This window comes from Simochromis diagramma, unplaced genomic scaffold (assembly GCF_900408965.1).
Source record: "Simochromis diagramma unplaced genomic scaffold, fSimDia1.1 OVJJ01000293.1, whole genome shotgun sequence".
In the NCBI taxonomy this organism is placed as follows: domain Eukaryota; kingdom Metazoa; phylum Chordata; class Actinopteri; order Cichliformes; family Cichlidae; genus Simochromis; species Simochromis diagramma.
The window spans coordinates 19160708-19304886 of record NW_024386801.1 but is presented as its reverse complement, the minus strand read 5'-3'; the positions used below and the strand labels follow the sequence as shown (position 1 = coordinate 19304886).

Here is a 144179-nt window from a genome sequence, read left to right as displayed (position 1 = left end):
GAAGATCTCATTTTATTACAGAACAGGAAGCTGCAGTGTTGGACATTTTTAGGCATGAGGAAGTGACAGGGCTGGAAACTTATAAAAGTTATGTTTGGAATTGGATAATGGAAAAAGAAATGGAAACTAAAATACACAAAGAATGGCATGAGAACAGTGTAGCAGATAAACAGTGGTAAGGCTTCTGGGCCTTAGTGTCCTGTTGCTATAAATGGACTATAAAGTACTGCTTCATTAGGAGCCGTAACCTTTGTCTCCGTCTCCGTTAGCTTGGTTAATAGGATTGTGGCTGACACTATATTGTGTAGTAATCTTGTATCCAATATGTTCACCATAAATGTGATCAAGTGTCCTTCTCAGTAAAGCTTTTGTTTCTTTTCGTGTGATGTTTAATGCATTTGCAAAGCTGCAAGAACCATGATATTTTTCAGGTTTCAGAAAGGGTAATTACTGACTTAATGTTCTAATGGTCATCCAAGGTTGTTCTTCTCGCCCTGTGGGACTGTAGCGCTCATTACCCACAAGACGGGGTGTTGATGAAACTCCTATTTTAGGATCCTTATCAGATGAGGAAAAGTAATTCAAAGTTTGGCTTGAGGACAGAGTGTGCTGCAACTTAAACACCGCTCTGTCCCCTCTGCAGTGGTCCTCTTTATTATCACACTTGTAGCAGTGCTCTGAGCTGGACTTTGAACAGCTTCAGTTTGTGTTTTTTGCACTTTTCAAATATCATTTTCAGGGTTTCTTAGCCGCAGTACTAATTAACAACATAATCTATTCTTTGCCCCCCAAAAAAATCTATATTTAAATGTAATAAACAGTCAGAGGGAACTTTAAAAGCAACTGAAGGTGTCTTATTTCTCTGTCGATCACTCTGAACCCTCACTGCTCACTCATCAAGTGAACACAGAAGAAAGAGCTTGCACTGTGCTTCCAGTTGGAGACGAAGATGTCATAAATCAGTACTGTCTATAGGTTAGATGCTAATTCTTTATTGTAAAGAATTAGAGAATTAGAATTACTTAAGCTTCAGCTCACCTGATTTTTAACAGTTACTGCTTTGAAGGAGAGAGATGTCATTTGGATGTTTAGTAAAATAAATAATAACCATAATTAAAATAAAAAATAAATAAATGTGTACCCTAACAAATATCTCAATATTTAAATAATTAGGTTGATCTCTACACAACAGTGCAGATGGCTCAATGATTAGCATGCTAATGCTAATGAGACATAAAAAGCTTTAGCTTAACTTAAATTTACAGCTGTGCTGTGAACTGAAAGTTAGTGATAGTTCAGTTAATGCTGCCCACTACATGGCTTCACTATACATACTTGTATAGTGCACATTTTCCTTTTTTGATAGTATTATTGTGGGTATTACCTTAAACTGCAGCAGTTTATTCCTACTCTGCCCACTTTGCTGCTGTGATAATGTGAATTGCCCAACTGTGAAAGTAATAAAGCCCATCTTTACACTGCCCGGCCACTCAGACATGTTGTCAGGGTTAACTGACTCTTGTCTTCTCTAGCTTAACCTTCTCTGCCCTCTTCCTTGCTCCACCAGCCCTCAGAGCGACAGATTGTGGTCGGCATATGCGCGATGACAAAGAAATCCAAATCCAAGCCCATGACTCAGATCTTGGAGCGCCTTTGTAAGTTTGACTACATTGATGTGGTCATCTTTCCTGAGGAGGTCATCCTGGAGGAGCCTGTGGAGAAATGGCCCCTTTGTGATTGCCTCATCTCCTTCCACTCCAAAGGTAAAAATTGCAAACCGAAGCATCTGTTGCATGAGGAGAAATGCGAAGGTGGGAGGGAGACATGACTGGGGGATATTAGGGTTGAAACCTTACCTGGTTTAAGTTAGATTCTTCTTCCTTTTTTTTTTTTTTTTTTGTACCTAAACAAGATGAGATACTTCTCACCACAGATCAGTTCATTAGTAAACACAGGAAAAAACTGTCCTTTGTGAAGAGATCATATAGCAAGTACAGTAAAATAGTGCAACAGTAATAATTAAAAGGACTTTCTCACCATTCTGACAGAGTTTGACTTGTGAGAAACAGTAAAGTAGATCCTGTATACTTCTCATTATTTTCTGTCACACATGTAATGTGACAGTGGCATTTTCCCCAAGTTTTCAGACTTAGCATCTATGCTAAGACTTAGCATCAGACTCGCACTCACTTAGATCAAATGCTCTGCTTGATCTAAATGAGTGCAGGTATCCTTAATGAGCAAATGAGAATGCATTATGAGGCCCGTGTTATTATTTTTGCAGATGTGTCTCCACTGCAGACTGTAAATACCTGTTTATTAACCCATTTATTTTGACCACCTCACATGTATTGCCCAAAGTCATTTCTGCTCTTCCAGATTTTTGAAGAATTTCATCCCCTCACATGTTGATCACATCTTCAAAAAGCAGGTTGAACATGGCCCTGCTAAATTATACCAACTTCATAACACAGAAAGCAAAAACATCTTTATATATTTTTAAGTACTGAGGCCATTAAAGGACATCATTTTGCTCCTGGGTGTCAGAGGGTTTCAGTGATGACTGTTTAAAACTTCAACGAACTGTAAATGCTTTTAAACACTTCCTGATTAAAAATGCTCATTTCGGAATTGAAGTAAAAACATTTCCAACATTTGCATCTAGGAGATGTTCAGTTTTGTTGATCTCTTATTTGAGGACTCAAACACTGTATATCCAGAGTTTTCAAAGCATAAAAAAATCTCGATTATTGTATTATTTTTAAATGCTGGTCCAGCTTGTACTGACGAAGATATGTTTTACTTTTTAGGTTTCCCTCTGGACAAAGCAGTGGAATATGCCAAACTCAGGAATCCACTGCTCATCAATGATCTCAACATGCAGTATTTCATTCAGGATAGGTACGTGTGAGCACACATGCACAGCTGAAGGTTATCACAATGTAAAAACGTAACTAGCTGGTTTTAAAATTAGGCCTCAACCGTGTGGCCGCCAGTGAGATGGTGGCAGCTGTGCCTAAAGGGTCCTCCTAAAATATCAGTTTAACTCTTAAAGTACATTTGTCAGATGCTGTTGAATTTTCCAGAATGTATTTAAAAAAACAAACTCACTGTTTTGCTTGGAAGAGTTTTGATGTCAGTGACACTGAAGGGTGAGCTCATTCATTGAAGCGGCTTGCAGGAGAGATGGGAATCATTTTCAAACATTTGCATTGCTCTCTGCCACGGTCCTCATGCACACCCCCAAACCTCTAACACCGGCTTTTGCTTGCCAAAGGGAAATTCTAAATGTGAAATTCTTTCATGAATCTGATTTGTTTGCATCTTTGTTTTTTTTTTTTCCTGGATAATCAGAGCAGCGAGAGGTTGTGTGATGTGAACAACATTGCTATTTTCACATGTATTGCATGTTCCCTCTGACTTGCCCAGCTCTTGCATACATACACTGCTCATGGCCACATTAAATAAACTGTGACGTTTGTTCTCGGAGGCTCACTAACTCCAATCGTTCCATGTCAGGAGGGAAGTGTATCGGATCCTGCAGGAGGAGGGCATCGACCTGCCTCGTTACGCTGTGCTGAACCGAGACCCTGACAATCCTGAAGGTGGGCTTTTACTTTGTGTTAAAGAAGTATTTTCATTTCAACAGAATGAACACAAGATAACATGGTAAATCTTAAATGTGGTGATTTCTGCTACCGAATATCACATAGAAAACATCAGTAATCTAATTAACTGCCATCTTTAAGCAAAACTAATTTCATTCCATATGTAAACGTCAATGCTGTAGATTTTTCTGTATGTTTTAACTATTTCCTGGCAACCTGAATTTAAAAGCTTTAGTCTTGCCCTGTGCAGAGTGTAACCTGGTGGAGGGGGAGGACCAAGTTGAGGTGAATGGGGAGGTGTTCCATAAACCCTTTGTGGAGAAACCAGTGTGTGCAGAGGACCACAACGTCTACATCTATTACCCAACATCTGCCGGAGGAGGAAGCCAAAGACTCTTCAGAAAGGTACCCGTTTATCACTGAAGCTGAAAAAATACCATGTTTTTATTATGACAATTAGCTTAACATGCTGAACATTAAATGTGGCTATATGTTTATTTTGGGGGGGGTTTCTTCTTCTGTGTTTTTCTCTCTCTTTGCTGTAGATAGGGAGCCGTAGTAGTGTGTACTCCCCAGAAAGCAGTGTACGAAAGACTGGCTCTTATATCTACGAGGAGTTCATGCCGACAGATGGCACTGATGTAAAGGTACCGTTCATAGTTATTTGAGGTTTATACATTGTTGAACTGATGTGGTGCGAGCTACCATATTGGTCAAGAATAGACAAATGAAATATTTCATCTGCTCTGAGACGTCTTCTGAGTCGTTGGCTCTGTGCTGTTTCTTAGGTTTATACAGTGGGCCCGGACTATGCTCACGCTGAGGCCAGGAAGTCTCCAGCACTGGATGGGAAGGTAGAGAGGGACAGCGAGGGGAAGGAGATCCGCTACCCAGTCATGCTGACCGCCATGGAGAAACTGGTGGCCCGCAAGGTCTGCCTGGCATTCAAGGTAAAAGACTCGCACAAGCGCACCATGTGTGAATGTAGTGAGTGTTCACTGTGAGCCGTGTAACCGCCGTGGTCTCGTGGTCCCTTTCTTGTTATTTTTACTGCTTCCTGTGCCTCGAGTGGTCAAAGACTGTACACCTGTTTATGTAACCCTTGTAGAGTCTCCAGATGTGGGGAAAACGATGAGTGAAAGGTGAAACTACTTAGATTTTTTTTTTTTTTTTTTAAATAAATGAAAGGAACTAAAATCACTTTTTGAGTACACAGTGTAGTAACCAGCTGCTTTCTGCTGCTTACTCTTCTAACACCTACAATTCATCTTATACGACTCATAAATAGAAGAAACTCCTTCACTCTGAACAAAGTAAAACACATGACTGCAGCAGAAGGCAACAAAAAATGTATTACTGCTAAGAAATTTAATGTTATTTGGAGAAATGTAGCATTTTGTTCCCGTAATGAAATCTTAAAACGGCTTCTCAGTTGCTCTATTTTCTATCCAGTGGAAAACAACACATACGCACATTCTTTATGTCAAGTGTCACCAAATTAATTAAAATGAAAATCCTACTTCACCTGTTTAGTTGTTTGAATGTGTTTTCTGCTCAGCGGCTAACTACATTCTCATGCCCTGTGAACCGTCTTTAATGCTTTTGCTTGTGTGATTATAGCAAACAGTGTGTGGGTTCGACCTGCTCAGAGCCAATGGCCATTCGTTTGTCTGTGACGTTAACGGCTTCAGCTTTGTCAAAAACTCCATGAAATACTACGACGACTGTGCCAAAGTCCTGGGGTAGGTGTCGCTGCTATACTGTGTTAAACACTGGACTGTGACTTAGATGGACATGCTCAATTTCAAACAGCCGTGGATTGTTTAGCACAAGGAAGAGCTGATGGAATGAGCTTTGCTTCGCATTTAGTCATTTTGTTTGTTTTTCTGCTTTTCTCGACATCTCCAGGAATATGGTAATGAGGGAGTTAGCCCCCCAGCTCCACATCCCCTGGTCCATCCCCATGGAGGCTGAAGACATCCCCATCGTCCCAACAACCTCAGGAACCATGTATGTAGAGAAAAACAAAAGATTAACTAATTCTGAGGAAAGATGTTGTTGAGCGGGCCACTGTGTGTACTACACGTCTTTGTCTTATAAATTCCTTAAATGATTTTTTTTTTTTTTTTTTAATTAAGGGACATGTTAAAATATTTTTGCACTTAAAAATATTTTTAAGTGCAAAAATAATGAAAACATAAATTAGTTTTTTATTTTATTTAATTAAAAAAATTTTTGTTGCCTAGTACTACACGGAATAATTAAGTTCCATTTTTCATTTCTCGTTTTAGCCTTCACTTAAAATTATTCCCAGATGGGATTATGCAAAATCCTCAAAGGATTCCCAGAATAATTCTTAAGGAAAGAAAAGTAGTTATGGGAAAATGACACAACACATTAACAGATGGTTGCTTGGGTCCACTGAGATCCCAAACTCAGTTTAGCGTCAGTTTGAAGTCTCTGGTGTGTTTTGCCTCATTTTGTATTTCTTCAGGATGGAGCTGCGCTGTGTTATCGCCATTATCCGACACGGAGACCGCACCCCAAAGCAAAAGATGAAAATGGAAGTCCGCCATCCTCTGTGAGTCGCTCAGACTAAGCCTTGAGTTGCCTTCCTTCTTCCCTGTTCATACAACTTAATGCTTAGTTTTGTTTTTTTAAAGTACAAAAATTTATAATAAAGTTCTGTATATGTGGAAAAATAAACAAGACAAGGGAAAACATTTTTGTACTGGATATATTCCCCATCCCATAATTTACTCATGAGCGTGTCCATATATACATAATTTAACATGAAAAAAGTAAACCTTGTGTTGTTAAGAGATAACAGATACAGCTCACTGTCATGAGTAAATTATAGTATAGAAACATCTATTTACAGGATTTACAAGAAGCATAATTTATTAAAGGGACTGTGGAAACAATTAGATTTATTTTCCACAGAATGAAATTAACACATTTAGAGGATGACATTTGATGACCTTCCCCCTCCTGTACCCATAATGAGTTTTGACACCTCAGTAGATATTAATATAGATATGGTTTGATGATTAGTCAGAGTAGTTTCCAGGTTTCTCCGTGTGTGGCTGCATAGGCAGAGACCAGCTTATGATGCTCACTCAGTCATTTTGTTTTATAAGCCTGAAAGACTTCCCGAAGCATTGCTCGGAGTAGACTTTCAAGGAGTAATATAGAAGAGAACAGATGGTAACAACAAGTTTATAAGCTACCTCACAGAATTAATGCTCACTCACGGCTTTGAATTGGGCAGCCACTGTTGAATGTTGCTGTGCATTTTATTTCAAGAACTTCCCCTCAGAAACTTTAACTCTGGGTCAATGATGGCAGTGTCTGCTGTCTGCAAACTCCTGGTTGTCTGCTTTTCTGTTTGTGCCTGCGTGGGTTTCCTCAGGCCGCTCTGTCCAGAGTGCATGCGTGCATGCGTGCACACGTCACTCTGTTGGCCCAATGATGGACTGGTGACCTGTCCACTGTATAAATAGAATGGGCTCCAGCTCTTTGCAAACTTTTGTTGGATAAACATTTTAACATAAATGTTTTGTTTTTTAATTATTTTCTGATTTTTTTCCTCTGCTTATCCTTCACCAGATTCTTTGAACTGTTTGAAAAGTACGGAGGATATAAAACAGGAAAGCTAAAACTCAAAAAACCAAAGCAGCTGCAGGTGAGAGACAACACTAATAATCTCCTGCTTCTTTTTTCCCAGGCTGTCTCTTATTTGCATATTTGTTTTTCTTTTGTTTGTTTGTTTGTTTTGACTGATTATGACTGAATCCTTTAAGAATAATAAAGTACTGTTAAACATTCCCACATATTAAGCGTTATCATCATCATGGACCACAAACCTTCATTGTCTTGTTGTCTAAATATTTACACTCAGCTGTCTAAATCCCGTCTTGCACACTGCGTTCATGCCATCACTGCGTGCAGCTCAAGCTCCAATATTTCACCAGCACTCGAGTTTAAAGGTTAAAAACCTCTGTGCTTCCAGGAAGTGCTGGACATCGCTCGCCTGCTCCTGGTCGAACTGGGTCAGCATACTGACTGTGAGATTGAGGAGAAGAAGTCCAAACTGGAGCAGCTTAAGACTGTTCTGGAAATGTGAGTGACATTTCACCTGGAAAACAAACACGCGCACACACATCATCACTCATCACCCTCCTGTCATCTCAGTCATCAGCAGATCAGCAGACTTTCTCATACTCACAAACGGACACCTTCACCATGAAGACGCTCCCTCCCTCTTGGCTTGTCTTTAACTGCGTTATCTTTTCTTCCCTCCTCTATCCCTCTTTCCCACCCACCCGTCCTTCCCTTCTTCACCCATCTGTTCTCTCAAAAGGGAATCCAGCTTGAATGACAATCAGTACGCACCCTCTCCCTTCTCACTTGCAAAGGATGAGGTTTTACTGGCCTCCTTTTCTTTAGCCAACCTAGACTGTGTGTACAAAATATTAGAAATATTACAGATCTTTTTATGTTTCAGGCAGACCAAAACTCTGTGAAACTTTTTTTTCCCCCCAGATTTCACTGATTAAAAAATAAAGGAAGCAGAAGATGGATTAGTTATTGCATTTTAAGATTAGGCATTTGGAAGATATTTCTAATGTTTTGTACACTAACTGTCGACTTAATTTCCATTAAAATTCATTCATTTGTAGCTATTAACGTCAGACACATACACAGTCAAATGTCTCTGATTATTTCACTGTGTTTCTGTGTGTGTAAATCAGCGTGTGTGTGTGTGTGTGTGTGTGTGTGTGTGGTGCTACTTCGTGTGCATGCTTTCCTCACCACCTATCAGCTACACTCTAAACCTCCTAATGTCTTCCTTCCTCCCGCCTCAGATCTGCATTCTGGTAATTTGATGGCGCTGTACTCTGCACAGGAGCACATTAAAAATCATTAGAAAGACAGGGATGGTCAAATTTGCAAGAAAAGCACTGTTCAAACTACTGGCTGTTTAAACGCAGTGACATCACCATTTTTAAGCCTCAGCGGTAACATTTGGCCTGACGCTATGTTTGTTTTTTGAAGCCAGAGGTTTACCACATTTGGATGAGAGGGTGAAGTACTCAGTTATCCAATAACACTAGCTAGCTTGCTTGGCAAGCTGCATTCATAAACTGTGCAAGTGCAATGCAAAGATGCACACATGTGCAAATTAGTTTTTAGTAACAGTCTAATAAAATGCTAGAATTTCACTCAAGAAGACTGGAGCACAGTCTTAGACAGACAGTACCACACAGCAGGGTTTATCATTTTTCAGATGATTCCATTAAAAGCGCTCCAGAAAGCACCACCGACGCTAAGACGGCAGGGCGGTCCATTTCAGTGTCTCTAATTAGTTTAGCTAAGACTTGGTAGACACCGGTCGACTACAGCGTTACATGTCGGCACATTTGCCAGTTAAAGCAGCCACACCCATGTTTCCAGTAACAAGGTTGTTTTAAAGAAATTCATCAACTGTAGAGTTGTTAGGAAATCTGTTGTGACGATTCTGAGGCCAGGACTATAGTGTTTTCTGGCAGGCTGTGAAGCTGTGCATTTTATGTCAACTAATTTTACACCTTGATGTAAGTGGGCCAGACCAGTGAAACACCCTTTTCTGCTGGTGTAAGGAAGATTAACTACACATTTAATTCGTTAGGCATTTAATTATAAGAACAAGAAGTGCCGTCTCAACAATACGTTTTAGTTTTTCTACAGGATAAAGACATCTATCAGCACTCTTTGGGCTTGGACTGTTTGGACTGTAAGAAATTAATGTGGAGGATTAAATGTCTCCTAGCTCATTTGCCCAGACTGTCCTGTTTTTGTTAATAGACAGAAAATGTCCTGTTTTTTTTTTTTTTTGTTTGGTTGTTTGTTTGGGGTTTTTTTTTTGGGGGGGGGGGGGCTTTCTCTCAGTTAATTGTTTATCTATTAATTACTTACTTATTTACTTTGGCGTCGTGTGAATGGCCGTAGAGGAGGTCTTTTATGGCTTTTTTACTAATGAGGTTATAAAAACGCAGTTAAAACTCCAAAATTTATACTCTCCTTTTTCCATCCACTGGGCCAGACTGGAACCTTTGATGGGCCGATTCTGGCCTCCAGACCTTATGTTTGACACCCCTGTACTAGAGGAACTGCAGTTTTTGACTTTTGATGAATAAATATAAAATTAAACTGTCAGTGAAGTAGAGAGGAAAGCCAGCTCATGTACAGTGATTAAGCGTTGCATAGCAAGGCCCTTAAGTCTGAAGGGCATCTATACGCGTGCTGTGAGCTTATGCAGTAGTGTAAGCTATCCTGCTTTTTCAATCTAAAAAAGCTATAAACAGTGATCATGTTGCTTCCATTAAGACACAGAGCTACGGAGCTGGCCACTTTAAAATCACGTGGAGCTACGCAGATGAGACCAAACCACATTTCCACATTTCTATAAGCGTCTGCACCTGCTTTCCCTTATTTCCTCCCTTATTATTTATAGACTTTGTTGCATCCTCCGATACTGCGTTTTAATCCAATAAGCCCCACCTGTCTGATTGTTCTGGGTGGTCCTTTTGCTCCTGCTCACATTCTCATGTGCTTACACACAGATACGCAATTACAAAGAACTGCAGTAAATATTTACCTCCAAAGTGACTGAAACAACTGCTAATAGTAGTGCTTACTGTAGCAGAGTGTATGATCGTTGTGTCATTGAAAGTTGTTGCCTTGGTCTTATCTCTCTTAAGCTCGTCTTGTCATAAACATGGAATGAAAGTCAGACGTGTGTTTGCTGCTAAACATTTGGACGAAACTCGTGAATTTGAGATGAAATCTATTCGATTGTCTCACTGCGTACATATGAAACTTTGTTGTGTTTGCTTGATGGTGTGTGTGTTCATCCCCCCCCACCAGGTATGGTCATTTTTCAGGTATCAACAGGAAAGTCCAGCTCACCTACCTGCGGAATGGCAAACCTAAAGCATCCAGTGAGGAAGAAGGTATCGTACTCAGACACCGATTGTTGTGTGTGCTGGGTCACAGAGATAAATTATATGTAAACAAATACACACAAGTGATTGGAAGTGAATGTCAGTGTCATCAGTTAGTAACTGTGTTTTGGAGCCTCGCCTTCAGTGTTTTAGTTGCACCTCACCATGGACAACATTATTTGTCAGTATGGCTACAGAAAAAAGAGTTTTGATTATTTATATAAAGAAAAATCAAATGTTAAACTTTCTGCTTCTTGTTTCAGATTCTAAGAAGGATGGCCCATCTCTGCTGCTGGTGTTGAAGTGGGGTGGGGAGCTGACGCCTGCAGGCCGGGTTCAGGCTGAGGAGCTGGGCAGGGCTTTTCGCTGCATGTACCCCGGAGGTCAAGGTACCAGCCAGACACATGCTCTAGCCTATAAGATGTAGTTACAACGGCTCTCACCCCTTCTGCTCTGGTGTCAGTTTTCAGTCCTCCTTTGTAGTTTCTAAAAACGGCACCGTTTGCAGTGCCAACACATGATAGGAGTCATACATGCACTGTGTGAAAAGAGGTCAGGCTGAAACGGCTATGTTAGAGTTGACAAGCCAGATTTTCAGGCTTCCAGCTGCCGCTGCAGTCTTTTTATCCCACTCATTGTCATTTGTGGCTGTGATGTTGTAGAAAGATTGCTGACTCACTGTTGCCAAGAGCAGGAACTTTAAAGTGTTACTCAACAACAATTACATACAATATTATTATAGTGTGGGACATCTTAGATTGTAGTAATAAAAATAAAAAACATTAGAAAGGCTACTCGTAGCAAATCTCTTAAGTTTACTGAAAAGTGAACTGAGGAGTTGCATGCACAGCATCTGTAAATAAAAATTACTGATGCCTAAAGTAATGATGGACTGCACATTTTTCTTCTTGGCGCAGCCCCTTAGCTCATCTGCTGTCTGAAACAAACGGTTTCAGATGGCAGTAAACTTTAAGTAAACTTTGCTGTGATTGGCCTGGACTTGCAAGGAAAAAGGTGTAAACAATGGGGGGGTGGGGCTTCTGTGCTCACAGTCAAAGCTGTCCCAAAGACAATCAAATTAAAAATTTCACTGTTGTCAATATCGTACAGAGCAAACACCGGAAAATGTTTGGCCAGGTTTAGTATGAACAGCCAGTGCTGTAACAGTGAGACAGAAGATAAGGAAAACAATGATAGGGATGAAGGACTTTGGTGACCTAGTTACACTGTTTATATATAAAAAGATTAATTCATTTCTTTTAAATGGAACAAGCATTTTAAGTTTAAAGAAATCCATTGCAGTTAATTGGTAGTAAAATAATCTTTAGTTTCAGGTGGAAAAATTAATGAGACTAATCTTGCCACTTCAGTACAATCACTCATGTCTTGCAGACACCTTCTGAGGACATTAAGTCACATTTTTACCTCAAGGCTTTAAAACTGTTTGAACAAACTGCTGCTCCATAACAGAGTGAACTCTCTCTGTTGATGAAGATCACGTGGTCTGCACCACAATAAGCAGGAATTATGACCTGGATTTAAGAGTATACTGTCAACACCGGCTTAAACAGTCTGATATGAAAGGTTGTTGAGATTAAACAAAGATGCTGAGCTGCAACTCTAGTGAAGGCTAACAGTATCAGGACAAAAATGAGAATCAGAGGACCTGAACAGAAATGCAGTCAGTGGATGATTTATTAGGTACACATGTAAAATCTAAGCCAATACAGTCATCTGAGCTATAAAATTCATTATTACACTCGTAATAATAACTACTTCTTACTGACACACTCAGAGGTATTCATTTGGCTCTATTCATTCCTATAGTGTTGTAGATTCAATTATACTGATTTGTCCCACTCTAATAAAATTCAATAAAGATATAACTTTAATAAAGAAATAATTCACGTAAGACTGCTGTAACCTTACATCGTAGCCATTGTGCTGGATTGAATGTTCAAAAGCCAGGAAGTGTAGCCTCAAGTATGGGGGGGGAGAACTGCTTACACATTTTTTTTTTTTTAAAGTACTGATTTAAATTCATGGCATTCAATTTTTTTTTTTTTTCTATTTTTCTTTTAAACCGTAACAGTACCTAAGCTGAAAATGCTGCTCGCACTGCCACCTAGAGGCTGTACCAATTTGTCCTGCAGTTAGGTGTGGCCTCATCTGAGAACACCCAAAATGGGTTTTGTTCAAAGTGTTTTGAAACCGAAAAGCAGCTTTAATTTCTCTCTGTTCAGATTGAGCAGTAAGAAGTCAGCTGCATAAAGGCTTTTCTTGACGTTATTTCCTGTAGGGTCTTAAAATTAACAATAGTGCCATTTAGTCATCACCTGTCCTACCTAAAGGTTTGTTTTGTGCTGCATGCAAAACTCAAACTATAAAGAAAACCAACCTGAAGCAGAACTAAAAGTAGACCTTGTGTTGCTTCTTTTTTATCTATAAAAAGAAGACAATTGTCTCATCCCAGCCACTGTTTTCAATCCTTTCTTTCTCTCCACCACAAGTTTTGTCGATTAACTCTGCTCTTCTCTGTTGTTGTTGCTCTATGTAAACTACTAGCCGGTAATCGCCGGTCCCTTGGCTGCGATTCCCCTATTGACTTTGGTAAGAGAAGGGTTTCCTGGATATCACCGCTCTTCCGCTCCTCTGTCATTCTGAGCGTTTGTCGCTCCGTCCACTAACGTGGTCTGCTCTCTCCTCATATCATCATGATTTTGGTTAATTTCACATGGCGACTAGTCCTGTTTTGTATCAGATTGCTGTGGACTGCTTTATTTTGTGTCGATGTGTTTCCAAGATGATCCTCCAATGTAGACACTGTTTAGGTCACTTGCCCGTACATATGCGGGCAGCTAAAGTGACTGGAGCTTTTCTTTTTCAAAGCTAACGCGCATCATCTCACACTAATCCTACTGCATTTTTGTTTCATGAGTTGTTGAGATGTTGTTTGATAAAAATCTATTTTGGCCTGTGTTAAGCTTTAAACAGGGATATGTCTTCATCACGTCCCAGATTTGCTGATCTCTGTCAAATGAGGCATGGCGATGCAGTGTCAGGCTACCTGCAGAAGAGAAATGCATGAAGCATCAGTGTGATTTGATCTGTAGCGTTAGTTTGCATCCACCCCCTACATTAACATGGTATACTGGGAATGTTAAAAGACTTGGTCTGTTTTCAAAGAGAGGTAATCTAGGATATTTAATCTCATCTGCAGGGGAGTTATTGTCACAAATTTTGGGGAGACTACTAAAACTTCAGTTCACTTCACTTTCACTTCATTTTATATTCAGCTTAAACAACAACATTTAAGTTCACATTTAAGTGAAACGAACCCTATTAAAATCTGACAAGCCAATGCATTTGAACTGAAAGTGATGTTGCACTCGCACATGTGCTGTACTGGCCCGTTGTGCGATATTTGATGGAAATCTTTGCTACTATTGGGTACAATCAAAACTAAAATTTGTTTTTCTCTATTCTTTCAACTACCTCACCGACTCAGTCGTTTCTTTAAAAAAGAAAAGGAAAGGGAAAAAATGTGTTGTACTGTACATCTGAGTGCTGTAATCATGCCAGTTAACTGTGGCGCTCCACTCTGTGTTCAATTCTACAGGTGACTATGCCGGGTTTCCTGGCTGTGGCCTCCTGCGCCTGCACAGCACTTACCGCCATGACCTGAAGATCTACGCCTCTGACGAAGGAAGGGTGCAGATGACGGCTGCTGCTTTTGCCAAGGTAACTATGTCACTGTATTGGAAGACTAAACTCTTCATATAAATGTTACTTTAGTACTTAAGCGATTCTGATGGAGCTTGAGGAGAGCATTTAAAGCAGCTTTGCATGAACAAGACCCACTTGTTTGCCATAAATTCGAGCCGCTTGGCTTGCTTTCCTGTCCAGTGTGGAATTTATGTTCCTACTGCTCAATATTAAACACAGAAGTGTGATGGCTGTAAAACGGCTAACTGATCATCTGCAGAGGAATGGTCTGTTTGAAGAGTTTGAGGCAGGTTGAGAATTTATCCCAAAAATAGAAACAACATTAGTTAGGGGCGATTGTGGCTCAAGAGTTGGGAGTTCGCCTTGTAATCGGAAGGTTGCTGGTTCGAGCCCCCGTTCGGACAGTCTCGGTCATTGTGTCCTTGGGCGAGACACCTCACCCGTTGCCTACTGGTGGTGGTCAGAGGGCCCGGTGGCGCCAGTGTCCGGCAGCCTCGCCTCTGTCAGTGCACCCCAGGGTGGCTGTGGCTACAATGTAGCTTGCCGTCACCAGTGTGTGAATGTGTGTGAATGGGTGGATGACTGGAAGTGTAAAGCGCTTTGGGGTCCTTAGGGACTAGTAAAGCGCTATACAAATACAGGCCATTTACCATTTAGTTAAGGTTATGAATGACAAGACAAGCGTAGTGATGAGAGTGGACTCATCTACCTTGTTTGCTTCGGGTTACTCGTCACGACTTAACCCTCACATATTTATGTAATTTTTTTTAACCATTTTAAATCTGATGCATGTCTGCAGGGTCTTCTGGCTCTAGAAGGGGAGCTCACGCCCATCCTGGTTCAAATGGTAAAGAGTGCCAACATGAACGGACTGCTGGACAGTGACAGCGATTCTCTGACTGACTGCCAGCAGAAAGTGAAAGCCAGGCTGCACGAGATCATGCAAAAGGACCAGGACTTTACAGAGCAGGACTACCAAAAGGTGTTGTCACACATGGAATTGCTCAGTTAGTGATAAGCTGTATGGTGCAATTTCTTGTTTGCAAGTAAAGTCTCCAGTTAGTTTAAACAGTTAAATGTGCCTCTTAATCAAGATAAGATTTGGATTATCCAAAGAATTTTGCAACTGCTCATGCATATATTGACCGTCTTTTCTGGCATAATCTCATGCGTGGTGTTTGGCAGAACATGTTATCTATTTACTTCTGCTTCTATCGTGTCCCAGTTGGCTCCGACTGGCAGTCCGTCACTGGTGAACTCCATGAAGGTCATAGAGAATCCAGTCAAAACCTGTGACAAGGTGTATGCCCTCATCCAGAGCCTTACATCGCAGATCCGAAAGAGACTAGAGGACCCCAAGTCTGCAGGTACTGAGAACCTGCAGAAAGGATGGCTTTTAAAATGTTTTACTGTCTTTAAACCCTCAGTATTTATTTTAGTCATCAGGTGTTATGCATGAATAAGACTGATGCAGAAAAGCTTGTAACTGTAGTGTATATATGGAGTTCAAAATTGATCCACCCCTCATTTCTTTATATTCTGGTAGGAAAATTGGAACCATGTGGAGTTATTTATTGAAACATGAGGTTAGCCAGCTTTCTTGTCATTTCTTTAAGAAGTCTTCAGGAATAGTTCTCCAGGCTTCTTCAAGGACATTCAAAGCTCTTTTTTTGGATGTTGGCTGCTTTTTGTTCTGTTCTCTGATAAGATGATCCCGCCCTGCTCAATAGTGTGTTTTTGTTTTTTGTTTTTTTGTTTTTTATATCCAGTTGTGCTTCTTACACTGCCTTCTTACATCGGCAGTGTGATTCCCATGGTTTCATGCTGAAAAGTGAAGCCGTTGCAAATAAAACGCTTTCCGTGTGGTTTTGCATGGTTAATCAAAATCTGAGGGTGTTTTTTCTGTATTCATGATTTCAACAAGATCTCTGACACCAGTGCCTGAAATCCAGAGCCATGACAGAGCCTCCACCCTGTTGTACAGGTGGCTGTAGAATGTCAATATCCCAAGAAGAAATGTGTAAAAACCTTCAGAAAGCTGGAGAATTAATATTCAAGAACCTTTTTAAAAAGCTTTTATAGTTAGGGTTTTTTTACGACAATGATAAAATTAGTCGCTGTATTTTTAAATTTTTTTTTTCCCTCCAGACCTACAGCTTTACCACAGCGAGACGTTGGAGTTGATGCTACAGCGCTGGTCTAAGCTGGAGAGAGACTTCCGCATGAAGAATGGGCGCTACGACATCAGCAAGATCCCAGATATCTACGACTGCATCAAATATGACCTTCAGCATAATGCCTCTCTTGACCTGGAGGACACGCGGGAACTTTTCAGACTGTCCCGTGCTCTGGCTGATATAGTCATACCACAGGTAAATCACACCAATGTCTTTAATTGCATTTTTCCAAGTGCTGCCCAGCACATATTTTTAAATTTTGCACAAATTTGGCATTAGTAATGAGTGATGTAGCAACATTATTCCAATGGCGCATTTAAAATGTCATGCTTTAGTCAGAAAACCTTACCAGCGAGAGCAAGGTTCAAATCAACCCTCTATTCATTAACATGTCTTCTGAATTAAAGTGACTTGTCACAAATAACATGCAAAAACATGGTATTTTAATGGATTGCCCTCTTGTTCATTGACATCAGGAGTATGGCATCAACAGAGCAGAGAAATTGGACATTGCCCAAGCTTATTGTGTTCCCCTGATGAAGAAAATCCAGCTGGACCTGCAAAGGACCCATGAGGACGAGGCTGTCAACAAGTTGCACCCTCTGTGAGAATGCAGAACACCACTGAAGCGCACAAACATGTTTATAAGCCACATGCATACATGTATTAACAAGTATTACAGGTGTTGTGTTACTCACTTGTGTCTCTTCCTCCGCCCTGGTGTTCAGGTATTCTCGGGGTGTCATGTCTCCTGGGCGTCACGTCCGCACACGCCTCTACTTCACGAGTGAGAGCCACGTTCACTCCCTGCTCAGCATCTTCCGCTACGGAGGCCTGCTGAATGTATGCAGTGGTTTTGTCACCTTTGACTTTTTGATTTTCTGCAGGTGTGCATGTGCACATTCAGAGGGCGAATTGCCAGAACAGAGCTTTTGTAGCATTGCACTTATTGCAGAGGGTATTCCTTCCAAGACAGAAGGCTTTTTGAAGATGACTTCAGTGACTTGTTCTAATAAAACTAAGCTGAACTGTAGTTCTAAGTTAATAGAACGCTTATGTCTAAATTAGACTGTAGAACTGATGTTTATCTTGCCCTTGCATGAATTTTCACAGATCTGTGGTGTTTCACTCATTGGCTTTAATTTTACATCTGCTTGTCTTTGCACATCAGGAGGAGAAGGACCAGCAGTGGAAGCAAGCAATGGACTACCTGAGCGCTGTGACTGAACTCAACTATATGACACAGATAGTCATCATGCTGTACGAAGACAACAACAAGGTGGGCAGGATGAAATGAAACGCATACCTCCTTCTCCAAACTGCAGCTTCCTTTGCAGGATTGCAGGCTCCTTTACGCAGCCTCCTTTGTATATTTGTGTCTGTGTGCTGAGCAGGACCCCTCCTCAGAGGAGCGCTTCCATGTGGAGCTTCACTTCAGTCCAGGAGTAAAAGGATGTGAAGATGAAGAGACTATTCCTCTTGGATTCGGCTTCCGGCCGGCCTCCTCAGAGGTGTGTGACCATGCCGCACTCATATCGCTGGTTGAAAATTGTCTAAAAATGTGAAAAATTTCAGTTCCAAACCAGACAAGAGGCCATTTAAGGTTTCAAAAATAAAAAGCTCCCTTGTAGTTGTGTGTCGACATCAGGTGTGTTTTGTTGATCAGAGATGTCAGTCACTTCTTTCTTCTCTGGCCAATTAGAATGAAGACAAGAAGCCTAATCAGGGCAGTCTGGAGGACCTTTCTCAGGATGAGCCGGACCAGGCACTTCAAGTCTCCGATCCAATCAACATTCAGCGAAGGTCTCCCATGATTCGGAACCGCAAGACTGGCTCCATGGAGGTACCAGACTGCCAGAGTTCAGTGTTAAAATGACAAAATGCGCTCTGGGTGTGAACTAGCTCTTCTGACACTTTTGCCTGTCATTTTAAAAGTGCGATGATGCTCTTGAAGCAACCATTAAACATCAGGTCCCTGAATAATATGTTGAGGATATCAGTATTAATCCCTGGTCTCTTTGGCCCCACTCAGGTCCTCTCTGAAACCTCCCCCACTCATTCCGCCAAAGGCTGCACATCCCATCGACTCTTCATATCCTGCTCACGCCAGTCTCCTGAGATCAAACCAGCCAGTGGCTTAGGTAGGGATCTAATTTTTGGAGCAAGTGTGGGAGAATGTGTGTTTTCGCTGTGTTCATATCTGCGTCCATGGCCTCACTGCTCATTCATTTCCAGCCGTCATCACTGCGCCTCCTCTTCATCACGAGCTGCAGCTATGACTTTTTTACCCCCTTCACCCTCCCACTTTTCCATTTCACTTTCAGTCTGTCCCTCGTTTCTTTCACATAGCTTCCACCCCAGCTTAGTTTAGCTTAGCGGCAGCCGAACAGGATCAGAATCCAAACTATGCTGGCCAGAGGTCAGCGGGGAAGAGTCATGTTCACAGCCAACTGCAGGATCACTGCGTCATATGGTGATCAAAGACGTGTTCCTCTCCCCTCTAGGTGATAAGGTGACAACACGGTGGACATGCTTTACCTGTGTGTATATAATTTAATTTCGTATTTCAAAGGCATCCACAGATGCTAATACCTTCATAGTCAAACAAAACCAGACTCTGTAGTTACTAATGTTTGCCTTTTCTTTGTTTAATGTCAGTATAACTGATATTGACTTGACTAACATAAACTAATATAATTAGTAAAGATTATTAATATTGTCATATAGTGACTTGGAGACTCAGAGACTCAATAACTCAAATCCCTGCTCCAAATAATGAGGTCAGCATATGTGCTGATAATCCAAAGTTCAGGTGTTTGTGAATAGCAGCCAATCAGAAGAAGCCTGGCTGAAAGGGAAGGAGAAGGGAGCAAAAAAAACAAAAACTAAACTAAACCAAAACTTTTTTGTTTAAAACAGTGGATGAACTGAGGAGCTGGACAGAGGACCAGTATAAGATAAATGATTATTTTTAACAGTGAATTATACAAAGCATCTCTAGTAGAGGCCAAGAATAAAAATACCGGTGACCACCAGTTCTACCCCTCAGCCTCCTGGTAGACACAGCTGTGGTATTAATTTCAAAATCCTACGGCGATGCCTGCCCAGCAGGATTAAGCCAAAACCCCATCCGCCGTACGCAGCTGTGGGGTAAAAAGGTTGGAACTGAGCATACAGTAACAGGTCACCTTTGAGTATACACCTATCCTCAACTATTCACGAGACCAGTTAGCTGCATTTATTTTTTTGGATGAAGTTTGATTTTTATTTTTTTTCCTTCAAATCTTCACATGTGAATAATCAGATCTGACCAATGCATTTAGCTGCATTTGACAAATGTGTGCTCGAAGTTCAAAACTCAAGACAGTATTGAATTATACAAATTTTCCGTGCTGTTGCCTCGTTGTGAGAAATGGATGAATCCACAATCTCAATTTCTTCCTTTTCTCACCAAGTTGGCATCCCAAAAATTTGTAACTGAATTTCATGTTGTTGTTTTTTCAATGCGCTCGGTGCGTAAAGGCCTTAATTGTGCAACATTAGCATCAAAAGATGTCAGAACAGAAGAAGTGTTATTATGTTGCCAGAAACTGAATTTGCTGTAAGCTCACACAGTTGAAACAAATGCAGATGATAATATTACAAGTATTTGACATGTTGCGCTGTTGTAACCACTCCAGATATCAGGTTGTCCTGCTAAAGAATACATCTGTGATTTAAAAGAAAAGCGTCTTCATTAACATTAGTTGTCCCTATATAAATAAGTTACATGTTCCTGTTTGGTAACTCTTCAACTAGAGAAAACTGCCCTCACAAATTCTTAAAAATTTACTCTAAATATTATTAGTCTTATAACAAAACATTTTTGGTCCCATACATAAAGTAAGATATCAGTGTAGGTCCCTTTGACCTCTTTAAATTGTTCCAAATCAGACCGCTCTGGGTCCATGAATGTAGTTTAACCTCAGCCTAAATAAAGGGACTTTTGAAGGGCATGCAACATCCAACAACCTGCTAACATGGTGACACTTACAAGCATGACATGCTTCCATCTAAATAAAGACGTGTGGAGAAAACCATAAAACCAACAATGTGAGCAGAGAGTGGAGTCGTGGTGTGGAAAAAAAACAAGAGATCGAAAGCTTTCAAAGACTAGCGTACATCAACCTGCGTTACTTCTTACTGCTGGATATCACCAGGGAATGAGTGATGGTCCTTTAAAAATCCTTATTGTTTTAAATGTCACATCGCTACAGTAGGTTAACGTGCCCCTTTCTGTATAATGCACCGATCGTCGTGCTGCTCGGTGCTTAATTATCACGTTTGAAAGCAGCAGTTGGCTTTATGTCCACATTACACTAATGTTTTAAACCCTCTCTGAGTGGAGCCATTCAGTTTGTTGTGTGCTGCGTTGCTGAGGTCACAGTTCTCCATCAGCACACTGACGCTCCATCAACACAACGCTTAGTCGGTGTTTCAAATATTTCGATAAAATATTCATTTAAAGTCTTTGGACATTGAATTTGTCCTACGAATATGAGGATTAGTTTGTTTTATTCGTGTACAGCAAGTCTAAAACTCATTTCCACTCTCGGCCTGCTTGATATGCTATTGTGACGGTTGCATAGGAAACCCACATGTTCTGTGCATGTGCACACATCACTCACACAAGGGTCTTACACACTGAGTCACTGTTCTGAAAAACCTTAAAGCTTGCGTGTCATCTAGGTATTTTCTTTCTATTATAAACTTTATCAAATCTATATAATAAATATCTGTTTACAGGGTGTTCATACAGGTAAACTCATTTTTCCCAAAGCACAAACACACTCTTGGGCCACACCATTTAGTGTGTAATTAAAATAAATAAATAAATAAAAAAAATTCTCACCCTTCACATGTCCACTTCACCCATCCCTTCACCTCTCCCCCCCGCACTCCCACGGCTCCTCCACACAGGCTCGCTCAGCTCTGGCCTCTTCAGTGCCTCAGCCCTCGGGGTGTCCTGTAGCGCCCCCAACCTTCGGGACTACGTCCGCACACACCACCGTCACCACCACCCGAAGCCTCCTCTGTCCCCCGGCAGTTTGCCGTGCAAGAGTGGCATGTTTGGTACGTTCACCACGCTCTCTGTCCTCTCGCATGGAGCTGGTCTTTTCATCTGTATCCATTTGAAAAGCTTTTTTTTTTTCCTGGCTTTGCAAAGTCTTGTTTTTTTTCCTTCCTACTTTGTGTTTTTTGCTCCTAAATTCATCTTATTGATTTTTGGGGACATTTTTTTCCCTTCAGATCAAAACAAATCAGCAGCTGCAATATATTGCATCGTTTCTCCTAATGATTTTTGCCCTGCAAGAATGGGCAGCAAGGGCACTGGTTTGACAGCAGAGGGATTGGCTGTGTAGTAAATGCTGAGCATGCAAGCTGGAATACAATTAATACTTTTCCACATCAACTTGACCACTAACCGATCAACCCGCTCTCCTCTTGGACTCAAGTGTTTTGTCTCTCTGTGCATGTTGTGTTAACATATCCTCTTTATTTCACAATCCTTCGTAAAGTGAAGTAGTGTGTCTGTAAGCCAAAAGCCTGGCTTTTTATTTTTTCATATTAATCACAATTTACGGTAATCCTTACATTAAGAAACTCAGCCTGTTATTTGGAACAGATATAAGACCCAGTAATCCACCTTAAAATAATCCCTTTTCCCTGAGTCTGGTAATGGCGGTAATGGTAAGTGAAAGAAAGCTGTTTCCACAGCCACCAGGGGTCCTTGCAGCAGGTTTAATTACCACAAACATCTGGAATGGATAGATTTCTCATGGTTGCAACTGGTTAATCGCACAAATTTGTTTAGTGCTTCCCGAATATGAATGTGACTCATCTACAGGTGACGTCATCATTTTCCTATTAGGTGTATTTATGCATATGGATCCGAACTGCAGGGATTTGTTTTCCCTCCACTGCAGCTTTTTAAACACAGCAAACTGAGCCGGTCAGTTCATCCACTTGGTGTCACTCTGACTGCAGAGCTACACACTGGCAGATGCTTTACTTTCTCAGCTCTGTTGCATCAGGCCTATGGGCTGCTGTCTGAGAGACAGGTCGGGGTCTGGACCTGACGTCAGTGCAGTTCGTTTAAAGAAAAAAAGAACAGGGCAACAAGAGATGGGTTTATTGCTGGGAAGGTGAAAGGAAGTGCACACTTCAGATCTGAAGATGGCCTGCAGTGTCAGTGGTAAGTGCATTTTGGAGAGGCGGTTCCCAACCTTTATTTTACAGCTTTCCGCAATACCAAAAATGACCTAATGGATTCTTACCTGACATAAAAGTGGGTTTTCTTCTTTCGTGAACCGTATATTACATGCATAAGCTCTACAGAGCTTTATTTCACCTGTCAGCTCAGTTTTTTTTTTTTTTCTGTTTTATTTTTCCCAGTCTGCAGCGTTACTGCGTTAGTAAAAACTACGTTACACCAACACATTGAATGTGATCAACAGCCAGTAGTGGTCAGGCTGGAGGAAAAAGGAGATGTGTTCCTGTCGGTGACATTTAGATCAGCACACTTCTTACGTCCGTTGTGTACTCCACCCACTCCACAGCAGCCTTAGCACTCAGTCTCCACTCTGTTCATTCAAAGATGACCCTCCTTTTCACACAGATCTGTTGGCAGACAGACACTGATGAATCGACAGGCCAACTCTCCTAATCTGTTTTCTCCTTCTTTTTTTTTTTTTCCTTTTCCCCCCTTTGTGTTCAAACACACAGACTCACAAGCAGACTCAGATCCCAGCTGCCCCAGTAATGCCAGTTACCTTTCTTATCTCCTCAGAGCTGTTGTCTATGCCGGCAGTAAAGAGATTTTCTGTGTCGTATGCCAGGCATCCGACTAATGGTATGTCTGCCTTTTTTTTTCGACACTCCTCCAGTTCTCCTCTTATCTTGCATGACCGTTTTGTGGGAAAACATTTTCTATGTTTTCTGTTTTGGGAGGTGTGACGTGTGGCTACATTACTTACATCATCTCAGATTTTTAGTTTTTTTTTGTTTCTCTTCCAGCGCACACCTTCGGTGTTTGGGTTTTGTTTTGTTTTTCATTTATGTTGTCAGCCCTTCACCTCTAACATCACCTGCTCTGCCTGCAAGTGTTTTCATCTCCAATCCTGCTGTTCACAGGATGGTTAGCTATGTGGAATATATCGTGTTCCTTAGATATATCTCCACGGGTAGATAATCAATGCACATAAAAAAAATAAAAAATCCTCACTGGCATATGCACTGTTGATTCTAAAATAATTTATTTGATAAATGTCTGGGTTTTTGCTATAAATGCCAAATAAAACTTTAAATAGGAGGTGTTTCTCTTGTTTTAGTTTAACCCCAGTTTAACCACACACATACTTACAGTGATGTCATAGTGTACTGACCACACACATACTAAATAAAATCTGGACCAACCCATTTTAGGAAGAGCATCTGTTAATCAGGGGGCCTCAGGGGTTCAATCCCTGGCTCCTCCGGGGGTGTGTGTGTGTGTGTGTGTGTGTGTGTGTGTGTGTGTGTGTGTGTGTGTGTGTGTGTGACAGTTGCAGAAAAGCGATGTGTGAACGTGTGATATTTGCTTTACCTCGTTGCTGCTTTAGTGTTTCCATATTTGGGCCTTTTACGGTATTTGGGGGTTTTATATGAAAAGCTCAGAGACAGCTGATCACATGTTGGCAGTTTGATTAGTGCTGGCTGTATGTCAGCAGAATTGATGTCAGCTGATCCACAGGCTAGTCTCACATGTTGGTTCAGAGTGGCTGAAGAGTTGGTGGAATTCACAAATCTCATATGTTGAAACGTGTTTATTTATTTATTTTTTTAAAGACAGCTGGAGCCACAGTCATGAGCCTTTCCCTCCAGTTTGCTCTCTTGCTTCTCTCCTGTAGTCACATTTTGATTTATAATAATAGGCGCTGATGATCCATTTAAAAAGTGACAGTTTTCCTTAGATCCACTAACATTGGTGTGATCTTCTTTGTTACAGGTATTTGCTTTCAATAAATATTATTCTTATATTTTATTTACAATTGTCCAAGTTCAGTTTTGAACAGCCACCTGCTCATCAAGCTGCTGTTTGTTATATATATTATTATTTAACTAAGGACATTCCTCACTTTATCAACGATGAATTATCTGTTGTTATGATGCAAAGCGGAGAAAAGGGCAATCACAGCTGTGGTTTTTTTTTCTGAATCATAACCATGTTGATGGGTAAAATATTGTAGATAAAGTAACATGTGCTGTACACATATTCTCATTTGCTTCGTCACTCAAATGGCACTAGAGGTGAAATTGTTCTCATTTGGTCGTTTTGATGTGAAAGCCAGGTGGGATTAACCAGCCGAGGAGCGATGTCGGGCAAAAAAGCTGAAGAATGGGTCAGTAATGAACTTGCATTCATCAGGTTCACACAGACACATGTTTGAGGGTCTGTGGTGTCCTGTTAACTGTTCCATTTGTAAATATGCAAATGTCTGGTCTTTTATTGCAGATTGAAAGCTCATGCTGCTTTCTGATGATGGGATGGAGTGGTGCATACAAACAAGTTAGGAATGAGTCACCATTAGCCGACTGCCACACAGTGAACACCGAACCTTTGAACCAACCCCACTCCTGAGTGTTCTGAGCCCTGGGGCAGTTGCCCAATTTGCAGAGCTAGTGATAGAAATCTGTCAGAAAGTCACGCCTTCATGCTACAAATCTAAAATACGACTTCTCTTGTCACATTGCAGTTCTGTTGCCACACATACAGTTTCTTGAAAATAGCCCTGGGGGTCACTGATGTTTGAGCACTGATTGACTGAAAAAGCCTCTCATTCAGATTACATGGAGCAGATCTCAGGTGTGTTTTTAGTCATTCGTTTCCCCCCCTGACGTCTCTATTTCACCTCAGGCTATCTGCTTTGCATTTGATTTCTTTGAAATGGAAAGGTGGGACTGAGTCTGTTTTGTTTTTTTTTTCTGTTTGAGCCGTGAGGTTTTTGTCCGTTGCAGCCTACAATCGATCGAATGCCCTCCGGCCGCACTGCTTTTCAGCTCCTCCCGTTTCTGCTCCCGCTCCGCTGCACTTTCCAGTTCTACTCTTCTCTCCCTGCTCTGCCTCTCATCCCCTCAGAGCCCTCGGACCTGCCTCACGTAACCCAGCTGCTGGAGTGGCTCCCTGCTGAGACAGCCCTGCTGGGGTTTGCCCCTCTGGCTGTGGATGGGGCCATGGCCCACCACCTGCATCACTGCCCCTACCACTTCCGCCTCTTCAAGACTGAGCTGGTGTCTAGTCAGGAGCTCCCAGAGTCTCACTACGGTCAGCCGCTGCAGTCCCTGAAAATACTTGGTGCTGCCTCCTCTTCCTCACTTTAGTCCTAGCCAGTCGGTGCTGGGAAAAGGGGGATGCTGCCAGTGCCAGTTCAGCTTAGCATCTGTTGTGGCTCATTGCTTTTATTTTTCTTGCAGCCTGTGCGTTCATTTTCCCTCCTAGGTCTGCCTGTTAATGATATCTATAGCCCTGCCTCATGCTCCATTTATTGTCCGACTATAAACATTCTCATTTTGCACATCTGCCCAAAGATGCAAACGCTGTATTCCTCTGCTTATTTAAAGACACAGTGAAACTATTAAAGCAACTTAGTTTTCACTCGAGCACTGCGGCTCTCAACGTTTTTTAGGTGTCACCTGACAGAGGTGAACGGGGGGGGGATCTAATGGACATCTAAAGGTCATTAAGTTTCCAGTTTCCCAGCTGAATGTCCATGTAATGTCCACTCGTGACATTAGTGGAGGTAATTGCCCAGATAATTCCAGTCAAGCAAGGCTGAAGCATGTGTCCTGAATGCTTCACCCAGACGGAGTATTCTTAGGAGAATAATTAGGCCTGAAGTTTGAGAGGCGTGAGGAAGGACAACTTTCTGACCTGAATCTTGTAACACTGTCTTGGGTTCATCTGTAAAAACAACTATAATTTCCAACTCAACCAGAATGTTGTCCTTTCTTATCAATGGCACAGAAGGAAATGGACGAGCTGCATCCACACGGCTGGGAATACACGGATGGCGTCCCTCTGAATTCTCCACCCTGTTAGCTGCTCGGTTTTCACATCATTATAATCCCACATCACACAGCTTTGTACCAGGCATCTGGCAGATTAAGATGCGTTTATGTGACTCAGTTCAAGGGACATTTGAGTTCTCACATCTTTATAAGATGGTTCTGATTTGATGTGAGCACTGAGAAATGCTCATGGACTAAGGAGCTGTAGAGACTGTTAGCATTATTGTAGTTTCATTCTTTCTGCGTCCAAAAAGGGGAGAATACTATGACAAGGAGTGAGAAAAAGGTTCAATCCATATGAAATGTGATGCGTATATATTTTATTTATTTATTTATTTTGAAAGGACCAATAAGTAACCGAACAATTAGGACCTGATAAGACACTTTGAGTGTATTCTTTAATTTCACTGTGTCTTTAAGTCTTTGCATATGATTGGACATTTATAGCTCACTTGTGGAATTGGTAGAACATAGCAATTCATTTTTAACCATAATCTCAAATTATAATAAAATACATCTGCAAAAAGGACGACTAATGGATCTACATGCATGCGGTTCAGTCTGGTGAACCAGACTCTTTTATGCGATGGTTAGAGGCCTGCCTAATTGCATTGTGTGCATGTTCCATCCTGAGCAGTGGGTGCAGGAAAAGGAAGCCTTTACAGCTGGGCTTTTGTTCAGGAATGAGGTCTGTGTGGAAATACGTGTCGGATATTGATGGCGCTAATTTGGCCTTTGCACTGGGAAGTAACAACTGAATCTCCACAGTGTCTTCCTCAAAATAACAAAATATCCCTTGGCTGGGTTGGAGATATTTCAGTGTCTGTCTGAAAGATCTGGGTCATCATCTATTGGCTAATTTTAATTGGCTAATTAAGTGGCGGCCTGTCCGTTAACTGTCGATCGCGTAAAGTGTTTGTGGAGCAGGTCCTGGCACATTGTCAGCTTAACACAGCTTGCCTGCACTCAGCAGAGATGACCGTCTGTTATGACTTGTGCCGTCTTTATCTGCATTCGTTCCCTGCCTCGTATGTTTGTCTGCATTTGTGGAGAGTGAATAGTGCAGTGAAGGATCAGTGGGCTTTTTTTCTCTCCTCTCACTGAATCTACTGTGTGAGCTGAATTGTAAAGTCCATGTGAACGCACTGCAGCAGCGATGAGGAGGGAAAGGTGATAAAAGCCAACTAATGTGTTTTTATATAACGCCTGCTCTATTACACAGTACACTAAAGACAGAAGGAGAAATACTGTAGCATGGAACTTGTCTGAACTGGCAAAACATTTCCTCCTGAGGCTTTGTAATATCACTTTAAACAGTAGAATAATTTTTCTGCTGTCATCACATCTTTGGCAGGAAGCTGTTTTCAGATTCCACATTAGTCTTTGTTTTGTCAAATGAATAAAGCTGCTCAAGGCTGTATCGGGTAAGGAAAAGATTTTTTTGATTAGTCCATGGAAGGCCTGAAGGTCTTTGTCGTATCCTGCCATTCCTGTTCTTCTTCTAGGCTTTAGATTAAAAAGCAGAAGCAACAGGTTGTATAATGTTCTTAACTCTTGAAAGTGCACACAATCCCATGAGAAACATTAACAACAAGCAAGTCAACTAATTATAAATTGATATCTTGGCCCCTTGAGGCCTTGAAAGGTTCCTCTCCATTAAGCATTTCGTTCCACTTGAATTGAATAAGTTGTTTTAGGTAATAGCCGTGCACACATTCATGGTTGTTGCACATTATTCATGGTGAAGGCAAGGATGACCAGCATGCTGTCTGGGTAGATGGATAAAGGTGGAAGCAGCACTTCAACCTCCATCTATTCCTTACTGTCATCATAGAGCTTCATGTTCTCTGTTGGGCTACTGTGAATGCTGATGGACTGTTTCCTGCATGTGTGAAAGTCACCTTCCTGCCATTGCACTTTAGTGTTTAAAAGTTGTATTTCACAGGATGTAGATGGGTGTTTTTTGGGGGGGGGGGTGTTTGGTTTTTTTTGTCCCGACCAACAAAAGCAAGCAAAATATAGAAATGTAATTATGAATACAGATATAAATTTTATAGAACATAAAGGTATATGTAATGCAATTACATATGACGAATCTTCTAATAAAATGAAAAAAAAATTATTGATTTTTTTAAAGAATACAGTTTTTCCTGTTCATTTCCTCTTCATTGTCGTAACACGAATATTTCCGCACCATTAACAAACCTCGAAGAAAATTAATCTTTTATGTGTGGTTCACAGTTCATTACAACTTGCGCTGCAGCTCATCATCAAATCTATGTTGGTGATCCAACCCAACCGGCTCAGGAAACAGGAGGGGAAATAGACTGAACATTTGTACCGGTCCTATTTAACAAATAAATTCATCAATAAATTTATACAATACAGACATAACATTATAACCACCTGCTTTATATTTTATTTTCCCTCCCTTTTGCTGCCAAAACAGCACCAACCCGTCGAGGCATGGACTCGTATTGTAGCACCAGGATTGCTTTTAGATCTGGGGAATTTGGAGGCCAAGTCAACACCTCAAACTTATTGTTGCGCTCCTCAAACTATTCCTGAAGCATTTTTGCTTTGTGGCAGGGCGTATTATCCTGCTGAAAGAGGCCAGCGGGTAATACTGTTCAATGAAAGGGTGTTCATGGTCTGCAATATTGCTTGGGTAGGTGGTACGTGTCAAAGTAACATCCACATCAATGGCAGGACCCAAGGTTTCCCACCAGAATATTATCCGAAGCATCACACTGCCTCGGCTGGCTTGCCAGGTGTTCCCCAGGTAAATGCCTCACATGCACCTGACCATCCACGTTACGTAAAAGGAAAACACAATTCATCAGATCAGACCTTCCATTCCTCCATGGTCCAGTTCTGATGCCCTTCGTTGGTGCTTTCAGCAGTCAACGAGGTCAGCATGGACACACTGACTGCTCTGCTGCTATGCAGCCACATACACAACAAACTGTGATGCTCTGTGTACACCTTTACATCAGAACCAGCATGAACTTTTTTCAGCCGTCTGAGCTGCACTTACTCGTCTGTTGGATCAGACCACACAGGCCAGCCTTTACTCCTCACATGCGTGAGTGAGTCTTAGCTGCCCATGACACTGTCGCTTATTCACCACTGTACCGAGCACTGCAGATCAGGACCGCCCCACAATAGCTGCAGTTTTGCAGATGCTCTGACAAGCACCAAACTCACTCCAATCCTTACACTTGTCATTTTTTCCTGCTTGCAACATCAACTTTGAGGGCAAAAGGTTCACTTCGCTCTCATATATCCCCCCCCTAACAGGTGCCATGATGAAATCAGTGTTTTTCACTCCACCTGGCAATGCTCATAATGTTACGCCACATCTCCCCAGAATTTTATTTTCTTCTTTGTGGTTTCAGAACCGCGTCTGTAGCTAATATTAATTTTTGCTTTATATCACACACTTCACCTGAAGGAAATACCATTTACAGCATCAGCTTAGAAAATGAAGTTAAACACAAGAATCTCTGTAGTCCTCACCTACTTATTACATATACAAACACAGAACTGTATTTTTTCTTATCTTTAAATCAACAAGCATATCTTATCCTGTTAACACACAAGTGAGCTCTACTATAATCACTTCATGTATCAGCAGCAACATGTAACGAGTGTGTTTTCTTGTCATTTTAAGCAGAGTGCTCTGTAACCATGTTAGAAACAAGACAAAAATATTATTTTTGTTCTTGTGGTCTCACTAACTCAGGAATTGGTTATTTGTGTTTGCATTATATCTGGCTTGCCTGTGTTGTGTAGCTACAGCCAGTCAGCTGCTGTGAGAGGTCACACGCTGCCGACTGTAGCTCTTGTGTGCAAACGTTTGTGTGGCTGGTAACAAATATAAATCACTGCTAGATTTATTTATTTATTTTTCTTAATATGGCACTCAAATCACGTGGAACCGTAATGCACAGAGAGCAGTACTTTCCTCACCGCTCTTCCTGCTAGTACACGATCGGCTGTATTGTACCCTTTGTCCTGCAGGCTTTGAAGGATGCTCCATGGTGCCTTCCATCTACCCGCTGGAGACGCTGCACAACTCACTTTCCCTGAAGCAGGTGGACGAGTTTCTCAACTCGGTGTGTGAGAGCAACAGTGAGGTCCAGGCCAAAACCATGAAAGGTGCGAAAGCTTCAGTGTAATTTTTGTTTTGTTGAATCTGATCGTCAGATCTTGAGCATGAATATAAATGGCCACAGTTCACTGGTTTTTAATCTGTTAATTCATTTAAAGACATTTAAATAAAGCCTGAGAGTCGGCAGTTAAATTTCAAAGCCATTTCCACGTCTAGCAACAAAACAACACTTTCTGAATCCAAAAGCAGAAGAGAGCAGTATTTCTCAGAAGCATAATGAGCTTCAGTTACATTTGTAAACTGATCCTAATGTGTTTTCTTTTCTCTCTCTGCTCCAGCGCTCTCTGGCTTGTTTGCCTCTCAGAGCCAGATTTCTCTCTATAGCCCGCAGCAGCCTCTTTCCTCCTCTGGATCTGAAGCATCTCTTCGACCGCCTGGCCAGCCTTTGTGGCGTAAGTGCAATGATTTTCATGGCATTATCAGTGTGTTGACCTGCTTTCACTGCACAAAGTGTTTTTCAAGAGAATGAAACCTCTTTAAACGTATCGGCTTCATGTTTAAATATTTACCCTCCTTACTATCGTGTAAAAGTCTAAATGACAACACAGACCGCAACAACTCAGTCGCGTCACTACAGTTTCACACAGATTTAAATGCTTCAATACTGTGGTTACTGCTACAGCTCAACCGATATGATTTTTTTTTCTTCTTTCAGACACACGAAACAAACAGATTTCCCCTAAAGTGCGTCATGTGTAGTTTTTTCTGTACATGTTTACACCCTGTCCAGCTCTGCTTGGTTTCACTGTTTGTTGTCTGGTGCTGAAGGGTGTTTGTCCCGTCTCTTCTTCTTCTAAATTGTTTTTTATTGGCTAAATTTTATTGATAAATCAGCAAATGGCTAATGGTAGCTCAGCTAAATTGGTTCTAGTTACCACAGTGAAGATGGAATCTCAGGTTGGAGAGGTGAAACTCAGCACTTTATCACATTCACAAATATCATAGACTGTGCAGGGGGGGTGGATGTAGCCATCGAGACGTCAGCCATGCTTTTGTGAAGTGTGGATATGTGGATGAGACGGGGGAGTTTCAAGATAAGTCAGCCAAAAGCAGCCAGCTTGGTTAGCAGGGTACTGCATGGATATATCGCACAGACACAGATGAACTGCTAATTGGTGTGTAGGAAAAAAATGTACAGTTTCACTCAGTTGCACTGACAGACTGTCCCAGTCTGCTCCAGTTTTAACTACAAAACAATCCACATATTTGTCATATAATATCACTGAAATGCTTCGAAATGCAGATTTTCACCCACCATACAGCCGCTCTGAAAATTATTATAGAGACCAAAACACAGGAGTCTAAGCACACTGATTTACAGACTCAAGTGGCCGAAGGAGGAACTGCAACTTTTGGCAATTTGTTGTCTTTTTTTTTTTTTTTTTTAATCCCTCGATGTCTTATTAAAACTTTAAAAAACAAAAAACGGGGGGGAAAAAACAACCAATTTATGACCTAGTAAACAATAGCACACTTATGAATTTAAAAAACAACAACAAAATATCCAAATAAAGAAACTAGAACAAAAAATGTGTGGTTGTTGTTTATAAGTATATAAATAACAGCAGACTGTGCAGCAGATTACACCGCGGCATCAACCGTCACTTAAAACTGAAGTAAAAAGTACTCTGAAAATCACAGATGGTGAGCTGAATTCATGCACATGTTATACGTGTGCACTCGGTTTGGGTGGCTACTCCAGATTCTGGTGCCTGTAACTGCACAGAACTCATTTAGCCTCATTTACCACAGTGCGCAGACAGACGGGGAGGCACTTCTTCTGCTGCTCATGTAACTCTGTTCTCTTATCAGCTGTAGGGCAGGGCAGCTGTTTACAAGTGCAGCCCTGTGACCTGTTCAGGAACATTTTTAACCGCAGCTTCTATCTTTAGTGTAAAACACTTTAAACCCTTATTCTTGATTTTGCTGATTTGTGATTGACGGCAAATCTTGATTACATTCTAGTCAGATTATTGATATAAACATTCATGTGGCTCAATTTATGAAACCCAGCACATAAAGTAACAGTTTACATAAAGTTCCCCATGGCAACGAGATGAAGAGACGAGCAGATGATGCTTTCCTGTTATTGTGCCAGCTCGCTCTCTCATTTGTGTTCACTTTGTGTCCTTCCCAGTGACGCACGTACAACAGCAAATAACATGGCTCCTGACTTGCAGAGTGAAGCGAGGGCTCCGGGGTGGAAAGTAATGGGATTATTAGTTGCGTCATGGATGGACTTTTTAAAACATCGACAGTTTGTACCAGTGGGGGAAAACAAGTGTTTACAGAGAGCTTGTGTGTGTGTTTTCTGTTCAGATGGCAGCATCCCCTCCAGTGCTGTATCCAGTGCGGGCCCCTCATCCCCGATTACAGAGTCTTCTGGTCTGAACTTCAGCTTCAGTGAGTAGGCCGTCTGTTTGGAGAACCACAAGGACCTCTGGGAATCGGAGGCCACGGTGTAACGACTTCACTTCCTGCGCTGTTATTCAGCCTTCTGCTCATATTCACGATGTCAGACGCGATATGATCAAACAAACTGTGCACAGCGATTCTCCTGCTGCACCCCCACTGCACCACCACTGACTGCACTATCCTCACCACGCCTGCTCTTCTCCATAAAGAGGAAATAAAGAAAAATACGTGGGACCTCTCATCGCCTCGATCCACCTCCTCAGATCGCTCACACTTTCCTGAACCGTCCATTGTGCCAACATTCAGACCATTTGTGCCTTTAGTTTAATTTGGATCAGAGCAGTGCTTGCTATTTGCTCTGGAGATGGTTTTTTTCCCTCACACATCAGCAGTCTGTTTTTCTCACCTGAACTGCCGACATTTCCGGTTCAAATGCGTCACGGACTTTAAGTCTGTGGTGGATTTCATCCAACTATCAGCACGCCTGCTTTCTAACCAAGAATTAGATTATCAATACTGCTCTCATATCTAGCTGTTAGCTCAGCTTGGCAAATAGACTGGGAATGGGGAAACAGCCTGTTTTAAAGATGGCAGAACAGTAGTAGTCTTTTCTTTTTATAAATTCTATGTTTTATCTTTTTTCTTTTTTTTAATAATAAGTAAATTGAACATTAAGTGTTAGTTTTTCAAGCAGTTTTACCTTAGACAAGGCCACTGTTAGCTGTTTCCATTCCTTAAAAAGGCTGAACTACCTGCTGGATTTGAGAGTTAATCATGTTATTTAAGGCTTCAGTCATACAGACTTGGAGACCAGTTAGTGAGCACTGACGTAAAACGTCCTCATGATTCCTTTTTATCAGATTTGCCACAGTCACGTGTAGTTTGCATGGAAGATGCCAGTCTGTCTGTAAACACCTCCGTCAATAACTCAAAACCAAACAGGATGCTCAAACTGATACCAGAGGTTCATCTACTAAAAATGTCGGACAAGTTTGAACCTAAGAGGTGTGAAAATCGACTCTGGTTTGCTTCGCACTTTTCACAGTTTCACTGCTGCTTGGTGACTGTTTGTTGACAGGTGTGCAGACAACAGATGGGATCTGCAACAGCCACCAACCAATCGCCAACTGGATTTTGGATACATATTTTTCCCTAGTTGTCGCCGACCCGTCTCTAAGCCTGTTTATGACTGAAGTCTATCCTGTTGCAAGAAAAGAAGGAAGGGTAATTTAACCAAAAATGTCAAAATGTTCCTATATCTGTTTCACACATCAAACATCTGGATTACAAAATCAGTTCTCCCGCAGACTGAAAACCATCATGTAAAGCTTGTAACACTGTAACCAAAGCAACCACAGCCAAAATACTCTCTAATGTAACATACAAAGCATCTGCAGAGATGCAAGTTTGCAGTGTGCCTGATAAATTATTGCTCACATGATTTGTTTTACTTCATGCATCAAACAAAAAATAGTATATTTTATAATTTTTCACTCATGCCAGCCTGATCAAGCTGTTTAGCTCTGTGTTCTTCAGCTGTTAAGTAGGAACAAAGATGCATCTGTAAATGTGCCTTCAGATAATGTGATATTAAATCCAAATGTTAGGAACCTGCTGTATTCTTTTACTGAGATGTTTTAGAGTTACAGGGATAAGCCACTTGATTGAGTAGTATAGTTGTGTCTGCAGTCTGTCACCATATATTGAGATGTGTTTTTAATGTCAAATGACTGTTTCTCATCTCATTAATCATGCTCAGGTAAAGCAGTATAATCCAAAGGTTGCAACTGGTTCATCAGTTTGTGACTGAACTGTTGGACGGTCAGTTCACTTTCAATTCAGAAAATAATTACAGTTAATTGAAATTCCAAAATATATGTTATTACTTTGACAAAAGCCTGTAAACAAAATGAAAAGCTGAATCTGATTGTGGGCATTGTGTTCAGTCGGCATTGTCAGCTTTAACAAAGTATAAACAGCAGAGGGGGGGAAAGTCCCTCTTTTCATTACAAAGCGGTTCAATTGAAAAAAACAAAACTGACCTTCGAAACTTGAAACGTCTGCTGTTGAATGAATTTCTGAATTTTAGCCATCTTGTAAAAGAGTTCTAGATTTTTGATTTTTGAAGGCTAATAACCTGTTTTTATCGTAATTGTGAGTTGATGTTGGTGTAGTTGTGTATTTATGTGGTTATTTAATGTCAGCCAAAGAGAGGTGCGTGTGTGTGCGCGCTCTGTTTAACGAGGTTTAAAGGTGTAAGATGTCTGTGATGCCCTGTCTTCTGTGGTTCAGGTCAGGCTGTGACATCGGGGAACGGAGAGGGGCAATAATAAAAAGAGAAAATAAAGACTGAAAGTGTTGTTTAGTGTGTTATCAAGCACAACAAATCATGTTGTCACACCTGCTGCAATAGATGGTGTGAGAGTGATGTTTTATTGAGCATAGTCCAGACACATAAGTCTGTTATTGCTGCATAAACAAACTGGCCAACCTCCTGTGCTCATGTGTCTCTGCTCTTCTTCAGTCTTTTTCTCTCCCTCCTATGTCTCATTTTGTCCTTTTATCCATTTCAAGACTCATATTTTTTTTTCCCAGTCTATTGTCCAGTTTTGTCTTCTCTTGCAATATCAGAGCTTCAACCGCTTGTGTTGACCATGGCTGCATGCTAAGTGGATTGAGTTGATGCCATGTGATCAGGTGATTAGCTATTTGCATTAACAGTTAAGCATTTGAACAAGTGTACCTAATAAAGTGGCCAGTGACTGCATGTCAGCTACTGATTGTGAAATGCATCATGTTTGAGAACACAAACATGGGTGAAGAATTATTTCCCTGTAAAACTGTACAAGCAGGCAGCTTTTTGAAACCAGAGAGGTCGCCCCCTGCTGGACATTAGAAAGAATGCAGGTTTAAAGCACTTCTACGTCACCTTTACCATGCTGGCCCAGAATCTACAAATGTTTTGAGTTTCTGTGGCCCCAAGATATAGTTTGCTGGTGTGCTGACCACATTAGGCTTGCTCTTTTTTTTTTTTTTCTAGTTTTAATGACATCTTGAAGTTCTCTGTAAAACTGACAACTTGAGCTCAAACAGGACACATTTTGGAGTTTCCAAAGCATTTTTTTTTTTCAAATTGATATATGTATATTATTTGTAATATTATCCCTCTGGACCTCTCCTGATACGGTCAGTAAACACCACATTTTAAATGTTATTAGCTACCATAGTGTCTTATTAAATAGGGGTCTCATATTAATCATATGAATCATATTAATCATTTTACCGATCTTTACCCACTCGTTTCCTCCTGTGTCTCCTGTCTCCTGCTTGCTTCCTCTCCTTGTTTCCTCTCATCACTTCTTTCTTCCCTTTTCTTCTGCCTTTCCTCTCCTGGTTTTCTCCTCTCCTTCTTGTCTCCCCTTTCTATCCTCACGTTTTCTCTCACCGACCACCTGTTTCATTTTTTTTTATGCTTTATTATCTTATTTTCTTCCTGCCATTAGTGCTCACAAAAAAACAAGAGAGTGGACTTCTTTTCCCTCTCTACCTTCTTTTTCCTTTTCTTTTTCTTCTCTTGCCTTCTAACCTCATCTTATTTACCTCTCTCCTTGTCTCCCTCTCCACTCTTCTCTGAATGGCTTTTAAGAATAGTGATGACTCATGTCTCCTTGTATTGCTGCCATGCGTTGCTATGGTGACACCCCCAGATGTAATTGGCTACTCCTGAGCGATGCTGGGTGAATGGAAGGGAGGGAGGGATGGGGGTACGGACACAGACTGCCAACTCACCGGAGCCAAAAGCTGATGTCATTTATTCTGTCTGGATGACAAGTCTTTCCCTCCTGGGTTTTATGTCCTACATTCTCTCACTCACTCACTCACACACACACACACACACACACACACACACACACACACACACACACACACACACACACACACACACACACACACACACACACACAGTTCATCTCCAGACAGCTTTTTCCAGCTTCAAAACAAATAACAGTTCCCAGCTTCTATGAGACAATCGCTCCTTGGCTGTAGGGTAGTTTTTGTGACCTTTATCAAATTGCAGTCACTCCAGCAGGAATCAGAAAAAAATGCATTAATTACTTTCATTTGTGTTTACTTCTTAAATATTCTAAACCTACTGTCACATATTAGGTTTTACATATCGCAACGTGATTCAAAATCATCTGGTTCCAAATTTGTCTAAATACAGGAAAAATACATAACATATTACACTGTGTCATTATTTATTTAATAAAAACTGAATGAAAATACAGAAGCATTGTGTCAAGAATTAAGTGCACCCTATGATTCAGTAGCTTTAGCAGCAATAACTTGAAGTAGCTGTTGACTGAGTCTCTCACACTCCAAAACAGTATTTTAAACACTTATTGAAATTTGCAGTTTAACCCAGTTTAAAATCTACTTAAGCCCTATACATGTGTACACACAACAGAAACGTTCCTATTCTGCACAGCTAACGGTTGGGTGTGTAAATGATGGGCGGGAGGAGGAACACCGAGCACATCTGGATGATTTGGGGAAAGAAATCATGGGCTTCTGAATGTGAAGATCAGAAGTGGTACTCGACTTTGGGACAGGATGTTGACATGATGGAAGAGTGGTTGGTGGAAGCACTTGGGCGTCCACACCAACAACAAACTGAAGATCGACACAATTCAATTCAATTTTATTTATATAGCGCCAAATCACAACAGCAGTCGCCTCAAGGCGCTTTATATTGTACAGTAGATCGTACAATAATAGATACAGAGGAAAAACCCAACAATCATATGACCCCCTATGAGCAAGCACTTTGGCGACAGTGGGAAGGAAAAACTCCCTTTTAACAGGAAGAAACCTCCGGCAGAACCAGGCTCAGGGAGGGGCGGCCATCTGCTGCGACCGGTTGGGGTGAGAGAAGGAAGACAGGATGAAAGACATGCTGTGGAAGAGAGACAGAGGTTAATAACAGATATGATTCAGTGCAGAGAGGTCTATTAATACATAGTGAGTGAGAAAGGTGACTGGAAAGAAAAACTCAATGCATCATGGGAATCCCCGGCAGCCTGCGTCTATTGTAGCATAACTAAGAGAGGATTCAGGGTCACCTGGTCCAGCCCTAACTATATGCTTTAGCAAAAAGGAAAGTTTTAAGCCTAATCTTAAAAGTAGAGATAGTGTCTGTTGGATTCGGGAGACTCGGCAGAGGCTGTATACAAGAATAGTAATAATATAAAGATAACTTTATTTTTGAAAGTCACTTTATAAAAACGCCATTACTTTAGCATTTGGTTAAATCCATTTTATACACTCCCAAACACACACACATATATATATATATATATATATATATAACACCCAGCACGCCCCTGCGGGCGGTTTATCCTTCAAGCTCGGGTCCTCTACCAGAGGCCTGGGAGCTTAAGGGTCCTGCGCAGTATCTTAGCTGTTCCCAGGACTATGCTCTTCTGGACAGAGATCTCCGATGTTATTCCCGGGATCTGCTGGAGCCACTCGCCTAGCTTAGGAGTCACCGCACCTAGTGCTCCGATTACCACGGGGACCACCGTTACCTTCACCCTCCACATCCTCTCGAGCTCTTCTCTGAGCCCTTGGTATTTCTCCAGCTTCTCGTGTTCCTTCTTCCTGATATTGCTGTCATTCGGAACCGCTACATCGATTACTACGGCCGTCTTCTTCTGTTTGTCTACCACCACTATGTCCGGTTGGTTAGCCACCACCATTTTGTCCGTCTGTATCTGGAAGTCCCACAGGATCTTAGCTCGGTCATTCTCCCCCACCCTTGGGGGCATCTCCCATTTTGACCTCGGGACTTCCAGGTTATACTCGGCACAGATGTTCCTGTACACTATGCCGGCCACTTGGTTATGGCGTTCCATGTATGCCTTGCCTGCTAGCATCTTGCACCCTGCTGTTATGTGCTGGATTGTCTCTGGGGCATCTTTACACAGCCTGCACCTGGGGTCTTGCCTGGTGTGATAGACCCCAGCCTCTATGGATCTTGTACTCAGAGCTTGTTCTTGTGCTGCCATGATTAGTGCCTCTGTGCTGTCTTTCAGTCCAGCTTTGTCCAGCCACTGGTAGGATTTCTGGATATCAGCCACCTCCTCTATCTGCCGGTGGTACATACCGTGCAGGGGCCTGTCCTTCCATGATGGTTCCTCGTCTCCCTCCTCTTTCTTGGGTTTCTGCTGCCTGAGGTATTCACTGAGCACTCGGTCAGTTGGGGCCATCTTCCCAATGTATTCTTGGATGTTCGTTGTCTCATCCTGGACTGTGGTGCTGACACTCACCAGTCCCCGGCCCCCTTCCTTCCGCTTAGCGTACAGCCTCAGGGTGCTGGACTTGGGGTGAAACCCTCCATGGTAAGGAGCTTTCTTGTCTTTATGTCAGTGGCTTCTATCTCCTCCTTTGGCCAACTTATTATACCAGCAGGGTACCTGATCACCGGCAGGGCGTAGGTGTTGATGGCCCGGATCTTGTTCTTACCGTTCAGCTGACTCCTCAGGACTTGCCTGACCCTCTGCAGGTACTTGGTGGTTGCAGCTTTTCTAGCGGCCTCTTCATGGTTCCCATTCGCTTGCGGGATCTTCAGGTACTTGTAACTGTCCTCTATGTCTGCAATGTTGCCTTCTGGTAGTTCAATCCCCTCAGTTCTGACTACCTTCCCTCTCTTTGTTACCATCCGACTACACTTCTCCAGTCTGAAAAAAATTATATATATATTTTTTTTTTTAAAGGTCGAGCGTATGGGCTCAGTCTTATAGTGTGAGGAGCTCGGACATACAGATGGAGCTCGGAGCCACTTTTCCCTTGTGTCTAAAGCCAGCTGAGGTGGCTCAGACCTCTGATAAGGAAATCTCCTGAGCACCTCCCTTTTTAGATTATCTGGCCTGTTGGGAGGAGACCCAGATTCACACTCAGAACCGGTTGCAGAGTTTACAGCCATGTAAAAAAGAAAAAAAAATACTTTTCCCTGTTAATGCCCTACCTGGCCCCCTGGCAAAACTGTGGCACGCGTGCCTAGGGTTGCCGACCCCTGATTATAGTACATAAAACCTCAGAAATAAAAGCAGGCATACTTTTCCACATGACTGTAAAGTCCTTTACAGTCACTCAGAGGAAGCAGAACCATTCTTTAAAAACAACCTTGACAACCTTTAAAGGTTGTTGAGGCAAATTTTGCCATAGATCATTAATAAATCCAACAGTTATAAAGCACCACATCATCATTTTGAAGTGATATTTTTGGCCACCTCATTAGTGAAATAGTCTGGGGGGGGGGGGTAGCTCTGATTTTGGGTGGCATCAACTGCCAGGGGATATGTATGGTTGTCAACATTTTACTGCAGCTATTAAAGAAAGCCAAAAAAAAGTGTTCAGCAGTGCAAACACGAAAAAAACATTAATAGGAAAAAATGAATTTGCCCCACAGAGAGACGCTTCGACAGACAAGGATTGGATATGGTTTGATTTCAGATGAAATGGGAGGGAAAAGCAGCAGCACATAATCAGATAACTGTCAGAATGAATCAACTTTATAAAATGACAATGTAAATTTGCCACTCTGTAAAATGCTTGAAGTCTGTTCCCACTGTATGAATAACCTGACCAATATTAGAGTGAAGTATAAAGTGGAGGTGGTCATTCGGTTTATTTCTTGCATTTTTCCAAAGCCAAATTATTCATCTAAAGGCAAAAAAAAAAGTTCAAAAGTATTGATTTTTCTTCTAACCTGATCTAAAACTCCAACTAGGCTTCCGCTCAACTTGTTTTATTTAGCTATTTATTTCAGTTACATCCCTTTTACATGACTTGTTTACACTTCAGTTTCCCAGAGCATCGACTTCCTGCTGGTTCCATTTATTTGCACTCAGTAAAGAGAGAAGTGGGAGGGAAAGACAGGAGACAAGACTAACTATTAGGCTGGTCTTGTTGATGAGACAATTACCCTCATCCAACGGGAAGGTGTCTGGTTCGACCTTCAGTGCCACCTCCCCACCCACACACCATCCTCAACTCCCTCACAGCCTTCCTCCAAATTGTGTCGCCAAGGTAACGTAGGAAAGTAAAGTAAAAGGGAGCACATGCTGCTTTCCTTGATGATGTGGCAGGACCTGGGTGATCAACGGGTCACGTTTATGTTTTTTCCTTCCCTTTCATTGTCTTCTGCTGTGATCACAGACAGAAAAAGAACAAGAGGCTGCCACACTGACTGCAGAGGAGTAATGAAATGGAGGCAAAGATGAATTAGGAGCCATTCATCAGCAACTGACACGAATGCACCGAGTTTGCTGGAGTTTCAGGTCTGGGTGCGGATCCATCAAGTTTGATGCTGAAGCCCAAATTGATCTGCTTAATTCTCTCCCCGGGAGTTTTTTCCTCCTTCTATTATTGAACCATTCTATCTCTGTTTGTTTCAGTTACCATGATGAGTAACCTCAATAAACAGTGTTGTGCAATGCAGCTGGAGTATAGCATAACCTTCATTTTTCAGACATGCTTGGTCTGCTTTCTCCCTCTATTTTTAATGCACTTATTAGTAAGCTTCTAATAACTCATAGAGGTGTTGCTTCCTACTTTCAGATTTTAAAAAAAATGTACCTCTAGTCTTTTATTTTAGTGCTGCCAGCGTTAATCTCGTTAAAATGACGTCAACGCGTTAGCACGGTTAGCTCGTTAATGTGTTAACACCGTGCAGCCATAAGCATGGGGCGATCTGCGTTAACTTGCTAACGGAGATTTGCCATGTTAATGCGGCGTTAACGTCATTTTAACGAGATTAACGCTGACAGCACTAGTTTATTTATTTATTTATTTATTTATTTATTTATTCATTTTTGATGGATGGAGTTCTCTCATTGGACGAGAGTACAGGATGTAGTGTAAAATACATTGAGTGACATCCCTTTTCCTGGGGTTTAATATGATCTTGTCCCACCCTTTACAGCTAGAACAGCTTTAACTCTTCTGGGAAGGCTTTCCGCAGGTTTAGGAGTGTTTATGAGAATTTTTGACCGAAGCAAATTTGTGAGGTCGGACAGTGATTTCGGTCGAGAAGGCCTGACTCGCAGTCTCCAGTCTAATCCATTCGAAAGGTGTTTTATTAGGGTTGAGATCAGGACTCTGTGCAGGCCAGTCAAGTTCTTCCACACCAAACTCACTCATCCATATCTTTATGGACCTTGCTTTGTGCACTGTGTGATAGAAAATTTGTGCTTCACCTCATCTAACCTCTGTGTACTATTGATATGTAGTTGTAACTTTCTTGTACAAAGTAAGCGTGTATGTAGCTGGGGAAACAACGCACTGTAAACTTTGCTCAAGGCCATGACGTGGTTCATTATCAGGCTGGTGCCCACATGATGGTGAGAATTTCACTCCCAACCGCTGAATAGACAAGATTGTATCCACACGATGGATGGATGTAAAGGACATGTTGTAGTTCTGCCTTTTTGTAAATTCTGGTATGAAGAACCCCTTTTGTGTTGTATTGATCCATCTGCAAATGTTTTAACTTTCTTTCAGTAAATCTCTGAGAATCTTTTTGGTTTTGAAGCTCAAATAATTTTTCCACAGCACACTGGTGTGCAGCCTCGCTGGAAAAGGGGGCATCCCTAAACTGTTCCCACAAAGTTGGGTGCATGAGTTATCCAAAATGCCTTGATATGCTGAATGAAGCATTAAGAGTTTCTTTCACTGGAACTGAGGGGCCGAGTCGAACTCCTGAAAAACAACCTCCTCCTAAAAACCCCTGCTCCATCAAGCTTTACACTTGGCACAATGCAGTCAACAACAAGTTCCATTCTCATGGCAACCACCAAACTCAGACTTGTCCACTGATTTGTCAAACAGAGGAACATGATTCATCACTCCAGAGAACACGTCTGCACTGTCCAGTAGCAGCATGCTTTACACCACCTCTTCTGTCATTTTGCATTGCATTTTGTGATGCAAGGCTTGGATGCAGCTGCTCTGCCATTGAAACCCAGTCCATTAAGCACTCTACGCACTTTTCTTGAGCTAATCTGAAGGCCACATGAAGTTTGGAGGTCTGTAGTGATTGACTGATTGCTGACTGATTGATTTTATGTGGCTCTGGCTGATTCTCAATCACTTCCACTTTGTTATAATTTCGCCAATCTTTGTAGAGGCGGTCTGCATGCTTAGGTGGTTTATTTTATACACCTGTGGCCATGGAAGTGATTGGAACGTATTTTGAATCATTTGGATGGCTAAGTGAATACTTGGGCAATACAGTGTATGTTTGTGTTGTGTCATATTTTCCACAGACCTATATGACAACTTACACAGCTCTGACTTCAATCATGTAATGCTGCTTTGTTTTTCAAACCAGCATTTTGTTTTAACTTAAAACCACAGAGGAAGGTATTTTATAAAACCTGAATCTGTGGAGTACATTCACTCATATTCTTAATCTGAGGAGACTAAATTGTTCACCTAGAAGACTGAGATCCTTTACCAAATAGTTACCAAAGTATCTCTATGTATAAATTTTTTATGTGGGACCTCTAAATGAAGGTTCATGGGGGGGGGGGGGGGGGAAACGGGGGAAAAAACCCAGGACATTCACTGGCCAATTTTTAAATTGCATTTTAGCTTAGTTCTTCATGACATAGATTAAATAAGGTATTGGAAATATTGCAAAGAGATCCCAAAAAGTTAATTCTGTTCATCTGGACGTAGCATTTTCAGTGGGAGAAACGTTTCATCACTCATCCAAGTTCTTCTTCTTCAGTCTCAGCTGACTGCAGGTTTCTCCAACCTTACGAAAATGACATTTGCATAATGACTGAAACTAGCGCCACTGACTCTGAGGTCAGTTTCTTGATTATTAATATGCAAATTGTCATACTCATTAACCAACAACCACCGATCAATGACCATTATTCAATTGCCATGAGTACCATTCACAGAGAGTTGGGGAATGGCTGCAATCACAGCACTGTAAGATGGTGAAAATGTACCCTTAGGCCCCCTCCTCGATTCAGAGATGGTCTTTCCCTTTTCACATGATCAGTGGTTATTGGTCAGTGGCTTCCTCTCAGCTCAGTGCAGTTTAGCCACTCTCCTTTGACCTCTGATATCAACAAGGTATTTTCATCCAGAGACTTGCTTCTCGGATATTTTCTCTTTTTGAACAATTCTCTGTAAACTCTAGAGATGCTTGCGTGGAACATCTGAGATGATCAGCATCTTCTGAAATGCACCAAGAGCTCATATGCACCAACAATCATGCTACCTTCAAAGTCTCTTAAATTACCTTTCTTTCCTACTCTGATACTGGTGGCTGGTTTGAAATTCAGCAGCTCTTCTTGACCATGTCTACATGCCTAAATGCCTCGAATTGCTGCCATGTGATTGATTTGCATTAAGAAGGGGTTGAATAAGTGCATTTAAGAAAGTGGGCAGTGAGTGCATAGCCTCATGTAAAAATAATCGATGTGAGTCAGAAAATTTATTCTGATGGGAAAAGAAATGTCTAAACTAACTGTGGTGGGGCGTGGTCTGCGGTGCCGTGCAGGGAGGGCGGAAGCACCTGCACGGCATCCTTAATCACGCCCGCCTAGTTAAAAACACGGGGACTCAGGGGTTTGGGATGTGTTGTGGTGAGATGTAGTGATGTGACGTTCTGTATCGAGGCTTCGAAGCTTGTGTCGAGTAATGGAGGGGGCGTTTCCGCGATGCGCGTATCGAGGCTTGCTTCATTTATGGGAGGAGCTGAAAATGATGACGTCCGAAGCCTCGCTGCCCGGCTGTACCACGTGACTGGTTCATGAAGTGGTTCGAACTTTGCCGCGAGCTATGACAGAAATATAAACCCCTCAGACTTCATTCAAAATGTGGGTGTTTGATGGAGAGCTGCGGTTAGTGAGAGTTTGTAGACAGTTTGGAGGTTTAGGAGAGTGAGGAGAGAAAGTCAGGAGAGAATGGAGCCAGCTAAGAAGAGGAGGATGTCCTCCCCTGTGTGGGAACATTTTGATTTTATTCCTCCCAACAAGGTATGTAGATTTCTACAGAAGATGTATTTTCATAATACTGATGGTGCAATACAATTTATGTTAAGCTGTCTTTACTTTTGTACAAGGTGAAGTGTTTGCTATGTGCCAGGGAGCTGGGATATAACAACACCTCATCCATGCTTAGGCACTACAGAGCTTCGCATGAGAATAAGGGGAACAACGATTGTGGAGCAAGACCAGGTGAGCCATCAAATGTCATGATAATACAGCATGCTGTAATGTTACTAAATGATATAACAATATTATACAGCTGTAATAAGTTACGTGTGTGATATTTATATTTGTGCTTTGTCTTTATTGTCTTTCCTCAGGAGAACAATCTCAAATAGATGAAGACCTGGTTAGCATGGTGATTGAGGACTCCCAGCCATTTAGCATTGTGGAGGACAAAGGATTCAAAAGATTTGTTAAATCATTAAATCCTAGCTATGTTCTCCCCACTAAAAAGGCCATAAAAGCAGTGAAAATTTAGTTTTTACAGAATAAAATGTGAACAGGCAGGACTGTGTAGCTGTCCATACCTCAAGGTTACAAAAGCACAACCACTGTCCACACCCCAACCACACCTCACCTTACAGTAAATGATCATTTCCATTTTAAGCATTTCCAAATGATCATTTTCCATACTGCCAGTATAAATATACACAGTATACTGCCATCACTACAATATAGATGTTTTACACACTCCTTTTGTTGTTGACATTTACAGGCTGTGTGCAAAAGGCCACACTTTTCAAATTCATGCCAACTAATATTTTTACGTCCAGTAGGTGTCCTGCTAGAGCAAATGAAGCTTCAAGAAGCTTTGCGCTGGGGTGAACCAATTGGATGAAAAGCTTCAGTGCTTCATGAAGCTTCATCTGCCCATCACTAGTGAGATGTAAATAAAGATGGCTCTGAATGATACTCCGTGGTCCCGCCGTGCCTTATTCTCGCCACATTGGTGCCGAAACCCAGGAGGCAGCACGGCGGGTCCGTATCGGAGCCAAGGAATGGAGGAGCTGGCCCAGAGGGTGGCCGAAATGGCGGCCGCCCAGCGGGAGCAGGCGGCGGAGGTGCGTCGCCAGCAGGAAGAGCTGCAGGACCAGTCCGAGCGCCACCTGGAAAGGACTGGGGAGCTGGCGGCGCTGATCTGGGCCTGGGCGCCACCCCCACAGGTGTGTCCCGAGGACAGTGAAGCGGTGGAGGAGCCGCGTGAGGCACCTCAGCAGCCGGAGGTGGCAGACGAGGCGCGCGGGGATCTGCGCCTAGCGGAGGAGGGGGAACAGCCAGGTGAAGGGCTGCTCCTGCCGGGAGCGGTGGATGAGCCGCTCCAACCGGAGGCGGCAGACGAGGCGCGCGAGGATCTGCGCCGGCTGGAGGAACAGGAGCCGCGCGAGGGGCTGCTCGAGCCGGAAGCAGCAGCAGGAGCAGCGGCAGCTGCAGGAGGAGCTGCGCGAGGGGCTGCGCGAGCCGGGAGTGGCGGCGGAGGGAGCAGTAGTGACGGAGGAGTCGCGCTATGGGCTGCTCCAGCGGGGAGCGACAGCGGTGACGGAGGGGCCGCGCAAGGAGCTGGAGGTCCCCGTGCCAGGGGAGCCTGCTCGAGTGGAACTGGCGAGCGAGGCGTGCGCCACGCTTGAGATCGCCGTGCTCACCAGACCGACCTCACCACCACCAGAGGCCAGTACACGCCACACCTCTGCCCAGCCACCTGTGAGCTGGGGCTCACGACTGTGCCGGCCGCGCCGGGTGCGCCGGCCGCGCGTCCGACTTCCGAACCAGCTTGGCCTGCGCCGCTGGATTTGCGGGCGGCCACCTGAACTCGCACCTCCCCGTCGCTTGGCCGGGGCCTGGGGGCGCCAGCTGTCCGGGATGATTCCCTCTCCCACTGGCGGTGGGGGAGTAGGTTCGGCCGGATGGCTCCCCGGCCTCAATCGGGCGATGGGGGTATGTGGTGGGGCGTGGTCTGCGGTGCCGTGCAGGGAGGGCGGAAGCACCTGCACGGCATCCTTAATCACGCCCGCCTAGTTAAAAACACGGGGACTCAGGGGTTTGGGAATTTGTTGTGGTGAGATGTAAATAAAGATGGCTCTGAATGATACTCCGTGGTCCCGCCGTGCCTTATTCTCGCCACACTAACGCTTACCGCAGTCCAAATATTTCAAATATAGTCAGTCTTAAATTAAATGATGTCATCACCAGTGAGACTGGCCAGTGCTTGCATTGTGAAGGGTCTAAATAATAAACACAAATAGCATGACTGAGTATATTAATGTTATGATGTCCCATAACACTCGTGGTAATAGACTTGTTAATCAGCTGTCACTGTTTCAACCAAACCTGAAGATTTGGTGCTAATCCCGTATCACAGAGTGGTAATGTCAGACTGTCAGACTAGCACTGTTGAGCTGCTGTAACTAGAATAGAAGCAAATAGCTGGATGTCCACCCTCTGGAACTAATCAGTTAATGAGAACAGCCCAATAAAGCAAAAAAAAAAAAAAAAAACCATGTTCAAACCAGCTTCACTTTATGTGACAATATTATGTTGCTAAAAACAACATGAATGCTCTGCTTTATCCTACATTTGCTATGTGAAAATATAGACATCATGCTTAGCAAGAATCATTCTTACAAACTGTGTCTTCATTTCATCCTTAATTGCAATACTTTATGCAATTTTCTGGTTGCTTATTACACTTTCGAGTGTAGGGTGGTAGGTTTTTTGTTTGTTTTGTTTTATTTGTCAAAAATTGTTTAGTTTCCCAACCAAAAAAGCTAAAATAAAGTAAATTATACCTGGATAGTAACTGTTGTGTGGATCAGCTGACACAGTATTTTGGTCTGACTGTGTCAGATATTTGATATTGTCACTGCAGGCAGTGCAGACACTGTTGTCCAAATTTACCCTTGTCCCCAGATTATTTTGGACAATATATGTGCTCTACGGTGTACATTTTAGGACATCGTCAGGTCTCAAGAAAAAAGTTGTCAGGTATCAGACAAAAAAATATCAGGACTCAGTTCTCAAGAAAAAAGTTGTCAGGTATCAGACAAAAAAAAATGTCAGGTCTCAGTTGTCCGTAAGAAAGTTGTCAGGTATCAGACAAAAAAATGTCAGGTCTCAGTTGTCCGTAAGAAAGTTGTCAGGTATCAGACAAAAAAATGTCAGGACTCAGTTCTCAAGAAAAAAGTTGTCAGGTATCAGACAAAAAAAAATGTCAGGTCTCAGTTGTCAGGAAAAAAGTTGTCAGGTATCAGACAAAAAAATTGTCAGGTCTCAGTTCTCAAGAAAAAAGTTGTCAGGTATCAGAACACAAGGTACCAGAGAGAAAATCTTCCTGCAGGTGGCGGTGTTGTCATGTCCCACCCAGTGTTGCCAACTTAGCGACTTTGTTGCTATATTTAGCGAGTTTTCAGACCACCTTAGCGACTTTTTTCCTGAAACGCAACTAGCGACAAATCTGGCGACTTTTTCTGGCGTTATTAGAGACTTATTTATGACGACTTTTTGACGTGAAAGCGCGTATAGCTCTTACTCTCAATAAGCAGCGGGCAGTTTTGGGGAGTAACGGAATACATGTACCGCCGTTACGTATTTAAAATACAAAATATGAGTAACTGTATTCCGTTACAGTTACCGTTTAAAAAGGTGGTATTCCGAATACAGTTACTTTGTTGAAATAAATGGATTACACTGCGGTACTTTCCTGTTTCATATTGTCGCGGGTCAGGACTGTTTGGGTTTTGTTTGACAACTACGTTCTGTTGTTCCAGGTGGCAGCGTTACGGTTGCCATGGTTACAGGGTGACGCTCTCTGTCTCTCTGCGACTGTGTGTTTCCTGGGTGAGAGAGCGCCTTTTCGTTGTTGTTGTTGTTGTTGTGCTAAGCTAACAGGCAGAATGCTACAAGCATAGCTCTAAAGAATGTAGCATCATGGGCAGTGTAGTCCATGTTGCAGGGAGAATGGACTGCCATACACGTTATGGGTCTGTGAGCGCGAGGAGGGAGAAAAAGGGGAGTGGAAAGGTACGAGTTGTCATCGAGGAAAAACGGGAGCTGGAAGCATGTAAATATACTAATAACCACTTCAGCCAAGAAGAGTGCCTGACGAGCCCAGTTGTAAGTAAGCTATTAAGACTCGACTGTACACTGTGTTCGTGTTTTCCTCCGAAAACAATAAGTTCCGTTGGAGCAGTCTTTCAACGCCTCTCTCTGTCTCTCGCAAGAAAAGTTGACCCACACAACAAAGTAAAGCTATTTTTCGGCTACGAGCCGACAGGGACCCCGGCGTATTAGTCAGAGGTCCCTTTGCTACAGTTCGGAGTCGCGGACCTTCAGTAATAGTAATAAATCACACAGCAATAGTACATTCACGTTGTTGTAAAAAGCATGATAATATATTAAGTAATCCAAAGTATTCAGAATACGTTACTGTCATTGAGTAACGTAACAGAATACGTTACAGAATACATTTTGGGGCATGTATTCTGTATTCTGTAATGGAATACATTTTAAAAGTAACCTTCCCAACACTGGCAGCGGGTTCTGCGGTGGGCACCTCGCCCGTGCCAAAGCGCTCACAGGCAGAGGATAGTCCTCCCCCAGCTGCTATCAGGGCAGGGCTCCCGCACTGACTGTAATGCAGTCAGTTCTTCTTTTACTGTCATGTTGTTTTGTGGACCACAAAGTTTAAAACTACACACACACACACACACACACACAATAACTCCACCAGAGTGCCTGTTTCGGGTCACTTTTTGCCGGTCCAAGCCCGGATAAAGGAGCAGGGTTGGAATTGTGACATTAAAAAAACAATAATTGCTAAAAGAAATTTAATTTGTAGTTCTACATAAATTCTAAATGCATTTAAGACGTTTTTTTTACTGACTTTATGTCTCTTCCACAATGTTATTTCTCTCTCCAACAGCGTAGGTTAGAATTACATTAGCATGACCAATTATGCAAATTAGGTGATCTCTAGCGACTTTTTGACAACCAATAGCGATTTTCCTTACTGAGGAGTTGGCAACACTGGTCCCACCCGAATTGATTTCCTTTTTTTTTTTTTTTTTTGCCTGTCCCATTTGGTTCTTTAGCCATCAAAATTGTTGTCTGAAGACCAACAAGGATACCCAATGGATTTACTTTGCCAAATGGATCATCGTGGCATTGCCGTATTGGTCCATTTGATTGACCTTTGTTTTTATTATTTATTTTATTTTATTTTCAGTTGTTACAGACGGGACAGACATGAGTGAGGGATAGGAAAGGGAGAAAGAAAGAGGAAGGAAAAGAAAAACAGAAGGGGAGAGGGAAAGTGAGAAAGGGGGAAAAAAATAAATAAATAAAATAAAATAAAATCTCCTGGATCACCTGTTGACAGTGAAAGAATAGAAAACAAGCAAAAAAAACCAAAGCAACATACTAAACACAACACCATCGCATTAATCTAGCTAAGTGTAAACAGCAGTAAATACTAAATATTCAATGTTGTTGTGCAGCACGCAGGACAGACAGCGCACAATGTGCTTTGAAGTAGCAGCCAAGAAAGGTGTAATTTAAGTCTACGAACAGTGAACACGCGTGTGCATACCTGTGTGGATCAGCGCGCTTGTATTCAAATGGTTTCCACATGTAATGGTCTGCAAGAGGATGTAGCGAGCCATAGCCCTGTCCCCCAGGGCATGAAGCAGGCATGGAGGAGATCCAGGCCCCAGACATCCAGAGGCCCCAGAGTGCGAGAGCCCAAGGAGGACCACCGGAGGGGCATCCGTGCCACCTTCATGGGAAGGGCTGAGGATCCCCAGACGAGGCGTCACCCAGTAGCCACCGAGCAGAAGCTAGAGGGGGCTGCACCGGCGTGCCCGTCGGCTCTGCCGGCAGCCAGCTGTGCCAGAGTGAACCGAGCCGCAGGCTCAGAGGCCGGAGGCCTGAAATTGATTTTCAAATACGACATCAACGTGTGACAGTGGGAGAGCGTAAGGTCATTGACCTCACCGGAGTTTTACTGCGGTTCAGGCTCCTAACGACACAAGGGCTGTATCCCAATTCAGGGTCTGCAGCTTTAAAGTGCGCAGCCTTAACGGTCCACAAGGGCCGCGTACTTAAAGGCCAGAAGTGAGAGGCTTGTGAAATGGGACGGTCTAGCCTCCGTCGCGCTGCCCTGGATGCCTAGCAACCATGACACTAACAGCTGGAAACGTTTCATACAGCTTTGTTTGACAGAAATGAAGGAGAAAATCTTTTGTTCATTTGTTTGTTTGTTTGTACATGAGCTTTGATTTGATAAGTATCTGAGTCTGACTGTGAAATCATGATTATTGGGCTTCACTTCTGTACTGAACAGTCATTTAAGATTACCTAGTAAATAACAATTAGCTAATGTTGTTCATGAGACTAAAGTCATCTCACTTTGGTAATGTAAATATAATATGGCCAATATTAAAGTTATAATTTCAATCATTATTAGTTATTACAGCAGTGAATGAACTCTGTTACAAATATTGAGCTTCAGTAAAGATTCAAGCTGCATTTATTTATATTATTTATATTTCCAGTCACCTTAAATCTTCACTCAAAGACAGGTTTCTTTGACACTGTATATATAACTGTGTTATATATATATGAGAGACAAATATTGTTCTTTTAATATGTTGGCATTACTAAATTTGTCTCAGTGCTTAATTTAAATATCCATAAAATCATCACATTCTCTGTAAGATTAAGGTCAACTATTGAACGGTGTATATTTTAAAGTAAAGGCTTTAAAACCAAGTTAGTACAAACATCGCTAATGTCACATAACTTTGCCGACATGTGGCCAACAGTAATGTTTTAATGTTCTTCGTTATTAAACATTCGCACATAAATAAGTAACATAATATTCAGTACTTACTTTTAAAAGTTTACTCTTCCGCCGCCCCTCTTCCGCCGTTTTTTTTTTCCAGCAAAATTATCCACACCCACCGCCGCGCTATGCATTCTGGGATATGTTGGGCCACGAAGTCTACACCGCCACATCCTTAAAATTCAATGAAATGAAGGATGCATTTGAGGACCGCATTTCGAGCAGCCTTTGAATTGGGACAGCCTTCGTCGTGTCGCTGTGATGTAATTGGCCTTAAAATGCGGCCTTTAAGGCTGTAGACGCTGAATTGGGATACAGCCAAGGTAAGTTAACTTTGGTCGTGTCCAAATTCATGGGCTGCATCCTCCTGAGGCCGCATTTGTAGACCGATTACGTCACAGCAACGCGCCGAAGGCTGTCCAAATTCGTAGACTCCTCCGAATGCAGTCGACAAATGCGTCCTCCTTTTCCCCGAATTTGAAGGATCGGTCGGGTGTGTCTTTTGTGGCCTACCATATCCCAGAATTCATAGCGTGGCCCAGCCAAACTCCAGTTTCCAACAATGGCGGCCGCTACTAAGTTTTAAAATTACTCATACTAATCTTTCTGGGTCACAAAATAAACTTTTTAACATATTTTCAGGCGAGAAAGTAGCTGTGTAAACATCAAATATCTGCTCGGTTTATCAAGATATCACATATTTGCAAAAGTGCTTCGACGTTTTCGGAGACGTCTGCTACCCACCAGCTCGATAGCTAGCCGGGAGCTCGAGGGTTACTGATGTGGCCGAGAACGGCACAACTCCCGGCGCATCATTTTCAGATCACCGCGGACTTTCGCTGCTCGGGTTAAACGTAATATATAAGTCACTTAGACAACCTAAAAATGTTATTGTTGGGCTTTTTTCAGTGTTTTGTTTGTTCGCGAGTAAATCGGTTTGGCTGAGATTAAAGTTATTAGATTAGATAAAATAAAACTTTATTAATCCCCCGGGTGGGTTCCTCCTTGGTTTTTACACAGCTGACTAAACGTCAAACAGAAAACTGATTAAACAGAAGTATGAGACAGTCGAGAATTTACGCCAGTGTCCTGTTATATTTTAGATAGCAAGGAGCAGACGGCTGAGTTTATTAAACTCCACTGAGACAGCGGTGATGCTAATCTGAAGGCTAGATCGTCCAATTTCACGGCCGTTTACTTCCGGCCTACCCGACCTTCTGAGGACCTGGCCCACGTAGACCGCGAAGACCAGGTCCTCAGGAGGATGCAGCCCATGAATTTGGACACGTCAATAAACTTACCTTGGCCTGTATAGAGGCCATCCTGCTACACATGAAACACATCAGAGTCATAATTGTTATTGTAGTCAAGTGTTTGTTTATTATCCTTATTGTTTTATCTGGGACTGTTTGCAGACATCTCAGAGAGAGGAGACACCAGCATCTGAACAGAGACTCAAACCAGCAACCTGCAGCTCCCTGCTTGGCTGCTCCAGTTTTCTCCTCACTCATGTTGCCCACCAGTGATTTCTAGCTACCCACCCACACAGCAGGCTAGAATATGCGCTGAGCCTCAGCACCCAATACTTGGACATGTTTTCTTTATTAAATAATGAACCAGACCCCAAAAAGTAAACAGCTGTTATTGCTAGGCAACAGGAGCAGCATTTGGCGATGCAGCACCTGACATTCCTGACCATGTGGGTGGAGCATGCATGAAATGGAATGTTTAGTAGAATTGTGCAACACAAGCACTTAGTTACAACATTTTTCATTGTATCCAGACACAGCTAGAGACACATCTACAGCAGCATCTCTGTGCAGGACAAACGACAGTTGACGAAGAAAACATCAAAAACTTCACTTCACTCCTCTACAATACATTGGTTCCTTTGTTTAAAAGGCCAAAATGAATCGAGGGAGAATGAGAAGAGGATCGGCGAGTGCTTCACCATACAATACAGTACAGCTGATTAACCTGCAAGAAGAATTTCAAATGATACAGGCTGAAAATGTCAAATTAAAAGAAGAGGCAGAAAAATCAAGAGGAGAAGCTAAAAATTCAAAGTTTGAAACTGAAGTAGTATTGCAGGAATTACTGCATGTGGGTCTCAAACTTAAAGGAGAGAAAATGGGAAAACAACAGGCAGAAAACGAGAATGAAAACATGAAGAAAGAACTGTTGGAAGCTCAAAAAGCATTGGAGGAAGAGAAAACCACAGCACAAGAAGCCAAAAATAAATATCAAACTGCAAAGAAGGAGGCAGGAAATGTGATTCAGGAATTACAGGAGGTGCAGGAAGCTTTTGAAGAGGGCAAAAGGAAAATGCAGTTGGCAACACAAGAAGCTGCAAATGTAACGGCTGAAGCTGAAAAACTAAGGAAGGAATTACTGCATGTAAAGCAACAACTTCAAGAGGAGAAAAAACGTAAACATGAGGCAGAAAATGAGATTGAAAATATGAAGAAAGAATTGTTGGAAGCTCAAAAAGTGTTGGAGGAAGAGAAAATTAAAATACAGGAAGCAAAGAAAGAAATGGAAGATACAAAGACTTACACTCAAAACATGAAGAAGGAACTGATGAAAGTGCAAGAAGAACTTGCAGAAGAGAAAATTGAGGTGAAGGTATTCAAGAAAGAAATGACCGGCTCTGCAGTGACCAGGAAAGACTGCAAAGACGCACTTAAAGAAATACGAAAGCACAAAAAGGAAGCTAAAGAGCTCCTCAAACAGAAAGTGAAACTGGCCAAACAGCAGCTGAAAGAAAAATTAAAAGATGCCGAGGAGCAGCTCAACAAAAGCTTAGAAGAACTGAAGGCAAAAGAAAAGAAAGCCGAGGACAGGAGGGGATTCTGGAGCAGACTGCTGAGAAAGAACTGATCCAGCAGCATCAAGTTTGAGGACATCAATAGTTTCTTCCTCCTCTCTCCACCTTTCTTTCACCCCATCCTTCTTCTTGGGACGTTTGTTTGTTTTTTAAAAACTCTAATCTAAATACATGTACTGAAATACACAAATAAAATTGCCATAACTTGACCTCATGTTGCCTGCTTCTTTTCTTGTGTGTCTGTCGATGTAAAACAGTAACACACTTTCTGCTCTGTCTTTAATTGTAAATAAATGCAATATGTTTTCATTTTAAAATGCAGTGCAAAAAACTTCTGCTCTAAATCTTTTTTTTTAGCAAAAAGCTTTTTTTTTTTGCCTGTTGTGGAAGTTTTCCATTTAAATAAAGCCTTCAGACGAGCGGTGAGCGGTAGCTAACATTCTTTAATCAAAACACACAAAGAACAGACAACCAAGCTTGATGAAGTCCCTGCATGACCGCGGGACAGACGGTCAGCAGAGTCTCCCTGAGCCTAGCATGGCTCTCAGTTAAATACCTTCTCCAGGAACAAAAGGCAGTACACAGCTGTTTCACACCTTAACACTAGAATTACTGAGCCTTTTTTCCCCTGGTGCGAGTCCCTACTACTAGATTTACTAGCCCTGTGCAAATTTGCGTAAATTCCACTGGCACTGCGTTGTCTTTACAGTCCCTGGCACAGCAGCTGCAGCAGCTTCAGCAGCCTGCATCTGTGCTACTATTTCCTTGTGCTACATGAATCGGCAACAAAGTTCCTGAGCTAGAAGACTCAGAAACAATCTTCTTTTGCCCTTTCCACCCTGTACATGCCTTGTACAAAATGTAGGCATTCACCGCCCCCAGGTCCAGCATATTGTAGAAAACCGCTACTGACCACCTGCGTGTTGCTGCTCTTATGGAATACATCCGCACAAGTTGAGTAAGTTCACGCCAGACTTTATTCACCGTGCCCCATAACGGCGTTTTGCGCTGCAGCAGTCTGTGCGACAGTAACAGTGAAGTAAAGAAATTGTCTGTTGTGACGTTTCTCCCATCATCCAAAAACGGCTCCATCAATTTCATGACCACGTTCTCTGCCAGCCTCTCTCCCTTCTGACGACTGGGGTCTTTTCCCAAGTAAGGAGATGCACTGCAGACATATTTGGTGTCCAAGTCCATGGCCATCCAGAACTTGATCCCATATTTGTCTGGCTTGGTTGCGATATACTGTGTGAATGGACAACGAACCTTGGTAGGGAACAGCTGTTCATCTATGGTCATGTGTTCTCCTGGAGTGAAACTCTTAGCACAGTTCTTGTTGAAGCGTGTCCAGATGTCGGAGATCACCGCAAATTTATCTGTTTTCACCCGTTCTGCCCGCGTGTCCTTGTCATCAAATCAAAGGTGTTGCATAATTGAAATGAATCTATCTCGGGGCATTGTCTCTTTGATTACTGGCACCAGAAATCTTTCTGACCAGCAATCCACAATGGCACCAACGGGACACATGATTGCTCTTACAAACAGGATTGAAATGAATGCCATCAGTTCATGAACTGACAAATTCCAGTCCGGCTCTATTCTGTGGGCTTGATGGACCTTACACTCCCTGATGGTCTGCAGCATTCCCACGTCTAACAGGCAAAGGAAGCTTTGGAGCACACTTGTAATCTTACGCTGTCAGAAGATAAACAAATAGAGAATGGTAAATTTACATGGACCTCACTCTAAATGGGTTTATATAAATGTCATATGTAATATGGCAGTGACAAACCTTAGCAGACTCTGTGGGTCCAGCTTGTGCAGTGAAGCATGAGCGATTTGCTACTGCACTGGGCATTCCAATGTCCAATATTTTTTCTTGAGAACTGAGACCTGACAATTTTTTGTCTGATACCTGACAACTTTTTTCTTGAGAACTGACGATGTCCTAAAATGTACACCGTAGTGCTCACTTACATCTGGACAAGAATTTCCCTAAAATTTGAACAACATTACATCAAAAATGTTATTCTTTCAATACCCTCTAGGGTTATGTCGCATATTTATATTTGGTGTCCACAGCTGTGAGTTGTTTTGGTAGAGAATTCATGTTCCCCTTAACTTAGTTTTTTTTCCCCAGAACCATCAATTATTCAATTATTTGTACTTTTTGCCAGTAAACTGGCCAGCATAGCTACATACATTCATTAACGAATTTGTACTTGCTGTTTCTTGTTTTGATTTCTATTATTATGTCTTATAGCTCATAAACGGCTTATAACCACACTTTATGTGTAAATATTTGAATATAGAATATATGAAAGTTTATCATTCTGAATTAAATGACCAAAAAAACCTTTTTTTCCCCCTATTTTTTTGTGATGCCGTAGTACTTAATATACAGAGTGTATTAAAAAAGAATGGTCCAATTTCAAAGTACAATTCAAAGTGTTTTACAAACAATGGCATTACCTGCTTAGAATTATCAACCATTTTATGCTCAGTCCTGGTTTTCAGTTAACTGGACATACATTTATTCCTCTGGCTGTGGTATGGGGCCTCTCTTCAAGTGTTCATGGCTTCACTAGATGTTTATTAGAAGTTAATTTTCTTAACCATAGAAATCATTCTGAGATCATCCACTTTCAGGTCTTTTGGTCTTGCTGAGCTGGCCAGTGCATTTATTCTTTTTAAGAATGAACCAGACTCCATATCCTGAAGTTTTTTTTTTTTTTCTATCTCTGTAACAGGTTTATTTTGTTTTTTCAACCAAATGATGGCCTCCTCATAATTTCATACTGTATTTAGAGTGCCTCTGACATGATACCAAATACAAGTTAAACACTTGAACTCTGCTCCAGATCTTTTACCTGATTAATTCATCACAGAATGATCAGGGCCTCATCTGGTCAGAAAACTGCTGTCAGTCAACCATGCAATTAGTTTTGTGTCTCTGAAAATGGGGGACTGTGTATAAAAATGTCTCTAAAATAGTTAATCAGATAATAAGACCTTGCTTTACAGCTGAGTTGCTTAATTGCTGGAACAAATTGTAGTGGTGCACAGAGACAAAATCACAACAACAACAACAAAAAATCATAAAAACATGTGTACAGAAACATACAGCAGATGACATACTGTATGTGGTCTCTCATAATTCAGTTAGATTTTAGTGACATTTTCAAAAAAGAAAAATAATTTAAAAAAAAAAACACACACACAGGGACCACATTTAGATTTCATATATTTTAATTGATGATCACCAGGCTGTTTCCCTTTTACAATGAATCTGCAGTAGTTCTAGTTTTACCAGTTAGATTTAAAGAGACAGAGAGATATTGAATATTGCGCTGCGGAAGAAACCATAAATTTAATACAATGCAAAAAAAAATAAAAATAAAAATAAAATAAGAGAGAGAGACAGAAAGAGAGAGAGAGAAAGAATCAAACAGAACTACCAGTACAGTGTCTTTTTTTACAACATGTTAATAGGGCAAGCAATAAAAGCACAGCCCAGTTTTATATTAGGTCAGTACCAGTTAAGACAATTAGCTTTTTTTTTTCAAATATACTTCTTTAAAATAGCATTGTATTTTTTTTTCATTATAATTATTATTGTTATTATTATTTCAATGTTAAACAAGTACATTCAGGATATAACTAAATAAATCACATGCAGAAAGATTAGATGGACAGATGACACCATACGTTGATTGTGATCATTTTAATGCAGGAGATGAAATCGAACTGAAAGATGCACTTTTTTTTTCTTTCCATATCTTATCAGCGTTTTGTGTAGCTTCAGCTGTTTTTGATCATCCCGTCACATAAAACTGCCTAAAATAAACAAGATTCGCTTCTTCGTTGTATCTTTCAGATTTGCTCTTTCCAGAGCGATATGTACAAATCTGTGTACAGCACACAAGTGTGCGTGTAGCATTTTATTGAGTTTATCAATTTTATTAATGGTGTTTTGAGTCTGCATGTGTTTCAAGTCATTTTCAGGAAAAGGAAAAAGTTGCAGCTGCAGTTAGTACTATGTTACTGTGTTACTGTTAATATGTTGCTTGTGGGATCTCAGTTTCTTTCTTGAACCTTCCTCTTTCTTTGGAACAGAACTGAGACTGCAGTATCTGCTCGCCTTCTGCACGCCGTTACATTTATTTCTGTCTAAGTTGGTGTGAATGTTTTTTTTGTATTTGCATTTTTTCTTTGTTTTTGTCTATTGTTTTTGATCCAGCAGCATTCATATGGTAGTACCAACTCTACATTCAGAAAAATAGATCTCCTGTATAGTGCATTCAGCTTCTGTATAGCAATACAGTTCAGTATTAAGTGATTCACAGCGTTCTACTTAATGCCTCAGGAAAAAAATCTCAAGGCCGGGTATTTGGAATCTGCCAACTTAAAAACATTATTCAAAGACAGTACAACAAATCAGACCATCCATAAAATCTGATTCGCACATTTAATAAAAAGCTTCTTCCTGCTTTGATCCCAGCTCATACAGCATCGAAAGGAGAAGTGAAAAGGACTTTTTGCTTGCTTGATCGGTTCACAGACATTTAAACATGTCTTCAGGGGAGTCATTTTAAAACCTTCATGCTAGGCTGGATATGTACTTGTGCGTACGCAGATGTTTGATATACAACCTGCATCAAACTCAGAGATTCTCTGCAGGTGTGATTTTTTTAAAAGAAAGGAAAAACACACAGAAGCCATGTCTGCCTCTGAAACAACACAAGCATGGGATGCATATCAAGGCTTGTACAGTGCATAATGGATGAGGGCTATGATGAAAAGAAAAGGAAAACAACATTCAGTGGCAGCCGTGTGAGTTCGCCATCTTTGATTTTAAAACTAAAGTAGAGCGGGCAGAACAGCGAGGCATTGGAAGATGAGGTATAAAGTAAGGAGTCTTATGAGCAGCAAGATATTGGCACTGGTCCCAGGCTAGCCCGAGGTGATGACGCGGTCTAGCCTTAGTTTCTTCCGTGTATTGAATCCAATTGAGGTAAAGGACTGACTAAAGTTTAGCTGTCAAAGCTTTTAATAGCAACATCCTGACAAAAAGGACTTTTTGGGAATCAAAACCAGCCATGCGTCCTCCATCCTGGCCCTCCTTTTTAGCTTTAAATCAGCCAACAAAAGATAAATAACAAAACAACAAAAAAACATAAAATATTTCTTGATTTTATATCTCAAACAAAGAGCAAATTAACCTCTGAAAAGTAAATCGGAATTGAATTTGCTTTGCAGCACCAAATTTAAAGGTTAAATTGTGAATATCTTTTAAAAAACGTGCATATAAATTAGGAAATGAAACATGGCCCAATGTGAATATGAGCTGCTCTCGAGTCTGGCTGTAAACAAGCAGAAAGACCTTTCACAGTGAACTCACAGAAAACTCGCCTACAAAACCAAAACCATGCTGCAATTAAAAACAGCTACTCAGAGCGTACTGTATACTCAAGCACACAAAAAACTACTTCTAAAACATTCCTACAGTATATCTGTGACCATAACCCACATTCATGCTCATTCTCTCTATATATATATATGTATATATATATATATATATACATATATATATTACTGTGACTAACATCAGACAATTGCTTCACGTTGATCTTGTCCCTCGCTATTAGCAAGCTCAGTCTGGAGGAACGTCCTGTACATAGTTTAATTTATATTATTGAAAACTTCCTCTCTGCTACTACACAAACTCTCTGTGCTTCGACTTCAAACAGCGCCCCATCCCCGCCTCAGAAAAGTGCATTGCTATTTGGTGCAACACGTTGCTCTCAGACATTCATATTGGTTAGAAAGTAGTATTTTGATATGAGGATTTAATGCTTGGCTTGAATTATACAGCTCCAAAGTTTGAGCAGTGGGAGAGTACTATATCGCAGTGCAATTTACAACTTTAGTGTATGAAGAGATTGGTCCTCAGTTTTAAAGTTTTCTACTTGGTTTCTTTCATTTTTTTTTCTGACTCTGCTTCAAAATGGCTGACATGTCCATAAAACATCCTCCGCTCTCTAAAGGCACATGAAAGAAGCCTCCTGTAACATGTTTTTGTTGTGAAAAGTACCCCCCTCCTTAATAAATAGAAATACTGCAGTTCCCGCTGGCATATCGTTACCTCTGAAGGGACGAGCAGGCAAGCTTTCGTTGCTACATTTGCCACAGGTCACTGCTTGCTGTTGTGTTTTTTTCTTTCCCATCCCTTTGTGATACTAACGGAGACGGTACATTGTAGCTAAACAGGAGGAAATGACAAGAATTAAACCCTCTCACTTAAAACGCTGCGTTCGCCTCAGGATCAAATCATCACAAAATATATAATTTATTCAACAGAAACTCTGTGTTGATATGAAACATTAATCTTATATGCATACTGGAGTACACAGAACCAACAAAGACTGTGATAAAGACTTAAAGAAGAACACCCAGCAGAGATGTGATTACTGTAGAAACGTCGTCCCTTTTGCCTGGCGCCTACTGAAATCACTTGAGCGCAGACAGCCAAACAGTGTAGTAGTCTATCCACACTATACTGCATTTCACACTTGAAAGGCCGGCTAAAGAAAGGTTTAACCCTACGCAGTTCTCTCCAGAAGAGTCCGAGCTAAAACACAAGCAACATGCACCAGCTAAGCTGTGAGAGCCAGAAGAAGAAAGAGTTTTCCAGGCACCTCCTAAAACTTCACCACAAATCACAAGAAGGAACTTTTTTTGTTGTTTTGTTACATAACATCAATTTATGCCGTTATTGAGTTAATCAAAACACTACTGTAGCATGAGCTGAATTGCAAAGGATGCGTTTTGCTGTGTACGCCGATGGAAAAGAAAGGTTCGGATTAAGAAATGAAAGCTTTTCTAGTCTTATAAAAACACTTTGCGTATGATCTTAAGAAATAATTGATCACGGATTCGTTTAGACACCATTTTGGAGATGATGAGAATTCCTAGTTCAGTAGTGTTTTGGCACTTGTTTGGACCACTTGGAGGTCTAACTTTGCAATGCAATTTGAGTCACCTTTGTAAGAGCTACACGTGACTAATCTTGATCTTTAACTGTGGCATTATTATATTGCCACAGTTATATATTGGGATAATGATCTATGTTTATCTGTCAGGTGTAAATATGTTTTTGAAAAGTATTTAAATTTGTTCCACAACTGCTAGCGCTTGTATAAGAAATGTGTAAGGGCAGACATTTAACTCACAGAAGAAAACAAATATAAAAAGTACGGTATTATTTGCGAGATAGCCCCACTATCACAAAGCATATACCCAGAATTTTGACTAACAGAATCTAGTGTATTGAGGACTGCAGCAAATGGGTCTGAGACTGGTACCATGAGAGAATGAGAAGCTTTGAAGAAGCAGAGTACTGTTCGCTCTCGCTCTAACGTCATGATGAGGAGGAAGGGGTTGTTGGCGGCGGGAAAAGCGGAGCGGTGCCCTCGAAGCTCAGAACTCGATCTTGCAGGCGGGGAAGGACTCATCCTGCATGACTACGGTGCTGCTGGAGGCCAGAACCATGATGTTCAGGTCCTGCTGCCTCTCGTGCGTCTGCTGATACCATTCCCGGGTCACCTCTGTGTCATGGGTCGGGATCAGAGTAACCTGACAGAGATATAACAAAAGGAAATGAGAGGCGAGCTGGCAGGAAGGGAGTAGGACAGATTGATTTGGAGGGGACTCTGGAGTCAGAATTTGTACAGATCCAATGGCTAGTGTTTTAACTAACAGTACATAGTCTCCAAACCATTCTCCAGACAGATCTACCTGCCAGAGATGTCTTATATCATCAATGCTGTTCATACGTGCCACAGGGCCACTGACTGTATAAGACAGCTTCCAAACCGAAAGTACTACTATTGATCCACTCAGTTATGCTCTCTTCTATTTTTGACTGACTGAGCCTCTACCTCTAAAACAGTTCTTATAATTCAATTCAATTCAATTTTAGTGATATAGCGCCAAATCACAACAACAGTCGCCTCAAGGCAGACTCTGAAATACAAAAAAGAACAACAGGAAACCCTTTTCTTAGAAATACAATAGACATGTGATATAAATTTTAGTAGCATATTAAAGATACTCCCTCTATATCACCCTTCTGCCTCTTATGGATGCATCATATAGTGCTTAGAATTTGGATGAGAAAAGGTGTCCAAAAAATGGAGATTTGTACGTGGATAGTAATCTTCTGACAATTAACCAGTAATCTCAGATATATGAGTTTTGTCAAAAATATTTTCAAAAACATGCAATTAAAACATCTGATATCATCAAAATATAGGCAATGTGAGCTGCCATGATGCCATCTTGGGGACTCTATTCTTCACAATAAGAACAGCCTTGTTTGTTGCATGGTGGTGAATCCAGTACTGACATGTGTGACAGAATACAGATGAAAAGGAGCGGGGACGGGGACGCTTTAAAACCAAATACTTAATCTATTCAAACTAGAACGAAACTGTTAACATACAAACTGCTGATGAGGAATTATATTGCACCAGTGAACATTTTTAACACGTGTCAAATGTTTGAGGTAAAAGCCACTCTCTTTCACTGTGTATGGGACTATCCTAAATTACAACTATGCTCGAAAGCAGTTGTTTAAATTTTATCAACTGTAAATTTAAAGATTCGCTATCAGGCAATAAATGTACATATTTCGTAAATAACCCAAAATTTTTACTGTCTTAATTAATTTTGGACTGCAGTAGAACAGGAGGCCAAAACTGGATTTACCAACAATACATGCATGAGTCAAAGAAATGGCACCGCACTCTGATGGAAAGACTGACTTAGATAACAAGAGGAAGAGCAGGAGACTTTAAAACACTGTGGAAAACTTTAGCTGAATTTCTTGGTCGTCAAGGTGCACAGTTATTTTTAAAGTGCTCTGTTGCCGAGTGTGTGTTTTCTTAAATATGTTTAGTTCATAAACCATGTGAGCCAAAAGCTCAGGCTTCAGATTGCTCTAAATGCTCAATAGCCTTAATAGGGTCATGTTGTGCACACCATAGACAGCGTATAAGGTGGACATGGCTATCATGACATCGCCAATCGGTTTCTTAAGTCCAGTGAGTTGGGAGGAGCAGCCAATCAGAAGAAAGTTGGCTTAAAAAGAAATGAGGTAAAACAGCTTTTTTTAGACAGTGGGTTAATTGAGGGGCTGCACCAATTAACCCCTGAATTTATCTCACACAATTAACTGTGTGAGATAAATAAGGTTTACTTTGAGCTGTGACTCACACAAAGCTACTCCAGTAGAGTATATAGGAATATAAGAAAGGAGTCGGAAATGAAAATAGCAAACGTTTAATTTTTTTATTACAATTTGATAATTGATAATGTGCTCACTTGAGCTATAGCTGTCTTTTCTTTAGAGACAAGAATGACGTTCTAGTTATATTTGCTGCTGTGGGCCACAAAGTCAAGTAAATGTACACATTAGGTGCTCTGTGGTATACAGTGAAGTCATCAGCCTTATTATGATTATTATCCTTTTAGCTCAGATATCTACCAACTTCTTTAATGAGAAAGTGTTGATTCCATGATTGACATGGTTTCCCAAAGTAATGAATCTATGCTGTGCACTTCATATATGTAATCCAGCGGTCCCCAACCTTTTTTGCGCCACAGACTGGTTTATGTCCGACAATATTTTCACGGGCCGGCCTTTAAGGTGTTGCGGGTAAATAGAACTAAATAAAACTAGTACCGGTACCAGAAAAAGAACATATATTCATAACACATGGTAAAAGACCCAGGGAAACAGTTAATGATAAAAACGATTTAAAAAATAACGATAAAAACCCTGAAAACCATAAATTTCACACCCGAGCCTCAACTCTTGCTGATGTAATCTATCCATATATTATAGAGTACATATACTATAGTCATAGAAAATGTGAGAAAATATCAAAAGAGAACAAGATGCTGAAGCTAAGGTAGCGAGGGGGTAAATACCTGCAAATTGGAGCCCCACTGAGCTTTGCCTTCCAGCAGGGCATCCAGGACTCCACGGCTAGGCTCTCCACTGCTTGGGTCATTCCCACTCACAACGTAGTATGCAGCCCGCACTCTCTTGAAGAATTCCTGGTCCACATTCTTGGCACTGCAGTGGTTGGGCACATAGGCCAGGTCAACATAGACAGGTGGTCCAGGGGGGACAGTCGAACTGGATTTCTGGGCGTTATTACCTGGAAGTGATCAAGGATACAAAATAAGAATTCAAATATTAAAAATGACTTTCCTGAAAATACACAAAGGAATAAGCGCTTTCATCAAGTGAGATAATTATCTAATTCATTCATATGACGAAATTATTTTTGTTTGGATTTTTAAATGTGATCCGATTGGGACCTGAACATTCTCCATTTTGTGCTAATGTTATCACCACCTGAGGAGTTATCGCTTGAAGTGATTTTTCTTAGAAAATCTTTGTAAGTAATGAGTTCTATTGTTATACAATCAACCTTGATGTCACTGTTTTGTGTGCAACAGCCATAGACTTAAAATTCAAGACAAACATAGCCAATAATTTTTCAGCTGTGAAGCCTCAATTTGAGCATTTTTGCCTTTGTCACTTTGGCTTTTTGAAAGCAGATGCTACAGGTCTGACGAAGCTTGCCCTGCTTAATCATTCTTTTTACTCTGATGAAGGCATACAAAATGAAAAATATGAACATCATGTTTCATGGACCCCTTCTGGCCATTATAAATAATACAGGTTAAAGGAACCTTTTCACTGGCATCACTTTTCAGACCCAGAAGCTATTTCCATCAAACAGTAATACAGCAGGTAAATAAGTATTAAAAACTCATAAATTTTCTAAGAAAAGAGGTGCAGAAAGGCATGGAAAGTCACGACACCTACTGAAATCTATCAGTAATTAGATAATGAGCTCTCTCAAGACCTTAACCTTATTGAAGAGTTGTGAGTTGTCCAAGAGCCAAGGAGTACTTGTGGAGCGTTACAGAAAGACCTGGAATCAGCAGGTACAATTGTTTCAAAGAAAACAATAAGTAATGTATTCAACCGCCATGGCCTGTATCATGGCAATGGAGTCACACAAGACTCCATTGCTGAAGAAATGTTAATGCATGTTAAAGCACAATTCAAGTTTGCTGAACAACATTTAGACAAGTCTGTGAAATACTGGAAGGATTCAGTCTGGCTAGATGAGACCAAAACTGAAGTCTATAGATGCCATGATACACTCCACGTTTGGAGATCAAAAGTCACTGCATTTCACCAAAAAACACCATACCAACAGTGAAGTCTGGAGGTGGGAGGTGAAATCTGTTTTTCAGCATACAGTACTGCTTCATATAACAGAAGGAACGATAAATGGGAAAATGTACCAAGACATTCTAGGTATAAATCTGCTGCCATCTACCAGGATGATGAAGATGAAACAAGTGAGAACATTTTAGCAAGACTGTGCGTGTGTGGATTGGATGGGCTGTTACTGACGTCTGGTGAAAATTTTATGTCAATAGCACCTTTAGAAGTTTATTTACTTGGAAAATTGGTGACTTGTTCGATGCTTTACCTGCTGTAAGTGTGCAAAGTTCTTAAAGTGCTCCTTCTGAATATGCATTACACAGTAAAGTGAAGGTCAAATATCTAGGGGCAATAATGATAATAACAGCTCTCCTGATTAAATTTGGTTTTCCAAAAGCTTAGTGTTACAGAATGTTAATGATTAACCTCACCTGAACTGCTCTTGATGCCATTGACCAAGCCTTTCCCAGGGTTGAGGATCTCGCTCCTTGAACCATGGGTTTCAGACATTTTGATGAGCCTGGAGCTTCTGTCTGTGTCCTTCCTCCTGAGGGAGGCTGATCGCGGCGAGGCAGAGTCCTTAGACTGTTTCACTGGAGTAGAAGACCTCTTCCTGACTTCCCCCTTTCGAGCAGGAGAGGCTGACTTGGGTTTCCCCTTTCTCAGGCCCTTGGTGGTCTTGTGCTCCTTCTTGAGAATTTTCTCTGTACTGCTGTGATCATTGAGAAGAGCCTCTGGATCCACCATGCACACATCTGGGTGAGGTGGGTGGGGTAGAGGGTCCTTCATCGGAGCGGGAAGGGGATCGTGAGTCTTCTGAGATGACCGTGGTGATGAAGGATGGTGGCCACCACCAGCTCCAGATAATTTGTCCACCGGCAGATGCTCAGCATCTTCGTCTGAGTCCAGATTTCCCTCTGCTGTTATTGATGGACACTCCTCAGTTTCTGGAGGGACATCAGAGTCGGACTGTGACGGCAATGACTCGCTCACTGATGTCGGTGGTGTCTCCTCACCAGCTAAAGTCACAGCCAAACCAGACGACATTGCACCAGGCAGCTGGCCTTGTCCCTGTCCGGCATCTCCATGGTGACTCTGAGCATGGTGGCGCCTCTGCTTGTGTGACCTCCTTTTCACAGAGTGCTGCTCTTGATCATCCTCACCCCCTTCCTGGGAGTGGCCACTGCCACAATCATCTTCACCCTCATCACTGGAGAGCTGGTGAGGGCTGGGGTTGATGAAGGATGGAGAAAGTTCGCCTTTGCGATGTTTGTATTCACAGGAGGAGAATCCTGGCGGGGATTCAGAGGAGGAAGTTGCTCCAGTGTTCAAATCCGAAGGGCGATCAGTCTTTACATCTCCTTTGCTGGATGTTTCTGTGTGGTACGTGTCTTTTGAGGTACTGTGGGCACTTGCCATCCACTCCATTCCTTCCTCATCATCATCACCATAACCTGGAGGGGGGGCACTTGGAAAGTCGTCCGGCCTTTGTAGAAGCTCCCAATCAGATATACTGCTCTTTCTCCTTACCTCTAATCTCTTAGACGGCATCTCCAATAAGCTTTTCTCCTCCGCTATTTCGGCCTCCCTTTGTTTCCCATCTTCTACCTTTTCACTCAGTTTGGGATCAGAAGTTACTTTTTTCTCCTCTGTGATGTCTTTAATGCTTTTTTCCTCTGGTTTCTTTTCTTCTATTACCTGTTTGAATTCAGTGTCTTTCATTTTGTCTGCCTTTTCATCTTTTTCACTTGATTCTTTTTCTGACACCTTGGCATCATCCTTTAGTGGTGCAGTATCCCCAGCACTCTTTTCTTCTTTTACCTGCGATTGTTTCTCTTTCACCTCTTCTGGTTTGGGCAGGTCTGTTACGGCACATGAGGTTTTGGTAGTGTCAGTGTCACTCACCGGAGTGACCGATGCTGCCTGTTGAGCTGTTTCCACCGTTGCATCAGGTTTAGACACAGCGGTTGCAGAGGTAATGGTAACTGTCTTTGTTTCTTCAGAGGATGTTGTACTCTGTGCAACACATGATTCAGTTATTAATGAGAAAGTCTGTTTTTGCTCAGCTACTTGGATTTTTTGACATTCGATACGACACGGTAGGGTGCCATCCTCCATTTCAAGGGTATCAGGTTCCTTCTCTTGGGACTGTTTGTCAGAAGAGTCAGCCCTTTGGAGGGGAGAGACATCAAAGCGTGCTTCTGATGTGGATGAACTCTCCTTAACGTCTCCTGTAGTTTGTAAAAATGGTGCTGTTGTGGATGCTTTTAACACAGGTTCAAGCATATGAAAGCTGTCAGTAGAAGATTTTGCGTCTGGCTTTACAGAACTACTTTGATCTTCTGGCTGCTTGGCAGTAGTAGACAAGCCTGGAGATGCTGGTTTGCTCTCTTCAAACTGACTGGGCAAGGACTCTTTTGTTTCAGGTTTTGTCATTACCTCCATGTACTCATCTCTTTGAAACCCTCCAAAGCAGGAACTTGTTGACGCTGCCGCAGTCAATGGTTCCTCTTTGGCCAAAGATACTTCAGAGGTTGATAATTTATAAGGTTCATCTTTGTCTCCCAGCTTTTGGCTCAGATGGGTAGACCCTGAATATGAATAACTGTACGATGTTGAGGAGTACGTTGAAGCGGAGTATGTTAAGCTTGTGTATGGGCAAGGTGATGAGGTAGAGTCCTCGTGTTTTTCTGTGATACCAGAAGTATGCCTCACATCTTGACTTCCTTCTTGGACATCTCTTTGGCTTAAATACTTATCCTCACTTTGCTGGGAGGCATCTGAGAGCACAAGGGTGTCTTTCCTGTCATCCTTCAATGCTACTCGATTCTCTTCACTGTAGTAACTCTCATACCTACTATGTCCAATATCAGCATAGCTACCTGTTAGCGGTGAGGATGGACTGGACGTAGGCTTTGACATAGAATCAGTTTGGTCTGTTGCCAAAGAGCTGCCAGTTAAGCTACTCGTGGATGTCAGGTGACAGGTTTCCTTTGATGAAAGACTTGACTCTGGTGATGGAGACTCTTTATCTTCAACTCCTTTTTTTGATTCTAGTACATCAGATGAAGAAACACCCTCTGCTGACGACAACCTCCTCTTTGTGGATGGCTCAGGGGACAAATGCTTTTTGTCAGTATCCTCTAATTTTATTTCTTCAGTATGTTTGGGTGTAACTGTTGGAGCAACAGAGCTTTCATCTATTTTCTGCGCACACGTGTCTGTTGATGAAGTTGTTCTGCCTTCGTCTTTACTTGCTGCTTCAGGAGGTTTGGATGTGCTTGTATCTCTAGCAGTGGCCTCCTCTTTAATTGGTTTTGGTTCAGGTGCTTTTTTACTTACATCCTGGACTTCTTTATCCACGGCTTTAAAAGCTGAGGCATCATCAGGTGTCATCTTACATACAGTCTCCTCTTTAGTTGAGTCAGGGACCTGTGACTTTTTATTTGAGTCCTCTACCTCTGCTAACCCAGCACTGTCACCAGAGCTACGTCTGCACATTTCCTTCTCAGACTGTTCTCTCGCACCTTTTTCCATATCTATGTCACTTGACTCTTCCTCTTCTTCGTCCTCCTCATCATCCTCATCTTCATCTTCGTCATCATCAACGTTAAAATCTTCTCCCTCAACAAGTAATCTTTTGTCTATCAGGCTCTCTTTTCCTTCAGCACAACTTAAGGATTTAGATGTAGCAGAACTGCTAACTTCGCTATAATCAGATGCCAAAACATTATCATCAATTTCATGTCCTATAAATGTGGCCGAAGAGGGACTCCTTGAATCACTTGATGCATCCTCTCTCTCTAACACCGATGGCTGCTGAGGTAAAATGTCTTTTTCTGCAGGCGAGTACCGACCAGATGGAGATCCCTCTCTATGGTCACAGGAGTCAGTTTTGTCTTTGAGTGACTCCTCAGATTTTTCTTTGTCTTTTTCTGTTGCTTCCTTTTCTCTGAATTCTCCAAAAGGTGAAGTAGTACCTGATGCTTGTGCACCAAGATCTGTCTGGCTCCATGAGGGAGAGGGTATTTCTTGTCTTACGCCTGCTGATTGAAGAGCAGCACTGCTGGACTCTAAATCACTTTCTACTGGTGCCTGTGTTTGAAAGGCTGCTGCAGCACCTTCCTTTATGTCATCTTTCTCTTTTTCTGACCTCTCTGGTTTGTCTTCTTTTGGAGTGAAAGAATAGGCCTCAGCAGCTTGGGACATTTTGTTGTCTTGCACCTCTAAAGCTGAAAAGCTTTTGTCAACATATGGTGTGTCTGCCCTTTCTTCTCTCTCACTCTCTTCCTCTTGGCCTTTCTCACGGTCTTCATATCTCGGGGAGGCACTTCGACTGTGGTGGCTGCTTCGCTCGCTCTCTGTGAGGGAAACTGGGCTGTAGTCGACTCTGCTGAATGAGAGAGGTTCTTCTTTGTACTGCTCATCCAGGAGGAACATGGCTCCTCCAGCTTCTGTCTGGCTTGATCTTCTGTTATCATCAATGCAGATGTCAGAAGCATGATCAAAACCAAGAGAAACTTCTCGTGAGTCCAAATCGTGATCTCCTGGAATAGGTTTTTCATATGGATCGTACTTAGAGGCGCCAAAGCTGTGCTTCTCGTCTTCAAGCCTTCCACTGACAGTCTCCTCTGTGCTCAGTTTTTCACTTTCCACTTTTGCTGGGTCAGCCGTGCGTCTGACATGTTCAGAATCTTTGTCCAGCATAAAATACGAACAAGGTTGTGATAATCCCGGAGATGCCACCTCTCGTTCTCCTTCCATCTCTCTCTCTGTTTCTTTTACTGGTTTCTCATCCAGTTTTGTCTTCTCTGGAGCACTCTGGATTCCTGAGCTCACCTCAGCTGGCATCTGTTTCTCTTGATGTGGCATTTCCTCCACGCTAGATTGGCTTTCAGTACTTGAAAGTGTGTAGCTCATAGGTTGGCTGTCTGTGCTTGATATTGCTGACAGTGCTGGCTTTTTCTCAGATGAGTCTGACACTGGTTCTGTTTTGGCAGAGGTTGTCTCCTTTGATGTGGGAATATCAAAGGATGGTTCGGGCTTGGCGAGTGGTGCAGGTGTAGCTTCTATTTTTGCAATATTTTTGTCTGCTTCAAGGAAAAGCATGGACTCCTCTTTCCCAAACTCTTTGAAGTCCTCATCCATAGAGGGTTCCTGCATTGTAAGTGTAGGTATAATCACTGTGGGCTGTTGAGATGTAGGTGATTTTGTTTGATCACCCATCTGTACCGTTTGGGTTAAAGGCAAACCTGCAGAAGAGATGTCATGGTCAGATTTTCTAGGCTCCACTGACAAAGGTCTGGAACCTGCTCCTCCCATACAAATGTCTTCATCCTCTTCATCTTCTCTGTCTTCATCAGATGACTGAACCACAAATGCAGGTTTGTACTCTAACTTGGATGCCGATACTTCCTCTCCAGAGAGCACCAGAGCAGGTTGCTTAATGGTTTTGTCCATGTCCTTCTCCTGTAATTCCTCTTTCTCCCATTTCTCCTCTTTGGTGTGGTCTGCATCAGAGACATCTTGTTTTTCCTTCTCTGAGAGCTCATCGGTCTTTACGCTGGCAGAATCCTTTTCTTTAATCATTGTTTCGTCCTCTGCTGTCTCTTTCTTTTCTTCTGTGATGCCTTCAGGTTCGTATGTGTATTCTTTTTCTTGCTCTTTTTCCATTTTCTGTTCTTTGCTCAGTTCCGCAACATGTGCATCATCTTTTTCTTTTCCCATCTTGTCTTCAACACCAATAATGACCCCTGATTCTATATCTTTTTCTTTTGTATCCTTTAAAATTTGGTCAGGAGATTTACAAACGTCATCTTTTACTGACGTTGCTGCCAAAGAGTCTGGCTGCTTTTCGACTGATGCAGCTCCAAAAATATCCTTCTTATCTGCTTCAGGAAGCTTATCAGAGGTCACTCCATGTTTATCACTAATATCAAAAACATAATCTTTCTTAGTCTTCTCCTCTTCCAAGGTCTGGGTCTGTGAAAGCCCTACTAGTTTTCCATCATCTTTCTTAGATTCTGGCTCAAGAGGGAAATCATCTTTTATTTCCTTCTCTTCTTTAGAAACTGTTGGAGTGTACACCTCCTTCTCCGGTTCCTGTTTGATAGATTCTGCATCACAGATGTGATGTTTGACTGTATCTATTGTTTCATCCTTAATGGTTTCAACTTTAGATGGTTCTGTTTTTTTTGCATCTGTGGGTTGCTCGTCAGTGGTGTCGGCTTCTTTCTCTTTTGTTGCATCACCCTTAACAGTTTCTTTATCCTTCAAATCTTCCAAAATAGCTTTGTGGTCATCAGTATCACTCTTCTCCTGCTCTTTAGGCTCCTGCTTTATTTTTTGTTTCTCAGAAATGTCAGTTTTTTCCACAACTTTGTCATCCTCAGTGGGTTGAAAGTTGGTATCATCAGTGTCTTTTTCCTTCATCTCCTTTATGGGTGCCCCTTCAGAAATAATCTGTTCATCCTCTTTTTTAATATCTTTATCACAAGTTTCCTCCTTTGGTATTTCTTTTGCCTCTTCCTGGATGAGTTTTACATCTGATGGAGCATCTCTAAGTTCAGCCTCCTTTACCTCGTCTGTGAGGGACTTGACACCAGCTGTGTCTTTGGTTTCCTCCACTATGGAGGGTTTTGCATCAGAAATTACATCTTTAATAGCGTCTGTATCTTTTTCTTCTTTCTTGATGGGTTCGATAGCAACACTATGATCCTGGATTGTCTCTTCTTCCTTGGACAGTTTGACAGTCAGCATTTCCTCCTCACGTGTCGTCTTCCTTTTTCCTTCTTCTGTGGCTGATTCCACAGCACAAATATCTTTACCATTTTCTTTGTCTTTTTCGTCCTGTGCTGTTGGTGTAGCACCAGCTACAACAATCTCTGTGCTTGTTTTGACAGGAGGAATCTCTTTGCTCATCATTGCATCCTCTTCCTCCATCTTGGCGGGTATGACAGAAGGAGTTACGTCTTTACTCAATACTTGTTCCTTTTCTTCTTCTACAACTGATTCGACGGTCTGAAGTGTTTTCTCTGTGTCTGCTTCAGTTGGTGTAGCTGAGAAACTATCGACTTTAGATACGGTCAGGTGATCTTTTTCCATCTCGGTAGGTTTAATGGTGGCAGCATCTTTACTTTCCTCTTGTTGCTTTTCTTCTTCACCTGCTGGTTTAACACCAGAAATTTCATCTATACTTGTAAGTTTATCTTTTTCTTCTGCCAAGGTAGGTTTAATAGCAGGAGTCTCCTCATCTTTACATATGCCCTCCTTCTTCTCCTCTTCTACAGTGGGTGTGAAGATGTAAGCGTCATCCTTGTTTGTTGTTATATCTTTAGCCAGTTCCCTGGGAGATGTGGTGTCATCACTCTCTTTTTTGTCTTTTTCTAGCTTTTCTGTGGCTGGTTTAGGCACAGAGTCATCTTTACACACTGTTGCATCCTTTTCCTCTGACTTGGTAAGGCTTGGTGTAATATCCATACTAATCTCTTGCCCCTTTTCTTCTTTTATAGTAATGGCTGATTCATCTTTTTTGCTAATACTTTCTTCTTCTTTGCTCACTTTAGGAACAGTAATGTCAAAAATCTCTTTTTTCTCCTCTTTCTGCTCAACAGTAAAGGGCTTGGCAGCAGAAGAATCTATCTTATCCATCTCTTTTTCCTCTTTATTTTCTTTGAAGACTTGACTAGTATCAAATGTTTCAGTCTCCTTTTTCTTCTCCATGAAAGGGAGATCTTCTTCCTTTCCCTCTTTCCCCATGTCTTCCTTCTCAGGCTTGATATCTGAAAGGTGGATTTCTTTGACTTCTTTTTCTTGAATCTTAAAAGTGCTACTATCAAGGGTGTCACTCTTTTCTGTCTCTTCCTTCTCCTCCATCAAAATCTTGCTATCAGACACATCCTCCTTTTTAACCTCTGTCTCCTTAACCTCACCTGTGGTTTTGAGGTCAAAATCATCTTTTTGTGTTTCGTCTTTCTGTTTCTGTTCATCTGTAAGTTTTTTGTCCTCAGGAGCATCAGTTTCTACCTCTACTTCTTGGGCCACTGGGGTGTAGTCTTTTTCTGGCTCCTTGTATTCATCTTTAATATCAACAGTCAATGTGTCCTTAGCCACTTCCTCTTTGACAGGTCTAGCATCAGAAGTATCATCTATCACTGCCTCTTTCTGTGTGTTCTCACCTGTGACAGATTTAATGGCTGAAATGTCTTCCTGAATGACAGATTCCTGCTTCTGTTCTTCCTTGATTTGTTCAGCATGTAAAGTATCGTCATTTTCCATTTCCCGTTCTGCCTTGATGGTTTTAACTGCAGGTTTATCATCATGATCGTCATCATCTTTCTTGTTATCATCATCATCGTCCAGGAAACGACTCTCCCTGTCTGGAAATTTACCTGTTTCAGGCACTTTAGGTTCTTTCTCTGTGAGCCTGTCGTCAGATTCCAGTGAATTGCTCCCTAAAACTGGTAGTTGTACATCTGTTACAGGTTCTGCAACAACAGGTAAAGTTTCTGCCTGTTTTCCTTCATCTTTTGGCACGAATGAAGCGTCTTTTTCTTGGTCTTTGATCACTGGAGCCTCTTTCATGTCTTTTTCAGATAATATGTCCAAAGATTTTGCAGATTCTACTTCATGCTGATCTGCTTTCTGTTGATCAACCTCTTTCTGTGTCTCAGTTTTTGCATCATCTTTTGCGCCTTTTTTGTCCTCAGTTGTGGTCACTATATCTCCAAATTCCTCTTGCTTTTGTAGCTCCAAATCAGGGAGCTTCATCTTGTCTTCCACTGGTGACTGACGAAGTGGAGAGTGAGCTGCGCTTGAGGGTCCAGACTGCGGAGGAGAGGCCATTTTCACAGTGACATCATCTGGACTGAAGCAACGCTCTTCGCTCTCTGAAGTCACTGAGTCGGATCCGAAAGGTCTAGTAGGCACAACAGATGAAATGTCTTTAGGTGTAACTGCGTCAATATTTTCCTCTTCAACTGGTAGATGGTCAGGTTTGAGGTCTTGTAGAGACTTTTCAGGTGACCCCGAGCTAGCAACTTTTTCAATGTCTTTCTCTTTACCCTGCAACAATTGGGTTGAAGCGTAGCCCTCTTGGAGTTTTTCAAGTGAAATTTCAACATTAGGAGTTTGGTCTTCTTCCTCCTCCTCCTCCTCTTCCTCTTCCTGAGTATCTACAACCTTAGCTGCCATTTGCACTTCTGCAACAGGAAGTTGTAGATCATCAGATGGAGACTTTGACTGTTTGTCTTCTTCCAAAGAAGGTGGTGAAAGAGTTCCTGCAGAAAGTGGCTGCTCTTTGCCTTGAGTAGAGTCAGGCGGAGTGGACAGGGGACCTGGAGTTTTAGGCGGCTCTTCAGATTGAGGTGCTGCAACAGATGCCACCGACTGATCTTCAGCAATAGATGTAGGAAAGGAGGATATTTTGTCGTACTCTGTTATGGATGTTGCAGAAGATACATGCTCTTCTTCTGCCAGAGGAGCAGTGATGATGTTGGTGAACACCGATACTTGCTCTTGCACACCTGGAATAAAACCTTTCTCTGTCATGGCTGCAGCTTGCATCTCCCTCATGCCGTGGATGTTTACAAATGAACCCGTCTGATCTGGAACAGAGATGTCATAGGCACCGACATCATACTGAAGATGTGGTATTCTCTCCTCTGCCTCCTCGTGAATCTCCTCATCAGAGATAGTCTGTTCTGTTTCAGAGTAACCAGGAATAGTTTCATCTTGGATGTAGGACATGGGTTCAGCTGCAGCAGCACCTTGAGCTACTGAGGTTATAGGAGCAGTAGCCCCTCCAACATGTGATAGATAGCCTTCCTCCTCCTCCTCTTCTTCTTCTTCTTCTTCCACTTTGACCTCAGTCAGAATTTCTGTGGTTTTGCTTTCATCCATATGTTCAGGTTTGATCTCTTCATCAGCTATTACATCTAAATCTTCCACCTCCTCCAGTTCAGCCTTCTCCACTGCCTCCTCCTCTTCCTCTTTCTCATCCCTTGATGGAATCATCTGTTGCTCCTCTTTAGTCACAACCTTGGCTAAGAGAGTTTCTGACTTCTCCATTTCCTCTATCTCGTGTTTTCTATCAAATGCTTCATCTTTTGCCTCCTTCCATTTTGACTCATCTTCCTCCTCACCTATTCCCATGTCTTCTTCCACCTCCTCCTGTATTTTCTTTACAGCAGCTGGGGGCTCTTCCTCTTCTTCCTCATCCTCATCCTGAGTTTGTGCTCCCTCATCTTCAAACTTTTGAGCGTCTTCTAGTTCTTGCTCCTGAGTCACTTCCTTGTCTTCGTCTTTAGCTTCAGCTTTGACTTCTGCGGCTGGTGCTTCCTTTTCAGGGGACTTTGTTCCAGGTGGGATTTCAGACACTTCTTCGTGCTTTCTTTTCTCTTCTGTTCCTGCTTGTGGCTCAGAAGAGACCTTATTGCTGTCCACCAGCTCTGCTGAAACCGTTTTAACTTGAGTCTTTTTAAGTTCTTCAAACTCCTTGGTGAGGTCTTCAGGTGTGGAGGGAACAGATGTTCCCTCAACAGCTCCATTTTCTACCGGTTCAGGTTGTATAACTTCAGGTTTGGACTCCTCTGCTTTTGGTTCAGCGGGTTCAACCTTCACCGTTTTGCTTTTGCCAGTTTTGGCTTTACTTGACACTTTAGCTTTGTGTAATGTCTTCCTTACCTCTGGTGTAAGTGGTTTCAGGTCAGGCTTAGTAATTTTTCTTAGCTCAGGTTTGGATGAGTCCTTCTTCTTGTCATCCTTGAACTTTGCATCCTTCTTGTCATCTTTTTTGGCAGAGTCATCCTTCTTCACTTTCTTGATCTCCTTTTTTTCCTTGTCCTTTTTCTCATCCATCTTTGACACTCTTTCCTTGGAATGTTTTTTCAGTGATTTTTCTTTCATGATTTTTTTCTTCTCTGGCACTTCAGTTTTAGATTTTATAGTCTTAGTGGGCTTTTTCTCCTCTTTTTTCTCTGATATGTTTTCTTTCACAGAGTCACTCTTTGCCTCTGTGGTGGCTGACACATCATCCTGCCCCTCGACTTCTTTCTTTGGGGCCTTTGCAGTGGTCTTAGGAGAGGATTTGAGACTCTCTTTGCTATCCGTTCTTTGTTTTAACTTGGTTTGTTTTATAACAGAGGGAGGAGCTCCTGAGGCAATGTCCTTTTGTGTGGCAACAGGATAGCGCAAGAAGTCAAGGTGCTTTAATTTTTCGAGGCCCTCTAGGATCTTGTTTTGTGGCGCATTCCCGGGGAACAGCACCCTAACAATCTTTTCTGTAGGGCTGGCAGGAAGCCATACAACTAAGGCTGTGACTGATGTCAGGTAGGGCACAGATATTTCTCCTTCTTTCCCATTGGGCAGCACAATGCCAGTTTTGGCCTTGCTGTTGCCAGCCCACTTCTGCATTAAAAATTGCATCTCTTTACTGTCTTTGACGGGGTTGAGAATGTACATGTCTAACCGGCCCACTCCCATCTTGTGGAAAAGTGTAATGGGCTCAATGGTGTTGCTGACAACTCGAAAGAGAGGCTCTGGCTTGATACTGAGTTTGTTAAGGTACTGCAAAGTAAGCGAGGCCTCTTCGATGCTACGTTTCACTTTAAGATTAGATTCTGACATGCGAAGCTTCTCTGGCACGTTGAAGAACACAACACCTAGTTCAGGAGAAATCAGGTTCTTCATCCAGTCACTATAGTTGGTGGAGCCTTGTGACTGCTCCTCTTCCTGTTCTGCTATCTTCCTTTGAAGAAGCCCATTGATGCCCGGGAGATTGTCAGCGCCGATGTGTGTGAGGAGTATTGAGTCGATGCGGTCTAAGTGGCGGACCAGCTTCCAGAAGCAGGACTTTCGATCGGAGCCTCCATCCACTAAGATGTTGAAACCATTCACAGCAAAGAGAGCAGAGTCTCCTCTTCCGCCCGGAAAGATGTAGCAGCATGGCTTGGACAGTTTCAGGAAGCCTCCAGAAGTGGGAGGCTCCAGGAGGTCAAAAGGTGAAGGGACATCGACGGTTTCAGAGACGTACTCTGTGAACTCTGTGACGCCCTCCATCTTGGGCAGAACAGGTTCAGGGTTTAGTTTGTATTCAAAGAACTCCCGCAGGGTCTGCTGCTGTCCCAGGGAGCTCCAGCCCACCTCCCCGCGGCAGGACACAGTAAGTGTAGCCTGCTGCTTGGGGGCTGATGTGCCCAGCAATTCACTGACCTGCAAGAAAGGCACACCCAGACATGTCTGAGTCAGTGATTATACGCATAGAAACAACATAAACTCTTATGTCAAGGGAAGAAATGACAAAAATGATATTTCAACTAAACGAACCACCAAAACTGCCTAAATAAATAAATAAATAATACAGAAAATAAAAATAGGCAATTGGGGATTTCAGTTTTTAATTAGATTTTGTATTATTTTTGTGTTGTAATGAGATGCTTAGACAATGACTTGCTTAAAATTATTTAAAACTGAAGGTTCAGCCGTGTGTGCATGTATGCTGCTAATTGAAACAGACGGTAAGTCAGAGCATCCACACGAAAAAGTAAATAGTCCTGACTGACAGCACTATTTTCAGCTAGATTAGCTAAGCGCCTCAGCTCTTCAGCAATCTCCCGACTAAAGGAAGTCATTTCTGCTGTGAGCCTGGCATTGATCAACAAAGGTGACACCTTGGCACACTTTGAATGACATCATTTCCATAATGCAGAAATGCAAAAAGTGTAAAAAGAAATAAATAAACATTTAAGGAAGCAAACAGGAAACAAAGTGAAGGGTAAATAATTAGCAAACAAATACATTATAAAATACTTTATAATTAAAGTGAACTTATGATAAAACAAAGGCAAATAAATATAGAAGTACATTATACAGATTTTTTAAATATAAATTAATAGACGACTTTATTTATTTATAGTGCTTTTTATTTAATAATCGATTGACTTATTTCTTCTTCCTCTTCTTTCGGCTGTTCCCTTTACGGGTGTCCTGTCACACTGCATGTCCTCCTTCACTACATCCATGAAGCTCTTCTAAGGTCTTCCTCTTTTCCTTCTACCTGTAAACTTCATCTTCAACATCCTTTGTCTGCATATGTCCAAACTACCGCAGCCTTGTGTCTCTAACTTTGTCTCCAAGCCGCTCAATCTGAAACGTCTCTCTCATTTCTAATCTTGTTCATCCAGGTACTACCCAATGAATATCTTAAGATTTTCAACTGCCACATCCAGCTTGGCCTCCTGTCTTTTCTTCAGTGTCACCATCTCCACACCATGCTTCATAGCAGGTCCCACTATCATCTCAATAAACCTCCCCTCTCACTCTTGCTGCTATCCTTCTGTTACAAATCACCCCTGACACTCGTTTCCACCCATCCAGTACCACAGTTCTTCTCTTGGCACCCTATCGTCTGCTTTCACTAGACCTCTAGTCCTTCTGTCTCTATCACCCTAACTTGCTGCACATCCTTTTCCTCTTCCTTAATGTACAGCCTAACATACAACTCACTACAAGCCTTTCTTTTTGTCACTTCTTTACACTTAGTCTCACTACTTTCTTCATCTCCCTAACTATCCGACTTTGTTTTGTTTTTTTGCTAATCTTTTCCTTTAACTTACTTCCTCATTCCACCACCAAGTCTTCTTCCTCTGTCCAGAAGATCATACACATCAAACACCTTCTTCACCCCTACAGCTGTGTTTTCCCAGTCGTCTGGTAACTCGTCCCTACTACCCAGAGCCTGTCTGAACTCCTCTCTGAACTCTGTGCAACACCCTTCTATCTCACTTAATTAACATATTTATTTGTTTAATTTAATTTTGCGAGCTTTGATCTTTTTAAAAACTGAACGTTTAGAAAGTTGGGACAGGAATACTTTCAATTCTCATAATCTTTTGTGAAATACACAGTTATACATATTGTTTGTCTTTGTAGTCATTTTATAACTGATAAAAATTTGCATTTGTCCTTTGAGAGTAAACAGTTTTTAACCACACACATAACTGTGAATGCAAAATCTGAATGTTGTTATTCGTTTCATTATTACCAAAGAACAGTAGATGGCTTACCCCAGGATCAGTAAAGACACGTGAAAAGGTCTGGGAGGTGAAAACACCAGTTTGAAGGAGGAGGGCACCGTGATCTGAGCTCTGCCCACTCAAGACCAGAAGCTTGTGTCCTGCTGAGTCTGTGACTAAAGACTGGATCTGGGACACACACAGAGGAAGAAAGGACAGAGAGGGACAGAGGACAGTTAAAGGGGAGCCAACACAGCCAAGATAGATAGAGAAATACCTGCATTAGTGATAAATAAAGATTCACTTAAACTGTGTCAAGGTTAACAAGATTAAGCATTAATGGCCTGATTTTTTCACGCTTCTTTCCTTTCAAAAGGGACAAAAAGATAATGCCGAATACTTGATTTAAGCAACTGAAATCATTTATTTTGTGTCATAGAAAGTCATAGAAACAACTCAAATTTGTGTGCAATAAAGAGATGAACGTAACTGAGGAAAATGACATGGAATAAAGAATTTGAATTAAGTGTATTTGTGGCCTCACCACTATGCTTTAGCTTTGCCCCAGAACCTTTGTACTTATTCTACCAATTGGGAACTCTAAAGCAGTCATAACCTCGCCAATTCCACACTACATTTGGGTAAACATGTAATATGGCTTAACATCTGTGGAAAGGTCTGCCATTTAAAAAAGGACTTTTAAGAAGAAAACAATCTCCATCTGTTAGCATAGTTTAATTTCAACATAGTTGTTAACATACATCTGCTCAAACATGTCTGAAAACCATCTGAGCACAATGAAAGCAGAAACCTCTGGAGCTGAAAACAAAATGTGACGCTGGTTCCAGAACATAGCTAATCCCCAAAGACTCCCATGTTAAAATGTCCGACTTTACTGCAATAAAAAGCTGGCAAGGTTGAAATTTTTTTTAAGCGGAGTAAGGGGAGTGGTCATATTGACACGTGTCAGCAGAACAAGCACAAATGCGAATGTCGCTGATTGTGTGTCTGCTAAGCGTCATCTCTGCTAAATGGTGTCACTGAACTGGAACTCTACTGTTTTGTGCATTTTTGGAGCCCTTTTAATGGAATTATCAGACAAATAATGTGGCTTCATAGATGCTGACTGCTAACTAAGTTTGCTTGCACTGGCTGGTAGCTTAGGGCTTCATCTTCTCGTCCATATATAGTAACTTCTGCCTCCAAAAACATGGGGCAGTCAAACTACATCACCTATGGTTCTGATAAACTATGGAAGGAATAGTAACAGCTAAAACCTAAACCAGAAGAAGTTAAAAAGTTCATGAATGTCATTATCCTCAAAGAGTTAGGTAAAATAAGGCTTCTAAACACAGATGAACTCACTGTAAGCATCTCCTTTTCTCACATCAATAAACGTAAACCAGCAAAGAACAGTAATTCAGAACATGCTGCTCTTACCTCTGATAAAACAGTGCCTTCTGAAGGGTTGACGAGCACTACGGTCTCTAAGACATCACTCCTGTGGTGGAGAGTCCTTTGTCCTGAAAGAGAAGATGGAAAACCTTTTAAATATTTTTTTTAATGTAACAAATCTGAAGAAAGGTTATGGAGGCCGGAAAGGTCGAATGAGGTAAACGACTTGATCGAAACTGCTGGCAGACATTCAGCCATCTGGTTTGAAGACATCCTGTTTGGATTGCATCCAGACCTGATCTGGAAAACCTCTTTGAGTCAGAGAGATTTACTATACTGCATTCTCCACTATATGTGGGGCAGTCCCTTTATAGAAACAGGCAACCCACTTGTGCATCAATGCAAGAGCAAAAGTTGGAATAAGAAAGAGGTCACAAATGTCTGTTGGGTGAAGTTTAAAATTAAAGCCTCAAGATTTTATTTGTTGTTTCTCTGCACTCGTCTTTCCTCCCTTCGTTCTCTCCTCACCACAACCTGGTGAGGGAGATGGCTCCCCTCCCTCAGGCTGGTTTTGCTGGAGGTTTATTCCCATTAAAAGGGAGATCTCACCTTTCTTCTGCAAAGTTCTCGATTAAAGGGAACTGCTGGGTCATGAGCTTGCTGTATGCAAGTTGCGCTAGGATGGCTAACACCATTTTATACAGTGCATTACAGAACTTGGGAACAATGTCTGTAAATTGGACATCATTTTTCTCTATTTTTTGACTGAATAGAAACAGTATTTGGACATGGATTGAAAGTAAACACTAACGCACTTATACATAGAGGACATAAAACAAGCGAAACGCAAGAAAATTGAAAACACTTCCTTACATTTTTTTGTGCATTTAAATTTTTGATATTATGTGTCTCCCCCAAAAGTACACCACAAATTAAAAGTTAGGTTTTGTCTCACTTATTAACAGAGAAACAATCAACACTTTAAATTCAAAGATTTAAAACAGCAGCAGCATGTCAGAGTCATGTCATGTTTAGCTAGAAACAAGCCACTACAACAGAGGCTGCTGTCCCATTTTGGAGAGCTCAGCCTAGAGTTTATATTTTAGTTAATGTGCAAAAGTTACATATGGCAAAATTCCTATAGCTGCACAGGGAGTCTATGGAGATGCTGAGATCTCCGTTGCACTGAGGTTGATCACAGTCAGCTTGACTATAGTATGAGTTACAAAATCTTTACATGGATGATGAGCAAAATATTGTTTTATATCCGTGCAGATCATTTCATCAAAAGTCTTTGAGTGAATGGGAATGAATGACACAGGGACAGCGGTCAGCTTCCCTGCGTTCTCGTCTAATGTGTTAGGCTGAGGTCTGGCATTTTTTTAGCAACTGACAGCTCTACTCACATGATTGGTAACCAATGTATTGTTTATGTAGTACTAGGTGACCAATCTAGGGCAGGGCTTTTAGAAAGGTCTAGACGGGAGCTAAACGTACAGTATGTAAAAACAAAATGACATTTTAAACATTAACATTTAAAATAAAATTTTAAAAAACCACTTACTTACTAAATGAGCAAAAAATGGGAACTATTATATTTGTTATATTATGTACATTACTCATTTTAGAGGTGGTGTTAAGCTTTTAATTCCCCTTTGTTTCAGTGCAAATTAGATATCTCAGAGCTCTATTAATAGGAGGATCTCAGTGACTCCACCATCCGCCGGGATCTTCAGTGCATCCCCCGAGTTTGCAGAACTTTGCCTTCCTCTTTGCGATCTGTCACGTGTTTTCCATGAAAAGACTATAATGTAAATCACTGCCAGCTTAAGATACCATGCTGCAAAAAGAACAGCATTAAGAAAAAACAAAGTACTGTTAAGATGCAGAGGAGCTTGAATGAAACAAGTAATTTAATACATTAAAGAGAAGCTCTGAAATTATTCCACTTGAATATCAATAATGCAATCAGTGTGATATTAAGTCTAGACCATCTGTGATCACAGGAAGAAGCACTCAAATATTATATTGCACACAATAATCACAGACATATTATCTGTTTTCAGCTGATCTGATTCATCCATTTATATCCTTTTTTTTGTACCAAATGACATTAGTACAATTTTGAAAAAAAGAGTGAGCTGAACTGAATCATTTTGTATTCAACCACATTTTTCTCTTTTCTTCACATCATCTGTGACATTTTCAGAAAATGTCAAGAGTTATTTTCTCTCCTCACAGTGATTCTACCTATTCTGAGATCATGAACTCTTTCACACAGGTGATCTTTTTGTGGTGCGTCATAAGAACTAAAAGCTGCATATCACGTTTTCAATAGCAATAACAGTGGTTCAACGTAGAGTTAATAAACGTTATATTCTAATTAAGCTCCCACAGTTTTAACACCAAAAACCACAGCATATATACTACTATTATCAAGGAGAAGACAGGCTATCTGGATATTTACATTAAATTACAGATGTTGGTTGTTACTTCAGGAACTGAACAATGAACTTTCAGACGGTCTAATTGCTTCTTTTTGATTCAAATGTTCTGGTTCATTAGGAGTTACACAGGGATATGGTTGATGGTTTTTGATATCACCATTTCATAAACACAATATCCTTTTTTTATATTTGATTTATGTCATTTGAGAGTAATAATTGTGTTTAAATTACACGTACGTCAGCTTAATCTCTCTTCTGAGTGGTCTTGGAAACAAAAGCGTTTGGACTTCTTTAAGTTTCTTGAAGATGTTTCATCTCTCATCCGAGAAGCTTCTTCAGTTCAGCTCTGAGTGGATGTTGGAATGTCTGAGGTATTTTTTTACATGTAATTTATGTGCATAATTTAATAAACGAGTACATGCCCATGCTACGATATTGGTTGACCTGTTCTTGGAACTGGATAAATGCAAAAACTGAGTCATTTTAGCCCATTGCTAGGTGGTTGCTAGGGAAAATGATGACATCATGGTATCTGATATAGATGAGACCCTTATAGATACTGTGATTTTTAGTTATCATCTATTTCCATTTTTAGTCATGTTGATATATTAAATTGTGTCAGTGTCCTTATATAGAGCCCTTAAAACTGGCTAGTTTAAAGTAGCTATACAAATAAACAAGACTTCTGCTTGCATTTAGCATTCATTATGTTTTGATTCGTTTTAGCATTTTAAGCTAATTGTTATTGTTCATTAAGCTCTCCTGTTACTGGTGCATTAAACTACAAACAGGAAATGTGAGCTAGCAATACTACTACCATAGTGAAAGACTATTTTCATCCAAAGCCTCTTGCATCTTGACTGATTTATCACAACTAAGGATGCAAACAGTTTAAATTATGAAACCCATGTGAACCTATAAAGTGGATTTATTTTCATATTGCAATGTTGCCTTCATAAGGCAGCATTCAGCCAGCATCATTCAACCAAATTAGAAGATGTGGCTCCCTCTGTTGATGTTACCATAGGAACACACTGCAGACCAATAGAAAGTAACGATTTCTAATCAACTGACAGCTTCATGGGGTGAGTGGCGATGAGAGGTCACTGAAGGATTTAACTGAAGAACGACACCCCTTGCTGGGACAGCAGTCAGAAGTTCTAACACTCCAGCAGATCTGCCCACAGACGCGTCCGGTTTCACAGCGCGATGACTAAGCTGCGAGGGTGAGCCATGATTTGCAAGTTTGCTTTGATACTTTAATCCCTGGCAAGAGCAAAACGCAACACCGAGCAGCCTCATCGATATGGACAATAGAGACGCTGGAACCACAAAGCTGCAGGATGAATTTGTTCATTTGCTCTCACAAGAACGAGGCCCACACACTTGGTGCTTTCCTTTGACCTCCAGGTGAAGCAGATGAGGAGAGACTCCATTAGCTGCTGCCGATGGCTGCCCGCAAGCTGATTGTTCGCTGACACTGCAGACTGGTACGACAAGATACTACAACAACAAAGACACTCTCTGTCAGTGTGAAATGCTGATGTTTCTCCTCTGGGTCACAGCACATCAACAAGCCTCTCAGAGGGCTCGCTGTCACTGCAGGATGAGATTTCTCAGACCACGTCACCTTTACTCCTAATTACTGCTAATGGGGATAATTCTGTGTAGGTGACAGTGGTGCACTGGCAGGTTGAAAGGCCCTCCAACACTCAACTTTTAGCATTTTGTTATTATATTTACTGTAATTTAGGTGAAGGCCCCTCCCCTCTTATGTTTTAACCCTCTCAGGCCCAAATTAATTTTTTTGCTGCTAATGCACAACCAAGTCCTGCAGTGGTACTTCTGAGTAAAAAAAACTCATAAAATATGTATGTGGGGTAATCAGGTTGTTAGGTCTTAACTGTTGCAAATCTGCAACGTCTGCCTGGAGAGCATTAAGGGGATTTAATTAAAAGAAAATGAATTTCAAACAACATTTATAATCATTTCATATTTGGAGGTATTTTTTTAAGATGATAAACATTTTTTAAAGCTGTCCATATAAGAAAATGTGCAGCTATTTTTTGTTTTAACTATAAAAAATATAAGATTTGGGTGGTATAAACTGGAAAACCTGCGAATGGGGTACAGCAGCAGAAGACACCAGGTCGCTCCTTTCCACTGAGAACAAAAAACTGATGCTACAGTTCAAAGAGGCTCACCGAAACTTGACAACAGACTGGAACTGGTGCCAGGTCTCATGAGTCTGATTTTTTTTTCTCTTTATGTTAGAATCAACAACATGAAAGAATAGATCCATCCTTCCTTGTGTCAACAGTTTATGCTGGAGGTGGTATAATGATGTGTGGGATGTTTTCCTGGAACACGGCCTCTTAGTACCAACTCAGTATTGTTTAAGATTACAGCCTGCCTGAGTATTGTCTTCCTTAGTCGTCTTTCAGTGACTGCCTCTGTCACAAAGCTCAAATCAGCTCAAACTAGTTTCTTGAACGTGACAGTGAGATCACTGCTTTAAAATGGCCTCCACTGCCACCAGATATCACTTCAGTAGAGCACCTTTGGGATGTGATGCTGGGAGATTTGGATCATAAATGTAGGGCCAACAAATCTGCAACAGATGTTATCATGTCAACATGAATCAAAGTCTCTGAGGAATGTTTCCACAACCTTGTTGAGTCTATGACATGAAGACATTAAGGTAATCTTAATGTGCTAGACTTAACATACAGACATGCACAAGATAAATGTAAAAAATGTCAAACAAGTAGCAGGCAGAGGAGTTTAGATGGTTGTAGGCAAGTGAAGGTTAGGGCACCGAGTTAGTCATCCCTCCTACTGAGGAGCTGGAACATCAGTAATGAAAATTTCTTGTCCTTTAAAAAGACAAGGTATTACTACTACTGCACTATACCAAGTCACTGTTTTATCATTATCTTTATTTATTTATGTTTTTACTTTTTAACCCAATGTGTCCTAATACATGCTGTTTCTCTGTGAATTATAAAAATTCTCTTCACATACACAGTGAAACAACCGGGTCAGCATCATTATATTCCTGTCTCCAAAATAATGATGTAAGCTACATTATGAGCCAAGGACATATGTCCTTGGCTCATAATGTATTTCCATAGTGTCATCTGTATCTGTCTGAACATGGGATACATCAATGCATCAGCAGGACTTCTTCAAATAAGATGGAACTGACCAATGGCAGTGGCCAATTTAGCAATGGATAAATGACTAAATCTGAATGAAACCATTATAATAACGATTGTTTTGTTTCCCAGTAAAAAAAAAAAAAAAGAAAAAAAAAAGGGTAATACATAAAAACAAAATAAACACACAAAAAAAGAAATATTGTGAATAATGCTGTCCCAGCTTCCACAGCTATCCAGCCTGTAGTTCACTCCAAAACCACAAATACCAGCATGTTGCTGTACATTCAGGGCACACCATTTACCTTCAGGACAATGTTGGTGTTCTTCATCTAACCTCAGTTTTTCTTTGTACACAGGCAGGCTCACCTGCACACAAACACACCCAGACACCTCGACATTCAACACAAAATGTCAGCTTGCTCCTTTATTTTCTATCCTGTCCTAACTTTTAATTCATTGTCCTGTCATGTACTTATTGTTTTACTTTTGTTTCTCCTCTGTGTGCTTGTCCGTGTCTCCTGTTTTGCAGTTTTAAAACCTCCCAAAATGAAGCTTTTACGTTCAATTGGGTAGATGTGATCTCTTACATTCTGCCTCTATTCCTCCTGGTGATTCAGGCTATTCCTGAAGCTCTATTTTCTCCCACACTTCTGATTTCCCACGCTGTCAGAATCACCTCATTCTCAATTTCAGCATCACTACTCTTGTCCAGCGAACTTTCTGCCCACGCTCTCCGAGCCAATCAGCACCCACTCCCTGTTCTTTAAATTCATTCTGCGGTAACTCTGCCTTTGATCTATTTTGTATCCATTCTCATCTCATCCAGGTTGTTCAGGACATCCATCATTGATTAATGAGCTCTTCTTATAGAAACTGCTGTTGTCAAAAAGACAAAAGTGTTACACTGATCGGCCACGTGGACTACGAATCTGCAGGACAGTGACAAATGACAAAGTCATGTGCAAGTCCTGCCAAAGTTTCTCACTTATCTAATGAACACGATCAGCATAAAGAAAGCTGTCAAATGCTGGTGGATTTTTCAGTGGTTTAAATTAACACACAATTAACACACACAAACACATATATAAATCAAAATATCCAACTTTCAAGAATTTTCAAGCATTTCCATGTATTTAAAGAAACTAAAGGTAAAAAAAAAAATGGTTAATGACAAACATCATTGTTCATATCAGCCTTTTAACCCAGTGCCCTGTGATAAATTCCTGTAGTAATAAATAATGAGACATTTACTGGAAATTACAGCCCAGTGATGTGAGTCAGCCTTGTGGGTCTCAGTACACCGAGAACCAAACAGTGCGAAGCTAAAGGCTCCTCAGCGTCTGCTCTACAGCTTAAATGTGTTTGTTTAAAGAGCCCTATTGAAGACAGCAATGTTCAGCCAAGTTGCCCTCATCTATTCATCCCTGTGGCTTTCTTTTACTGGCATTGCAGCCAGCGAGGAGGCATCATCCTATCACATAAAGTGACGTCCAAGCAAAGGCAGTGAAATGAAGACTCGCGCTGTTCAGACTGGCTGATTTTCACTTGTTTAAAAAAATTTTAAATAACTCATATCTCTGCAGAGGCTTTACTGTTTTTAGAAGGTCCCGGCTTTCCGTCTCAGCTGAATTTGTCTTAAGTACTAATGACATACTCGTATCAAATCAGCTCTCAGGCTTTGTGATATGTCTGCGATTTTAACATCAAAGCAGTGCATTAGAATATCATTGTCACAGATTTTACTAAGTCCACAACAAAGACTGCAGCCAAAGCTAAATCTTCCTATTTGTTAGCAGTCGCTTGGTGAGTGTCGAAACTGCAAAGCACAATTATTTTTTTTTAAACAAGAGCAATTATTTTTGCTTATCATATATAGTGTAACAACGGTGGCCAAATGTAAAATAATAATAATAATAATAATGATAAAGTCAAGTAATCCCCATTAACCAAAAGGTTCAGGCTTCAGGCTGCTCTAAACTCTCAGTTGGTTTTATATAATGATAATGAGAGTGGATACATGTTGTCACCTCTGGCACGCAGAAGCCCCGCCTAACACAGAGGATGAATTGAGGGACTGCTCCAGGGCTATAATTAAGGATTATTATAAACAGTGAGTCATGCAAAGCTACTCAGTCTGAGCATAAAACTATGGAGATGAAAATGAGCAGATATTGAAGGAAATATTCAAGGAAAGCCTTTCTCCTTGGTGGCCGTTCTACTAAATCATCTGTTAAGCTTCTTTTTAGGTAGACAGTTTAGATGATGCCACCATTGTTAAAAAAAAATCATCTTAATAATCATTTAAAACAATCAAATACAGATAAACTGACCGATGTTGTTTTTATTTCACATTTTACAATGTTACTATTTTACATTTGACTATTTTACTAAAACTGGCCTATTCTTTAAAACGATATATTAGAAGTATAGCCAGTAATGAACAAGATTGTACATTTTATTGTATTTAGTGATTTTTTGTGTTGTTTTTTTTTTTAATTATACCTCATCTAGCATTGTCTTTTAACTTATTTTGTTTCTATATTCTTACTTTATTATTATTTAATTAAATGTATTTGACACACTAGGCTGCTTTATTTGATGTTTCATCTTTGATTGTTAACTGCTGCACATTATTTGTTTTGTTTCATTACATTTCGCTCCATCTGATTATCCGATTGTCACCGTTAATTGCACTAACCTGCAAGAAAGGTGTTAGACAAAGAGTTTGATTAACTAAATTGAAACTCTGCTCTGAGTTTTTTTTTGGTTTTTTTGGTTCTTTTAAACAGCAAATACCTCGCAGGGCCAAAGTATTCAAAAATAAAGTTTCCTTTCTTATGAAAACTTTGTGATTACTTGCAGCATCTGGGTACAGTGGTTTAATATTCAAATAGGAGCACATTAATTCAGCAACTTCATATTTTTTGACAATGTGTGACAACAGTGTCTCTAAATAAACAATCCATTGAGTGGATTTTGCTTAGAGGGCCCACTGCAAGGTGCAAATCTGTTAAACTTCTGTTTTTACCAACTTTCCCCATGTTTGTTCCTTGTTTCACCCTGAACTTCAAAACTGTTACATATAAATTTCATCAGTTCAAAGAAGTACTCGGTAATCCATCGGAGACATTCGTGCTAACACATGTCTGCAGTGGTCCATCTTCTTGACAAAAATAACTCTGGCAGCAGGTTACATGCTGGGTGTCATCTGTCCTGCTTCCATCGGTTGACTTGGGGAGCTTGGGAGATGTGAACTCTTCACTTCCCCTCAGTTTTTGCACGACTCTGCTCGTCAGGCCCAGAGGAAGGAAGGTCATTTGTTAGACAGGACTCAGTGTTTCAGCTCTCGACTCTCTCTCTTCTCAGCTGACCTGCTTGATATAAATATCCACGTCTGAACTCCCAAAATGAGAACGCTCTGTTTAAAGGCGACTAAAACGGAGCACTGATCGACCGAGGCCCAGCCACTGCACTGCTCCATATAGCATGTTCCACATTTACAGCAGCAGGCTGGCGTGAGGGGGGGGGTTCAAGGAATTTAAAGACAACAGCTTAAAAAAAAAAACCTTCTAGGGAGATTGGTCTAACAGAGCTTAGAATATTGGGTTTTATTTATAGTGGAAAACAAACTTGAAAAATGGACCACAGCACTGGATCAGAGGCTTTGAAGCATTCATGAGGAAAAGAGTTGAAAGTGATTCGGGAACAAGGATCGCTACTTTTTTATATTTAAAAAATAATCATAAAATATCTACAGGGAGATATTTTTTAATATAAAACCACTGAGTTTGAGAGCGTACCTACAAACCTTGCTTCTGTACCACCTATGCTATTTTTTTTACCTCGACCAACGCACATTCTTTTAATCAATATGATACATAAAATCTTTACCAATTAAATTAATAAATTAACAACTTAATTTCTATTACTTAACATCTTTCATGCCTATGGCGTTCAAAGAAGTACCCTCAGTTATTAAGAAATATAATAATGTTAATTTAAAAAGAAAGCCATTACATCATGAGAGAGTCACTGCTGGAGTTATTTTACAGGATCTTTAACATCAGATCAAACCTAGCGTGACTGGAGGTGACTAAGATACCGTAAATTTCAGAGCAGCCATCAGAAAGGTGTGTGAAAATCTGGGATATATATACACTTTATGTGACAAATTAAAATAAATAAATAAATTCAAAAACAGCACTTGAACCCTACAGTGAGGGGATATGGTGGCTCTGTTATGTGGTGTGGGGTGTTGGCATGGTTCCCCTTGTTCCCTTAGCTCAGTGTTTCTCAAACTTTTTTTCTGGCATGCCCCAGTTTCCAACCCTAAAAAAAGTTCATGCCCCACAAGAGTAACAATCATCAAGGATCCATAATGAATTTCATTTTAATGCTTAGCACAATAACACTTCATATTTTTCACCTGGTTGTTCCTGGTTGCTTAGAAATTGGTACTGCAAATCACTGCAGTCACTGTTGGTTCTGAATGATCACCTTTATCATACAATCAAACACAGGAAGGGAGTAGACACTCAAAGTTCTTCTTTGGATGTTGGCTGGCTTCGATAATAATAAGGTCGGGGATCTGGGGAGGCCACTGATCCTGCTTCATTGCGTGTTTTTCTATCCAGGTATGCTTTTGCTGCACTGACAGTATGTTTAGGATCACTGTCTTGCTCAAACATAAACCTTTCACCATCAGACACTTTCCAGATGGTATTGCCTGGTGGATCAAACTCTGTCGGCCATTCTCCGAGTTCATAATACAATTAATGTAGACAGGAGCCCCAAAACCACTCACTGAAATCCAGCCCCAAAGCATCACAGAGCATCTACAGTGTTTTACAGATGCCTGCAGATATCAGTGTTGTACCTCTCTCCTTACCTTCTCCATGCATATTTATGATGATTTCAACCAAAAAGTTCAAATTTGAATGAGTTCATAAGACCTAGGCTGAAATAAGAATTTTCATTCAGTTCTACAGTAATGTGGCATACTTCAGCCGTTTCTCTCTTTTCCCCTTCCTTAAGAATGGTTTTGTGACAGCCACCTTTCCACTAAGACCATTTCTGTGTTCAGTGAACAGTAGATGGATCATGTGAAGGACCGGATACATCGCTCAAGTCCTCTGTCAGATCTTTATTTGATTTTTCTTCTTAAGGACATGACTTGTAGATATTGCTCATCTGCTGTAAATATTTTTCAGGCCAAACACCATTCTGAGATATACCAGGTTTTCAGGCATCACCTTGTTCGTACAGATATACTATTTTATGCCTCTTAGACTGTCCTCTTTGTAATTTTTGTAGATTCAACTATAGAAATATTAGACTGTTAGCAATAAAATGCCAAGAGACAAAATGTAAAATTGGTTATTTGCTAATTTGTCTGTTATGTGGGGAAACAATACTGGTTCATGATTTGAGAACTGGACAGAACAAATGAGTGAAATAACAGCCAATGTCCAAAGAAAAACTTCACAAAGACCTTCACAAAGCCTGAAGTTCTATTGCTTAACACCATTATTTTGGCTATACACACAGACACACATACAGCTAGCTGTATGTGTGTCTGTGTGTATAGCCAAAATGATGCCAAAATAATGGTGTGCTAGCTAGCTAGCTAGCAACCAGCCAGCCAGCCACATAGATTTCATACTCAAAAAGGTAAAGAACAAGCAGTGGTAGGAAGACTTCAAAATCTGTGACGTGTGTTCATGATTATTTGTACTCCATGAACATCAGCAGAGAGCTGGGTCAAAAAACCAAGCACTGGCAAGAAAGCAGCTGGAGTCTCATTAGCTGAAAATGTTATGCAATTTAAGCAGAAACATTTTTGATTTTTCTGCTAGTTATTTTCTCCACAAACTATCGTTTTCATCTATGAAAAAAAGAAAGATCAGAATTAACAATTTTTCAAAGACCAAGATGACATCTTAAGATGCATGATTTTCTCAAACCAACAAATAGAAGATACTGAGTTTATTATCGTGGAAGATGAAAGAAATCAGCAGAAATTAGCATTTAAAAAGAGTCAGTTCATTTTTGACACTTCTGATGAATAAACGTCTTAAATACTTTGTCATGACAGGCCAGGACTTCTTGCAGCTGTAGCCCTGGACATGATTTCTCCCGAGGAAAATAAAGTTAAAAAATCAGCGAGTTAATGAGGAAGAACCGATGCTTTGGGCTTCATCTTTATATCCCTGTCAGGACAGCAGAGGTTGACTGAAGCAACATCACAAAGTCATTACCCTGCTTTTAATCTCATTTGCCTAATGTGAGCTTATTCCTTCCCTAGGACCGAGTACTATTGTCTGTACTTATAGATAAAGAGGTGTGAAGTGGGCTGGAAAATTAAAGAAGTCAATACAGACATTGCTTTTCCCTGCTCATTTCAGGACTGTGTCGGCTTTGAGCAGTAAAGCCATGCATCAACACTACAAGGCCAATCGTCTGTTTGTATCTAAAAGCAAAGAGTGACTGCTGAGTCAATGTTGCAGTCTGCAATCCACTGAAACAAAGCTGCTATAGCTGTTTAAGTTTTAGTAGGTTTTCATCATTTCTAAAGAGCGCTAACTGAATGACAGAAATGAAAATTATGGGATGAATACTGATGAGAATAATTAGCTTCACACACACAGATTTGTCCTGTTCTTTGAATCTAATAGCTCAAATCAATGTCATATTTCTACACTGCCGCTTACCGTGTTTAAGCTGACTGTGTAGTTATGACTGCCTCATCCACTGTAATTAGCCCTAACCTCAGCTGCTTTGGGTTGTTCTTGTTAATATTTTCAAGGACTTCCAGGCATCAAAGCTAAGGTATCAAACCAGCTCCTCGAACTATAGTCATTATCATCAGTTTACAATAGCCACAGAAAGCCACAGTCTTAGTTTCTGATGCTAATCCAGGTTCTGTGATTTAACATCTAAATGTTTGGGATGATAAGCCAGATAAGTGTCTGTCAGTGACTGCTGGGTGTCAGTGTTGGGGATTCACTGTATTTAATTTGGACAAAATCATAGATATTTTCCACAACTTGCACATTAATGTCTTTAGGTCACTGGATTAGGTTCTGTTATAGTAATTGTTAATCTTCCTGGAGTCACCACATTAAAAATGACTAAATAGAAAATAACAAATGAAAATATAGACAAAACTGAACTAACAAAAATTAAAACACAGCTAATGTCATATAAAACACATAATATAAAATGCAATATTGTGTCCAGGGGCAAAACAGTGTGCTTGAGCATCAGAGCTCAAACTGATGGCTGGACATTCTCCTTCAGGATTTTCTGGTACAGATCAGAATTCATGGTTTCATCAATTGAGACAAGTCATCCAGGTCCTGAAGCAGCAAAGCAGCCGCAGACCATCACACCACTACCACCATGTTTGACGGCTCGTCTGATGTTCTTTTATGAAATGAAAAACTTCCAGAAAGTTTTGCTTTTGTCTTGTCAGTCCACAAAATATTGGATCATGTGCATCATTTTTATGACTTTTGAGACTGTTTATTTTTAGTATTCAGACTATGTTTCATGTATGTGTCCTACACGTGGACTATAAACAGAAACCTAAAATGAACATTTAGCTCTTTGCCAGCAGATTCTTCTCTTGTAGAGAACAAAACTGCAAGAAACAGTACTACAGCACTTAGTAACTGTGGAAACATATTTAAAATGGATGTGGGTGATACTATTTCATATTCTTATATTGTTTGTAGGAGTGGGGTAATGGATACTGAACACAACAGAGTCCAATCAACTTTGACTTGTAATGCAGGAAATCCTTTGCAGCATCTTTTTCGAGTCAGCTGGTTTAATAAGCGGACCGTGTGTGAGCTACCAGATATCCAAATCCCTGCAAACTCTACAGATTTCCCCACAGGGATCCATTAAAGTGTATCTTATCTTTAAAAAAAACACTTAAGTCCCACTTGTCACAGCCTAAATATGTGCACAGAAGTGCCAGTATTGGATTGTCTCAAAAGTAATCTTCTACTGAACTCATACCAAGGCCCATTGTTGATGATAAATGGTCTATTATAAAAGTGCAAAGCCAGCGCAGTGATGGCTTCAGTAGACTTGGCTTGCTTAAGACTCCAGTCAAACAATAAGCCATGAATGTAGTAAAATGCACCTTTAACACTCTGAAAGTAGTCGAATGCATCACAAATCTGGTTAAAAAAAAGGTTTTGTAACTTCACACGGGAACAATAAATGACATATGATTACGACAAAATTTTAACTTCAGTTAAAAATATTCACCTGCCTACTTTAACTGTTTTTTCTAAATACCTGCAAATCATTATCACCATATGAGTCACTCCCAAGTCAATAAGGGAGATGAGAACACAGAACATTAGGCCACCAATTGCAAAGTGCTTCACTAACTTTCCCAGTGTTTCTGAAGTGGTGAAGCATTAGCTCACTGTCATTATGTCTGAAACAGTGAAAGGAAGAAATCAATGGGAAGAACAGGAGGAGACTGAGGTCAAAGAACCATGAAGGAAAGAGACACAGCTCATTGGTGCTTCAGTATGTAAGTATTGCAGCGTTTTGAGTCTAAACGTCTTCAGAACTTAGTTTCATACCAGCCTTCCTTTCTGCGCCCTCCTTGAAGGGCCTCTGAGCTGCTTTTGGAAGCCTATCATTCAGTCTTTGTTGCTGCAGACTGCCATGGTGATGCCTCGCAGCTCAAACATCCACACACAAACACAGAGTACCTGCGCCACATGCCTTTATGTGAACACTGGAGTCTGTATACTAAAAGTCTTTTTTTAACTGACATTGCAGATTCACTATCTACAAATACTGTTTTTTATTTAGTAGAATATTGATCATAACACTGGCCTCAAAACACAAGGCTATACTATTTTATATGCCCAGAATTTCACTTTTTATTCTTGTTACAGAGAAAAGCCTCTGAATGAGGCATTTATAACAATAATTAAATGATGGCTCAAAATAGCAATAATAATAGCAAAGCCCCGAACAATCGCATGCCTAAACAACATACTAAAAATAGCTATTCAGGGATTAAAGTAAAATGTTTAAATTGTTTACGCAGCAGTGGCACAGCCTGCACAGGCACATGCCAACACAAACGCTTTAGATTTCAACCTTCAAAGTGAACTGTAGTAATGATGCAGATTATTTAAACCATTTTAATAAGTCTAGCTTGACAAAAGACCTTTAAGGCAGACTTTATAGGACTAACAGAGAGTGAGAAAAACAACCAGGCCAACACGCCGACTGACCACCCTGAAAGTGAGGAGCGGCGTGAAAAAGCTGCTGCTAGAAAAGGGCAGCGGGAGGATATTGGCAACGTGTCATCGTCTCTTAGAGTCCAGTCCACAGTGTGCCAACTATGACATCATTGCTACCCCCGGTACTCAGACCATCTAAATGGCCCCAAATAGGTGCTCAAAACAGTAAACGTTCAAACAACATACACACATAAAGAGACACAGACACACACACATGCTGCCAAAAACATCACACCAAAATGTGTCAGTCCATCCTTTTCAGGCCACCACAAACAGTTTCTGTTCAAACTGTGTCCAGCAGAGAGGAAGACCCATTCAAACATGTCTGCATTATTTGTCCTAAGTCAGTTTGTGTGGCAGTGTGTATGTTGCAATGCCAAACTCTGGGAATTATAAAATCCAGTTAAATCCAAGCAGCAATCCAAATGCTGAAGTGATAAAACTGCAGTTCCTACACATGACCACTTGAGGCTGACTCCAAAAGTGAGCCATCATTGACTCCTGTGTTAAAAATGCCAGAATTTAATGGAAAAATAAAAATGTTTGTATCTTGCTACAAAAAGCAGTTCTGATCTGTACAGTGGGCGATTTCTTTAGGTTTAAAGCACTTTGAGTGATATATACCACAATGGGTGGTATATGTCAAAGTAGCATCCACATGGACGGCAGGACCCAAGGTTTCCTAGGAGAACATTGCTCAAAGCATCACACTGCCTCCGCAGGTTTGCCTTCTTCCCATAGTGCATCCTGGTGCCAGGTGTTCCCCAGGTAAGTGACGTAGATGCAGGCAGCCATCCAAGTGATGTAAAAGAAAACATGATTCATCAGACCAGACCACCTTCTCCCATTGCTCTGTGGTCCAGTTCTGATGCTTACGTGCCCATTGTTGGAGGTTTGGAGGTTGTTGGAGGTGGACGGGTTCAGCAAACTGTGATGCTCCATGTATTCTGACACCTTTCTATCAGAACCAGCGTTAAGGCTGGAAGGCTGGTCTGAGCTAAGTTGTTAAGTCTGAGTTAAGTAACTGAGACCACCTTTCACTCCCCTCATCCATAAATGAGCCTTACCTGCACAGTTTGCCCCTCAAACTCGCTCAGACCCTTATACTTGTCCACTTTTCCTGCTTTAAGGGCAAAATGTTCACTTTCACTTTCTCCCTAACATAGCCCATCCACTAACAGGTGCCATGATGAAATCAGTGTTATTCCCTTCACCTGGCAGTGCCTGTCCAACAACTTAATAAACATGCTATTCATTTAATATCATATACTTTGTGATTACAGCAAACATCTGTATTTTTATCGTTTGTTAAAAATACATATTTGCACAGTACTTTCATTCTACTTTTTTCTCTTTGAGCATAGTTAATGGCAGCTTTGCATGTAGTAATTCTTATTACTTTGTATTTCTTTTCAGAACAAAGTGAAATATTTTAAAAACATTTCATTTTTCATTGTGGCATAAAAATATATGCACATTTACGCACAAGCTCACATGCTTCTGGCTTGTTTTTTAAAAGGACACTGCTTATTTTTCTCGCTCAGGTGTCAGGAGGTGAGGCGCATTGATAATAAACTAGCTGTCAGCAATATATTGACAAGATAAGGCATCTCATTCATCATGGAGATGGCCACAGGACAGGCTCCCTGGGTCGCATACATCCAGGTGAGTGAGAAGGCAGTTTGGAAAAAAATGTGTGTCAATGCGACCTTACCTCACACAAGGACAGTGTATTTAATCCTCCAAGGTGGGGAAAGACAAAACGAAGGGCACGGGAATGACAAAGCTTTCCTTGTCTGTTTGAGAAGACAGGTCTGAGAGAGAGTAAATGGGAATGGAGAGGTGGGAGAAAAAAGGTGTCATTCAGAAGTCACAGGCTGTTAAATTGGCTGCAGATAGACTGCTATTTGTTTAGAGCTCTTTCTGCGGCAGCTCCTCTGTGAGAGGCTTTGGCCCTCAGGGATTTACTCTCAGCTTAAGGTGCTTTTCAAACCACCAGAGCGCAGGTTCAAGTTACTGGCTGGTTGCTTGGTAATAACTTGTCGAAAACAACAGCCCTGTGGATAGATGTCTCTGGGTGGAGGATGACTCACATGGTGATCCACTCTAACACACGCAGAAGTTTCTCGAGCTAGAAGTATATACTATGACTCTGTATCTCAGAGCTTTGCCAGGAAAAGCTGATGGAGATCCAAACTAGATGAGCTTGAAAGAAAACTGGAGCACACAGCTTCTGCTTCCACTGTTATTTATTGCCTCCATTGATTTCAAAGTAATAACGAAAGAAAAAAAGAGGTGTTCCAGTTTCTTTATGGACCCAGAAATTCATGCCTTGAGAGCCTATGAGGAGTAACGCTTGAAGCTCTTTTCTGAACTGTTTTCTATCATATTTCAGGCTTGCTTATAGAACAAAATGACAGAGTATGCCTCAGACGTTAGTGAGAGTGGTCTTTGCCTATGCAGCTACCCTTGGAAATCCCCAGAAACTATTCGTCTTTACTGATATATGTTGAGGTGACAAAACTCGTCACTACAGGGGAGATTGTCAAATGTTGTGTTTATGGGGGGAAAGAGTTAAAAGTCTGGAGAAACTTCAAGATTTAAATTAGAACTGTATCTATTCAGTATATGAAAAATTCAGTCTTCTAGTAAACACTTAAAGACATCAATTACTCAAGGCCTGTGGACAAATCACCTTCAATTTCAAATGCAACAGAACAGAAAAGTTTGTTTCTGAAGTGAATATTTTTAATCCTCACCTTTTTTTTCCAGGTTAGCTCAGCTTTCTTATGAAACATAATAAACCAGTCAAGCTATTTCACATTACAACAGGGTTAAGTGAAGGACAGGTTGCCATGGACACCTCATTAGTTATTGTCTCCCTCCTCATTTGCATCTCCTCGTTGCAAAGCACATTCAATCCTGCAATGTTCAGCAACATGAAGGTCCTGAGTTTAAGCTTCGTAATTTCTTACTTGCAGCGTTTCTTGTCCTTGCACAGTCTAATGACTCACTGTGTTCACTTCAAGTGCAGGAGCTTCATAAAAGAGAGGCGGTAAAACGCTGCTCTTTGAACCGCTGCACATTTAGTCCAAATTTAAAGAAACAACCTTGGCCACAAATATAGCTCCTAACTAAACTTCTCAGTTTATTAAAAATGAGTTTGCCAAGTGTGGTAATCTACTTCACTGCTTCTTCCACCAGCCTGCATTTTGTACACCTACTTAAAACAGCATTTCCTCCAACTCCCAAAAAAGCCCTTCAAAGACGTCCAGGAAAAAGCCGACACATTTGAGCTTAGGGTTATTACTACAGGTGGTAGGCAAAGGCTAAGGCCTGGGTGTGTGGGCACTCAGCATCGTAGGAACCTGAGCTAGAGATGGAGTGCTATTGACTAGAGACAGACCTCGAACTCACTGGAGAGATTATCTCTCTCATCTGGCCTGGAAATGCCTCAGGATCCCTCAGCACACAACAAACCCTACTGTTGTGTGCTACATATGAGAAAGGAAAACTGCAGACAAAATTAAGACCTGATTCTTCTAACTTTGTCAGAGTTCATTTATTAAAACTATAGATATAAAAGATGGACGTAGCCATACTGATATCACTGTTTGGACTGTGCATTTTGAAGGCATAAGGTCATGACTGACCGACACTGTTGATTTTTTGGACATTGATGTGACCATATTTGGATGAGAGGGTGGATTGCTATGTTATTTGCTAAGAAATTCTATGGATGCACAGCAGAGACACACATTTCTGCTAATTAGTGCTAAGTAGCAGACTAATAAAATACTAGAATGGTACTCATAAATACTAAAGCCGAAACTATTTGGATGGGCTGGACCCAAAGACAGACATATTCATTTAAAATGAATAGTAACTACGACAAAGAGGTCCACTTCTGTGAGGTCTAAGCAGCAAGCAACTACACACCATACCTGCCAATCAAATGTTAATGGACTGGTTCTTATATTGTGCTTTTCTAACATACTGGAGCACTCCCAGTGCTTTATACAGCTTGCCTTATTCACCCATTCATACAAGTACTTTTCTCTATACCTAAGTGCTTTCCATCTAACATTCACACACAATCATTCTCCAGTACAGAGAGAGCAGCTTGGGGTTCAGTATCTTGCCCAAGGACACTTTGGTCAGGTATTGAACCACCAACTTTTCAATTAATTAGTGGGTGACCTGCTCTACCTCCTGAGCGACAGCTACCACTAATTTTAAGCACAATCCAAATGTATGACTTATAAAAAATAATAACAATGCGTTATGAAGTCTGCAACTATCCTTAAAGCATTTTATCTTTACAACATTTTAACTATCTACAGAGATTAACTCACTTTGGAGCCGGCCACGAGTGACCACTGCAGGAAATGCAGCTTCTCGTACTTTCGTATTCACTAAATAGTTGCTTTAAAGTGATTTAATTATGGCTCAGTACAACTTTACTCTTTTAGATGCCCGTCTTTTTTGTTTTTCTCAGAGCATGAGATGGAAAAAGAGTAGACTGGACAGCACCTTCACTTCATAGCAGGAAGGACCAATAGGTCCTTGCTATGTTCTTTCTGTTATATGGTTCCTCCCACAGTTCAAAGACACACATGTTAACTTGTACAAATCTCATTTCAAGTTCAGTAAGAAAGATGTTTAATCAAACATCTGTCTACTACCTTTGGTGTTTGGTGGCTAGTCTATGATTTTCATCACTTCCTCTTTCTCATTGCTGACATCATCTGTACCAATCCTCTTTCTGCCCGCCATCTTCAAATCAATTAGCCTCCACTCCACGTACTTTAAATCTCACTGCTCACAAATCATTCTCCCTTTCAGACTCTTTCGCGCAATCCACCTCCTCCCCATTTCCACCTCTTTTACATTCCTCAGAGCTCCATCTCAGCCTCCATCTTTATCAACACCACCAGCATCTACACTCTTGGGGGTCCTGTCTAATTCCTATCACCACTAGAATTTGTGGTGAAAACCCTGCGCTGTGGCCAATCGCTAAATAGCTTGACTGAATTCTGTTTATCAATAAATCGTGTTAAATCCATCCTAACAATCTCTCCTTATTAAACTGTTAGGGTGGACCTTTTTGTTCCCCAATGCCACAATTTGCAGTGAAGTCTGATGAAGCACAAAGCAAATGTGGCTCATTGCAAACTTATCCTGCAACATCTTCCATCTGCAATGCAGCTACATCAAACTAAAAACACTTTTCCAAAAAAGAAAATAAGCCAGACAACAAGAAGCACGAGAAAATGTCTTGTCTTGTTTAGAGGTGTGCTAAAACTCACGGTAAAAAAAAAAAAAAGGTAAAACAATTTATTCAGATTACACGGCTGAGAAACTGGGTGTGTCGGGTGCACTGCACATGTGGAGGCTCTGTCAGCAGTTCAGAGGGGACAAAGAGATGGAGAATGAGGCGAACAACTCCTGAAGGAGGAATCAATGTTTACTGCTGCTCTGCACCATCAGGAGGCAGGGGGAAGGCAGCAGACACCGTGGCATCACCAATATGGCTACCCTCAGCATGAACTGACTGTGGAGTGACAACTTTCCCTTACCCTGCCCTGTTTTTGTCATTCAGGTCATTCCCCATCAGTCTGTTGTTGTCGTTGTTAGTCAGGCCGTCTTTCTGTCAATTTAGAGCCATCTCCTTCTCTCTCTTTTTCTCTCTCTCTCTGTTGTGTCATATATTTATTTCTGTCCTCTTCTCCTTCTCCTATCCTTTTGCTTCATCCTTCACACTCTTCGGTCTTTGCAGCGTTTTAATGAACCTTCAAGTGACATAAGATTTTCCTATATCTGTTCCTCTCTATTTCTGCTCCACAACCCCCCAGGGTGCATGGAGAAAAAGATGAAAACACTTGGTTGTTAACCCTCTATGTGCCTGAGCTGCTGGCTAGTGGACTGCATGTTTCAGAATGTGGGATGAGGGTTGCACAGGTCCACAAGTATAAATATATATATATATATATATATATATATATATATATATATATATATATATATATATATATATATATATATATATATATATATATATATATATATATATATATATATATATTTTTTTTTTTTTTTTTTTTTTTTTTTTTTTAAAAACAACAGATTTTTTTTAACATTGGTAAAAAGGCAGGTGGAAAGCTTCTGCAAAAAGCTCGTCAAGCAGAACGAAGCAGAGGTAGAAAATGAACAGAGGGACAGAGACGGTGATCTACATTTTCTTCAGAGCAGAAGACATTTTTGTCTCAGCAGGAGACATCGTGAAGGGTCCGTCGCACATTGGTCTGAGCTGAGGGTCGAAACGGTCTCTTTTTAGACAAACGTAAGACAAACACAGCGAGGAAAATTTCTGCATAACTGTACATTGTCTCTCTGTTTCTGTGTGTGTGTCACACACTCCAGCAGCAGAGAGAGCTGGCAAAAAAGCAGCAGAGCAAACAGGGAGGTGCAAAAACACTGCAAAGACTGCTCACTGCTGCATTTTCTGAGCCAGAGCCTCCCTTCTTTTCTCTCCATTGTTGTCGATGAGTCCCGAGACTCTCGCCTCAGTACCCCTTCTCTCCGTGCTCCTCCTTTTGTATTACTGACACAGCGCAGTGTTTTCACAGGCAGAATAAGATACGGATGGCCATTTGTGCTTGGCTGTCATTCAGGTACTGAGCTCTTCTATTTTGGACATGAATGTCATAAAGAGATAGAACTTGTATTTTTTGCTGTGAAAAACAAAGCAAGGCCATGCAGCGGTTTAAACAAGAAGAATTTTGAAAGTCTTTTAAACATTAACATGTTCTGCATGTTAATGGAAATTTCATGGCCCCAAAATAACAAGTACAGTACTTCATGTTCGTTCTGGCACATTGGTTCAAAAATCAGACACTAAAACTGCCCACTCAAACCAGGAAACAAGGCTTAGGCAGGCCAGACACTCCTTAAGTAGAGTGATTTTTCTAAGTCTCTGAAACTGGAAGATTGGAATATTAATCTTTCTCATTTGGTGTCTTGATGCTCCTGTACATGTAGGTATTCATCTGGATCTCAATCTGTGATTCACATCATTATCAACCCCGTCAAACAATTCCTTGACACCGTGTCCTTGTGCCTTATGGGTGGGGTTGTCGTCCTGAAAGAGACCACTTCTGTCAGGGAGAGTCACTTTGTACCGATTAGCAGTGACTGTTTCCCCCAAAGGAGACCATCAAAGTGTCCACCAACAGCATAACATAGCCACCAGATGCGTGCATACCTACTAAACAACCATTCATGAATACAAATCTATGCCCTACTGGTTTAACATCACTCTGCACTAAACAGAATCCAAAGAAAATGCTATATATGCAAATGCTGACAGCCAACATCATCGTCAGCAATTTAAATTTGCTAACTGGTAATAAAACTTTCACAGACAGCTTCAGTGTGAATTATTAAACACCCTAATTTCATATTTATACAGCCATTCATTGGATCTTTGCTAGCCCTCAGATTTACTCTATGCCAAGCAATGTCCACCCAAATCAAAGCCAAACAATGGCTCTGTCACAACAGGACAAAGAGTCTACAGTCACAATAGCAGCGCTGTAAAGTTGTACTTGGGCACAGTGTTGCTTTCAGCTATATATTCACACTGGCATACTACTAAGACCATAGTAACAATAACACAGTGTTACAGATATTTTTACTACATCCACAATGTTTGTTTAATGTCTGAGCATGCTAGCATTCGAAAACTGGCACCAAGTGGCTGACACAAATCTAGTTAATGGACCTGATCATGAAAAGTCAGAAACTCACCAGACGTAATCATGGTCCCTTCAGGAACAAATTCTATACGATGACATGAAAACACAATGTAATTCATCATCAAATTGTAAATGGACTGCTACCAGTAGGGCATGTTTCTACTCTAATTGAGCACTCAAAGCACTTTTCACTAAAAGAATCATTCACCCAATCACACACATGTTCATTCAAGCACTTTTTCCAGACCTTAGCAACTTGTCTAATATTTGTGCTACACTCACACCTCGGGTCAACTCAGGGTTTAGTAACTTGTCCAAGGATATTTTGACATGCAGATTGGAATAGTCAGGGATCGAACGGCTCCCTCTATTACCTGAACCACAGCTGCCCCTCTAAAGTCAAATATTCCCAAAGAACAGTTCAACTGTTATCATCATTACTAAGATATTCCAGTGTTTTATCAAAGTCATGGACTCCCACTTCCACGCTACCATCCTTAGAGCTGCTACCGAGGCTACTTTTGGCGTTTGTCCTGTGTAGTTGCCCCACACAACTGGCACTACCGAACCTACTGTTCATAATTGAAATTTAGTTTAGTTGAGGATAAAAGTTTCTATGTAAAAGCCTTAAAGCATCTGTGAGGCCAATGAAAAAATATCCTGACCCTTAAGTTTTTTAAATTAATCTCTGACATGTTGTGTTTCCATATAGCACCTGATTCCTCATGCATGCTTACAGGGAAACTGACACATCTGGTGTGGAGAAAAATAGGCAATGTATTCTATTTACATTTATTTTCAAATGACCTGCTGGAATATAAGCCAAAAATAACTCTAAAAATTGATTTTTGGACACATACTATAACCAATTTTGTAATGGCAGTGAGCCAGCAGCATAGTGATGCCAGTTTTCTGGACTGCCCTTTATGATGTCGACACACTTCATCTAACAATGCAACACAGTCCTGGTATTTCTGAACATACTGTTGAGGATAGTGAATGCTCTTATCTGAACTGAGCAGGTAGGGGCTCAGTGTCTGCAGAAATCATGGAAGCCGCCAACAAAGCTGGGACTTTCCTGCTAGACATCTGCCTCTCTAAGAAGTCAGCTGGGCCTGTGGAGAGCAGATAGTAGTAACTGGATGCCTCACTCTGTGAGACAGGAGAGAGGGGAAAACAGAGAAATGTCTGTGCAGGTTTTTTGCAGTAAGTAGAAGTAATAGTAGTGGTTGTAGTAGCCCAATTAGCAGATCAGTGGACTTCGTTACATAACGAAATAAGTGTTTTGTTTTGGGGGTTTTCTAAGAAACAACAGGTCCTTTCTACAACCCAAGAGGATCGCTCAAAGTCCAGTTAGTAAAAGAACAAAAAAAAACAGGTTCAAGCTGATTTCAGCTGCACTTACATAATCTGGTTGGTCACTAATTGGAAAGCTATCTAATGTTCCCAACCGAGCATTTACCCAGTGACATAAGACGGCTAATACTTTAATAAGATGGCCTAATGAAGTGTGTCAACGATCACAGTGGTCGCCATCTCGGGCTCTGCCAAGTGGTCCTGCGAGAGTCACGGGGGCTTCGGGGGGCTTCATAATGGCCAGCAGTTAAGCCTTTTAGAGACATTAAATGGGATCAAGGTGGGTGGGTGGGTGCCACATATGAGTGAAGCTCATGTGTGGCACACACATGTATGTGTGGGTGTATGATTTTAATCAATAACATTTATATAAATGAGGTGTTTGGTCTGTCATGTGATCTGCCCCAACCCCCCCCCCCCCACACGCATTTCCCTCCCCTATGTGTTAAGCTGGCCAGCAGCTAATCCGTGAGCAAGCACAGCTCATTGTCTCCATCACAATCCCAAATCCTCACAGTTTAACAAGCAAACACCTTCTCTTTCGGCTGAGAGTTAGTGATTTGAAAACATAAAGTGAGGTAAGTTGTGTATAATAAGTGAAGTAAGCATAACTGCATTTTAATAAACAAAGATAAACTCGCATTCACAGCTTTGGTCACTTGAGAATCACCAGTTAACCTAACACGGGGGTCTGTGGACTGCAGGAGAAAGCCAGAGTACCCAGAGAGAAGCCACACAGGTGCAGGGAGAACATGCAAACTCCAAATCCAAAGGCCACAGCCAGCCGGTGGATTTCATCCCAAGCGTTCTTACTATGAGGGAACAATACTAACCACTGCATTGACCTTGTGTAGCAACACAAGACTTAATCCCTTTACTTACAATAAATTCAGATAAAACTCTTAAGTCTATTTTTTATGCATGACTCTCAAGCATTCTCAAGCTCCAGCAAACTATGAGAAACTGAGAGAATTTCTGCTTTTCTTCAGCAACCTGAATATCTTTGGAGTTTTTGTCAGAGAAATCAAGCTTGTTGTGATGGACACTATCCCCCCAAAAAACAGAACAAACAAATAATTGATTCTTTAACATAATAAATAGCAAAATAATGGTTTTGGTCCCGGTGCGTAATTGAGCAACATCCATGTTTTTCCTAGGCTATCGATGTCATTGCAAAGACCACTGAAGGTTAAAAAGACTACTTCCTACTTGTTGGTTGCAAATTTGCTTCTGTGATGGCTCAATATAAATAATGGGGAATCACAAAACATGCAATTTTGATCAAACAACTCTGAACAGCAAGATTATAGTTTTGTCATACTTAGTTTTTGACCCCTTTGCTCAGAAACAGCAGCAACTTCTTAAGTGTGTTGAGAAAGCCACACACATGAATAATTATGTGTCCGTGCGTCCTATCAGCAGCTCAGGTGAAGCAGCTGAGAAATGATTCACTTTATCAGAGGAAGCTGATGAAACGCACCAACTGCTGACTCATTAATTTTTCTTTCCCAACACAGATTAATATCATGCAGTCTGCTCCTCTAACCTGGCGTAGCTCCAACATATTAAACCAGAAGACCAGATTCAGAGCTCTGAATATCGACTTTTTCTTTTACAATTAAAGATTCAAACAACCGACCAGCATCTAAGACGTCATTTCATTTGACAGCTCATCTAATGATTTGTTTTTCCTTCACAGGTCATCACAGTTTTTAGAGTTCATGTAGAAGCTCTGAAATTATGTAGAGGCATGTGAAGACTGAATCATGTGAAGCAAATGTCACAAAAAGTGATTCAGCACTCTCACCACCGCTACTTACAGTTGATTCACTGGTAGCCAAAGTAGCCAGGACTGTATGCTATTCCTGAACTTCACTGATCAGTGACTGAGAGAAGCTCTGAGGATTTAAACCATGCAGCTTTAAGCATATTTTTCATTGTCACCATTGTATAAGAACATGGATAGAACCAGCAGGAATGTTACTTTAATGTACATTTAACCAGGTACTTTCAGCTACTGAAATACAGGTTTACTGTTCTGTATTTTATTGAACTATTTCTATATTATGCTACTTTCTGATACTAAACAAAGAAAAAATGTAGAACCAGTGGGAAAAACTAACTAATATTCAGTAGCTTGTAGAACTACATATAGTATCAATAACTTTTTTGGCCCACTCTTCTTCACTCTTCTTTTGCCAAGCTGTCAGATAGGTGCTCCCACATTTTACTCTGGTAAACAGAGGAATGCATGATCTACTGATGATTGGAGATCATGATCTGTGTCTGCAAAACAAGCCGCCACCATGCTTTTACCATGACCGTAATTACAATTGCATCACTAACTGATAAATATAACCCATTCTTATTCATCATAATTAGTGTCTTTACTGTACTCTAACTTTTGCTCTATGAAGATAATTAATTAGGATTAGAAATTTGACTTAAGTGAAAAGTAAAAAGAAAATTTCCACTTTGCAAAACAATTACTCAGCATAGAATGACGTTTAAACTCTTGTGGAGCACCACTTGAACACAGGGCTGTGCATAAACCTGAAAACCATGCCCAAAGTTTTGTAGATCATTTTCTACACAGATTTTACTCCTGATGAAAAGTTCTGACTTGCTGTTAGAACATCCTTCCTCTTTCCCCCGCTGATGCGACCTTATTTAAAATCATGCATTATAAATCTCTCTCTTACTCCTCGGCACTACCTAGTCTGTGGATTTTTGCATACTTGGAAAGTTAATCCATGTGCCTCCACTAGAAAGCACTTTGGTTCAACTCCAGCTGTGCTCTCTGCCAAGGAGTGTTATGTGATTGGTTCAGTCTGTCTGTTTGTTTTGTCTTTTAGCAGAATTACTCAAAAAGCTATGGATGGATTTGCATTAAACTTTTTCCAGAGATGGGACTTGTTCCAACTTAGAAGTGATTAATTTTTGGAGTTGATCAGTATGAGCATTTTGATTCAGGAATTCCTTCCCACTGTAAGATGGACATAATTATATCTTTTGCATATTAAAGTAAGTAAAATCAGAGACATTTATTTGATGTTCCACAGAAAATACCACAAACTAATTAGGATGCAGATATCCGGGTGGATCCAGGGATTCAATTTAAGCACGGCATGAAGAGAACTTGGAGCTGCTCTGTTTAAATGTGGTATACATTTATAAAAGTGGCTTTACTTAACTTGACCTGGTAACAGCTGATTGGTTTGGCAGTCACGGCTAAAAGTTTAGAGTAGCCTGGTGATCAAAGCAGTGCGACGGATTCCCAGAAAATTGCAGATTCCTAATTCTGCTTAAGAGAGCATCAAGGTGTCTCAGTGAAGATGTAAGTTTTGACACAAACTTTGACACACACACACACACACACACACACACTACTGCAGGACAGTACTCGTCAGCTAATTACAGCTGTACGTCTAGCTACTCCGAGATAGCAGCTAGTTAACGTCAAGCAGAATATTAAGATATCATCTTCCTATGACTTCATAACTAATGCAAAAATAAAATATAAAGTAATGCTGCATTTTACAAAGTCACTAGCTGATGTGCAGCTTGACCAACAAAAATCAAAGCTGCACATCAGAGGAAATGTTTCATGATATATGATTAGAGAATCTGATGGGTCAATTTTACCCGAAAATGAAAGTTGGGATTATTACACTGCAAAGTAATTACAGACACAGCCATGCATGCAGACAATCACAGTTCAGATCGCAGAGCTAAAATCATCCTGCATGCAGACAGACACTCATTTAGATCAATAACAAACACACACACACACACACACACACACACACACACACACACACACACACACACACACACAGATACGAACCACCTTTGCTGAGTCACTGGAAACATTCAGTACCAAACCTGGTACAGGAAACTGGAGCAGACTATTACATGATGATAACTTAATAGCACAGGATGAAAACTGACTAATGGGGAAAAATAGGAGCTTTTCCATCTGTCATCGTCACAGACAGCCCACATCACACTCGCAGACACACACTCGCAGACACCATAGAGGAGGATGGCTTCAGAGCAACAGCAGTGGCAAAATGCTCGGCATGAATGAATCATCAGAAACACAGTTATCTACCCTACAAATGACTGGTTGGTTGTTTTGCCACCGCAACATATAACTCTTACACACAAACAAACACACACACACACACACACACACACACAAACACACACACAGTCTCAATCTCCTTCTTTTGTGCTCTCAAGTTTGGTTTTGCATGGTCATTTGTCTCGTTCTGGACAAACACGCAGACAACATCAGTCTTCCCAGCATGCCAAATGGAAACCATAGCAATGTCTCAACTAACACAATACAGACTCTTTGTTATGTTTTGATTTTTTTTTCCACCCCTCTGGGGGAGGGGGGAGGGGGCAATGGGTTCATCTGCATCACCTGCATGTAAGGTGTCTTTCAGATTTACGCACTTTAACTGGCAGTGACAACACAGGAGAGAGTCATTTCAGGGAATCAAACCTGTGTCCCTGCATATACAGGGCAGCTGCCACATCCACCACATCACCCTTTAAACTCTTACGTTTTGCCTACCGTTCTTTTGATTAGTATTTCACAAAGAACAGTAGGTCGCTGTGTTGGCTTTTAATGATCTTGTGCCAAACAGACGGTGTATTTTTACGAACAGGTTAAAGGCTCGGCTCTCCTAAACACCTGCATTAATCCCGTCACTTGGCTAAGGAAAGGACTTGCTTAAATCCCCGACTGAACCTTGCGTGCTTCTTCTTATGTCAAGGTAGATTTAAGAGGACCGGCTGGTTAACGAGTTTATGTGCTGTCTCATGCCCTAATTTCTTCCAGACATTTCTCTTTCCCCTGTTATGCACCACCAAAGGTAAAAAAAAAAAAAAAAAAAAAAAAAAAAAAGCACTGCGCATAAAAGTAAATATCTGGCTACCGGGTGATGTATGCTGGATCGGAATTATGCAACAAAACCAGACGAAACGAAAAACCAGCTCACAAGCAGTGGTTTGAGAAGAAACGTCACGTCTGTGCGGAAAAGAGGAAAAAAAATCTTAGCTGAGGACGGAGGGGGAAAAAAAACAAGCAACATATGCAGCAGTCGCTCCACAGCATCCCACTCAAGCAATCTGTCGCTGTAATCAACTCCGAGAAGAAGAAAACAAGGCAGAAAAACACACAGCATACATCGTTTTTTGGTTTTCACAAACACTTTACGTACCGTTATGGGTGACGAGCCACTTTAGCGGAGTGTTGTGCGTCTAGAAACCGGAGAGGAGCGTCGGCGGTGCCTGCGTGTGTGTGTTTGTGTGCGTCAGGCGGACACAGGAGGACAGAGGAGGAGATTTGGCACATTTGGAGAGGAACGCAGCCTGGTGGCGGAGCGCAGAGCACCGGGATGCGGCAACATCCGTCTGCAGACGACAGACCAGCGGCGTGCACTCCTACCAGGGAGGGGCGCACCAGGCACACACACACACACACACACACACTGCACCAGCAGTAACTCATTCACTGCCAGGGCGGTGTGGGTGGGTGGACTGCTTTTGCAGAGACAGAGAGAGAGAGCAGTTCGCCGTGTCTGTGTGCGAGTGTGTTCATATGCGCCATATGTCACAGCTCTTTATCAAAACACCAGCTCGGTTTAACACTTCTATGACGATATTCGCTGACAATTACAGAAAAAATACTTCTGGACGAAAAAGCAGCAAATTTAAAGTATGACAGTAAAAATCTCATATATGTAAGGAATAAAACAGGACAAGTTCGACATCAGGCCTACAAAAGTGATCTTTTGTTTCTGTAAAAGTTTAAAGTAAGGTTCTGGCTCTATACTTCTACGTAGTCTTTAACAAGTCGAGTGCTGTCTTTGAAAAATAAATGCATTTTTTTTTTTTTTTTTTTTTGGTGCTACAGGAAAGATCTGAGTCACCCAAACTATTGTAAATCGGGCAAAGAAAGACTATGAAATCCAAATGTCATGCCCACAAGCACAAGAGGGTTACAAACAATTACCAAAAGGAAAAAAGCAGCTGAACACACAGAAGAGTCTGGAAACAAAAAAGGAGGCCCCATGCCCCTTCACATTTTTCCTACACTAAACACAGATTAATAGAGAACATGCAGTTTGTAGCACAAACGCCTTTAACTCAATGACTTACTATGAGAGACTGGGTCTTGAGATTGCTTTGAAAGTCTATATACGAAATGGAAAGACATGTTGTTCCTGCCGTTTAATCAAATCGCCACAGTCACCTCAAAGCACTTTAAATTGTAAAGTACAACAATAGAGAGAAAACCCCAATGATAAAATGCCCCCTATGAGCAAGCACTTGGTGACAGTGGAGAGGAAAAACTCCCTTTCAACGGAAATAAATCTCTGGCAGAACCAGACTCGGGGAGGGGCAGCCGACTGGAGTGACGAGAGGGAGGCGGGACAAAAAGACACACTGTGGATCACATGACCGTTTTTCACAATGCTCAGCTGGCCAATCATGTGCAAGTAGGAGTCGCAAAAGGAAGCAAACTGCACTTAAAGCCATGGATGTTTTCTGAAAGTTACACAGAACTCTAAACTTAACTTTGGGGAAAATCGCTTTCTAGAAAACTTAATAAAGTTGCTTATCAAATTAAATTGGTGATTCGATGTGGAGTTTATGTACTGGTGACTGTTTGAATTACAATTATGATTTCTCTCTATTTATTTAGAGGAGGCTTTTAAAAACCTGCCCTGGAGGCTTTAACATGATGGTTGCTGAGCGGCAGGAGAACTTTTGACAGATTCCAACATCTCATACAAGGACATGCTTTAGAATTAGCTATGAAAAAATGTAATGATTTGTAATGACTGTGTTTTTCTTGCTCTAGTTGAATAGAAAACTATAATGTACACATAGCCCTGCTGTGGTCTGACCTAAACAGGCATAATCATAATCCTGCATGCATAATGTACACCCACAATACTGATGAGTCTATATTTAGTTGCTGAATACGTATCATGTTGTGTGACAAGCAGGACCAGCCCACCCTCATGTCGTTCATGTTTGCTCTGAGCTTTTACACCTTGCTCTGCCTCTGTGCTGTTTTATTCTTTGCTCCTCTCTTCTATATAGCAAAAATATCTTATAGTTATTTATAAAAGTGATGACAATATTTACACTCCAGTAAAGGGGACTGCGAATGTGTTTGCTTTATAAGCTGGATGAATAATAATGTTTGGATCCTGTTTTAGTGCATGCCACTAGAAGCTGGCCGTTCTTCTGTGTGCTCCTGTACTCTTGCCATAAAAACACGGCACAAACTGCAGTCCAGTTTTATCTCATACTTTAAAGACCCACATGCCATCCTTTTCCAGACCGTATATAAATTTCTCACCAGAGTAAATTCTGTCAGTCGATTAGGTCATATTTCACAAAGCCCATTCGGGAGATGGTGAGACTGCGCCGCTTCACCCGGCATGCCCAGCCAATCGAAAGAAGCTGAGTGGCTGCTGGATACGTCCCTGAATACATATAGGGGAGCAGTTTCGAACAAAGTTTCTCCTTCCTGTTCTTGGCAACAAAGCAGCTTAGTCATGCCCGTAGGTTTGCTGTAGCTCTTCCTAATACCCAAAAGGCTGTAGCCTGTAACTATAAATACACGTTAGCATTTTCATGATTGTTTTATTTTGTAAGAGGTTGTTTTGCAGTATTGCCACTGAGAAACTGAGAGCTCAAAAAACATAAACACCCAACAAACACACTTAAACGTACCCCCCCCCCCCCACACACACACACACACACACACGCACTATTAGCTACTATGAGGTCACTATGAAGCTGCCTTTCAGTTAGTAACTTGTGAAACTTTGAGTAAAACTTTATGTGCAGCCACCACTGAAGCAGTCTATACATGACAAAAAGAGTGTGGAACAGGATAAAGGGCCCTCTTTAAAATATGATTCATGAGTTTAATTAGTCAACACTGGGTAACACTCTTCTTTATTTTGAATTTGTAGTACTTAAAATCATGCATTCTGCTGCCACAGCGCTAATTCCTTTTCACACTGAGGCAGTACTGCTCCTTTGATCAATCACTATGCAGAGTAAAGCATTAGGACAGCTGGTTGTTGTTCAGCAGTACATCAGTTTCTAACGTTTCAGTCTTTAAAGTTAGTGTTTCTCACTTGATGTGGTAAACCCCGACTGAATTTTCCCTCATGAACCTGTCAACCAGGAAAACAGTCCCGTGGAGACTGACTCGATGTAGGAGTTGCTCTCTATAAAACCAATGCTGATATAAAAGACTCAGCATTTACAACATATTCTAAATGGATCATGTGCTAAGACCACCTTACTGTTGGCCCTGTAGGGACACCTTTCATGATACGTGAAGTAAAAAGCTCTTCCCAGAGGGATAACATTTATCCTAAATATTTCTCTCTTTACCTTCTCTTCTAAAGCACTTTCTTTGTTCTCTTAACTTCAAAAGTAACTTTACAACTTTAGGTCTTATCTCTGTTCTTCAAAGCAAACTTCCCCGGTGCTGTTCTCATGCACCATCTTTGTCTTATTTTGTTTTCAGCAGGTTCCCCCACTTTCACCAGTGCAATCTCTCTTGCACGTCTCTTTCACTACTGCTAATTTCCTTTAGTTACTTTTTCTCTCTCTTCTTCCCTCTCACTCACTTTCTCTCCATCCCACAGACTGCAGCGATGGCAAGCCCTGGGATCAATATCAAAGCTTTGTATAATTCAGCAGCTGCTTCAATAATGAATGACGCAACGAGCCACTTTGGAAGGAAGGCTCCCTCCCTCGCTCCCTCGTCCTGACTCTGTCAGTGTCTCCCTCTCTCTGTCTCGTCTGGCCTCCCTTAGCCAGATGAAGTCAACCTGCTTTACTGTCTTCATTAATGAAAAATAACAGGCATAGATCTGCTAATGAAAGCTGGAAGGCTGCACATCTGACTTCCAGATTAAGGAGTTAAAATTTTAACAGTTAAAATTGTTCCTTCTCTTACTTAAATACCAATGACTCAACAAAATGTTATACAACTACAAAAAAAGTGGGTGACTCACTGAGATGTGAATCGTTGTGTTGAACGTTGCCTCAATGCTACAATTAGCAATTTTACAAAGATTATCTTTGAGGGAAAAGAAGGTTTAATTCCAGATTCAAGAGTGCGAAAAAGTTGTAAGATGAGCTGCAGCTAGGACAATACAGAATAGATGAGTACTTACGTTACCAAAGGTTCACAAATTTCACAAACTTCAAAGTAAAGCAACAATTTTGTTTAACCCGAAGAAAATCTTTATCTTCTTTAGGACAGAAATTTAAGTTGAAAAATACGTCGTAACAACCACACATGCTCATTTGCGCCCATGTGGGAAGGGTCAGGCTGGTGGCTGAACCACCTAAAAGAGATTAGAGTAGAGCTGTCTGTGATGACGCTGCGCTCTAAGCACTGCTGGATTAGCATTAGTATAAACGCAGTTGTAGATTGACTCCATTCAGCACCCATGGGAGCAGCTTAAAATATATCCTCGAAGATCTGAGCTTTTTAAAAAAAATAAATCTTTTTGAGGACTCCTTCAAAGAGTGACCTGTTATCTGCAGTTACTGTGAATCTGTGGATTCATTTGAGCCTGCCAGTCAAAAATCAACCACCACAGCGTGTTTAGAAAGCTACTACGCAGAAGGACTTTGATGCATCCATTAATCACAATGACTCATTTCAGACTGTAGCTTTTTATTACCAATGGTAAATAGCCTCTTACTTTATTCAATGCAATGTGAATTGATTTTTTGTTACAAGTGAAACTTGAGAAGTCCTTATCTTCCTTTAACTGTGGCTTCCAAGAACTTAATATAACCAAATAAGTAAAGACCCTGACTACCAGGATTTTTGCCAAAGTCTGACAATATATTTTCCATCTTATTCTGTGTTTATCCAAAGAGATTTATTTTTATCCAGTTGCAACGTATAATGTCACCCCCCATTTGAAATGGGATTACAGTTGGCATGGCTGTTTGTGCCACACTGCATTCCTTTGCTTTTTCCCACACTCTGGCTTCCTAGCAAACCAGCAACAAGGATGTTCACTAAAGACATAAAGCAAATTTGACAATTAACCTTGGTTTATGCCTGGTGCTATTAACCCTGCAAACAGCAGTAGACACCAAAAGTGGCTAATGTATATCTTGTGTTCATTTCTTTTTAGCTTCTCGTAGAGGTTTCAGTTTCCTGACCTGGGAATCGTGTTGATGAGTGTACAATCATGTTGGTTTTCACTATCATTTCAATGATATATCAGTACGGAGCTCAGAGGTTTCCAGGTTACAGAGAGGGAAATGCTGCAACAGTTCAAAAAGATGAGACTTTCTTGAGAAAACTTTAAAAAAGACGATTTCATTGCTTCCTGTTTCAATTTTGTCAATTCAGGAGACAAGTGTGATGACCCTTATAGCAATGCAGTTGGCAGTCAGCGCATTCTGTGGTGACCATGTGAAGGCAACATAACTTACAACACAGGTAGCAAAAAAAAAAGAACATTAAAAAAAGTATTAGAGAAAGTGTGCCTGTTCATTCGTGCTGTTTGTCTATACAGAAAATGAACAACAGAGATTTTTGATTTACCAGTAAGTCACGTTACCTAAAATAACCCCCTCCTCCCTCTTCATAGCTCGTGTTCATAGACAGTGAAATGATTTGAAATGTTCCTCGACAGCACTCGTATGGGACTGCATCTGGTGAAACTATTCAGGCGAACCTGCCAAAAACACGAATACAAGAAATAAACATGAAATTTTCACGTTCCACTAAGCGACAGAAGCCTGTGGCACTTACGAACTTTTCACCCTCCTCACCGCCTCTGGTCGCTGGGGAGTGTCTTACTAGAAAGCACAAGACAAGACGATGTGCAGAGAGGCAGAAAGAAAAGAGTCGACTCGGCGCAAACAGCCTTTCCACACTGGTTCATCTCAGGGCCAGAGAAACGGAAACCGACAGCTCCTCGGATGCATTTCCAGCGATATGGCTGACTCTGGGAGTATTTGTAGAGCAGATTGTCCTGCAAATCTAAGTGTGTGTGTTTGTGTGCCTGCATGAACATAAGCATATGGTACACACATTGGGACTGCTGCATGAGAAAGAAGCATCTATGTGAGAGTGTGTTTGTGTGTATTCCTGTCTAGCTATCTTTGTGAGGACCAAAATCTGCATTCTACTATACTTGTGAGAACCAACAGTCACTTGTGAGGTCCTCACAAGCTTGAAGGCCTTTTTGAGGCTCAAAATGTGGTTTTAGTGTCAGTGTTACAATTAGGTTATGGTTAGGTGTAAAGAGAGTTTGATTTAGTTCTCTTTTGCTAAAGCTTTTGATGCACGGTCCTAGGGGCTGCTGGATCATCCATGCTCTCCTTTAAGGTTCCTGATAAACTTTTCTGCTCCCCTTCTCCTTCCCTCGACGGTCCTTTTTGGTGTATACTGTAGTTGATCCCTTCTGACCACGTATTAAGTTAATGCGGAAATATTCAGCTTTTGAGTAAACAGAAAGAGTGGTATCTTAGGCATTAATTTTTAATGGTTAGGGTAAGGGGCTAGGGAAACCATTATGTCAATGAAGGTCCTCACTAAGATAGCTGAACGGGCTTGTGTGTGTGTGTGTGTGTGTGTGTGTGTGTGTGTGTGTGTGTGTGTGTGTGTGTGTGTGTGTGTGGTCGGCAGGTCTTTTTAGGAAGGTTAAAGTGTCCCGGAAGTGAGTCGGCATGCCGCTCTCCTATTAGAGCTGCGACAAGGTGAGAGGACAGAACTGCTGTATCACTGTCAGGACAATGTTACACAGCAGAACTCACTGAGTGTAATTAAAGCCAGCGACACAGCCGGGATATGATGATGAAAATGAAGATGATACTAAATATTATAAATCTTTTTATGTCAGGTTTTATCGGTGTAGTAGACTGCCCAATGACACCATCTGTGATAAAAAATAGAGCACCACCTGTGATTTGGTGATGAAATTCACAGGGGGTTAGCACTTTTTGCTATGTGTCTTCATTCTTCAAGACATTTCACGAGACATTTTGTCTGCTTCCAGTCATTTTCCATATTCAGTTTCTTCTGTTTTGACTGTACTGACCACACAGTTTAGACTGTAGAAGCAACACAAGTCTGCTTTTATTACTTATCGAGCCAAAAAGTTTTACCCTAATCATCCATCCAGTTTTCCAGGCCCTTGTTTTATCACACAGCCACACCACAGTTCATGAACACACTTCATATCTAACAATTCAATGTTCAGATAAAGATAAAAGGAGAAAAGGTTCATATTTAGTGGTTTGACAGTGACATTAATTTTTTTCCCACTCACATCTGGAAGACTGCTGTTTGAGTCCCAGATGGAAACGATGATTTTTATTTTGTATGTTTTAGAAAATAAAACTACTTACTTAGGAAAAAGCTACAATGGTTGCCAGGCACCAGTTTTGCACACTTCCTCTGTTCTCTTTCATCTCTGCTCTACACCCCTGAACTGTTAATTAAAGGCAAAAAGACTGAAAAAAAACACGGTTGCCACAAAGCTCTGATTCGTTGGTTGACAGGATGACACGTCAACTTTGACTCTCAACAACAATAACATGTGCTGCTAACACTACGCGTACTTCCAACTCTTGTGAAAAAGTGGAGCAATCTGTGTCCATGCACATGAAGAAACACAACACGCTTTGTTGTGGCAACTTTAAGTTTGATATTAAGACCAGACTGAAAGACCAGAACAAAACCCAGAAGCTGTGCAGTTTACCATTAGCATGAACAGGGAAAGCTTTATAATTCTACTTCAGAGAAGCATAAATAAATAAAAGGTTGACACAAATTTATATTTTTTAGATTTTTAAAAAAAATAATTGTTAATTAACTTCTGGCGACTTTTCCATATGATCCCCATGTGTAGCTTAAACAAATCTCCAGAACAAGCAGAAAATAAAATCCTGCACTTTGTGTGACTTTGTCATGCAATAGCAATAAATACATTTAAAGCCACTTATTAGTGGGAAATCTGGGGGTGGTACTGAGGACACTGGAGGGTGAGATGTTAATTGTGTAAAGAAAAACATTGCACTTCTTCTTCATTTAGTTCTCATATAATAAATATCTCTACGCCTACATGTCTGGCCCAAATTCAGAGACTAAGACAGCAAATCACTGTCAAATAATAGCAATTCAATTTTGGTGTTCAGTAAAGACCCAGTTCTGTCTTCCCTTTCTTGTTTAGTTTATTGGGGGTTTTTTATGTTAAAGTACCAAAAGGCAGCCAAAATGCAGATGTGACAACCTTCCCTGGTCCTGGGGGAAAAACCCTCTGTGCTTGCTAACCATAACTTCTTCTCCTACCGCGCTCAATCGATTTCTTCAAGGGAATCTAGCAGTGATGAAAACGTCTCCTTTCCACCATCCAGTACACAAGATGAACACAGAGATGGACACAGGGAGAAATATTTCCCACACTGGAGGTGATAGGCGAGGACAGAGCAATGGTGCCGTAAAATTTAGAAACAGCTACGTTTTTATAAGGGTTTAGACATCCTCTCACTGTCGTCCTTCAGAAATTGGTACAACATGATGAACATCACACATGTCACTGGCAGAATGAAAGCTCTGACTCCAACAAATCTCAGGACCAATAAGTCAGTGAGAAAGCATGACCTGGATGAAGTTTGGATTGAATTGTAATTAGGCAGTCCACCTTTTCTTCCCTTCCAAGATTTTACCACATACCATAGCTGGCAAATTTAAAAACATAAAACAACCAATGCAACCTGAAATCCCATGCATCCCTGAATAATTGTGTTTGGGTTTTTTTTTATCAAAATTGCATGGAGGTTTCAAATTTTAGTGCAGAGGTTGTTCTCCTTTTATGCTTCCCTCAAGTATGTAGGAGAAAAAGAACTTGACAGAAACATCAGTATTAGATAGTACAAGATTTCAAAAGCATGGCATGGTCCTTGGCACAAGACAGGTTGCTGATCTACTGGCATTTTCTGGGATCAACTATCTATAGGGTTTACTGAGAATGGTCTGAAAAAAAGAGAAAATATCCAGATAGCAGTCGAAGTCATGTCAGAGGTCATAGAGGAATGGCCAGGCTGCCTTAAGCTGATAGGAAAGCAACAGTAACTCAAATATCCATTCATTGCAACAAGGAAGAGCATCTCACAACAACGTGTATGCTCAACACGTCAAACCTTAAAGCAGATGGACAACAGAAGACTAGAAAAAACCTCCTGGTCTAGCTGATTTCTGCAGCCTCATTCAGATGTTAGACTCAGAATTTGGTATAAACAACATGAAAGCATGAACGCACCCTGTCCCTAACAATATTTCAGGCTGGTGTTGTTGTTAGTGGTGGTATAAGAATATGAGGGATATTGTCTTGGCACATTTTGGGCTTCTCATGGCTGCTTCCTGTCATGAACTGGACGGATGGCAGGCAGATAAACCAAAGTAGATTTTAATTCACAGCTTTGTTTACATTGAGAGCTGAACAGGAACTTGAGGCTCAGACACCATCAGGGAGGACACCACAGAGAACAGAGGGAGACACAGACAGTGTATACACAGGGCAGAATGGACACATCTGGGTGCACAGCTGAACAGAATCTAACTAACTAGACAGGGGACAGCACACACAAGACAAAGGACTATCAAAATAAGACACAAAGTAACACACACACACACAAACACACACAAGACAAGGGACTATCAGAATAAAACACAAAGTAACAAGGATCAGAAACACAGAGATAAGACTGATGACCACAAGAGACACTGAGGGCAAGAAACAAAGACAAACCTAGAACAGACTGGGCATGAAAGGCCACTAACATAATTATAAGAGCATAGAGAACAAAACTCAGAAGCACTGGGAAGCAGGGAACAATATAATACTTAACAAGGTAATCAGTTATTATTCAATATGTAAGGGGGCTGGTTTACAGTACTACATTGTTCTGTGGAAACAAAGAAAATAGTAAATCAGAGTGGGTGCAGTTGTAAGCTTAAGATATGTATGAAAAAAATGAAATAAGAACAATGGAGTTGATTTGCTAACCTCTTTTTTACTAGAATTACTGCCAATTAACCTCTATTTTACCTTTAAGTTATTTCAAGTAAAGGTGTGACCTAATAAAGTGGTTACTTAAGATGTTTGGTTGCACATTGCACTTAGTCATTGACAGGAGGTAACAGCTTCCCAACCTTTTTATTTACCACTGCAGCAGGGAGTGAAACCACTGGGCCTCAACTCAAATCCTGCTGGATCAAATTTTTCTCGTGTCTCCCCCTCACATATTTCCTCTACAACAGGAGCGTCTATGAAAAGAAATAAAAAAAATATGGGCAGACAAGCAATTTTCCCTTAAAAAAAAAAGACATCAGAAATGATCAGCAAAACTGTTATTTGATGTTGAGATGTTATTGAGGTAAGAGGTCACGATGCTGACTTTTGGTCAGTGCAGGTTTTTAGTACGCACAAGTGTCAGAGGAAGATGAAAGCTGTGAAGTACGGGCCACAGCTCTGGTGTGATTAGAGCTCTGAAATCTTTGTGGCTTTCCCTCTCACATCCACATTCAAAGTACCGTCTCCAGCATGAATGATCCTAAAGCTCCAACCTTACAAGCAACTAATACCGGACTGATTCTGAACCAAAAAGACCCAGAGCGATGGTATTAGAGGTTGGAGAGAGAAAGAAATAATATGGAAACTGAGGAAAGAGAAAAAGTCTTAATGAAGCAGTTAAAGCCATCAGCTGCTTAGATTTTAGGTGTAAAACTATCAATTTAAATCTAAAAGGACAAAATTTGATAAAAAAGGAAGCGAGAGCTCATAAGAGGGTTGCTTTTGCTTTCAGATAAGCATTTTTTAGAGCCGTTTAGATTTGAATTTGAATTTGGAGAATGTCACAATGGGACGTGAGATAATGCTTCCAAAAATTTAAAGCAGTAAGACTAATAAGACTAATGAAAGGCTGACCACATGATGAACTTTCACATTAGCTTAAAAAATGATGATTAAAAGCTCACAGCTCAAGCTAATACTTCAGAGCAGACTGAGCAATAGCAAAAGGTTAGCATTAACCAAAGTAAGAAGATTGTTTTGAATGAAATAATCAGAGATTCAGAAGGCAAAAAAACTTTCATATCTTTGATTAAATATAGCATCATTAGGAATAAATGACATACGTAACTGCCACATGACAGGGACAATTTTTTACTGCATAGCCTACTGCAGACCAGAAAGAGCCCGACACAGAATCCAACCCACAGTGCGTAAAGAGGACTCTCCATTTACATCAACAAATTGGAGTCTATTAGATAGATATCATTCAAACCACTTCAGCGCATTACATTTAATCCCTACAGCATGCTCTAATCACTTTTATAAATATAACAGTCAACAGTATCAAATGCTACTGTTGCATGTGCAACAATATGTCTCAGTTTTTCCAGTTTTGCACAATATGTCCACTATCCCTCCTCTGCATGTCGAAACCATCTCAACAGTGTCGCTTTACAGTGAAGTGTTCAAGGAGGAGAGATGTTGAAGGTACACGAGTTTAAATAACTGGGGTCAACCATCCAAAGCAACAGAGAGGTGAAGAAGAGAGTGCAGGCAGGGTGGAGTGGGTGTCAGGGGTGATTTTTGACAGAAGCATAGCAGCAAAGTGAAAGCGACAATTTACAAGATGGACGAGACCTGCTATGATGTATGGGTTTGGAGGAGGAGGCACTACCAAAATGACAGGAGGTGGAGCCGGAGACGGCAGAGCTGAAGATGTTACATTTTCAATGGAAGTGACCAGGATTGAAAAGATGAAAAAGAAGAAGACGATTTAGTGTGAGTGTGGCCAAAGGTAAAGGGTTTGTCAGTAAGAATGCTGTAAATTGTTTGAATCCAACTACTGGCTCAGATGAGTCAGACTGATGACGTGAATAATTCTGAATAATTTCTAACACAATGCTCTCAGAAATTATGCTCTTCTTCTCTGAGATTTTTTCCCTCTACAAAGGCATCCAGTTCATCAGATGATGATGACAATGAAGCTCATCCAGTTACTATAAGCAACCGTTTTTTTCTCGTCTTCACAATGAAGATTTTTACATAATATGCAAGAATATGTAGAACAATATGTTGTAGATGATCAGAAGCACAAAAACACCATGCACCTTTTTATATATGAATTCATGATTGCCCCAGGATAATTCTATTGACTTTGGTAATTCCCTGAACTGCCATCTTTAATAAATACCAAGTTAAATTTTCACTTACATGAAATATGACTGTAATAGTTTTTTAAGATTTTAAGGCAATAACATCCACTCTAGATTAATTTTTAACTTAACCCTTAAATTTTAATTTGGCATCTCTATCAGGTTAAAACAGAATTGCATCCACTTGGTTTGTGACCAATCCTCTTGACACCACCAGCAGCCTCAGTTGCTCTTTGTGTTTATTGGTAACTATAAAACATTAGAAGACTAAACAAGCATTGTAATGCCAGCATTTTACATATACTATAGCTTTTGAATGCGGCTTAGCCTGTTTGACTGGAGCTCATTGTTCACATCTTAATTTAAAGGAACATACAGTCCAATGTTTTCCAGATTTGCACAAGTAGACATTAAACTCAAAAATATGCCTATCATTCACAGCGAGGCTTTAAAATTTTCGCACTCATTAATATCACGTTGTACCTGATTACACATTAGTGATTACACATTTTGAAGCTCTTTGAGCTGCAGATTGTATCATATTTCTCAAACCAATACCAGCTAAAGTGCATCCTCTTATGGAGCAAGGTCACACACGGTGCCTACTTCTTGTGACCTTCAGCACGTGCTCTGCCCATCCTCCACCAGTTTGACTTTAGCCACAGTTAATCGATGAAGGTCATGCAAACCTCTTTAACATTTCATCTTTGACACCTTCAAGGTCATTAGAGCGTTATTCCACTCGGGCCCTGATGGTGAGGTTGCTACAGCAACAGTCATGAAAGGCACATTTCCCTGGGCGCCAGAGCTAATTGGCTCCACCATCAAATATGAATCTTTAATCACCCGCAGCTAACTCTCACCTCGACCACATCTACGTCAGGCGCCACAGAGATGACGCTCCGCCGTGTGTGTGTGTGTGTGCATACATACACAGGTCACACACAGGTCGGGCTGAGGGAAACATGTTGGAGGAATTGAATTCTCAAATGATTATGTTTGATTTTTTTTACTATATTCATCATAATCATGTTGAATTTATGTATGTATTTATACATTTTTCATGCTAAGAGGTCACATTTAGATGCAGTCTAAGTCCAGTAATATGACTACCTTCATGAATTAACTGCAGTAGTTGTAAAATGACGTCTATCCTGCAGATAATTTTGGAAGCCTCTTATTAAGGATCGGATCAACTATGTAGTCTATCATGAGCCCCCCTGCCTGGGTAAGCCATCTTACTGAGCTCACCCTGCCTCTGCGTGTATGAACGTGTGTGGGAGGGAGGATCCAGGCGTAACGACTGCATTGAGTTTATTCCCACCGATTCTTTCACTTTTCTCCTTTTTCTCCGCCCACACCTCCCTCAGCAAGATTGAGCAAAGGAGAGAGAGTCAGGAAGAAACGAGGAACGTGATGCTTCACATCTCACTTCAAAGCATCTCTGGACCTTTGGGACGTTCAAACACGTTTCCCGCTAACCCAACGCACAAATTCTCACTACCTTGTTCACTGTGTTTCAGATATGTTCCTGCGTTGATGGACTAAGAGCAGCAATACATGCCGTTAAAGCTGCTCTCATTTTAAGCTACCTTCTAAAAGTGTCTCCTAAGAGTTTTGATGTGCTATTGAAACAAATGTGCCTCTATTTAGACCCTGGGAGACGTACATGCTGCCAGCTAAATAATACAAACCTGTTTCAAAATGTTCTGATTTGTGATCTAGACACACTGTTCTTTTCCACAGTTTGACTGCGGGCATATCAAATAAGACTGAAATTAAATAATAAATAGACATACTAATCATTACTAGAGTCACATATCTCGCCTTTGCTTCACTTCACTTAGCCTAGCAGCTTTACAATGATTCCTGTTGCACAATGAAGAAAACACTTATTTCATAATCAGGCCCAAACATTAAAAAGATCAGACAGACAGAGCAGTTCAAATAATAAATCAAAGTAAGAGCTCTGATACTCGAAACTCAAACACTACAAATGACACGCACAAGTAAACTAATCAAAGAAATTAGGGACACACACAGAGATACTTGTTAATTCTAAATAGGGGGGTTAATCAGTATAAATCGCTCACGCAGGATCCGCAGGCTCTCTCACCCGCTCCTCACCTGGGTATCTGTGTGGCAGACCCTTCGTTGTGTGTCTGTGTGTGTTTGTGTGTATGTATACAAGCTACTGCTTCACAGAAAGTGCATCACTTAAGGGCATTTTGATTTGTCATTGTTTAAAGAGTAGGACCAGAGAAGTAGGCAGCGTCTCTGTGCAGAAATATCAAGTCATCCCTGCAGTACTCCGTTTCAACACTGGGGGGCCACTGTGTAATATTAATAGGCTGCAGAGTGGATATCTTGAGTACAGCCTGTGTTTTATAAACGTCAGCTTATAAAGTGAACCCTCAAACACCTATCATCAAATACATTGCCCTCAGTTTCTGACACGTCGTTCTGCTTTTTCATCGTGACAGGCAGATGTTGTAAAGCACACTCGAGCATCTTTTTAACTGGAAAGGTGATTGTGTTCCCTTAACTGTAAGGCTCTGTATTGAACAGCAGTGTCATCATGCTCCTACTGAATGCATCCATTAAATGAAAAGCGATCACCATGGAAAACCTGATGTAACATTTTATATGTTAGATCAATTTTCTATCTTCCATATTTAACCTCAACTGTATTACAGTAACACAAAACTTCCCAGTATGGCCCTTCAAAGATGTTTCTGAACTTCAAATACAAAAGCACTGCAGTGGGTGTTTCACTTATTTAGCAGTATAGTTGGCCTCTGCTTTCAGGAGATAAAAACAGACCTGAAACATATCTATAGACAAACAGCAGCTGTACTCTGGATACAGTAACTGTATCATGTTATCAGTGGGAATGGGTAAATCTCGTGGGTGAATCCCGGTGCATCCGTATTGTGATGTGACCTTAAGATCAAGATAAAAGGAAGCCACCCTCCTCATTTCACAAGAATGCACAGAGCTTCATAGATGTTTATTACAGAAAACAGAGTACTGTGAAGTGTGAAGACATAATTCCAGCTAGTTTTGAACAGCATGCTGTGTGATTCTAAATAATAACGGTGATTAGAAGTGCTGTACTCTTCCCATTTAATGACACACTAACAAGCAAAGCTTCCAATGCTTTTGTTAGTTCACACTTGGATATGGTTACTAATGCAACAAGGAGGCTTCATATCTAATTGTTAACAGTGCAACCAACCTTGGTTGTGGTAGCACGACCTTGATAGTTAGCAGGATCTGAATAATCCTGCAATGTTTCCGTTTTCTCTGCAGTTACCATGAAGCTCAGAACTGGTTTTGAGGGCAGCTAATCTACGTCTGAAAATATAAGTGACACCTCCATATACTGTTGTCCCAACTAGCTGACAACAGCCCCCTGGAGAAAACAGTGCTTTCATTACTGAGAAGAGACCAGCTGCTAGAGCGTTATAAGATAAATGTCCCCTCACGGTGTTTTACCACCAGAGAGTTTGGATACAAAGAAGAAATCCACCAAAAAACATTGTGCATTTCAATGGGGCTGGCAGCACAAAGGCTTATCTGGAAAGGAAAAATGGTAGTAGAGCTGTAAGTTTCAGAAACAGGCTCACATTGGGCTGCTGACTTTTTAAATGTTCTCTTAATACTTCCTTTGCTTTAAATATTTCCTTAAAAATAAATCAACTTTACGCTATTTCAATTAAGTTCATTTCAATTTTATTTATATAATGCCAAATCACAACAGTCCCCCCAAGGCCCTTAATATTGTAAGGTAACAACAATGCAGTAATACAGAAAACCTCAAAAGACGATTCCCCATCAGCAAACACTTGGTGACAGTAGGAAAGAAAAACTGCCTTTTAACAGGAAGAAACCTCCAGCAGAACCAGGCTCAGGGAGGAGCAAAACAGGACGAAAGACACACTGTGGAAGACAGCCAGAGATTGATAATAACTAATGATTAAATACAGAGTGGTGTATAAACACATAGTATTTCAAAAGTCTTGAATCATACATTCCATTATATTTTGAGTTATCTCGACTTATCTTGAGTGGTCTTGATCAACACTTCTCCAGGCTTTCTGAAGGTCTTTCAGAGTTTTTTCTTTGGGCACTAACTTAACACTGACCAATGAATCATTCAAGTATAAATTGGCACCTTTCTCAAGGGATGAGCCAGCGTTACTTCTAAACGTAACTAGAAAAAATGAAATTGGGTGGTTGTTACATTTACAAGAGTTTAACTTTTCATGTTTAACAATTTCATGTTTCTATAGTGAACATAATTAAATCATGTAGGATCTGCATGAAATTCAACAACTTAATTTGTTCTTGTTGAGATGACATGATACAATCTAGTAAGTGGTCAGTTGCCTGGACAAGATCACACGAGATTTCAAACCACAGGAAACTCTCTGGGGGAAAGACAACCATACACCCACTACGTGTATGCTATTGCTATTTATTGTGGTTTAACTTGTCAAGGACAAAAACGTAAAGAAAAGTTTGTATCAAGTATTGTAACCATAGCTTTCCTACTTTATTTGTCCAAAAACTGGACAAGTGGAGGACAAAAGGAGAAGTGGCAGACCTAAAAAATGGCCGGAGGCAGAGCTGGAGGAAATGACCTGGTCTGGACATCTCTGTTGAAACTACTGGAAAAGTGATGAACTGAAATTGAACTGTAAACAAAAACATATAAAAATGAATACAAATCAAAACAAAAACTACAAAACCAAACTGAACTATAATTTGTTTGTCCCTGGCACACCTGCAAACAGCAGTCTAATACTTTAACTTAAAAGGACTGCAAGATAACATCTTGACAAAGCAGAACATAATCGATGCACTCTGTTGACCTTCCTACATCTGATCAGAGAAGCGATTGGCCCTCCCTCGCCGTATCAGCTCATTTCCAAAATCAGCCCACAGGGTAGCACTACTGCCGATTTCCAACAAGGGAAATTTTCCATCAACCCAACGAAATGTGATCTCCACATCTATTTCTGCAGTGCAGCCACTGGATTGCTCTGCATCAAAGTGCTATTGATTTAGCTTGTTGTCCTGCACTGAGGAAAGGATGGTGGGATAATCAGGAGCAGTCAATACTCCCAGTTTCCATCCTCGGCCCTCTGGTCTCAGTGGCCTCACAGTTTTCAAAAGGGATGAGGGACTTTCAGTGATCTCCCTTATCAGTTGTTTGAAAGCACGCCATTGCTTTTCAGCACAATGTACAGCATGTAAGAATGAATAAATGGTTCTTTTTATAAACATAGCCCCTAAATACTACAGACAGTCTCACAAGGATCCTGTAGTCAGAATTAAAAATACACTCCCTCTACACATGGTTAAGCATTGAGTTTTATCTATTGATATCACAAACACATGAATTCATCAACAACAGGGAGTTCCACACTTCTCCTTCACCTCATCTATTTTCCAAACAAGAAAAAAAACAGCCATACACTCAGTGTGTTTACATTCTTTCATGCACCGTGTTAGTGATCAGTGCTCACTTTGAGCATATGGTTTACACAGGAGATGGCTTTGCTAGATGTGTGTTATGATCTGTGAAAAGAAAAAGAAATAAGGGGCCTTTCCTCGGCTCCCTTAACAATGCCATTCCTATAAACAGTCTCTGCAGAGTCCTGAGATCTAGGAGACGGGAGAAAACACAATCTGAAGCTTAAAGGTACAATGTGTATATTTAACAGCTAGATGCTTTATCCACTGAAGAGATACCATATTACATACATTATTACATGGATTCTTTTTAAAGGAAACCAGGTAGCAATTCGTCTGGTAGGAAAGGCTGAGAAAAACACCATATTGCCAAAAGTATTTGTTCAACTACCTTGACAAGAGAAGGCCTGGCTCATAGTCTCCATTCTAATTCATCCCAAAGGTGTTTTGTCAGGTTGAGGTCAGGACTCTGTGCAGGCCAGTCACGTTCTTCTACACCAAACTCACTCATTCAAATCTTTATCTTTAATCTCTGTGAACTGGTGTCATGTTTAAACAAGAAAGGGCCATCCCTAACCGGTTCCCAAAAATTTAGGAGCATGATATTGTCCAAAATGTCTTGCCTTTCCTTTCACTGGTACTAAGGGATCAAGCCCAACTTCTGAAAAACAATCCCACTCCATAACCCCCCCTCCACCAAACTTTACACTTGGTACAATGCAATGAGACAAGTACTGTTCTCCTGGTAACCACCAAACCCACACTCGTTCTTGAGTAATACCACTTTGTGTATAGTACATTTATATCACTACCAAACTGTTCTCAGTCCAACACGAGAGGAAAAAAAGTAGCGTAGTTTATGACTAAGACCTCTCAGTGAAGGACAGGTGGTCAATAAATTAAACAACCAATCAATAAAACAAGGATCAAACCTCCGACTGTACCTATGCTTCATCTCTCCTCTCAGAGAACTAGAGGCCTGCTTGGTTTTTTGGGGTTTTTTTCTGGTCCATAAAAAAAAAACCTTTTTTTCTATATAATATATTAGCAGTATATAATACTTTATATGTTGCAAGTTAGGATTCGGGGGGATTGGGGTCTTTCGTTTGTTCTGAGTCTAGTCCATAATAATAAGTCATCCTTTATTAGTTTTAGAGAAGTATTAGTTTCTTTTTTTTGTCTTCATAATAAAATTGAAGAATTGAAGTGACTGAAGTTTTGAAATAAAGCTACAAACTCAGGCGTGCTGAGGGTATCGCTGTTAGAAAGAGCGCCGGAGCAGGTAGAAAGAATGCCTTCCTTCACATTTCTTTCACTTTTATGCTAACATTTAAGCCACATCAGACTCTGAACAAAGGCATACTTTATTTATTTTAATGTAAAAATACTGAGTGTGAGAAAAAAAAATCATTAGTGGGTTCATTTTATCCACTTTGCTTCACAGGTGGGCTCAAATGGTGAAAATGCCATTCATGCTGTATGTTTTTCATTTGAAAAATATTAAAATCCCTTGTAAAAACCTAAAGTTTAAATAAAAGCATTTTGTTAAGTCAATGAACAGCCTTATTAAATAATCGAGATTACACTTAATGACTAAAAATACTGGTGATTATGTTTTTTGATGTATTTGAGCACAACTTCTGCTGATTAGTTAGTTGTGGTTTCTAAACTCTTCCACTTCCACTGATTTGTTGCAATGGCAGCATCCTATTACAGCACCACGCTAAATTAATAGAGCTCTTCAGAACGACCCATTGTTTCACAGTGTTTGGAAAAGCAGACTGCATAGCTAGGTGCTTAACTTTATATACCTGTACCAATCGAACTGAAAACATTGAATTTAAAGATTAACAAGTGTAGCATAGCAACAGCTGTTTTAACATAACTGACACATCACTAAGACTCAGAGCACAATAAGAGGATATTGAGGATATGCAGTGATAAGATAGTTCAGGTGCAAGGTTTGTGGATACATTCTGACAATCTCCAAAGAAAACACAACTTACAAACATCCAGTGTGCACACAAAAGGATTCAGCAACGCATCCACGGGGACAATGTCTCTCAAATCAATGACAGTTAGAGTCATAAATCAATACTGCTTCTTTCAATACAATATGACTGCATTCAAGATGCATTCAGTGTCAAAGTAACACTGACATAAATATATCCAAAAAAACCAGGAACTTAAGCTTCATATGTACTTGTCATCCAGCGTTCAAAGCTGAAACACTGTTACACGTGCAGCAGTGGTATTAACAAACAGCAGCTTTAAGCACAAAAATAAGGTGAATCACACCGATTCAAATGAGTGGAGGAGTCGTTCCTTAGAAGAGTAACCCTTTAAGACAGACTGGATAACAGATGGTATGAAAGACAGTAATAATGTTTACTGTTTCACAGGAATTCCAGTGTTTCCTTTGAATGTGTTCTCTTTGTTTAGCAGTTGTCTTGAAAAACGCTGTGTCACTTTCTGCTGACTGCAGCTCCTGCTTAGCATTTGCCATCTGTGCAGTTTTGCTGGTCTTTCTTCTGCATATTTGTATATGTTTGATCCCTTCAGGCTCTTACCTGGAAGATGATTGAAATAATTCCCAGTTCAGCATCCACTGCATGCTCAGCCTGGGCTCTGAGCCTAAAGTGCTGCATTATATAGATGGGTGAGCAAGCACTCTCTCTCACTCTAACACATGCACACATACATCTAACACCACAGGTCCACAGCTCTCTGCAGAGTCGCTGTGGTGATTATAGTCACCGCACAGCTTTGATGCAATGCAGATGAATTAAATGCCTACACGATCAATAGCTCAAATAATTACAATAAAAATTGATTTCTTGTGATAGTAGTAGTAGTAGTTTGATGGGCTTTGTTATCATTTAAAATCCTAATAATGAACTAATCATGGTTAGCAGTAAGGTAAAAACTCTGAAATGATGTAAATTTTTACCAAAAGATCTCAATATATCATTTTTTTAATCAATGTAATTAAAAATACTTAAGTAAATAGGTTAGGCAGGCAAATAAAGTCATCCAATTCAAGTAAGTGTCACTAAACCTCAAATAAGCCTTAACCTAAATTTATTTTTTTATCAACAAATCTGAAGCAATATTAAAGTGGTCCTGTTATCCTTTTCCTTTTTTGCTACACAGAGGGCTGTGAACCATACTCTTATATTGCTTCACATTATTTTTAATTTTAGACAAGGATAACCTGAGAAAATATAAAATGCAATTTTGAAATGATGACTTTATTCATTAAGGGAAAAAACTATGCCATCGCAATCTGATTTAAGTCCAGACTTTAACTAGGCAACTCCAAAACCTTTTGGGGGGTTTTAGCGATTCGGAGGCAGACTTGCTGGTGTGTTTAAGATCATCGTCCTGCTGCAGAACCCAAGTGTGCTTCAGTTTCAGGGCATTAACTGAGAGTTGTAGATTGTACTTCATGATTTTCTGGTAAAGAGCAGAATTTATGTTTCCATCAATTATGGCAAGTGGTCCAGGTCCTGAAGCAGCAAAGCAGCCCCACATCATCACACTACCTGTTGGTCTCTTTTCATGAAATGCTGTGTTAGTTTTACACCAGATGTAACGCGACTCAAACCATCCAAACTGTTCAACTTTTGTCTCGTCAGATCAAACCACCAACCTTCCGATTAGTAGATGACTTGCTCTACCACCTGAGCAATTCCAGTGAGCTCCTTAATGAGCCGACTGTGCGCTCTTGAAATAGTTTTCATAGCCCACTCCTGGGAAGTTTCACCACTGTTCCAAGTTGCCTTTGGATAATGGCTCTCATTGTGGTTCACAGGAGTCCCAAAGCCTTAGAGATGGCCTTGTAATCCTTTCAGGACTGATAGATGCTAATGACTTGTTTCTCATCTGTTCGTGACACGATGTGTTGCTTTCTGAGATCTTTTAGCCTACTTCACTTTGTCACACAGGTTCTGTTTAAGTGATTTCTTGATTTAACAGGTCTGGCAATAATAAGGGCTGGGTGTGAATTTCAGTGCATTTTTAAAAAAAGATTTAATAAGGGGTAGCAATTACTTTTTTTTACTGCACTCACTGTATACTCTCAGTGTATACTGTCAGTAAGTGGACACTTAATGATTGTCCACTTACTGACAAATAATGAGGTCTTCCCATTGTGATTATGATGATTGGGATGAGGCTTTCCATGTCTGCTGGGGGCATGGAGCTAAAACAGCTAATTTCAAAAATGACGGACAGGCCCAGCGTGAGATAAATAACATTATTTTGAAATGTGAATCGTCCAAGGTTACTCTAGCAAAGTCCAAGAATAAAAATATGGAGTTGTTGTTAGTATAACAGACCCCCTTTAATGATCTAGGTGTGTTTGGCAGCTTTGAATGATAGCATCTATTGATAAAGAAAAAAATCCATAAACTGAAAACTACACACTAGGGCTGGGCCATATCATACCGTTCACGGTAATACCGGTATAATGTTGGGCAACGGCAAGAAAATGAAATATCGCGATAGAATATGGGTAAAACGCGCATGCGCAGTGCCTTTGTTTACATACGCACATGAAAAAGGCACATGGCGGCGACGCAGAATAAGAAGGGCGAAAGCGGGTCGTTGAATGTAACGGATGAACCAGAATTGGTTTGTAAAAATGCTGCAACTTCAGTGGTGTGGAACTGGTTTAGCTTTTGTCCGTCAGATACACAACAAAGTACTATTTTTGGTAGAGCATGCTAGCGGGCCGTCGTTATTACCGTGTTTTTTGGAAAATATGGCACACTTAAAATCAATCCTTTGATTTTTCTGAAAATCGACAGTGCCCCTTATAATCCCGTGTGCCTTATGTATGAATTCTGGTTGTGTTTACTGACCTCGAAACGATGTTATGTGGTACACGGCACTCGAAAATCTGTCAAATGTTTTAGTACGACTTTGCTAAGCTACGAAGCCGCACCGCTTGATGGATTGTCGGAGCATTACTGCTATCGTAGGCAGGAGCCTCGTGGAGTGATACGTACTGTGCTTCAACATAATATTACCGTATTGTGTGTGTATAACCTCTTTTTAAGTTTTGTGGATATTATACATGGTTATGCTGAGGATATGTCTGCCAATTTCCACTGGAAATGCCTTTTGGTTAAACTGTCAACAAGGAATTTGCATTTGCACTGTTACATTTTTATATAACTTTAATGCAAAAAACAGCTGCTTGTTTAAGTGAAAATACATTGATGGTTTTTTTTGCACTAATAAAATTGTGGAGTTTTAAAGTATTTTGTCTAGTGTCAATTATATTGTCAGTTATATCGTTATCGCAAATTTTCAAATCTATATCGTGATAAATATTTTTGGTCATATCGCCCTGCTCTACTACACACAGAATGCTCAGTGGTGAACAAATAAACAAAGAAGATCCCACTTTGTCAGTCACTGCTAGCCTAAAATCCATCCAGAAACACACAGAAACCAAAAAAGATCTTCACTTGATTAAACTGAGCACATCTACAAAATATCACACAGGTCGATAAAACACTAATGATTTATTCTGTATTTTATATCTACTTGCATTCAGTTCAATTCTTGCTAAATGTTGACTTTAAAGACTGGAGCTACATCGTCACGATAATACAAAAATATACAAGATAATAAAAAAAAAGCTTCATTGTTTAGAATGTTATTCAGAATACGTTGCTGGTTTCTGTCAAGTCATCTCCAGGCTCATAAAGAGCCACATCACACTGACCTCTGACCTCGGAGGAGAAGTGGGCAGAGTGGCGAGTTATAAACAGCTGCAGCTGCTGATCAAGGTCGCAGCACTTGAGGTCGACGTCCCAGGATCGAATTCCTGCCAGGAAGAAAGACAAAGATTGTTCAAGGACAACGTGATGCAGTGAAGCGCAGGCATTGGTGAAACTAAGCAAACTTTTCTGAGCCTTTCTTTTATCTGTGTACTTGAGATAACCTTTTATCAGATGCTGCTGTCGTGTCTTGTCTTTCCTCAACTCGCTTTCTGAATTCTGTTTGGGTTTTGGGGAAGGTCAATGACCTGAAACCACTTCATATGTTCAAAATGTCCAGAAACTCAAAGCATCACGTGCTTTTCTCATTTCAGAAATACTAACCTTAAAAACCAGTGAAAGCACATTATATCCACAGCAGTATTACAGCCTGTGATGACTTTTAGTCAGCTAAAGGTTTCTGACATGACATCATGCACACATTGCTTGAAACTTGTCCACTATATTGGATGTAATACATTTTTATGAGAGTGTGAACAGGGTCTTATTCACTTTACCCTAAAAGTGAATAAAATGCCATTGTGTCACATGTCCAAAATGGCAGACGAGTTAATGTCACATGGCTAGTGGTCAGTTCTGTGTGGTAAAGGTAGATGTGGAAGCTAGCTGCTCAATATTGATGGGTCTAGCCTTGATTTTGGTTTTGGTGATTTTATGAAGTTCTTTTGAACAGTTTACACCCTGTTGTATGCTAATCTGCCTCATTTGTCTGGTGAACACTGTAAATTAGTTACACATAAGGTGAAAATAATTCAGAAATCCAATCCGTTCTTAGATTTCTTTAAAAGCTCTGAGTGTTTGTAAAACCATCGGTGGGCTTATTAATTGTAATTGGAAGCCACAGGACTTTGCCTAGAGTTGGATATCTGGCCAAACTGAGTAGAATAAGAAAAATCCCACGATCGCCAAGCTTTAGACGCCCTCTGAAAAGATGGGGTAACATAACAGAGAAATGAGCATCTCATCACATCTTTTCATTTAGGCTTCCATGACTGCCTACTTAAAATATGGTAAACTATCTTTAAAAGATTCTGAGAGTATAACAAGACAAATAATTGGTCTTCTTTTGTAACCCTTTCTAACTTTTGTTATGACATTTAAGAGTAAGCAGGAGTTCCTGTATTCTCTGGTCTTACAGGTCAAAAAATAAACTGTTCGGGCAGTTTTGTGTTTGTCAGCTATATGTCTGACAAACACTCACCATTACCTGGCTAATCTCATTCCTACAGTATAGCTTGTGATAATAGCAACATGTCAGGGGTAGGCTAATCTAAACTAAAATCTATATTTGGAAAGAAAGAGAGAGAAAAAAATCCCATTACTCCAGCAATGCATGTGTAAGTCTTTCTTTGTAAGAGCACAAAAATCCAAAAGGGGCCACTTCCATGAGAAAAAACAAAACAGGATACTGAACATGTACATGTACTGCTTGTCCATTTTTTTCCCATATGGGCAGAGAGGTCCTTGAAGAAAACCTGCTGAGATTGATCCAGTTAAGTTCAAGACTGAATCTTATTGACTCTTCAGTCCTTTGAATTACAAGGCTCCAGTGCATCTGGCTACTAACCATGTGTTAGCTTGTTAATATGTGTAAATGGAGTGTTGATGGCTTCTAACAAAAAAAGGCACGCTTCAACAGACAATAGATATCAAGAAGGTACTGAGCAGGTACTGCATTATTATTAGATAATCGGGGCAGCTCTCTCCCTCTCTCCCTTTCTCTCCCTCTCTCTCTCCCTCTCTCATCGTCAAACTTCAGAGGGAACTTATGTCAGATCTCATCCAGCAGGACGGAAACCAATGCACACGCCTCTCTCATCTCACCCACTTCTGGATTCCTTTACTCACAGCAAGAAATTAGATTTTAATTTTTTTTCCAAATCCATACCCCTCTGCTTAAATGCCCTTAACAGAGTAGAAAATGTTCCATGACTACAGACTGCAGTCTGTGCACAGAGATGCTGTATCACTCTTACTGTTCTGTCTTTCTTTGCACTACCAGATGCATAACAATGATAACCTTCTAGAGGCACAATATTACATTTTCATCACAATCCCCATGACAACATAACTGTTGGCATCGAGAGAAAAACTAAAAGACAGGGCAAATTATGATAATAACAAAGGCCTTCTTATTTTTGTTCGACCCATCATAGAGGATGACATCTGTCAGCAAGTTAATAGAGTCAACATTTCAAACACTGTAATTAGTCTCACACATTAATGGCTGTTTATAGGCAAGAAAGGATTCATCAGTTTCTGCATATGCTTGCATGAGGAGTTCCAGTCGAGTACATTTTTAGGCGTTTCTAAAGAAACCTCCTTTATGTCTGTGCAAAAAACAGATGTCTGGATATGACGCTGCAAAATATGTAGGCAAGGAATACGATCTCTGGTACTGGAAGCTTTCTGGGTTTGGCTTCAGTTTGTAGTTCACTTTTAGTTTGTATTTTACTGATCAGCCATGTTTGAACAGGTTTTTGGTTGCATGCAGATAAAACAGTCAATGTGGAGAACAAAAGAGGAAAAAAGCTTTTGCAGGAATGCAGTCTCAGAACCATCTGCTGTAAACTGACCAATTTAGCTTTCTAATAGCCTATATTTAATATCTGAGCAGCTGGGGCTGAAAATTGCCTGTTAGGCCTCACCTTGCTGATTGAAGTCACTGAAGTGAGCGTCTTGATCGCGTTTGTGTTACTATTTTGTTTGTTTTAATGGAATTATCTGTCAAACAATAATAACACTGAAAATAATAACAGCCCAGAGAAGTTTGTGCTTCAGCACTGGAGAATGAAATTCTACAACTTTATTACGGTATCTGTTGCTTAGCACTGACTTGTGTATCTGTGCATCGAAACCACTCAGTTTGCCAGCTAACGTCTCAGCACTCCACCCTCTCTTCCAGTGTGAAGAGTTGCTGATTGTATATTACAATAGATTTGATATTTTTGGGTTTTGGTTTCCCCACAACTTTGTAACAATAAAATAAATCATTAATTTAAAAACCTTAAAAATATTTACTTATTTACTAGGGGTGCAACGATATTCGTATCGATATTGAACCGTTCGATACAGTGCTTTCGGTTCGGTACGCATATGTATCGAACAATACAACATTTGTAATTTATTTTATCAACTTTCCTTCTGACGATGCTGTCTGTGTTGAGCGCTCAGTGAATCTGCGTTCGACTACTCCGCCTAGGCTGCACTGTCGAGCGCAGATCCACTGAGCGCTCAACACAGACAGCATCATCAGAAGGAAGAGCACAGGGCAAGCTAGCAAGACAGAAGTTAAGCTCTCCTTGCAACATGGACCTCCCCCACCCTCATTCAGATCTGGCGTTTGGAATTATTTTTGGTTTTCATGTGAGGTATGACCCTGAAGGTAAGCGAGTCATGGACTAAAGTAAAACAGTATGTTGGATGTGCCATGCAATGCTCAATTACATGGGTGGGAACTAGTGTGTTAGCGCAGTTAGCTCGTTAACGTGTTGGCCGTCTAGCCCCATGCACGGGGCGATCGGCGGTAGCTCGTTAACGGAGATTTGCCGTGTTGTGGCGTTAAGGTCATTTCAACGAGATTAACCTGAAAGCACTAGTGGGAACACAACGAATATGACTGCACATTTACACCGACATCATCCTAGTGCAAAGACAAAAACAACAAGCATGCTACTAACTTTAGCCGAGTCATTTAGACAGCTGTTAGCACATGATTCTCCTTATGCTGCTGAGAATATAGCCCAGAAGAAGCGGATAGTATAGCTTTTATTTTGGAAAGAGCCATTTCTCTGTAATAAACTCTCTTTTCCAAAGATGAGTGATTCCTCAATCAGATACAGGGCTTGCAATATCGCTAGCCCGACGTCCCGGGGCTAGCGATTTTTTCAGTCGGGCTACCAAAATCTATCTCTGCCCTGCCCGTCGGGCTATTGTAGGAAGGAAAAATATATGTCAATGCTTTTGCATTCTTTCAGAAATGTAGCTGGGTAATTATGTCATTGGCATCGGTGAGCCACTGTCAATATGTGACATATTGAAATCGCGTTTGAATTTGCGCTTGTTTTTTTGCTTTCACTTTGCAATCGTGCGAACTGTGTATAGAGAGCGACAGTACTGATCTGTGAGTGATGATAATTTGCGCACCAATTCCTCTGACATCGTCTTATTAATCGTTAGCTTACTATGCAAACATGACAAGTGAAATCTCCCGCAGCAAGCTTAAACATGTGAGAGGTTGATCACGCAGAGAATCGCTGAGCTTATGTGAGTGCGTGTGTAAAAGCAGCACGATATATATTTTAGTTCTGCTGAGCCAAATAAGACAGGTCAGGGTGAAGAAGTGACAGCCAAAGAAAAGCTTACCACAAAACGGAAAAGTTATGACAAATCAGACTATAAGGCAAAAAGAAAGTGCAGCTTTATGGTTTCATGGACAAAATAATTTCTGTGGCTGCAATATGACGAGCTAAATAACCAGGGGTGCACATAAGTGGTCCGCAGGTGCGCATTCGCTGTCAAAATAAAAAACACGCACAAGGGTTAGGGTTAAATTTAAAAACTGTACTTTTGAGTTAAAATATATATTTATAATTTTAATAAATGACAAATTAAAAAGGCATGAACATTTTTTTTTGTATCGAAAAAATATCGAACCGTGACACCAAAGTATCGAACCGAACCGAACCGTGAATTTTGTGTATCGTTGCACCCCTATTATTTACATATCTATAAAAAGTAATTCGTTAACTGAACCCATTCACAAGTTCAAATAAGTCACCTAAACTAATGAGAAGCCTGGTTGGACTGACTTTATACATGCAGAAGAAAACCTCTGACTTCTGGTTGTCAGCATCTGCTCAAAGTGAGTCTCTCAGACCTGCATTTTGACAGCTCAGCTTTGGAGCTTCTCATACACTGCATCGAACACAGTCCACGTTAATTTCAAATAAATTACTTATTTTTAAAAACGGACAATGCTCTTCATCACATGGATTGTAAGTTAATCGTACCTGTAGTTCCTAATCTTACTGTATGTAAGGTCTTCTTGTGAAACCTCTCCAAGTAAGGCATAGTTTTCATTCCCATGTTTAATGAGTGGCATTAAAATATCCTTAATGAGGCTAAAATTATGAATTAAACAGTTCAGCACACCGCAGGAAATGTGAAATATAAAATAAAGACATTTGGTTTAGTCTTGTCAATGTGCAGAGTCAGTAGTGGGTTTATGAAAAATTCATGTTCATCTGAATAAGACCTTAAGCAGAGCACGGCCAGTAAAGCTGGCCAACAACCACCCTGTGTACTCTGGGAATGTCCCTATAATACAGTGTTTGGAGCTGCAGCAGGACAGGAGAATGGGAAGGTAGTTAAAGGCTAATAATAGCATAAAAACAACATACAGTTTTTGAATGAGTCATTTACTACACTATGTGTAGAATATTTCCTCTTTCCCCACTTTGAGATACGGAGAAAGAATTATAACTGCTTAATGCTGCAGACTGCCTACAGGTAGGCTTTATAGCAAAGTTTTTCAATAGTGTCTAAATTAATCAAATCCAAAATATGAACTTGCAGTTTTTTTCCAGCTCGCGGCACATTTGAAGAAGAAATTATAGAAATGAAAGGATTAAAACAGAAAAGTTGGGCACTGATTCTGATGTAATAATCATCAAGCTGAGCAAGTGGTCAGCTTGTGTTCAATAATAAATACAAGTATGAAAGACGTTTCATGAACTACTGAAAGCCTTAATACTTCAATATCACAGGATATATAATTTTTTTAAAAAGCCAGCCTCAGTGTTAACTTTCAAAGCACCCATGGGCAGACTGGGGGCCAATAACCATCACAATCATACCTAACTAAACACCCCCGCTAAACATTATATTAATAAATCTTGCAGTAAATGGCAGTAATAAGTCTGTACTACTGTTGATTCAAAAAAAAGGCACTACACTTGTCATGACCCTCTGAAACAAACTGTAGATTAAGTATATAGGTGTATGCATTAGTCTATATGTATAACAGAATGTGCAAGTAAGAAAATGAGTTAGATCTAGGTGATTGTAAAGGCTTATGTGACATTTACACTAAGCGGATTGTTTTATCTAAGCAATCTTTTCATTTTTAACATCAGAAGGAGCCAGATACCCTGTAATCTGTAAAAAGGTGAATTTGGTCAATAGCCTCAACCCCAACTGGTGGTGACAGATGGCCCCGCCCCTCCCTGAGCCTGGTTGTGTTGGAGGTTTCTTCCTGTTAAAAGGGAGTTTTTCTTTGCCACTCCTGCCAAGTGACCCCAACAATCAGACAACTCTTGTAGTTTTCTGATTGTCGGGGTTTTCTCTTTTTTATTGTAAGATCTTGTTTTGATTTGATGCTATATAAATAAAATTGAATTGATTAGTAAAATAATCCATTGTGTCTGCTGCATTAATGGAGTTTTAGAACAATGCTTTATCTATATCTATATCAATATAATCCTCGGGGAAAATGTTGCCCATCCTTGTTTTAAAGCGCAAATGTCACTTGCTACATGAGCACCATGTTTGCTGATAATATAAATCATAAATGACCAAAGTGCTCAGGGGAAAAAAATGGCATAAATGTGACATTTGTCAGTAGTAGGGAGATGTAGATCTCAGTCATTCAGATTTCAGTCAACTGATTTCGCTGTCGTACCCCTCCCAATAATCCTAACTACAGTGGTTACTGTATATATAAAAACAAGTTTTTTCCATCATGGCTGGCCATCGTGTTTTCTCCAATAGTTTGGACCAGATCCATATCCCCTGAGATCCCTATCGGTGGAAGACTGTTTACCTCAGCTGCCAATGCTGCATGAGAAGCATTCGCATCTGTTCACATCATTCTGGAAAAGGCTGTAAAATTTTGTGAAAAGAGTCCAGGTATGGAGTCAAAGAACCTCACTTCTGACTGATGACAGCGATACTGAGGTGAGCTGTTAAGGATATCCCGAACTTTTCTGTCAGTAAGCGCAGCTGCTGTTAGCTGCTGTTAGCCAGTGTAAGTGAAAGTACCTTTGAAGCAAATGTAACTCATATGTTTGTGAGAATGTAATCAAACTCAGAGGGAAAATGTGATTTTTGAGGCAAATAAACCTAACATTAGTTGGTATATTGTTAGTTTATAACCTGCTGTTGTTGTTGTTTACTCAGCTCTTGTTTTGTCAGCTGTCTGGAGAGGGGCAAATCTATCTCCCTTTGCATTTTTGCTTCTTTGATGAAGGGAACTCCTTTGATGATAAAACAGGTATGATGCTTCATATCTTAAATTCTGAAGGTGCAGACAGGAATTGAAATCTCCCTCCACATGGGAATTTCTACAAACTGCAAACCCACTCCTCTGTATTTTAAATGGGTTCAATGTAAGTTCATTGAAACACATCAATTTGTTGGAAGACATAATCATACACTACTCAATGTATGTTTGTCAGTGTAATGTCCTTTTTCTATTAAATCACCATAAAAACATAAACCGGCTGTACCTTTAAGATCATCATCTGTTTTTTCATTATTTTCGTTCGATCTTTTTTAGTTATTGTTAGTTAAAAAAAAAACTGTTAAGGATGTAATAATTTTTCAGTTCCTAACTTTTATTTTTCTTTAGAAAGGTGCCGAGTGTACTATGCACTTGCAAAACTAACCTAATAAAATAAGAATATAAAAGAACCTGTCATTATTTTTAATTTTTCAGTGTTTTCACATCAAATTCATTATCAGAACCTGTCTGATGAGGTTTTCAAGTTAACTACCTTCATAAAGATCAGCACTGCAATGCCAATTTCTCATTATATTCTGACCTTTTGTATAAGCATTAGCCTGTTGTTTCAAAAGACTTGGGGCACGTCATGTCAACCAAAGGATTAACCAAAATGTGGCCATTTAATCAGCAATGAAATGAACCATCAGCTGTAGCAAAATGAAGATTCTGGCCTTTTGTTTTGATGAAATTACAACACTGCAGTGAGGGTGACTTGTTGCAGGCCTACACAGGGACCCTGCAGCTGAGGTGTAATGTGAGTCGACAGCAGGTCTTTTACTTTGAGTCACGCTTAAAACACCAACCTGGGAAAATCGATGCAGTAATGAGCTGAGTGGGTGTGACACTGAGCTTGTGATCACAAGAGGAGGTCAGACGGGACGCACAGGGGTTGATATGGCGTTGCAACGGGAACAGCTTAGATTGGCAACGGTGGCGCAGAAAATAGCTGACAGGCGTGCTCCCGAAACATCTTTCACACAACAAAGCATTTACTCTCTAAACTTCAGACAGCCCTCAGTGACAGGAACGACTGCAAGCTGCTGCAGTTCCACAGGAGAAGGAAGAGGAGGAGGGTTTCAACTCAGAGCAGCGCTGAGATATTCACCCGAGTAATGATGGCAAAATAATCAGTCCAGCAGGAAACTGAAAACTCTTCCCTCATTGTGTCTGGGAAACAGTTGTGTTCTTGTTGCTGGGCAAAGCCTACAAAGTTTGTGTGTTTACTGATTTGACTTGACATCACTGCAACAAAGAAGGAAAAAAAAACAAAAAACAAAAACACTATAGTGACACTCCAAGCACAAAAACACACTCGGATGCCTGAAAATACAAACTATTTTATTTTCTTTTTAACTAAAGACTTCCTGTGCAGATTGTGATCTGCTGACATGCTGATTTATGTCTCTTTATCTGGTAAATGCTGAGTGTTTGTAGGTGTTTAGTGCAGTATTTGGAGCTCCAAGAGAGATTTTGGCCAAACTACTGCACTATTAAATTCCATTCTGCCTCTTATGAGTCTGCATTTTTTACAGCAACACTCTGTGGGTAAGGAAAATGCGTAGTGTCCCATGGTGCAATGCTGCAGTAAGGGCTTCTGCCTATGGATACTATCCCATCATTGCGTCAAAACACGTCTCTCCTGTTGCTGTTCCATGTTTGCTGCACACTGAATCACGGAAGACACACGGGTAATAAAGCGGATGGACGTCCGTCACTCACCCCGCTCTATCTGCGTTCTGGCGGTGTCCAGCTGGTGCTCGGTGCCGATCTCCCCAATCACTAGCAGCATGTAGTAGCTGCCCCGGTTGAATGGCACCCCTCGCCGGCGTCTCCCCGCGCCTCTGCGGTGCCCTAATCGCCCCTCGCACCCCGGCAGCGGCGCGCTGAAGTCCTCGTCTTCCTCCACCACCGGGAGCGCACCTCGCACGGGGATCTCCATGGCAACAACCCCCGGAGCCGACGCCGGGGCTGACTCCATCGCCATGACAACTACCGGTGTGAACGAGGGGAAGAGCCTGGTAGGGTGGGGGCGGGAGTGGAGGATGAGGATGGAGGACGCTGAGAGGTGAGGAAGGGGAGGGAGGTGAAGACAGGTGATAGCAAACGGGCCAGAAATCCAAAAGAAATTTCCGCCTAAACTTTCAAAATAAGAGCGCTTTCGTGAAAGTGCTGTTTTTATACATTTAGCAAGCCGGATCCAATCCGTTATTTTAGTTTTGTTACATTTGCGATGTTTTACTTATAAATCATATAAAATTATATTCAAGGTGCGATATGTGGGGGGAAAAAAGAAAACAAATCCGAGTGACCCACAGTGGTCACTCGGAAGTCTGAGCTGCTGTCAGTGTAATGTTTATCAATTCTGCAAGCCTCAGTTTAATTTTATTTATACAGCACCAAATCACAACAACAGTCGCCTCAAGGCACTTTGTATTGTAAGGTAGACCCTACAATAATACATAAACTTGAACTATGAACTTGAACTAACAGCAGATGAAAAAGAGCAGATGATTCTCTGCTACAGAGTTACGGTGAAGGAAATAATAATTTGATGATTATGATGATTATGATTATTTTGAATTTTCTCACCCTCAAAGAAATGAACAGTCTACAATGTTAGATTCATTTTAATAGAGGGAGACAAAGTATCAATCAAAAAATTCACATTAAATAAAAGGTATTAACTGATTTGTGTGTCACTGAGTGAAATAAGTATTCCTTCCCCTACAATCC

The 144179-nt window shown here is 40.8% G+C and overlaps 2 protein-coding genes across 10 annotated transcripts in view; one reads left to right on the top strand and one right to left on the bottom strand.

The window, feature by feature from the left end:
• Positions 1-35939, top strand: part of LOC120730169 (inositol hexakisphosphate and diphosphoinositol-pentakisphosphate kinase 2-like) — a 47163-nt gene extending 11224 nt beyond the window's left edge. For 2 of the 8 annotated variants that reach the window (XM_040026357.1, XM_040026358.1), the window contains exons 3-31: positions 1568-1763; positions 2811-2901; positions 3520-3605; positions 3859-4013; positions 4154-4255; positions 4397-4558; positions 5229-5350; positions 5517-5618; positions 6103-6189; positions 7218-7293; positions 7621-7730; positions 10518-10603; positions 10858-10983; positions 13160-13204; positions 14214-14335; positions 15120-15302; positions 15546-15687; positions 16469-16692; positions 16974-17101; positions 17226-17340; positions 17669-17776; positions 17892-18008; positions 18200-18340; positions 18530-18638; positions 21457-21609; positions 23327-23389; positions 30607-30744; positions 31036-31149; positions 33077-35939. In XM_040026357.1, coding sequence (XP_039882291.1) covers positions 1568-1763; positions 2811-2901; positions 3520-3605; positions 3859-4013; positions 4154-4255; positions 4397-4558; positions 5229-5350; positions 5517-5618; positions 6103-6189; positions 7218-7293; positions 7621-7730; positions 10518-10603; positions 10858-10983; positions 13160-13204; positions 14214-14335; positions 15120-15302; positions 15546-15687; positions 16469-16692; positions 16974-17101; positions 17226-17340; positions 17669-17776; positions 17892-18008; positions 18200-18340; positions 18530-18638; positions 21457-21609; positions 23327-23389; positions 30607-30744; positions 31036-31149; positions 33077-33168 — 3495 coding nt within the window. In that variant the 3' untranslated portion in view covers positions 33169-35939. Of the gene's footprint in view, positions 1-1567; positions 1764-2810; positions 2902-3519; positions 3606-3858; positions 4014-4153; positions 4256-4396; positions 4559-5228; positions 5351-5516; positions 5619-6102; positions 6190-7217; positions 7294-7620; positions 7731-10517; positions 10604-10857; positions 10984-13159; positions 13205-14213; positions 14336-15119; positions 15303-15545; positions 15688-16468; positions 16693-16973; positions 17102-17225; positions 17341-17668; positions 17777-17891; positions 18009-18199; positions 18341-18529; positions 18639-18732; positions 21421-21456; positions 21610-23326; positions 23390-30606; positions 30745-31035; positions 31150-33076 lie in introns of those variants that run through there. The other 6 variants (XM_040026359.1, XM_040026361.1, XM_040026360.1 and 3 more) reach the window with 6 other exon arrangements.
• A 22201-nt stretch (positions 35940-58140) lies between these two features.
• LOC120730168 (microtubule-associated protein 1B-like) lies at positions 58141-143467 on the bottom strand. 2 transcript variants are annotated; one of them, XM_040026354.1, is made up of 7 exons: positions 143166-143467; positions 134107-134208; positions 81675-81757; positions 80286-80423; positions 66654-78432; positions 64902-65134; positions 58141-62543 (listed from the first exon to the last, which is right to left on the bottom strand). In XM_040026354.1, exons 1-7 carry the CDS (start codon positions 143428-143430, stop codon positions 62388-62390), a joined length of 12756 nt encoding a protein of 4251 aa, XP_039882288.1. In that variant the 5' UTR covers positions 143431-143467; the 3' UTR covers positions 58141-62387. The 2 variants fall into 2 exon arrangements, with proteins under 2 accessions (XP_039882288.1, XP_039882289.1); XM_040026355.1 differs by lacking the exons at positions 134107-134208; positions 143166-143467 and adding an exon at positions 110866-110896.
• Positions 143468-144179: the final 712 nt, after the last annotated feature.

What these genes read in the sequence shown, in the direction of transcription:
- LOC120730168 (XM_040026354.1), bottom strand. Translation starts at nt 143,430, where the DNA reads ATGGCGATGGAGTCAGCCCCGGCGTCGGCTCCGGGGGTTGTTGCCATG. An exon ending in GTGTCTTTACTGATCCTGGG is followed by an intron (nt 78,433 to 80,285) that starts GTAAGCCATCTA and finishes CCTTTCTTGCAG; the next exon opens with GTCAGTGAATTGCTGGGCAC. An exon ending in AGTGGGGCTCCAATTTGCAG is followed by an intron (nt 62,544 to 64,901) that starts GTATTTACCCCC and finishes TATCTCTGTCAG; the next exon opens with GTTACTCTGATCCCGACCCA.